The following is a 121,896-nucleotide window of genomic DNA, read 5'->3' on the forward strand; positions in this document are numbered from 1 at the left end:
GATAATCACTGACATTCTTTCCACTCTTTCAGAAAAACATTGCTCATACATGCTGGAAACTGAGTCGCATTGTGGGGGAAACAAGGGCATCTACACCTCCTGAACCCTTTGGAGGAGATAGATCTCTGTATCATAGAGCTACCTGAAACAGTGTAGCACCCAGCAACACCGAGAATTCAATATTTTTGAATATAAGCCCTGAGGCTTATTATTCTGTGTTGAGAATATAATTCAATTTCAACCTCAGTTTAGAGAAATGTTTGACCCTAAAACTGGTTGATGAAGTGGGACAAGAGTTTTGTTCCTTGCACTGAATAAGACTTAACAAAAAAAAATACTTACTGGATCCAACAAGGATAAATGAGTGGCTAATCTATAGTGTTAATGAGCTGTCATACATTGACATGTTGTTTTAAAGTAATTCATTGTTTGTTTATTTTTGGCCCATTTCTAATCCTGATCTGCTGTCAGACAAGAGATTTAATGAGATTTGAGTACAAATAGAAACCTTTCTGATATAACAACACCCTACCAATCAAGCAATAGAGTGGAATTTCAATTCCGCAGAATGGATGGGTTTGGATTCAATATCATGTTAACATGTAAAGTATTTTCAATTCAAACCCAGCATGCCTCAAACTGCCTTCTTCTGGCATTAACAGGATTGGGAGGTGCCACAAGAATCATTCACTCCCAGAAGGCAGGTATATTATTCAGATAGAGATATGGAATTACACATTACAGAAGAGACCCTTCAGCCCATTACATCTGCACCAAAAAAAATTACTCTGAATTTACACTAGCCCTACTTTTCAGCACTTGACCCATAGCCTTTAATGTTATGACATTTCAAGTGTTTATCCAAGTAGTTTTTAAAGGCTGTGTTTTCCTTCCCCTGCTTTCCATTCCAGATTCCCACCACCCTTTGAATGAAAAAGGTTTTCCTCAAATCCCCTTTAAACCTCCTGCCTTTCATATGAGACTGACTCTGCAAACCTCAGATCTGATCTTCATTTTAAAAATAAACCTAGCCCCAATTGGAACTCCTAGGTCACAAGGAAAGCCTCCAGCTAAAGAGAAGTGAGGACTGCTGAACCCACTATAAGTGTTTCCACTTAATTTGAGATTGCTCTACCGCCACGTGATGGCACAAAAAACAATAGCTTTGCCTGAAATATGGTTCCTACTTTACCCTGACTCTTCCTATCTCTCCCTCCTTCCTCTGTGCTACATGGTTGAACATCATATCTAATTTGGGCAATGCTTCTGATCTCTCCCTGAGGCTTTTGAACATCTTCTGTCAATTGGCCTCTAATCTCACAGATTCCCACCATTCTCAATGTCCCCATTCTCTCCCTAATGGAACTGTCATAGTGAGATGCTCCCAAACTTTCTGAGGTTAATGACCCACCTTGGAGTCAATATCTGAGCTGGTGCACTGAGCAAGAGGTAACCTTGCTGATGTTTTGTCTGAGGCCTCAATACTCTCATTTTCAGAGGTCAAGGAGATGGCTTCTGGAGCAGCAACCCATTTCACCACTGATGACATGGTATCCTGTTGGAATATTGAAGACAAAAGAAAGAGATGACTTAGTGACCAGTAACTAGGAGTGATGTACAAAGAATGACACTGGCAGCATGACACTGTGAGACTTGGTGTGTAATGGAGAGTGATACTTACTCAGTTAGTCCTACAAATCAGGTCTCTCTCCTCAGTAAAGATGAGGAACATGTTGTTGGACACCCCTCCATCTGTAAAGGCTTTTTCTACCATATTGTGGGCTGTCTTTTCCTGGAATGAAGTAATGAAAGGGATTGAGTAGGATGAAAGTAAGTGCCATGATTGTTAGTGCTGGTGCGATCAGTGGAAAACTGTTGAGGTGCCTTAGGCAAGTGAGTAGGTAGCGCACAGGCTGTGCAGGGTTCATGTTATGGGAAGCTGGGGTGAGAGTGAGTGAGGGAAGATATTGCAGGCATTCACCAGAGTAGCAGTGCATGAGACTTGAAGGGAGGTGCAGTAGCAGGGATAGAGTGAGTGTGAGTTATCAGCAAGAAGAGTGTGGCACACATCCTGGCAGAACAGATAAAGTCAATGACATTCTTGCTGCATTGCTGGCTGTTCTTCCAGACCATGTAGACTGCATTGACCCAAGTGGTAATCTCGAACCGTGCTGACAGGGTCCAGTGTTGTGGTTCCTCTGCCAGTCCTCCAGAAAGAGGATTCCTCTCCTTTGTACCACCCCTCTGATCAGGATCTCCATATCCTAGTGGAGAATCAGGGCACCATCGTCCTCTTGCTGACATCCACCTGTCCTTTCCAATCGGGGCATCTTCAGAATGCCAGTACTCATCCAGGCACACTACAGCCTTTTAAAGATGCTGTGGGGGCAAGGGATGCTAGTAATTTGATGGATATTTGCTGAGTTATGAGTTGTAAGGAAATGATGCATGATAAGATGAGGCTAGAATCAGAAATAAGGCTCACAGCAGGGGAGGGACAGTAGTTACTGAGGCCACTTTAGTAAGATACAATGAAAAATCAATGTCAGGCATCTCAACGAGAACCCTCCAAAGACTTTTTGGAGGGTTCTCACCTCGCCAAAAGAACGTAAGATTTAATCCACACAGTCTTACAAGATAGCTTCCAGAACGCTTCCTGTGGATTCAATTGCACCCAAAAGCAAATAATTCAATTCTAAAACCAAGCACAAAAGGTCAGTAAATAACTCATGGATTCCATTGAAAGCTCAAAAAGTGCTAAGATGCAACAATTTATGTCGTGTTGAAAGAGTAATGTAAGGGATATCACAAGGAATTCCAGTATAATTAATTTTGTTTTGTGGAATGATGATTCATCAAAATTAATATTTGAGCCATTTTGTTTGACTTTGATGAAGGTATCTGGAATCAGCCATTTTGAAGAGAAAGATTAGAAGCCAGAAACACTGCTTCTCAACAAAGGGACAGAGGGAGGCATTCAGAACTACTGCACCAAGCCAGGCTCCTAGAACCATAAACTGCTATAAAAGTGACACAAAGAAGCCAACACTCACTCCAAAGATCTGCTGTGCTCAGTCCACATGTGAGGAGTGATCTCCAGAACTTCTAGCCATGCATTAATCATCCCTGTCTTCCTCGTTCTATTTTTCCTGGTGCAGCACTGGGACCAATCCAGAGATTATTTTCAAAATCCTACTTTTTAATTTATTCTCCATTTCCTGAAAATCTTACATTAACAATTCAATGCCTTCCCTCTCTATCACATTGGTGTTAATATATCACCCACTACAATCTCTCTTCATAATATTTTAACCTTGGCATCAGAAAATATCATAACTGATGATGGGGCTTGTGATGAAAACCATTGTTTGTACACAATTTGTACTATATAAGCTAACAATCTGTGAAAATGGCAACACTCATGGAACAGAGAATTCCAAGGGTTACTACCTTTGACCACTTGAAAATATTAGTTACTTTGCACAGGAACAATTCCTCGGAACAATGCCATTGCTTGTTGTGAAGTTTTTATAGGTCACTCAGAACATTTAAAGGACTTTAGGCAGTTGAGCAGAAACAATCAAAGAAGAATCTTTGGGCTGCTGGTCAGTCAGCAAGAAGAGGCTCCATCCCAAAAAGGAGCTCTTGGAGCATGCTCAGAACTGTTAGACTCACTAAATGTTCAGGCAATCAAGACATGCAGCTACTGCTGGGGTTAGAGCTTAGCAACCCCTGGCAGTGCTGGGAGCTTGGAAGAAGCCACATGCCATTAATACCTCAATGCAGCTTATATTTAGTTTGAAGAATGTGCAGAAGTTACTATTTGCTTTATGTAGGTGAGCAAGATTATAGCTCAGAGAAATGCAGGGGGTTGGTGAAGAAACTGCTTAGTGAAGAACAGTCTGTGAAAAGCTAAAATTGGGCTTGTGAATGTTGCTAGAACCCAGGAACGCACAGTTCTGATTGGGACAGTGAGCTACCAAAAATGAGCAGTTGTTCAACCATCTGTAATTGAGTGGCTTTTGAGGGAGTTCCATAACAAAGTGTTCAAGAGTGAAGAATTGGAACAGCATGAAACATTTAATAAGATCCCACACTATCACTAATATTTGAATTTCTGCTGAAAAATCTATTTGAAATCTATTGATAAATTTGAGTGCTGGCATTCCCTAATGTTAAGATTGATACATTTTTCATGGCAATTTTTAGTATTTGAGCCAATAAATGAAGTTTGATACATGCACTTGTTATTAAGGCAACAATTTGAGGCAGCAAAATCCCATAGACAGCAAACAAATAACAATTGATTGATTTGTTTTTGCTGTGTTGGTTGCAAAGTTGGCCCAAGTATTAACAATTTGCTTTTCCTTAACATTCAATACATCGAACCTTCTAAGGTGGCAGCAGTGATGGCACCATTCACGTCCACCACAATCACTGGAGCAGGTTGTTGCAAGTTTCAATCAACAACTGAGGCAAAGGACATGGCATTGCTCAACGACAGCTTTCCTGGGGTTAGCAATTCAACCAGGAATTCTTCATCCAGTTCCTGGATTTGGCATCACAAGAGTTACTGAAACAGCTTACTTCATTCCACACCTGATGATTCCTTGTGGCTGGTGACTTTGAACAGGAGCCAAGGATTTCAGACAGGCCCAACCTATCTGCTGAAATTTCAATTCAAAGCATGTAGGAAGAGGATTGATTTATAATTAAATTATATTAACAACCAGCTGCCCTAAACAGTTTTGACAGGAATCCACTTTAATTTATTTTTGAAGCATTATTTATTGCAGTGACAGTAAATGGCATTCTGTTTAAGTGAATGATTGACCAGAATTCAGAAATCTTATTTTCTGACATATTTTGTCTCTTCCTTTGCATGAAGCTCTGCTAATCGTTTTGGCTTATAAATGCATCAACAAGTCTACATATGCCGATGATACAAAGATAGGTAGAAAAGCCAGTTGAAAGGAAGGTATTAAGAGTCAGACCTTCAGCACTGGGAAAATTCCTATGGATGGTGTTAAGCCGCTTGAGTGTTGTTAGAGCTGCACATATCTAGGCAAGTGAGGAGTATTCCATTACACTCCTGACTTGTGCCTTGTAGGTAGCGAACAGGCTTTGGGGAGTCAGGAAGTGAGTTACGCACTACTGGATTCCTAGCCTCTGGTCTGCTCCTGTAGCCACAGTATTTATATACCCCAACCACCACCTTACCATCACCCTAAGCCCGCACTTGCACCCTTCCCCCATTCTCTGCATTTTGTACAGAGAATTGAAAAACATTTTGTTAGTCAGGAAATATGTGTGATCTAATCCTGATGCATGTTCATTTTCCATCAGTGAGTCTGTAATTGCCAGCTTGCTAATTAAAGACTCTTAACAATCAGTAGCTGTTGATCTCACTGAGCAAGACCAGGGACAATTCCAAACTGATTCATGTTCCAACCTGTTGAAGGTGACATGTTGGTGCTGATTAAAAATTAGTCATTTTTGGAGAATGGAAGCTATAATGTCAAGATTGATAACCAGTCCCAGCCTGGTTCAGAAGGAGGAAAATGGAGTCAGGGGCTGAGGGCAGAGACATTGAATAGAATTCCTTAAATTCAATGGTTGCTGTTGAATCCAGCGGCTTATACCATTCTCAAGCCACTACATATCACTGCTGTTGGATGAAAGGACACTAGAGTATAAATTCCCCGCTTGGTTCCTTCTTTACTTTTATTTTTATAATAGGTGGTATATCAGGAAAATTCAGTTCTCTCTCCAGTTAGTAGACCCTGAAAGGTATTGCTCATGCACAAATCAGGCCTAATTACTCAATTTCTGACACTGGAGATGGGAACCAATCATCCCAACATCCATCTACCCGTACCTTTATGAGATGAATCTACAATGGCCTAGGAACCAGCTATTTTAATCAAACTCAGGTCCTGGTGGTCCTTCTCTGATAGCTTTGGATCTTATTTGCTTTGTTTGGTGCTCTATACTGCCTTTATTTCCACACTTGATAAAAATAATTGCCTTTTCTAGCATTTTTCATGTCACCACCACATGTAGTCTACCCATACCACATGAACTGCAGTAATTCAAGGAGGCAGCTCACCACCTTTAAGGGCGATTAGTGATGGGTCCACTGTTTTTCACCATTTAGATAAATGATTTGGATGTGAATATAGGAGGTATGGTTAGTAAGTTTACAGATGACACAAAAATTAGTGGTGTAGTGGACAGTGGAGGTTATCTCAGAGTACATAAGGACCTTGATCAGATGGGCCAAAGTCCAAGAAGTTAAATTTAGATAAATGTAAGGTGTTGCATTTTGACATGGCAAACCAGGGCAGGATTTATATCATTAATGGTAGGGCCCTGGGGAGTGTTGCTGAATAAAGAAATTCTAGGGATGCAGGTGCATACCTCCTTGGAAGTGGAGTCACAGGTCGACTGGATGGCGAAGAAAGCATTTGGCATGCTTGCCTTCATTGTTCAGTGCATTGACCATAGAAGTTGGGACATCAAGCTGCAGCTGTACAGGACACTGCTGAAGCCAATTTTGGAACACTGCATTCAATTCTGTTCTCCCTGCTAAGAGAAAGATGTTGTTAAACTTGAAAGGGTTCAGAAAAGAGTTACAAGGATGTTGCCAGGATTGGAGGGTTTGAACTATAGGGACAGGCTTAATTGTCTGGAATTCTTTTCAGTGGAGCATAGGAGATTGAGGAATGATTCTGTAGAAATGTATAAAATCATGAGGGGTATGGATAGTTTTCTTGCAGAGGGTGGTGCGTGTATGGAATGAGCTGTCAGAAGAGGCGGTGGAGACAGGTACAATTGCAACATTTACAAGACATCTGGCTGGGTACATGACTCGGAAGGACTTAGAGGGATATGGGCCAAATGCTGGCAAATGGAACTACATTAGTTTAAGGTATCTGGTCAGCAGAGACAAATTGGACCAAAGAGTCTGTTTCCACACTGTATAAACCTAACCCTATCACTGCTGGCTTAGCTAGCAATACCCAGACACCATGAATGAATAAAACAAAGAATAAAATACTTTCAAAACATATTAAGTCCAAGAGAGGATATGGAGAGTATTTACTAGAAGGAAACAAGGGCTAGGGAACTTCTTTTATGGGAAAAAATGAGAGAGATGCTGGTAATCATTTGATGCAATGAAAATCAAGTTGCTGATTAATCATAGCCATGAATCGCTGTCAATGAGCTGACAACATGGCAGCTATGACATGAGGAAAATCCCAGTTGTCAATTATGCAAGTTTGCCTCTAGTATGCTGCTTTTCCTGATGAAACAAAATTTGTGCTATCCCTCACAAGAAACTGGACATGGATTTTGAAGAACCCAGCAGAAATTTATTATATACAAACACAATGCACTTAAAACACAAACATTATGCACTTAAAAGGTATTAGATTATGTGACAACATAAACGCTTGTTTAGAATATCATGCTTCAAGTAATCCAAGGCAGGATGGAGTATGGGATCTATATAAACTCAGGTCACATGCAATGGTAATAGCATGATAAGGAATTGATTAAAGGTATTCTGACATACTGACTGTGAGACCTGTCACAACATATCAAAGATGAAAACATCCCAAAATAGATATGCATGATCAGCAGATATTGTTAATTCAATACTTAGACAAACTGGTTAAACAGAGTTTACAAGACTAAAGTTTCAAATTTCAGTGTAACACTTTAGCGTCTTGACAACATGATCTGATTTAATGTTTGTACACACACCCAGAGAGGTACACATTGTTTTATGTTGCTTTTGTTTGACTATTTGATTGTTGCCACTCAACTTCAATGCAGTCATTGCAGAATTCCTCCTCACTGTGTTTGCATGATTGATTTGCTATACATTGGTTTGAACTAGATTTAAATATTCATTCATGGGATGTGGCATTTCTGGCTGCGCTATCCCCAATGTTTTTAGAGGACAATTAAGAGTCAACCACATTGCTGTGAGTAGGTCAGGCTAGGTTAAGTATGGCAGATTTCTTTCCCTTAACAAAATGGCAACAATGGGTTTTAAGAAAATCAACAGAATGTTTATGGTCACCATTAGTTTGGCTTTTTCAACTCCAGATACTTATTGAATTCAAATTTACTATCTGCCATGGTGAGATTTAAACCCATGACCTTACAGCATTACTAATAATCCAAAAATATGGCATTACCTTTACATCACCACTAAACTTATGTGCTTTTGCAATGTGACAGTATGACTTTGTATGCTCTGGACAGATTACGTAGTTTAGAACTTTTTGTAGATATCCAAGTATTTGTATTTCTAACTCTCACTCTCTGCCCAATGTGCAGTTGCAATAGCTCTCTACTTGTTCACTTGTCAAGCACCTCTTTCATTCTCCTCAGACCGAATAATTTCTTATGTGTCAGAATGCTTAGACGATTGGTTGTTGGACAAGTGAACAAAGTTGTACAATTGTAAGCCCTCCTCCAATGGTGTAGCAGGTTAACGCAGAGAGGCAATATAAAAAAAACTGCTCTTATTGTTCAACATTTAAGTGATAATTGATTTAATAATTTATACTATCAATTCTGCGAGATCATTTGAATGTGGATAGTGCAAAAATGTAACATCAGCAACTCCCCAAGCACGTCTTGAAACAGTTTAGCAGTGTACTGCCGTCTGTTGTCGGATATCAGGTATTCCGGGATACCAAAAGTTAAAATAGCACCCATCGTGCTAATGAAAATTGGACTCATTGTGTTGCTGTGCTGAATAATGGGAAATTTAGAAAAGTATCTGGTCCAAGACTCCATGCGCTTGCATTTGATGTTACTTCTGTCAAAAACAATGGATTTTAGCACAGATCTCTCTGCTGCTGGGGTTGATACGATTGGTAGATCTCTCATACATTCATTAGTTGTTGAATATCCTGAATCTCTGCATAGTGTACAGATTCACATGCCAACTATTATGGTTCAATACGCATGTCCTTGGTGGACCATAGACGTGATACGTTGGTGTAATGTTTAGCATTTGGAATAATACTCTTGAAAATGACTTACCATAATATACCAGGCTCATCTTTGAATGGCCAAATATTTTCTCAGGAGCTTCCTCTGTACTGTAAGCTCATCCCTGAGATAATGGTCTCCTGCAACTTTGATACAGTGGCTCATTTTGACAGCTGCCGATTGCAACTGTTCAAAATATAATAGAACAATTCAGAAAATGTCTTCAATTTTCATAATCTACAGCTTTAACATCTCTACAGCAGGTGATGGCACAGTGGTATTATCACTGGACTGTTAATCCACAGATCCAAGTCATGTCCTGGGCAAACCAGGTTTAAAGGAGAAAGTGAGGACTGCAGATGCTGGAGATCAGAGCTGAAAATGTGTTGCTGGAAAAGCGCAGCAGGTCAGGCAGCATCCAAGGAACAGGAGAATCGACGTTTCGGGCATAAGGGCTTATGCCCGAAACGTCGATTCTCCTGTTCCTTGGATGCTGCCTGACAAACCAGATTTAAATCCTGCCACAGCAGATGGTAGAACTTGGATTCAATAAAAATCTGGAATTGAGAGTTTAGTGATGACTGTAAAACCACTGCTGATCACTGGGAAAAAAAAAATCTGGTCCACTAAGGAAGGAAACTGCCATCCTTATGTGACTCCATGTGGCCTACATGTGACTCCAGACTCACACCAATGTGGTTAATTCTTAACTGCCCTTTGAGTATTTAGGGATGAGCAATAAATGCTGTTCCAGCCAGCAACACCTTGTGAATGAATAAAAACATGTAGATCGAGGAATGACTTTTATCTTTGTATGGGTGTTTTAATCTGCTGAATGTCAGATGTAATTTTGCAATACCAGGCTTATTTCTTACTTCAAAGCCATACCTTTGGACCTTGACAAGTAAACTCTGCAATCATGGTGGTTAACTTATTTGTAGTCTCTGGCATATCATTTCCAATGGTTTATAGTCAATTTTAACAGGCTTTCTGATCAGCTTGCCAATGCATTAAGCATGTGTGTGAATACCATTTCCTATGCATCACCCAATCAAAGTCTATGGCAGCAGAACTCATGCACAATCTCTTTCCCTCCATTGTTCTATCCTTTTCATCTGTCTTGGCTGTAGGCCACTTTGTTTAGTGAATCACCAAAAACTGATCACATTTTCATTTTATTGTTATTAATGTCCACAATATCACTTCCATTTTCCATGTTCATCATTTTCTTTAATTCCCTTTCATGGATATTGTTGGCCCCATGCATTTCTCAACCCTGAAACTGTGTTCCAGCTGACATGTGTTTCACTAGGCATATCCCACTTGATGTGTTTTTTATGGTGTTCGACTAGACATGGACTCCAGTTACCATGTGCTTCACTTCATTGTAAATTATTCCACATAACATACTGTACTTGGCTCACATTCCATTTCAAAGGTCTATTTTTGGAAAATGGAATATCAACAAAAAAAATTGTGCAGCATTTCTATTTGGGTTATGAAACCATAATTACAGTTTTTATCAGGCCATACTGCAACTTGAAGTAATCACACCTGTCGTTATGAAGAAGCTTGTCAGGTACAAAATACTCACTGAGTCATTCATTTTATTAAACAAGCAGACAAAACAAGACACAGAAATCAACTGTTTACCATTTACAATATGGTTGTATACAACTGGTACAGATGTTTATTGGATGTTACAAATAAAGATTCTGTATATGGAAATGAGGAAATACATTAAGTTTGAAACATCCAGAACATGAATTGCTAATCCAATAATTCCATTACTGGAGGTTTACTAGAGTCCTGAGAAAAGATTGATACTAGGAAGGAAATGTCCGAGTTAGTGACTTGAACAGCTATTGCTGCTTTTGCTCGAACAGAGGGAGGTTCAGGGAAGGGTGTCATCCAGTAGAATTTGTTATCACTTTAAACTGCTTTGTTCCCATTGGTTGGCTAATTAATAAAAAGACATTTTCAATCTGTCAAGTTTACTCCACCACTCAATATGATCATGACTATTCGAACATTTTGATGGATTTTACCCACACCATCCCAATAAATATTTATACCATTGATAATCAGAAATCAATCAATCAAATTCTACTTAAACACAGTTGAAGACTGAGCTTGCACAGCCATTTGTAGTACAGAATTCAAGAAATCTCTGAGTAAATAAATCTCAGCTCCAATCTCAGCTTGTACCCAAACTTATTTTAAATTGTGCCCCCATCCCGTTTCTAGACTCCCCAACTAGGGGTAACATTGAGCTGCATCTACCCCATCTATGCCTTTAAACACTTTGCAAGGTTCAATGAAACACCAATCATTCTTCTAAACTCTAGAGACTACCAGATCCAAGTGACCCAATTTCTCTTCATAAGTCAGTCCTGCCATCTTGGGAAGAAATCTAGTGAACCTTCATTGCACTCCATCAATGGCATTAAATCTTTCCTGAGTAAAGGAGACCAAAACTTCAATCTGAACTCTGGGCTAACAAAGTTCCCAAATAACTGAAGCACAATTACACTATTCAAATCCTCTTGAAATAAAGGCTAATATTTTATTAGTCTTCCTAATAGTTTGTTGTATTTGCATGTTAGTCTTCATTGATTTATTGGCAAGGATACCTGCGTCCTTTTGTACATCTATACTTTCCAACATCTCACCATTCAAGTAACACTCTGCATATCTGGTCCTATTACCAAAGTGGATTATCTCACATTTTACACGTTATATTCAATCTGTCATGTTCTTGCCCATTTATTGATTTTGTCCAAAGCTGAACATCTAAGTATACTGCATCCATCGGCTCTCCTTTATTAGTTTTGTTCAACACATCTTCTAAAACTCCAACTAGTTCGTCAAACATGACTTCCCATTTGCTGATATACCCAATCAGATCATTATTATTCAAGTGATTATTTTATCATTTATAATAGATTATTGCATTTGCTGGGTTTGTGCTGGAAGATTTACAGGCAGAGAGGTCCATAAAATTCCTTTGGTGACTTTCCCTGTCTGCCCTTTATCTGCCCACAATTTTGCGGAGAGCTAGGGCAGCTTTTGTCCTAGTTAAGACTCTTAAGTTGTTCATAGGATCCCTGCAGTGTGAAAATAGGCCATTCAGCTCACTGAGTCCACACCAATCCTCTGAAAAGCATTTCGATCAGACCCAGCGGAGGAAGAGGTGGGGAGTGATGCCGATGTAACTACGGAAGATGGACTGTTTTACGTAGCCAACAAAGACACAGGCATAGCTGGAGCCCATGCGGATGCCCATGGCTACCCTCTTCATCTGGAGGAAGTGGGAGGATTCGAAGGAGAAATTGTTAAGGATGAGGACCAGTTCAGCCAAACGAATTAGAGTGTCAGTGGAAAGGTACTGATGGGGACATCGGGAGAGGAATTACCAAAAAATAAGTGACATGAGGAAGAAGCCTTTTTCATGCAGCAAGTGGTCAGGACTTGGAATGTGTTAACTCAGTGTAATGGAGACAGAAGAGTTGCAGTGGGAGAGGGAGTCCCTGAGATTCTTGTAGAAAGAGGAGGAAAACTTCTTCAAGGCAGGCATCCTTGCAAGAGGATTCGCAGTAGGGTTAAAATCAACAAGGTAAAAACAATGACTGCAGATGCTGAAAACCAAATACTGGATTAGTGGTGCTGGAAGAGCACAGCAGTTCAGGCAGCATCCAACGAGCAGCGAAATCGACGTTTCGGGCAAAAGCCCTTCATCAGGAATAAAGGCAGTGAGCCTGAAGCGTGGAGAGATAAGCTAGAGGAGGGTGGGGGTGGGGAGAGAGTAGCATAGAGCCCACTGCCTTTATTCCTGATGAAGGGCTTTTGGCCGAAACGTCGATTTCGCTGCTCGTTGGATGCTGCCTGAACTGCTGTGCTCTTCCAGCACCACTAATCCAGTATTTGGTTTTCAGCAGCTGCAGTCATTGTTTTTACCACGTAGTGGAGACAGATACAACCTTGGCTTTCAAAGGGATCATCGGAAAAGAACCTGAAAATAAAAACTTATTTCTAAAATGTCTGATACTAAATGTTAATATTTATGAGAATAATATTTCACGCTGGAAGTATTAAGGGATTGGAAGCACTTTACATTGAAAGCAATACCACAGCACATATAGGACTTATTTAATATATTCAAATCACAATGCAACATTTGCGGAGGAACACATTGAGATTAGTGAATTAATTGGTGTTTTAAAAGTTTGTTAATAATTTGGTTTAGACTGGGTTGGGAAGATATAGAAAAAATAATTTTTTGAAATAATGAAATATAAATATTGACACTGGAAATCAATGCATAGTCTGAAATCTTGCTTGATTATGTTTGCGAAATGAAAGCAGGGAAGAAAGCTGCTTGTACCTAATAAAGTAGATTAAAAAGACATACTTACAAGCACTTATGATCAGTGATTAATTGGGAAAGGGCAAGGGAGTGGCAAAGCACAATGCTGACATAGACATGACAGCTGAAATGGCTTCCTTGAGCAATGCAAACATTCCATAATTCAAAATAAGAAATGACAGCTGACAATTTGTGCACAAATTGCAGGTACATAAATACCAAACATTCATTTCTGATGGTTTGGTTGAGGACAGAAAAATGACCATGAATCTGGCAAGCTCATTACTCTTCTTCAAAAATTGCCAGAGAATATTTCAAGTCCAACAAATCCACCAATTCAACCATCAGTTTAAAGTTCCATTAAAAATACAATAGTGCAATATTGCCTCAATACTTTACAGCCAACAATGTTTGCTCAACTTTGAAAGGAGGCTCAGAGCCATGATGTTTTGGCAGAGTGGTGAGAGTGTCAACCAAGATCTGCGATTTGATTCTGAATTCTTCCCATTCAGTGCATATTCACACTAAGCTAACATTGGCAGAAGCATTAGATTAATTACACAGGATGTCTGCTTGGTGTAGCTTGAGTCATAAACAACTGTCAGGTCACCAACTGTTCAAAGTGTGAGTTATTGAACAGAATGGAGAAAATGCATTTAAGTAGCATCTTAAGATATTTCTCAACACATGAATGAATGTCTCAGAGTGCTTCACCAAAATTGCAAGTGGTTACCAAGAAAAGAATTAATAAATTAATCAATTTCAAGAAGAAGCAGAGGAAAAAACAAAGGCACATTCGAAGAGCTGGGTTTTAAGGAGGTTTTGAAGAATGAATTTGTGCATTTTCCTTTTCACAGTAATCTTTAGTACGGCCAATGGCTTTGCCTTACGTCCTTGGCTTTCATCAAAACTCAGTCAATCCATCTTTCAATGTTATCCACCTATTTATTTTTCTTCTTCCTCTTTTGTTTGTACCCTCAATTTTTCCTTGAATTGTTGCCTGGAAAAGGCTGTCTGGTGTTCAGTTCTAATGTCTGTACTGGGCTATCTTTCCTCTCTCTCTCCCTCTCCCCCTCCAACTGTACTTGCCAATATTTTTGATTCCCTAATCTCATACTTGATTGAACCAACTGATTTGTCTTTCTGTGCATCCAGGTGATCTGAGCACCCTCTGCTATACCTACATTTCAATGATTGTTAGCCTCTTCTCGTCCTTTTTTTTCAGAGTTCATTGGTGCATTCATTCAGCACAACATCCCATACTGGTGACTGTACTAGACATTTTATTCAGTTTCATGCTGATACTTTTGGACTCCAAGATGCTATATCAGTTACTGGACACTACATTTAATCCAGAATGGATTTCATTTCTAGATGCAACTTTAGTGTTTATAATTGAGTCAAGGTACTTAAACTTGTCCACTGCCTTTACTTCAGTGCTTCTATTTTATTGACATTTCCATTTCTATGTAGAGACATAAAACACAAAATAAATAATACTTGAAATAGAATTGGAAATTTTAGTCACATGCAGCTTTCTTTAGGCAAAGAGCCTGTATTTTTTAAAAAATTAATTTGTGGAATGCGGTCATTGCTGGTTGGCCAGCATTTATTACTTGTCCCTCGTTGCCCCAGAGAAGGTGGTGGAGAGCTGCCTTCTTGAACCGCTACAGTCTACCTGCTGTGGATTGACCCACAATGTCACTAGGGAGGGAATTCCAGGATTTTGACCCAGAGACAGTGAAAGAATAGTGATATATTTCCAAGTCAGGATGATGAGTGGGTTGGAGGGCAACTGGAAGGTGGTGGAGTTCCCATGTATTGACTGCCCTTGTCCTTCTAGATGCAAGTGGTTTGGAAGGTGTTGTTTGAGGACCTTTCATAAACTTTTGCTGTGTGTCTTGTAGTAGTACACACAGCTGCCACTAAGCGTCAATGTCATGCCAACCAAACTAGTTGCTTTGTCCTGGATGGTGTCAAGCTTCTTGAATGTTGTTAGAACTTTGGGGAGTCAGGAGTTGAGGTATTTGCCACAGTATTCCTAGCCTCTGACCTGCTCTTGTAGACACTGTCCTTATTTGTGAATCTAGTTCTGGTCAATGACAAGTCCTAGGATGTTAATAGTGCAGGGCGCAGTGATGGTAACACCATTGACTGTCAAGGGACAGTGGTTAGATTGTCTCTTTTTTGTGATAGCTTGGCATTTGAGTGGCGTGAATGTTACTTGCCACCTGTCAGCCCGAGTACTATCCTGGATATTGTCCAGATTTTGTTGTACTTGAACATAGAATGCTTCAAAATCTGAGTCGTCATGAATGATGTTGAACATTATGCAATCATCAGTGAATATCCCCATTTCTGACCTGATGATGGAGGCAAGATCATTGATGAAGCAGCTGAAGATGGTTGGGCCTAGGAAATTACCCTGAGGAATTCCTGTAGAGACGCCCTGGAGCTGGGATGACTGACTTGCAACAACCACAACCATCTTCCTATGTGCCAGGTATGACTCCAACCACCAGAGAGTTTGCCCCTTGATACCCATATATTCCAATTTTGATAGGGCTCCTCTTCATCACAGTCGGTCAAATACAGCCTTCATGTTAAGAGCTGTCACTCTCACCTCACCTCTGGAATTTAGCTCTTTTGTCCATGTTTGAACCAAAGCTGTAATGAGGTCAAGAGCTGAGTGGCCTGGCAGAATTCAAACTGGGTGTCACTGAGCAGGTTATTGCTGAGTGGGTGCTGCTTTATAGCCCTACTAATGACACCTTCCATCACTTTACTGATAATTGAGAGTAGATTTATGGTGTGGTAATTGGCTGGGTTGAATTTGTCCTGCTTTTTATGTACAGGATATGCCTGGGCAATGTTCCATATTGTTGGACAGATGCCAGTGTTGTAATATACTGAAACAGCTTGGCTAGGAGAGCAACAAGTTCTGGAGCACAAGTCTTCAGTACTATTGCTGGAATTTTACCAGGGCCCACAGTCTTTGCAGTATCCAATGTCTCCAACCATTTCCTGAGATCATGTGGAGTGAATTGAATTGGCTAAAGACTGGCATATGTGATACTGGGATCACTGGAGAAGGTTTGTCAAATCATCGAGGCTTGGTTAAACTGGCACTGACCCTAAGCTAAGATAAGAGTGAGATGAAAAAACTCCTTTTATATAGTTGTGGAAAGTAATTCAGAGAACAGATGACTGAAAGATTTTTCTGCAGTGCAGTGGTTGAGTGGAGATAAAAAGACAGTAATGTTTAGAACCAGAAACTCATAGATCCAGGTTCCAACATAGTGATGAAGATGTTTTCAAGAACGGACCAAAATAAAGGAGGAAGTTAACAATAAAACTAAAGGTAAACAGTTCAGTGAGTTCTATTTTCCTTAAATTGATACACTTGAAGACATTAGCTTTGCAATTTCATCCAAGGAATTGTGCTCACATTCTCAATGCTAGGACACCACCTATTCACAATATATATTAATGACTGAGATGAGGGAGCTAAATCTAATATTTCCAAATTTGTAGATAATACAAAACTGGAAAGGTGAGTCATGAGGAAGACGCAGAAATATTTCAGTGATTTGGACAAGCTGAATGAATGGGCAAATGCATGGCAGATTATTATCTAAATGGCTATAAATTGAGAGAGGAATGTGAAATGAGCCCTGTGCACACCAGTCACAGAAAGAAAGCATGCAGTTACAGCAGGCGATAAAGAAGGCAAATAGAATGTTGGCCTTCAAAGTGACAGGATTCAAAGTCAGGAACAAGGATGACTTGCTGCAATTATACAGGGCCTTGGTGAGACCACACCTGCAATACTGTTTGCAGTTTTGGGTTTCTTGTCTGAGGAAGCATATATGTACTATAGAGGGAATGCAGCAAGATTTAGCTGACTGATTCTTTGGATGATAGAATTGACATACGAGGGGACACTGAGTTGCTTAGGTGCTGGAGTTCAGAAGAATGAGAGGGCAAATCTCATAGAAACCTATAAAGTTCTAACTAGATAGAGAGTACATATAGGAATGATGTTCCTGATATCAAGGGAGTCCAGAACCAGGGGTCACAGTTTAGTTCTGGAATAAAGCATTTAGAACTGTGAAAAGAAATTTCTTCACCCAGTGAGTAGTGAGCCAATGGAATTCTCTACCACAGAACACAGTCGAGGCCAACATTTTATGATTTTATGTTGTTGGATATAGCACTTGAGGCTTAAGTGTTCAAAGCATATTAAGGGAAAGCAAAAACAGGCTATTGAACTGAATGGTCATAATGGCATGATCATAATGACAGAGCAGGCTCAAAGGGCCAAATGACCTACTCCTGCTCAGCAGTTCGACATTTACCAGAAGGACTGTGCTTCCCAGGAGAAGACTCTGAATAATTAGGTAGATGGAATAAATGCCAGCCTTACCTGTGTCACCCAATTCCTGAGAACAAATTATATTGCCATCGCCAATGTGATACTTCTCTCACTTCCATATTCCAAACTTCCACTCTACAACAGTCTTTCTTGTCTCTATATCATTAGAATTACATTATTATTTAAAAAATCTTCTTTTCTTGATACCTGCTAGGCAGCTTTTACCTCACGACTTTGTTTCCACCATAACACCCATCCCAGTTCTGAAACACTAAGCAAAATTTTAAATCCTCCCCTAAGGTGAGTTTGGAGGTGGGCAGGGGTGGGCATTTAATCAGACTAGAGGCCTTAGTTTGAGGAAGAGGTCATAGAGTCATAGAGATGTACAGCATGGAAACAGACCGTTTCTTCCAACCCGTCCATGACGACAAGATAGCCCAACCCAATCTAGTCCCACCTGCCAACACCCGGCCCATATCCCTCCAAATCCTTCCTATTCATATACCCATCCAAATGCCTTTTAAATGTTACGATTGTACCAGCCTCCACCACTTCCTCTGGCAGCTCATTCCATACATGTACCACCCTCTGCGTGAAAAAGTAGCCCCTTAGGTCCCTTTTATATCTTTCCCCTCTCACCCTAAACCTATGCCTTCTAGTTCTGGACTCCCCAACCCCAGGGAAAAGGCTTTGTCTATTTATCCTATCCATGCCCCTCATAATTTTGTAAACCTCTATTAGGTCACCCCTCAGCCTTCAACGCTCCCAGCCTGTTCAGCCTCTCATTATAGCTCAAATCTTCCAACCCTGGCAACATTCTTGTAAATCTTTTCTGAACCTTTTCAGGTTTCACAACATCCGACCAGAATTGCACACAATTTTCCAACAGTGGGCTAACCAATGTCCTGTACAGCCGTAACATGACCTCCCAACTCCTGTACTCAATACTCTGACCGATAAAGGAAAGCATACCAAATGCCTTCTTCACTATCTTATCTACCTGCGACACCACTTTCAAGGAGCTATGAACCTGCACTCTAAGGTCTCTTTGTTCAGCAACACTCCCTAGGACCTTACCATTAAGTGTATAAGTCCTGCTAAGATTTGCTTTCCCAAACTGCAGCACCTCGCATTTATCTGAATTAAACTCCATCTGCCACTTTGCAGCGCATTGGCCCATCTAATCAAGATCCTGTTGTAATCTGAGGTAACCCTCTTCGCTGTCCACTACACCTGCAATTTTGGTGTCATCTGCAAATTTACTAACTGTACCTCCTATATTCTCTTATGCTCACATCCAAATCATTTATATAAATGACAAGTCGAGGACCCAGCACCGATCCTTGTGGCACTCCACTGGTCTCAGGCCTCCATTCTGAAAAACAACCCTCCACCACCACCTTTGTCTTCTACCTTTGAGCCAGTTCTGTATCCAAATGGCTAGTTCTCCCTGTACTCCAGTTGATACAATGTATTATTTCATTTGGCTTTTTCTCAGGTTAAAAGATCAATTTTTCAAAATTGGAGGCTATGCCTATGGGAGATCTTAGGGGAATACCAGACATTAAAAGTGGGTTCCCCTTTAAATGGGCACACGGAGGCTTTCTCTATTTGGACTTCTGTGTTACCTCTAATTTTGATCTGTTATTCAAGGCTAATTTTGTTCATTTGTTTGACAAGATTAAACAAGACGTTCAAAGATAGAGGGTCCTGCCAATATCATGGCTAGGTTGAGTTGCTCTTATTAAAATGAATGTTTTTCCTCGCTTATTAAACCTTCTGCAGATGCTTCACTTGCTTTTTCCTCCACAAACATTTCGTAAATTAAAGGGTTGGTTTAGTTCTTTTGAGTTGCAGGCATGATGACTTTCTGCCCTGACACTAACTGTACCCTTTGAGTAGGCAATTAATGCCTACTGAAGGACCTCAACCTGCTGCCACTGATATTGAACCAGTGATGACCAAGGCAGTCACCAAACAGGGAAGTCAGTCTCTCTTTCAAGGTAGTTGGTGCTTGATCGAGGGACTCAGTATCAGAAACGTGTGTGTGTGTGTGGGTAGGAGAAAGGAGGAGGAGGAGATTATTCTGGGAGGAACTCCTGCTGTTTCGTCTGAACCCCTGTCCCCAGCCACCCATTATAGTCAATGGCTCCTTCCTGTGAACCTTATTCCACAGTTACTCAGCTGTACCTTATGTACATTACCAACCATGTATCCCTTGTGAATGTATTGCCAGAAGCTGTCAACCCTCAAACTGGCATTGCCTATAACGAAAAGCTACTGACCTCTGATTGGTCAGCATCATTCAGGGAGCACTGGGTCTTCCTCAAAGAAAAACAACAGGGATCTCTCATCATCTGCCGGTAGATACTAGATTGACAGGCAGTTAGAGCCAGTAGTAGCCTTACCTACTCTGATCTCTGCTATTTTAACCTGCTCTTCTCAGCAGTTTGCAAGAAGACTCAGCTGGTGCTGGCAAGATCCCTCTACAAATTTGTGGAAACCATGATGCATTGTACACAGATGGTAAAATTAACTGGTGGTTTGAGAGGGGGGAATATGCTGTGGTTTTCAAGCTGAGTGAAGGTTGTGGGAAGTGGATGTGGAGCTAGAAGTGGCTGAAACAGGTAAGAGTTTTAAAACCACTTTAAAGTTTCTCTTCTGAAGCCAGGACGACTGGCAAACAGAGGGTGCACAGATGAAAATCTCTCAATGCTGAAGCCAGTGGATTAATCAAGACAGAAGATATCTTAACTCTCAACCTACCCATCCAATTCTCTCAATTAATATTATTCTGCCATAAAAAATTCTGACACAAAGTCTTTGGTTTATTTAGCTCACCATAAGCCCTGTGGACTTTCGGTTTCGATGAATTCTAAGTCGCGACTATGTTCATTATGTTATTGGTGATGTCACATAAGGGGGAAAATCTTAACAAACCATTAGGTCACAAGATCACAAGGTGATAAAAATACTTCAGCTCGTATGACCTCTTTCTGTCAAATGCATCTTAATTCATTGACTTCTCATGGCAGCATAAAACTGCTTTATAAATTAGTTCAATGTCTGGGCCTTAAACAGTAAAATAGTTGATAAAGATGTTCTAAATGAAGTGAGAGTATCATTTGCTGTTTTTTAAAATCTTATGAAGTGCCTTATGTGTATCCGTTGAGTAACAAATAATAGCTGAGAGATTACAATGAATGGACAGATATCTGTTCATATACTCTTTAAGATTGTGTGGAAAATTCAACAGACAATCCTTTCCATTTTAAGGTAAGAGCATAGGGAACCAGTTTGATTCCAAAAATGTTTCACTTCTTGGCTTCTTTGGAACTTGCATTTAAAAAGCATCATTCATGTATTTTCTAACCAATGTTATCACTCACTGGCATATTTAAATAGATTATTACTATCTCACTGCTGTTTGTGGCACTTACCAATATGCAAAATGGCTGCCATATTTTCTGTTTGAGAACACAGATTGAACTTCAAAAGCATTTCACGACCTGTGAAGTTTTGGGATAACTGACATGGAATGCCCACTTTATTTTTTTATATCTTAAGGGTATCCCAAAGCACTTCAGAAGCTTCTGGCTTGCTATTGAAGGGATAATTACAGGGTCATGGAGATGGGACCTTAAAGTTTAGCCCCATTTCCAAATAGATTAGATTGGATTCCCTACAGTGTGGAAACAGGCCCTTTGGCCCAACAAGTCTACACCAACCCTCTGAAGAGTAACCCACCCAGACCCATTTCCCTCTGACTAATGCACCTAACACTATGGACAATTTAGCATGGCCAATTCACCTGACCTGCACATCTTTGGACTGTGGGAAAATACCGGAGCACCCAGAGGAAACCCACGCAGACACGGGAAAAATGTGCAAACTCCACACAGTCGCCCAAGGCTGAAATCAAACCTGGGTCCCTGGCGCTGTGAGGCAGCAGTGCTAACCACTGAGCCACCATGCCTATTTTTATAGAATTCTATTTTTGCCAGACACAGGATGTAACTCTCACATGTGGGAAATCTGAACTTTGTAGGACTATTTAAACTTAGTTCTGAGTTTGAACAGACTGTTTTTTTTTACTGCAACAAGGATCTTAAGCTGCAGTGTTGGAGTTAAAAATCCTTAGCGAAGTTGTAAATGCTAATAAAGAGTGAAGAGGCTCTGTAGAATTCTCAACCTATAAAAGTTGTTTAAATGACCAGCCCTTTAAAAATTGATTAATGGTTGTGCCACTAGGAGTTGAGTAAGTCCTTTCTTATCATTTCAGCAGTATTAATGGTTGTCTGCCTTTTACCATTATTGCTCGGAATATGGGGGTGGGTGCTGCTGTGTGAGTCACAGTTTGATTGACATCTCAGAGAAATTAGTCAAAATTTAGCTGTTTTAACGTGGCATTTATGATGACACTTTTGTTTATAAGGGAATATATGCTTGAGGTGATTTAAATCCATTGAATGGGCTTTAAGGTTTCTTGGTGTAGTGATAATGTCACTGAACTAGTAATCCAGAACCAAGGCTGGGGACATGGGTTTGAATCCCACCATAGCAAATGGTGAAATTTGAATTCTATAAAAATACCTGGAATTTAAAAGATAGCCTAATAATGACCATTTAGGAACATCATAACAGCAATAGGCATTCAGCCCATCGAGCCTGCCCATGGATCATGGCTGATCATCCAATTTAATGCATTTTACCCAGCCCAGCCCCATAACACTGTACACCAGTGGTAAACAGCAATCCACAAATCTCTAGTATAAACATACTCAAAGATTAAGCTTCCATAGACCTCTATAGTAAAGAATTCCAAAGGTTCAAAATTCTCTGAGTAATAACAATTCTCCTCATTGCAGACCTAAGTTGTATCCCCTTATTTTGAAATTGGGCCGTGGTTCTTGATGCCCCAACAGAGGAAACATCTGACTTGCCTCTATCATGTATATTGTTTTAAGTATTTTGTAAATTTCAATGAGGTTTCCTCTCTTCTATAGAATACAGGCCCAGAAATGCACACAATACTCTAGCTACCATGTAACCAACTTTTTTAAAATTACAGCATAACTTCCTCTTAAAATCCATGCCTCACCTAAAAAAGTAAAGTATCCCGTATACATTCTGAACCATTTTTTTATCTGTATGCTACCTTCAGGGGCCAATGGAAATGCACACAAAGGTCCTCTGATCATTAGTGCTTCCCAGGGTCCTACTGTTTATCATTATTCCCTTACCTTGTTTGTCCTCCCCAAATTCTTCATTTCACACTGAACTGGGTTGAATTTGATTTGCCTCAGATCAGCCCATCCTACCAGTGTGTCTATATCCTCCTGTAATCAAAGGCCATCTTTCTCACTAATTAGCCCCCACCAGTTTTCGTATCATCCACAAACTTACAGATCAACCTTCCTTTAGTCAAATCTAACTCATTTATACATACCACAAACAGCAATTCTCAACCCTGCGGAATCCTAGTAGACATAGGCTTCCATTCATAAAATCAGCTCTTGATCATCAGCCTCTGCTTTCTGCCACTCAGACAATTCTGAATTCAATTAGCCAAATTTCCTTGGATCCCATGGGTTCTTACCTTCACTATCAGTCTCCCACGTTTGACCTTATGAAAAGCCTAAAACGTCAAATGCATTGCATTCAAGCATGCACCTGGTCACCTCTTCAAAAAATGCAATCAAGTTGACCAGACATAACTTTCCTTCAACAAAACCATGCTGACTGTTCTTGATTATTCACAATCAAGCAAATCCAGCACAGACTTGTACAAGGCAATTTTTGAGTGCCAAAACATACGTACTGGAGCTAAGGAAAGTAGTCCATTCCAGGTACTAATATCACACCACACCCAGAAATAATAACAAGTGTGAATGACAAAATCAAGGTGAAATGGCAGAAAGCCAAATTTCATATTGACAAAACTACCATATCATTGTCACAGCTGAGGACCAGAGACGGTGAGTCTAAATATTCAATGATCTCAACAAAAGTCAGCCCACGAGATCATTTGTTGCCTCAATCACATGCAGTGAATATGAATGACCAATTGCTGCAATCACAGATATCTAGTACAACTATGAAATGAGCAGATGTTTCCCTCATGGGAAAGTCTACGACCAGGAACATAATCTCAGAATAAAGGAGCGCCAATTTCAGATGAGGGGGAAGGAATTTGTTCTCTCAGAGGCCACAAAGATCTGTGGGGGCAGAGTCCTTGTGTATATTTAAGGTGGAGATAGAGAAGCTTTTGGGAAAGGGTAGGAAAGTGGACATGAAGGACATCAAGTCAGCCATGATCCTAATGAATGGCGGAGTAGTATCGAGATGCCAGTCTACTCCTTTTCCTATTTCTTAAGGTCATTATGGCCTTAACTGGAGAAGCTGTTGCTTCACTGCAAACAGCTCATTAGGAAGATGTGATCTCACCACTGGCACAGAGTACAGAATGACATTCATGTCCAGAAGTCCAATGTTCCCCAGCAACAGAAATACATCCGAAACAACAATTACTATGATAAGTAGGACTCGCCACAAGAATGATACTCCCCAGAGAAGAATCATCACATAGGAGCAAGCGAAAACCAAAAAGAAGCCAACAGCAATCAATACACTTATCATTCGGAAACCTGCATGTTTTAAGGACTATGTATACAATGCATGTGTAGGGACTGATAGAAATGTAATTGACTCAAGTTAGCTCACTATTTTGTTAATGAATAATTTTCTGTGTGGACAAATATGTTGGAAAACTTGTATTGGCAAATTGTAGTGCAAGCAATTTACTATTTGCCTATTATTAAACGAATGATGTCTGGAATAATGCAGCTGTATTATTCCAGACATATACTGGTTTGGCTTGCCATATTTATGTGATCTCTTTTTGCTATCAGAACATTTCTATGCAACCTCTGGTGGTGTCATTAAGACAGGCAGTTATCACTTGAACAAAAGGTTGGTCTATCCTTAGGGAACTGTGAAATCGATCAGAAAAGCAAACTCAGTATGTGACAAGTGAAAACACTGCATATTACATGGGCATGATAAGTGTGGCTGCTCCCCATAACATGAAACCTTATTCACCTTGTTTAAAAGGGGAATCTGTATAGAAGAATGAGGTCTAATCAATAACGACCTGTGACCATTTAAAGGGTACATCAAAACATTTTGCAAGATTCTAATGCAATAGAGATGAGAAGGGAAACTTTTGATGCTAATCCATGCTGTCTTCACTTCTTGGTTAAGTTGAAATGTCTTCAAGAGCAAGGTACTGAAGGCAAAAATGAAATAGATTAGCTGCTACTGCAAGTTAGTTGCCTAGACCGAATGGCTCCAGTACTTGCTATTTGTTACAGTCATGTTTGCTATACCAAAAGCAAACCTTGCACTCTGCTTAAACTGGTTGCAGTCAACCTGCTTACATTGATTCTCTACACAAAGTTTATTTAACAAACATCAAAAACACCAAAGTGATGAATGATCAGATAATGTCACATTTTATTTGAGTGATACTTAATGGTCAATGTACTTTATTTAGTGGCATGAAATTGATCTTTCACTCAATTTGTGAAGGAAGGCAAATCTCAGATCCACAGCATAGCACTTTTAATGCTCCCTCAATATTCCATAAAGTGTCAACCTGGATGATATGTTCAAATTACTTGACTGGTACTTGTATTTGTAATCTTTTGATTCAGACATGAGAATGATTCTATGAGCACAGGCTGGCACTGTATTAACTTGATGGAGAAATATGGAAGGATGAACTGGATGGCCCAAATGGCTACCTATATCTTTGTGAAGAAGATATGAAGGACAAGAAGGTAAGGACTGGAGCTTATAGATGGAGACATTGTTAGCATTGACTGAAGGGAGGCTATGGAAAACATAATGCTGAGCCCCCTGAAATTAATATCCGGTACAAAGGGAAACATAATATTTTTCTATTGAATGCCAGAACAGACTTGAGAGGTTTAATGGCCTAATCTTGCTCTTATTCCTTATGGCAAAGACATGATTGATGGGCATTGAACATTGTGCTTTTATTCTTCTTCTTTTGTGGGATGTGGACAGAGCTGGCAAGCCCAGAATATTTTGCCATCCCCAAATGTCCGTAAACTGAGTAGATTCCTTCTTAACTCCCAATTTTTCTTTCAGTTGTCCAAAAGCTTTGAATCAATCTGAGGAACATACTGGGGGGATTAACAATGCCCTATAAGTTGAATAACCTACTGACAATGAATGAAGTGTTTAATTGCTTTTCTCATGTGCACTTGCTAGCGAGTCCCACTGGATGGATAGCAGTAAGGTTCTGAGGGGAATCATAGGTGCAGCAGGCTTGAGATCAAATCAGGGCCAAACCAGATGACAGAAAATTGAGTCACATAGCTGCATCAAAGTCAAAGAAGAAGCAAAGCAATGCAATTATAGAGGTGAATGAAATGAGAGCACTGCCGTTGAGTATACTTTTACTTTATTAAAAGAAAATTTGATTTTTTAAAAAAACTTTCATCCACTTAGAATGGCAAGGAAATATGTCAAGGCCATACAGCGCCATCTCGTGGTTCACCTTAACCTGACATGCTGATAGATGGATAAGCATTATAACGCCATCTGGTGGTAAATGGGAATATAGGAATAGGAGTGGGACATTTAACCCCTTGAGTTTTTCCACCATACAGTGAAATCATGGCTGATCTGTGGCCGAACCCCAGATACCCACCTTTGGCTCTTACCCATTCTTACCATTGCTAAATATCAGATTTAACATTACAACTAAAGCAGCTGTTTGTCAAAAAGAGTTTCAAATATCCACCTCTCTTTGTGAAGAGAAGTGCTTCCTAACATTTCTCCTGAATGATTCCCCCCTACCCCCCCCCCCGTAATTCTCTGACAATGCCCCTAGTTCTAGAATCTACAATCAGTGGTAATAGCTTATATTTATCTATCCTATCTTTTCCTGTTAAAATCTTGAAGACTTCAATCAGATCACATCTTAACCTTCTAAATTCTACAGTAAACGGGTCTCATTTGTATAATCTTTCCTCCTAACTTAACCTCTGAAGTCCAGGCATCACTCTTTCAAAAAGATGTTGTACTCTCTCCAAGGCAAACATTTCTGTTCTGCCCAGATCTACACATAGCACTCCAAGTGGGGTTTAACCAGGGTTTTATATAACTGTAGCACAACTTCTGCAAACTTGTATTCCAGTTCTCCAGATATAAAAGCCAGCATTCCATTAGTTTTCTCTGCACCTGTTTTTGACATTTTGAAGATCTGTACACCTGAACCCCCAAGTTTCTTTGAACATTTATTATATTTAACTTTATACCATCTAGAAAGTATCCTGATCGATCATTTTTCAGTCCAAAACGGCTAACCTCACAATTGCTTACATTGAACTCGATCTGCCACAGTTTTGTCCATTCACTTAGAGTAAAGTTACAAAGAGATATGGACAGACTATCATCTACACTGTCTCCAATGACACCTAACTTTGTGCCATGAACAAATTTGGGTATGATTTTCTATGATATTATCCAAGCCATTAATAAATAAGGCGAATAATTGAGGCCCTAACGCAGATACTTGTGAGACACCAGTCACATCCCGTCAATTTGAATACCTAGCCATTCTTCCTTATTTCTAACATCTGCCACTAAACCAATTTGGTATGCTTTCCTTTATTGGTCAGAGTATTGAATACAGGAGTTGGGAGGTCATATTGCGGCTGTACAGGACATTGGTTAGGCCACTGTTGGAATATTGCATGCAATTGTGGTCTCCTTCCTATCAGAAAGATGTTGTGAAACTTGAGAGGATTCAGAAAAGATTTACAAGGATGTTGCCAGGGTTGGAGGATTTGAGCTATAGGGAGAGGCTAAACAGGCTGGAGCTGTTTTCCCTTGAGCGTCAGAGACTGAGCGGTGACCTTATAGCAGTTTACAAACTTATGAGGGGCATGGATAGAATAAATAGACAAAGTCTTTTCCCTGGGGTTGGGGAGTCCAGAACTACAGAGCATAGGTTTAGGGTGAGAGGGGAAAGATATAAAGGAGACCTAACAGGCAACTTTTTCACACAGAGCGTGGTACGTGTTTGGAATGAGCTGCCAGAGGAAGTGGTGGAGGCTGGTACAATTGCAATATTTAAAAGGCATCTGGATGGGTATATGAATAGGAAGGGTTTGGAAGCATATGGGCCAGGTGCTGGCAGGTGGGACTAGATTGGATTGGGATCTGGTCGGCGTGGATGGTTGGACCGAAGGGTCTGTTTCCATGCTGTACATCTCTATGATTCTATGGCTCTATGACTCTCAAAGTCCTTTGATATTACCCTGTCCACTACCTTAGTCACCTCTTCAAAGCATTCAATAACATGTATCACATACGACTGACCTGTCATGCTGGCCCTCTCCAATTAACCAAATATTTTCAAGGTGTTCAGTTTCCCATTCTTGATTATAGTCTCCAACAATATCCTCACCACTGTTTGAATTTGGAGATAAGCCAGGTAGATGTCTGGCATATCTGGCTAGAAAGAAAAATGCTTCCCAATCTATGATGTCTGTTAGAGAGAAGGCTGGCACGGTTACCCGTGAGTTGAAGAAGATCAATGTTAGATTTAGGGAATACTTTGCAGAGTTATGCCGGTCAGAGGGAGGCGAACATGGTGCAGCGAGAACGCAGTCCTTTTTGAGAACTTCGACCTTCCCAGTATAAACGCAAAATAGGCTTCCCTGTTGAATGCAGTTCAGGAAGTACAGGAAGCAATAAAGCATCTCCAGGGTGGCAAAGCACCGGGGTCAGATGGATTTCCAAGTGAATTCTATGACGAATTCATAAACGTGTTGGCGGAGCCACCTCTGGGGAAGTATATCTATTCATACGCACAGGGTTGTCTGCCGCCCTCTCTGAGGGAGGCAAATATCTCCCTCATTTTGAAGAAGGGAAAAGACCCCGAAGAATGTGCTTCATATAGACCAATTTCATTGCTGAATGTAGATTTTAAAATTGTATGCAAGATTCTGGCCCTGAAGTTGGAAAAGGTGTTGCCCTCTGTTATGAAAGAATATCAGGTGGGTTTTATCAAGGGCTGTAGCTCCTCCAACAATATCAGGAGGGTACTGAACATAGTGCAGATATGCCAGCAAAGATTGATCCCGGGTTTAGTGGTTTCCCTCGACGCAGAAAAGGACCAGATAGAATGGCCGTACCTGTTTGGGGTCCTACAGCGCTTTGATCTGGGGGGAGACTTTGCTAAATGGGTGGCGGTGTTGTATAATGATCCAAAGGCAGCAGTCATCACAAATGGCACTAAGTCAGATAACTTCAATATAGGGAGAGGTAGTTGACAGGGGTGTCCTCTTTCACTGCTATTATTTACCATGGGAATTGAGCTGTTAGCTGAGGCTATCAGGACAGATCTTGAGATAGTGACGCCATGGGTGGGAATGTGGGAGCATAAGATCACCCTATATGCTGATGACGTCCTTTTGATCTTGGCTAATCCAGAGGAGTCTGTTCCTTGATTGATTCAAATAATTAATTTGCTTGGCAGTTTTTCAGGCTGTAGGATCAACTTTACGAAATCGGAAGCCATGCCAGTGGGGGGAATTAGTGGAGGTGCCTGATCTGAAGGATGGAATGCAGTTCCTGTTTAGATGGTCATCGTAAGGTTTTTTTTCTATTATCCCTGCCTTCCACCAGCTGTATAAAGCTAACTATGTACAACTGCTGGAGAGAATAAAACAGGATTTTAGGCCGAATAGCCCTAATTAAAATGAATGTTCTTCCTCGCCTGTTGTACCTCATGACAGCGCTCCTGTTGTTGCTGCCCAGACGAATATTACGGAAGCTCAGTGGTTGGCTAGGTTATTTTATTTAGTGTAGCAGGTGCCCCCTAATTAAATTTCCCAAATTGCAGCTTTTGCAGAGTGAGGGAGGGGTGGATCTTCTGGACTTGAAAGGATATCAAATAAGCGCCCTGTTAGCATATGTTGGTGACTGGGTACAGAGGAATTGGGAGTCGAGTTGGCTTGATGTTGAAGCCTCCCAGTCGAGATGTCCGCTAGTTAATTTATTATTCATGGATAAGATGAAATCCATGACTGAGCAGTGTAAGAGTCCAATCATTCTAAATACGATAAAAGCTTGGAGGATAATGAGGCAAGATGAGGGTAATTGGCTTAAGACCTCGCCGTTTACCCTGTTGGTGAGAGCCCAAGGATTTAAACCTGAGGCAATGGACTTCAGCTTTAAATTATAGGAAAATAAGGGAATCTCCTGTCTGGGAGATTTATTCGACAAGGAAGTCTGATTGTTATTTAGCCAGTTAAATTGGAAATATAGATTGTCTAATAGGGATCTTTTCCGGTGCTTTCCAATAAGGGATTACATACAGAGGAAGACCACACTCCTGGCTCAGTTTTACAAGTCAGATGTGGAGAAAAGAGTGCTCCGGTGTATGGATGCTCTTTCAGTTAGTATTTTGTATCATTTACAGAAAGGATGTGCTTTAGGGAACGTGGAGGGAATCTGTAGGATGTGGAATCGAGAACTAGGATAGGATATCTCATTGGCGGTATGGGAAGATATATGGGAAAATGTAAGGAAAATTTCAGTATGTAACAGAACGCAGGCCATGCAATTGAAGGTCTTACACAGGGCTCATATGGTGCCAGGGAGGCTAGCTAAGTTCAAGAGAGGAGCGTCATCAGGGTGTCCCAAATGTAAAATTAGTATAGTCACTCCTACACACTGTTATTGGTCATGTTGTAAGATCCAGAGATACTGGAGTGCTATAGTAAGGGGGTTGAAGAGTATCCTGGAGATCGAAGTTAAAGTGGATCCTGTATTTCTTCTTCTGGGGTTGCCAAATTTGCCCTATCTGGTGGAACACCGGAAGAGATTGTGTAACATTCTTACCCACTGTGCGAGGAACATTTTAATGAATTGGAAGATGAAAAAAACCCCAGGTCTTATGGGGTAGCGTAGGCTGGAGATAGAGCATCTCCCCCAAGACTACCCCACAAATATGGTGCACCACAAAACGAAGCAGTTTTATATGACGTAGCAGCCCTTTTTAAATTATATCGACGCAGACTTATCGGCAATATTAATTAGGGCTGTGGTATGGCATGGGAATCAGTCCGGGTGCCCGTGGGGCCCTGGGAGGGGGAGGCTGGGGAAAAGAATACAGGTACAATGGCGTGTGCTCCCAGGGACGGGAGCCTCAGTGGAGGTGTAAAGAGTGAAATAGAATAAAGTAGTGAGATATAATTTAAGTTAATTTGAATTCAGTTTAATTTAATTTTTATTTAATTTATTTGTAGTTTAGTTTAAGTTAAGTAGATACGTTTGTTCTGGTAGAATATAACATTGTTGTATTGCCTCTATCCTTCTGTATTTTGATATTACTCTTTTTTTGTATATAGATGTTTTGTAAGAGATTTCTAATAAAACTATTTATAAAAAATGTTTACTTTATTGATGGAAAGGGATAGATATATATTGCAGGGCAAACGTTATAGCTGGGGGAGAGGCAATTACAATGTGATTAGGCAAGATTTATGATGCATAGGACAGGGAAGGAAACTGCAGGGGATGGGCACAATTGAATTAGGGCTAGCTACTGCGGGTCCTTGATAAATATATACTGGAGGCTGTTGTCGAGCGTGGGCGCCATGGTTTACGAAGGAAGTTCAATAGTGAGATGTGATGGCTCAGTTAGGGCACTTGAGAGTTACAAGTTAGCCAGGAAAGACCTAAAGAGAGAGCTAAGAAGACCCAGGAGGGGACATGAGAAGTCATTGGCGGATAGGATCAAGGAAAACGCTAAGGTTTTCTATAGGTATATCAGGAATAAACGAATGACTAGAGTAAAATTAGGTCCAATCAAGAGTAGCAGTGGGAAGTTGTGCATGGAGTCAGAGGAGATAGGGGAAGTGCTAAACGAATACTATTCACACTAGAAAATGACAATATGGTCAAGGAGAATACCGAGCTACAGGCTATTAGACTAGATGGGATTGAGGTGCATAAGGAGGAGGTGTTAGCAATCCTGGAAAGTGTAAAAATAGATAAGTCCCCTCGGATGGATGGAAATTATCCCAGGATTCTCTGGGAAGCCAGGGAGGAGATTGTCGAGCCTATGGCTTTGATCTTTATGTTATCATTGTCTACAGGAATAGTGCCAGAATATTGGAGGAGAGCAAATGTTGTTCCCTTGTTCAAGAAGGGGAGTAGAGACAATGCTGGAAATTATAGACCTGTGAGCCTTACTTCGGTTGTAGATAAAGTGTTAGAAAGGGTTACAAGAGATAGGATTTATAATCATCTAGAAAGGAATAAGTTGATTTGGGATAATCAACATGGTTTATGAAGGGTAGGTCGTGCCTCACAAACCTTATTGAGTTTTTTGAGAAGGTGGCCAAACAGGCGGATGAGGGTAAAGCAGTTGATGTGGTGTATATGGATTTTAGTAAGGCATTTGATAAGGTTCCCCACAGTAGGTTATTGCACAAAATACGGAAGCATGGGATTGAGGGTGATTTAGCGGTTTGGATCAGAAATTGGCAAGCTGAAAGAAGACAGGGTGGTGGTTGATGGGAAATATTCATCCTGGAGTTCAGTTACGAGTGGAGTACTGCAAGGATCTGTTTTGGATCCACTGTTATTTGTCATTTTTAAAAATGACCTGGATGAGAGCATAGAAGGGATGGGTTAGTAAATTTGCAGATGACACTAAGGTTGGTAGAGTTTTGGATAGTGACAAAGGATGTTGCAGGTTACAGAGAGACATAGATAAGTTGCAGAGCTCAGCTGAGAGGTGGCAAATGGAGTTTAATGTAGAAAAGTGTGAAGTGATTGGAAGGAGTAACAGGAGTGCAGAGTAAATGGTAAATGGTAAGACTCTTGCTAGTGAAGATGAGCAGAGAGATCTCAGTGTCCAGGTACATAGATCCCTGAAAGTTGCCACCCAGGTTGATGGGGTTGTTAAGAAGGCATACAGTGTGTTAGCTTGTATTGGCAGAGGGATTGAGTTTCAGAGCCATGAGATCATGCTGCAACTGTACAAAACTCTGGGGCGGGCACATTTGGAGTACTGCATACAGTTTTGGTCACTGCATTATCGAGAGGATGTGAAAGCTTTGGAAAGGGTTCAGAGCAAATTAACTAGGATGTTGCCTGGTATGGAGGAAAGGTATTACAGGAAAGGCTGAGGGACTTGAGGCTGTTTTCGTTAGAGAGAAGGTTGAGAGGCGACTTAATTGAGACATATAAGATAGGTTAGATAGGTGACACAGTAAGAGCCTTTTTCCTCAAATGGCGATGGCTAGCATGAGGGGACATAGCTTTAAATTGAGGAGTGATTGACATAGGACAGATGTCAGAGGTGGTTTCTTTACTCAGAGTAGTAGGGGCGTGGAACGCACTGCCTGCAACAAGGCATTGAAAGAGCCACTGGATAGGCACATGGATGAGAATGGAATAGTTCAGGCTAGATGAGCTTCAGATTGGTATGACAGGTCGGCACAACATGGAGGGCTAAAGGGCCTGTACTGTACTATAATGTTCTATGTTCTAAGTACTATCTTACAACAGAGATGTTAAGCCTGGCATGTAATCTGTCCTATTTAGGAGGACATAAAAGAACCAATGAAACTGTGATCGTTAGACATTTGGTTAGGATAATAAGGGGCATGAGGGAAACGCAAAGTAGAGTTAAGATTTACATAAGCTATGATGGTACAATGATGATTCAAGTACAACAAGCTGAAATGAAGGTTTATCCCCAGACTAAACCTCAGAAACTTTAATGGGCTCAAAAGTGAGTTTGAGGAAACATCTGGCCTGTGATTTGATTGTCTTTTCTAAAGAGTAGAGCAGGAGAATCGACGTTTCGGGCATGAGCCCTTCTTCAGGAATCCTGAAGAAGGGCTCATGCCCGAAACGTCGATTCTCCTGCTCCTTGGATGCTGCCTGACCTGCTGCGCTTTTCCAACAACACATTTTCAGCTCTGATCTCCAGCATCTGCAGTCCTCACTTTATCCTTTTCTAAAGAGTAAGTTTACTTCAAAAGATATCATTATTTTGATAACAGGTCACAAATCATGGGCTGAGTTTCCAAGAATTTTGGGTCTCTACATTAGAACAGAACAGTGCTCACTGACAGCACTTACTGGCAGGGCTCTCAACAGTGCAATCATCCCAAAGGCAGTATCCTAATGGACCATCTCCATGTTCATTATGCTATTAAGGACAGTGGGCAGGGCTTCAAGGCTGCTAGTCAAATCACACAGCAGCAGATCTATAGTCTTGGAAACTCCTTTAGGAGAGATAAATGTTACTGAACAGGTCAGCAACTGTGAGGGTGACTCAACATGGAGGTGCTGTTCAAGATACGCATTGAAATAAATTCGGAGCAGACAGATCATTGCGTGCCTCAAACAGGAAGGGAAACCCCTTTGGTTGCATTGCTTAGAAATTAGGAAAGGTCTTTCTTATTTCTTACTGGGAACATAAACCTTTAGATTCTAACAGCTCTTCAGATTGCCACAGAGAAACCACCTTCAACATGTTAGCCTCCACATTCAACAGGAATTGCTCCACTATCATAAAAATATCACAGATTCTATAGGATCACCCTTAATTACATTTTTAATCATTCAATCGGTTACCTGGATCCGTGGTCCAGGAAGCCTTGTCGGGTCCTCAGCAAACTGTGTGAAACTGCTCTGATATCGCTCTCCCTTTCTCCCAGCTACAGCCTTCAGGGTCACTATCACATGGTGTTATGAACATGCCTTCATTTTTAATTTCCTTTTCAAAATCTTGTTTAAATAGACAGTGGTACATTTGGAATACTGAGAAGATATATTTTTCTTAAACAGGTCATTGGTCAGCAAAGGACAGCAGGACATTCTTTTTTCCAAAACCACTTACTGGAAATCACATAGGTTAAGTCAAGGAAACAGCCAAGATACTGGATTCACTGGAAATCATATGTCATCACTTAACTTTTATATTTACTTACAATCACATGTCTGAATTTGGAATTCAGTTGGGGTACAGCCTACTGAAAGAGAAAGGTAGCTCAGTTCATCCTCTACTTTTCTGAGGAAGTTCTGTGGCTGATCCAGTGTGCTAACTGAAACACTAATACAGCTGTTCTACTGAAAAGCTTCTGAAAGAACAACTGTTTATTTTTGTGTTTTTTTTTAATGTGGTCTGAAATGAGAAAGAACTGTGGTAAAACCTGTGTTTTAAAGGATTGCTGTGCACTTTGAAAAGCAAATAACCTGACACTTATGACACCATTTTATAGGTATCTGTGTACAGATGCAATTGGGTGGCAAGAACACATTAAATGGTTTATGTACTAGTATCCAGTTATCAATGACAAAGCCTATTGCCTGCCATCAAATATGTGATTAGTTCTCAGATAAGTGAACAGCTGATGCTGGGAAAAAGATAGCACAAAGTGTTTTGATCTCCACCAGCATAGATGCTATCTCTGTGTTCTCTGCAGACAAAATTCATTTTAAACCTGAAGAAAACATTTAATCTTTACTTCAACAGTTGCTTTAAGCTGTGATTTTTAACTGATAGGCAAGGGAAAGTTCATAAGTGCACCAGCCACCTTGCAAACTATTCAAAGCATATGAAGAAAGACAACTGAGAAGCAACATTCTGACGAGTATAAAGATCATCTCAGCAATTTATGAATAGAGCCACTGAGGTGCTTTCCATTTCTCTTGTGCAAATATTTTTCCTTGCCTGTTTGTGAAAGAGGGAGATTTAGAGGATTAGTGTTTTAGGTTATTACATTAAATGTGAAGGTTTATAACTGTTTACTTGTAACTGGAGTCTAATTACTTGAAACTTATAGTAATTCTTAAGTATAGAAACCTGGTTTGTGCTTTCTGTCAAACAGGGTCTGAAAATCAAGTGCATTGGGAATTTTTTTTAACTTTTGTGAGACTCTGGGAATACATCGGCTTACTTTTTTTCTTTATTCGCTCACAGAAGGTGGGCATCACTGGCTAGGCCAGTATTTATTAGGCAAAGGTGAGGAGATGTTGGAGATCAGAATCAAGATTAGAGTGGTGCTGGAAATGCACAGCAGGTCAGGCAGCATCCAAGGAGCAGAAAAACTGATGTTTCGAGCAAATGTCCTTCATCAGGAATGAATGCATTCCTAATTGTCCAAAGTTCACATTGTCAAGCGTGCTATCCCAGTGAAGCATAACAAACATTAATCCAGTTTTTCTACTGAAAAGTCGATGAGAATACTCTTCTCAAGGATTACAAAATGAACTGCATCCACAAATATCCAATGACAACTGCCTGAGGCTACTGATACTTATCTAAGTGTGCCATGATACCGAGTGAAAGCCACCTTGACCATTTCATATTTTAGCATTTTTCCAGAACTAACAAATATTGGCCAAAGTGTTTTTTCCCAAAATTAATCACTACAAAGAAATATATTTTCTTCCTTTCTGTGTGTGTGTGTGTGAGAGAGAGAGAGAGAGAGAGAGAGAGACAGAGAGAGAGAGACAGAGAGATCATAGATCTCAAAATCCCTACAGTGTAGAAAGAGGCCATTCGGCTGATCAGGTCCACATTGACCATCCGAACGGGATTCCAACCAGATTCAACTCACCACCCTATTTCCATAACCCCACATTTATCCTAGCCTACATACCCCTGAACACTAGGAGCAATTTAGCATGGCCAATCCACCTAAGCTACACAGTTTGGATTGAGAAAGGACACCAGAGCACCTGGAGGAAACTCACGCAGATATGGGGAGAACGTGCGAACTCCACACGCACAGTCAACCGAGGCTGGAATCAAACCTGGGTCCCTGGCACTGTGAGGTAGCAGCACTAACCACTGAACCACTGTGCTTCCATGTGTGCACGCAAATGTGTGCAAGTTGCCCAATAAGTTGTGTTTTCACAATAAACCAATAATTGTTTCTTTTCTTGAATGGGATATGAGCAGCACTGGCAAAGTCAAAATTTGTTGTTTACTGCTAGCAGTCCTTGAACTGATTTGCTCCCTAGGCCATTTCAAAGGGCAATTAAGAGTCAACTAATGTTGTGGGTCTGATGTCACATGTAGCTCAGACCAGGTAAGAACAATAGATTTCCTTCTCTAAAGGGTATCAATGAACTAGATGGGATTTTACATCGATTGACAATGGTCACCATTAAACTAGATTCTAGATTTTTACAGAATTTAAATTCAACCATCTGCCATGACAGGTTTTGAACGCAAGTCCTCAAACCTCCAATTAATAACCTAGCGATAATACCACCAGGCCATTTCCTTCCTCATAATATACACATGTGCTATTCAATTTGATAAAGTGGTCAACATTGTAGATATTTTCTAAACACCTCAGGAGCAGCAGGGACATGAACCTAGGTAACCTGGTCCAGAGGTATGGACACTACCACTACACCACGAGAACAATTCAAGGGAAGAATGCCCTGTGCCCCTGCAATCTCCATTCTCACTTCCTTCAAAATCCGTGGATCCTTCTCCAGACATGCTTGTCAACTTTAAGTGCCAATAGACTTTCTAACAATTATTCCTTATCAATTGCTTCTGATGACAGAGGTTCCTCCTCAGTGTTCTTTCAACACCTCAGCAATCCTACTAATTCCACGTGCAAATCCCCTTTCTGGTTTCTAACAGGCCTATTTCTCCTTTTAACACTCTCTTACGATCCATGCAACTCTTAAAAAAACTATTGACACCCCTTTTCGTTGGCTGTCAGACTTTTCTCATAATTCCTCCCCAACCTTAAGATATGGAAGCAGATGGGCCACTCAACCAATCACACTTTTTCATCTTTATCTTAACTTGTATCTCTTTTATCATCCATGGTATTCTGAATGTTTGTCCTACTTTTCCCATTTGAGGTAATACACCCTGACTGCACCCAAACCATCTCTTCTTTGAGGGTAACCCATTGTACAATTACAAATTTTCACCTAATCTCTTATTTCAGTCAATCATGCCAAGCATTATCTTTGTCCGTTCAAATCAGCTCTCTGCCAATTGATTTTTCTTACGCTGGTTTGATGCTTGCCATTCTCCATCATTGTCCTAAAATTTATGATAGAACGATTGCTGCCTTCTGTTTCCCCGCCGATACTAGATTTCATTTCCAAGGACCAGATACAAAAGTGCATCTTTTCTTGTTGGAATGAACACATAGGTTGTAGGAAACTCTCCTGCAGTCCAAGAACATTTGTCACTTGTTCCTTACCTCCAGTCTGAAAGTTGAACTCAGAAATGAACTACAGAGATGTGTTTTGGATACAATACAACAGCTGCTTTGTTTCTTATCAATTTATAAAAGAGGGTTTGAGATTAATCATTTTACACTTTTACTGTGTGTATAAGAATATGTGAATTTGCATTATAAATAGTTGATTTACTTTTATTAATACATTTCTTTTATTAATAAATTTCTGCTTAATTGATAAAGCAAAATCTGCAGCTTTGTGTGTTTGTTTCAGTGGGAAACTAAAGTCATAGAGTCATAGAGATGTACAGCATGGAAACAGACCTTTCGGTCCAACTTGTCCATGCCGACCAGATATCCCAACCCAATCTAGTCCCACTTGCCAGACCCGGCCATATCCCTCCAAACCCTTCCCATTCATATACCCATCCAAATGCCTCTTAAATGTTGCAATTGCACCAGCCTCCACCACATCCTCTGGCAGCTCATTCCATACACTTTCCACCCTCTGCGTGAAAAAGTTGCCCCTTAGGTCTCTTTTATATCTTTCCCCTCTCACCCTAAACCTAAGCCCTCTAGTTCTTAGGGAAAAGACTTTGCCTATTTATCCTAACCATGCCCCTCATAATTTTGTAAACCGCTATAAGGTCACCCCTCAGCCTCTGAGGCTCCAGGGAAAACAGCCCCAGCCTGTTCAGCGTCTCCCTGTAGTTCAAATCCTCCAACCCTGGCAACATCCTTGTAAATCTTTTCTGAATCCTCTCAAGTTTCACAACATCTTTCCGATAGGAGGGAGACCAGAATTGCACGCAATATTCCAACAGTGGTCTAACCAATGTTCTGTACAGCCACAACATGATTCCCAACTCCTGTACTCAATACTCTGACCAATAAAGGAAAGCATACCAAACGCTTTCTTCACTATCCTGTCTACCTGAGACTCCACTTTCAAGGAGCTATGAACCTGCACTCCAAGATCTCTTTGTTCAGCAATACTCCCTACGACCTTACCATTAAGTGTATAAGCCCTGCTAAGATTTGCTTTCCCAAAATGCAGCACCTTGCATTTATCTGAATTAAACTTCATCTGCCACTTCTCAGCCCATTGGCCCATCTGGTCCAGATCCTGTTTTAATCTGAGGTAACCCTCTTTGCTGTCCACTACACCTCCAATTTTGGTTTCATCTGCAAACTTACTAACGGTACCTCATGCTCGCATCCAAATCATTTATGTAAATGACAAAAAGTAGATGACCCATCCCTGATCCTTGTTGCACTCCACTGGTCTCAGGCCTCCGGTCTGAAAAACAACCCTCCACCACCACCCTCTGTCTTCTACTTTTCAGCCAGTTCTGTATCCAAATGGCTAATTGATTTATCAATTCAGGTTCCTGACTGGGATCTGACTTGTCCAGTAATAACATCAACTAGGATCATAACAGTAATCAGACAAAGTCAATATGGTTTTGTAAAAGGTAAATCATGTTTAACCAATTTATTGGAGTACTTCACATATGTGCTAATGTTAAAGGAGACCTAGTGATATACCAGAATTTGATTTCCAGAAGGCAGTTGAGGACATGCTACATCAAAGGTTATTGCATAAGACAAAAGCTCAAGGTTAAACAGGCAAATTATTGCCATTGTTGAAGGTTTATTGGAAAACAGAAAGAAGAGTTGACATAAATGGACATTTTTCATGTTGGCTAAATGTAAGTGACGTGCTACTACTCAATGGTTTACAATGTATGGAAATGACTTGGATAAAAGGACACAAGATAGAGATTTTCTAAATAACTTGTTGAAAGATGTTATTACTCAGGTAAGGTTTGAGGTAAGGAATTGAACACAAGAGCCTTTAAAGGACAGAACATATGGTTCTCAAATTTGATAGTGATATAAAGATAGAGAAAATATAGAATAATAGAAAATAGAAGCAGAAGTAGGCCATTTGGCCCCTCAAGACTGTTCCACCCATTCAATATGATCATGACCAATTCTCCAATTCAGTATCCAGCTCCAACTTGCACCCATTCCCTTTAGCCTGAAGAACCAAATCTATCTCTTCATCGAAAAAGTAAGAAAGTAAGCTGTGAAACAATTAAAGCGATATAAATGCCTGCACAAAGATCTGGTAAATTGAGTATAACATGAGAGATTAGAATCTGAAATTGTTTATTTTGACAGCCTGGGAAGAAGTATAGCATGTCATCAATACAGTGTGAGAGCTGTGAGACCCAGTGGAGTCTGAAAGAGGCCGTGCATGAACTGCAAAGATTAAAATGCAGATTCAGCAAGTAATTTAGGAATGCTAATAGAATGTTATTGTTTATTATGAGAAAAATTGAGATAACAGGGCAATTATATATCAATATATAAGGCACATCTGGAGAACTGTGCACAATAATGGTCACCTTTTTAATGAAGGATGTAAGCATATTGGAAGCTGTTCAGTGTGTTTACCAGACTAATATCTGGAATGCTTGTGTTGTCTTATGAGGAAAGATTGGCAGGTTGGTTTTGTTTCTGGTGGAGTTTACAAGAGGTCCTAATAGGGTAGATGTGGAGAGGATTCTTCCCGTAATGACAGAATATAGAACTAGTGGTCACTGTTTACAAAATCAGGGATGGCGCATTTAAATTAAGAGGTGAAGGATTCTCCCTCATAAAGGATCATGAGTCTTTGGAACTCCTCTCCTCAAAAATCAGTGGAAGCTGAGTCTTTGAATATCTTTAAGGCAAAGGTGGATAGATTAGATTAGATTACTTACAGTGTGGAAACAGGCCCTTCGGCCCAACAAGTCCAAACCACCCCACCGAAGCGCAACCCACCCATACCCCTACATTTACCCCTTACCTAACATTACGGGCAATTTAGCATGGTCAATTCACCTGACCTGCACATCTTTGGACTGTGGGAAGAAACCGGAGCACCCGGAGGAAACCCACGCAGACATGGGGAGACCGTGCAAACTCCACACGGAGAGTCGCCTGAGGCAGGAATTGAACCTGGGTCTCTGGCGCTGTGAGGCAGCAGTGCTAACCACTGTGCCGCCCACAGGAAGCAACAAAGTAATAGGCTATTGGAATTGATGGGAATGTGGATTGAAGTTGCAATTAAATCAGCCATGATCTTATTAAATGGCAAAGCAGCCTAGAGAGATCAAATAGGAGAAAGTGAGGACTGCAGATGCTGGAGATCAGAGCTGAAAATGTGTTGGATGCTGCCAGACCTTCTGCGCTTTTCCAGCAACACACTTTCAGTAGCGAGATCAAATAGCCTACTCCTTATTCATATGTTCTCACTCCTAAGTGCATTATGGGGATAGAACAAAAATATTTCATTCAGGTGGATAGTCAGCTATGACAATGAATTGCAGATACAACTCAAGGGGCTGAATGGCTTACTCCTACTTCTATGATACTATTGCTAGCTGTTTAAGATGATAGCTCATCACCACCCTTTCAAAGACAATTAAAGGTGGGGCAATGAATAATGACCTTGCCTAGTAATTCATAGCCCATAAGCAAACAAAAGGCAAAGCAAGGAAGACATTTGTAAATGGGATTGCATGCGAGTTGGCATACTAACAGTAGAGGTTTGTATGAGTTCATGATTTTGTAGCATGGAAGATAGGAAGACAGCCCAAAGCAAATCAGAATAATGAATGAAGTGAGGTGGGGCAAACAGGTGAGATTACACAGGTTGTAATAGACAATCTGACAAATGTATGCAAATACAACATCAAGGTTGCAAACAGTCTGATTCAATCTCTAAGATCTATTTCCTTGGGACCAGGATGGAGTAGGCAGTGAGGGAACAGAGTTTGGAGGAGGTATCAAGGACAATTGGATCAGTCTTTTCAAGATTGAGTTCTGAGGATAGACTGGAGATGTTGGGACTGTTTCTTTGGAGAGAAAACAGGGGAAATTTGATAAAACTTTTCAAAACCATGAAGACTCTGGACTATGTAGATAGGGAAAAACTGTTTACGGTCATAGAAGGATCAAGAACCAGAGGGCACAGTTTTAAAGCATTTTATAAAAGACAGAAATGCAGGGTGAGAAAAGAAATTTTCACAAATTAAATGGCTTGGAGTGAATTGCCTGGAAGTGAGGTGGAGCCTTGTAGTTCAATTGATGCAATCATGAGGGCACTAGTTAATTATTTAACAACATACAGAGTTATGAGGAAGTGGCAGGAGTCTAATTGGCATTAAGCCTCATTCAGAACAAAAACAATTCTGCAACATTCAATGCAAGCGAGGCCGTATGATATGAACAGATGAACAAAGAACAAGTATAGGTCACTCGGTTCTTCATGTCTGCTCTGCTATTCAATAAGATTATAGGTGATCTGATTTCAACCTCAGCTCTACATGTCTGCATTTACCCAATGATCTTTCATCCTCTTGGTAATCAATAATTTATTCACCTCTGCTTTAACAATATTTAAAGATTCTGCATCCACTGACTTTTAAGGACAAGAATTATAAAAACCCTACAACAATCCGGAGGAAAAAAAAAGTTTCCCCATTTTTGTTTTAAATAGGTAATGCCTTATCTTTAAAATATGATCCCCTTTTCTAGATTATTTCACAAGAGCAAAGGTCCTTTCAATATCCACCTAGTCAAATCCCCTCAGGATCTTATGTTTGAATTAAGTCACCTTTTACCTTCCAAATTCCACAGATTACAGGTCTAGCATGTCCGTTTCTCATAAGAAAATCCACTCATTTCAGCTAATAGTCTATTAAACCTTCTCTGAAACCTTCCAGTGCATAAAAATCTTCCATATGTAGTGACCAGTATTCTACATAATATTCCAGATGCGATCTCACCAATGCCATGTACAACTAAAACATTCAATTCTTCTTGCAACAAATATATTAATCTATTAGCTTTTCTGATTATTTGTTGTATATGCACACTAATGTTTTGCAATTCATGCATTAGGGCACCCAGGTGTCTCCATACCTCAGAGTTGTACATTCTTTAAATACTATGCTTTTTTCATTCTATCTGCCAAAATAGCTACTTTCACACATTTCCACACCATACAGGCTTGAAGGTAGGAGATAGAGAATAGTGGTGGAGGATTGTTTTTTGGACTGGAAGCCTGTGGCCAGCGATGTGCCACAAGGATCAGGGGCCACTGCTTTTGTCATTTATGTAAATGATTTGGATGTGAATATAGGAGGAATGGTTCGTAAATTTGCAGATGACAACAAAATTGGTGGTGTAGTAAACAGTGAAGAAGGCTATCTCAGAGTACTATGGAACCTCGATCAGATGGGCCAAGGGTGGCAAAGGAGTTTCATTTCGTTAAATGTGAGCAGTTGCATTGTGGTAAGGCAAATCAAGGCAGGATTACACACTTAATGATAAGGTAGAGTGTGCTGTGAAACAAATAGACATTGGGATGCAGATTCTTAGTTCCTTGAAGATTGGGTCACAGGTAGATAGAGTAGTGAAGAAAGCATTTGGTACACTTTGCATTTATTGGTCAGCGCACTGAGTATAGGAGTTAAGATGTCATGGTGCAGCTGTACAAGACATTGACTGGGCTACTTTTGGAACACTGCATTCAATTATGGTCTCCCTGCTAGAGGAAAGATGTTGTTAAACTTGGACGGCTGCTGGAAAGGATTTATAAGGATGTTGTCGGGATTGGAGGGCTTGAGCTACAGGAAGTGATTGAATAGGATGGGGCTATTTTCTCTGGAGTGTCAGATGTCAAAAGCCCCTTTTCAAGGCTTATAAAACCATGAGGGGAATTGATAGGGTGGAGAGCAATGTCTATTTCCCAGGGTAGGGGAGTCCAAAACTGGGGGGGGGGGGAAGAGGGGAGGGCGTAGGTTCAAAGTGGGAGAGGGAAGATTTAAAAGGGCTCACATCTGGCAACTTTTTCAAGCAAAGGATGGTGCTTCTATGGGATGAGCTGCCACAGGAGGTGGTGGAGGCTAATACAATTACAACTTTTAAAAGGCATCTGGATGGGTGCATGAATAGAATGGGATTAGAGGGATATGAGCCAAATGCTGACAAATGGGACTAGATTAATTTAGGATATTTGGTCAACATGGACGAGTTGGACAAAGGGGCTTCTTTCCCTGCTGTACAGTTCTATGACTCTACTCCAATTGCCAGATGTTTACACACTCACTTAACCTATTTCTATCCCTTTGTATGCTTTTTATGTCTGCTTCACAACGCACTTTCCTACCTATCTTTATGCCATTGGCAAATTTAGTTATTATATCTTCCATCCCCTCATACAAATCATATAAATAAATCATAAAGAATTGTGGCCACCTCAGACCCCTGTGGCACATGACGAGGAAGCCTTCGAAGACCCATTTATTCCTACACTGTGGCATCCTGTTAGCCAGCCAATCTTCTACCCATGGCGAGGAGGTGCCAGTGTTACCCCTTACACCATGAGCTTTTATCTTCTGGAATAAGCTTTGATGTGGTGCCTTATCAAAGACCTTCAGGAAATCTAAATTTAAACCCACTGATTCACCTTTATCTAAAGCACAATTTACTTCTTCAAAAATTTCCAATAAATTAGTTAAACATGACTCCCCTTCGATAAAACCATGTTGGCTATGCCTGATTATGCCCAAATATCCTGCTACAATGTTTTAAACGCTAGGTTCTAGCATCAGTGATAATTTAGCAGTAGGGATTAGGAGAGGTATAGGTGCACATTACGAGGAATCTAACATTGTATTAGTGACATCAAGTTTCAAAACCTTCTTTATGATCCACCAACCTTGCCCATCTCCTTTTTGTTTGTCCGTTAAGAGGCTAGTGCTGATTTTCATATCGAATTAAATTGGGAGCTGGGTGCCAACAGATGCGTGAGGATCCGTTTGGATTTCCACTGCCTGGAAATGTGGCGGAGACTGATTCAACCGAGTCATTCAATAGGACATTAGCTTATGTGGCGTTAGGTAATTTTTTAAAAAAATCAGTGCTAGGACTCCTGTAACTAAACAGTATTAGATCTCCACTCCAGCTAACTACTTTCAAAGGCTCTTTCTGATGGTTGTTGGAGTGACATTGGCCGTCCTTGGGTTTCCATGGTGAACCATCCCCCCTCCTCCCCACCTCGGAATCAGTTGCGGCTTGTCACGTGACTTGGTGGTTGCGGCTCGTGTGATACGAGGTAGGGAGGGACAGAGGGGTGTGTTCCTGCTCGCCATTGGATGACCTCAGCTCGTCGTTCTCCTTCCTTCATCCCCTTGACGTGGCGCAAAGGAACGGAGAGGGGGGGGTCCCGAAAGCTCCAGCGAGCCGTGTCCGCCATCTTAAGGCGAGGTGAGGACCCGAACGCAAAGTGAAACGAAATGTCCAGGATCGGTTGATGGTTAAGTAGCGGTTGGGTGTCCTTTCCATTGAGAGAACTAACGGGGTAGGGAACAAAAAAAAGAGGAAGGCACCAGCGACGCAGGTGGAGGAACAAACCATTATCAAAAGAGAGAGAGAGAGAGAGAGGAAAAATCGTGTGACGGTTCGGCCCAGGTGCAATGTACGAACCGTTAGTTTATGGATTCGGCTGTAATTGTTGGCTGGGGCCGCTCTTCTTAATGTTGACCGGCAATTTGTCAAATCTCTATCTCCTTACTCCCGTCCCCATCAATTCCTCTTTGTGCTTTTCCGTACTGGAGCCGATATTTACTATTTCGGTGGGGGCATGTTTTTTTGCCGCCATTTTGAGTTAGCGAACTGGCAGATGGGCTGCAAAATGTTAATTCACCTTAGAATTCGCCATTTGGCAATTCATCATGAATTGTAATCCATTCGATGGGGAAATAAATGTTTCTTTAGTGTGGTACTAACCTAATAATCGGATGTTGCTGTCGAAACTCAGCGGATCTGGTAGTGTCCGTGAAAAGAGAGGGGCAGTCAATGTCTCAAGTCTCAATTCTGATTTATCAGAATTGTGCGGCAAAATTCAGCAGTGGCGGAAAAAAAGTCACGCCAAACTCGAAACGCTTTTTTTTTTTCTCCCCGCTGCTACCAGTCCTGGATTTTTGCAGCAATTGTTGTGATGCATGATTTTCAGTGTGCACGGTACTTTAGTTTTCGGTTAGTTTGTACCTTCCCATTCAATGCTAATATGGAGACCTATAATTTCTAGACCTGCAAAAAGCTTTCATGTTATGCGTCTTTGAACGGCTGGTTGCGTTTTATTTTAAAAATAACTTACTTGTTCCCTTTTCCTGATTCACTATTTATCGAATATTCGTCCTGTGTGCTAACAACTTGGAGAGTTTCTATCTACATCTGCGCTTGGAGCAAAACGTGCCATAGGTGTAATTACAAGCCCCTGTCAGTGGTGGTGCTACTACGCCTTTACTAGGTGTGGGTGTAGTCAGTAACAGTTAACTTGGATAGCTTCCATTGTAAATAACGGACTTTACAATGGAAACACAAACCAGAGTGTCAAAACGTAATGGGTAATGTAATGATTTGAAACGCATTACTTGACTTGGGAAGATCGAACAATTTCGATAGCTACCTTCAAAATGTTAAAAATGACAACACCATCCTGTAGTCCAACAAGTTTGTTCGGAAGCACTAGCTTTTGGGGCGCTGCTCCTCCTTCAGATGGCTGTCCACAACCACCTGATGGAGTGGCACTCTGGAAACTCAGATGTACAGCATGGAAAAGACCCGTCAGTCCTTCCAAATAAACCTGGAGTTGTGATTTTTAACTTTGTTGCCCCCAGTCCAATGCCAGCACCTCCATTATCTTTCTCAAAAAGGAGTTAAATGTATATTTGGGGAAATACTTGCAGGGCTATGGTAAAGTAATTAGGACATTGAATTGTTCAGATAATCTTGATCCTTTTATAGATACTAATTGTGGTTTTTTTTGTGCTTTAAGATTGCATGGATGTATGGGCTAAATTATTTCTACAGTCCCAGTCCAATTATCACCACTTGTTTAATGTGACACTACGCTAGCTCAACGTAGGCCTTACCAATAAAGATCTGTTTAAAGAACTGAAATTTGTATAATCTCTGACAACTTCAGGGTGCTACATAACACTCCTTAGAACTGTGAAGAGTTCTGGCAGACAGTTTGTGCATGGCAACTTCCCACAAACAGCAATGAAATGATACTGGCCTGTCTGGAGATTTTGGGTGAGGAATAAGTAGTGGGAAAATTATCCTCTTCAAAAGGTGCCATAGGATCTTAAGACATTTTTTTTCACTTTTGAAATCATAAGTTTTGGGTTTTTTTCTTGATACTCTGTGAAAGACTTTTCTTTGGCTAACTTTTTGTTATGGGTTAGTATGATTATAACTATTATGATTTGAAGTAATATTGATATCGACTGTAGGGTGAATTGTCTCTAGATTGTGCTGTGGTGCCCAATCCAAATATTTGCATGGTGAAGTGGTTCATTGACAAATCTTGTAACCCTGCAAATGATCAGAGTTTTGAGAGATTATATGCCCCTGTTTTTAATTAAATACAAAAACCTGCTGCCTTAATAGGGTAAGAGCATTTAGTTGTAACTTTCATGAAGTTTCATTAGTTTGTATTTCTTTTAGCTGAATCTTTTTCACTTATCACTTAGTACAGGGTGTAGTTCCTCTGCCTGATAATGGGACTTCAGAAATTTTTGAGAATATTGTTTGGCAAGGTATAGAATATAACAGCATGATAGCAACACTTAAGAGGCATTTAGACACATGAAATAGAAGGATATAAACTAATGTGTAGGCAGATGGAATTAGTTTTCAATGGCATTGTAGCCGGCGCATGCATGGTGGATCGAAAGGGCACTTCCTGTCTTTTACTGTTCTGTTTGAAACTTCTAGTATAAAAGCAGAAATGGTGACTATTCCTTTGGTAAATTCATAACTCGCATTTGTGAATAAGGTGTCCCATAATGAGCAGTTTTGTTTATTTGATTTCCTGATTTACACAATGATTACAGTATTCAGAATTGATTTTGTTAGGTTATCTGTTCATATTAGATGTCCTTGTTGAGTCTCCTATCTTAATTATAAATCATGCAAGTGGATACTTGATTTTCTAGTTTTGAAAACTAAATATTAAGAGCTGGAACAATTGTGTTCTTCAACTTTGAATTATTGTCAATATCAATCTCCTTGTCCCGTTTGGTCAAATGACTGAACAGGTTCTAAATCTTGAGTATCATTGTAATGGCTTTGAAAAGTCCCTCTGTGGTCCTCAATCACAACATAATCAATAACCCTCAACCTCTGAGTGAGTGGGAAGGGAAGAACAAAAATGAACATTATTTTCACCTGAAGATTGAAAGCTTTAGTCTGAATGTTTGTTTGTTTTTTCTCTTCCCCAACTTGAGTATTGTTTGGCATCATCATTAAATTATTAATAGCTTTCAGGTAAGTATCAATTGTATAAATGTATAAGTTCGATTTCTTATTATAGCTGCAATGGTAGATGCCAGGATTGCAAGATATTGACTGCACCCTTGTACTAGGTGTTTAGGAATTTACTTCGTTAGTCATCTAGCAGGACCTGTGACCCATCTTGGCAATCACCCACCTCACTAATACTGCAAGAAAACAGTTAAAAATAGACGCTACATTATCTACACAGTTTACTATTGGAACATCAGTATTGCAGAAATATTGTTTCTTGTGCTGTGCAATACAGTTCAGGCTAACTCCAAAACTGTGGGGGAAGGAGGAGGGTTTTTGGTCAAGGGAGTAGGTGAAAGTAGTTAATTGTGTGCTTGTCTGAGTTGATGAAATAAAACAAGTCTGCCTTAATCTGTTTCACAGACGACTGTGTAATCATTGTGCATGTATTCCAGTCCTTTTTTTTTTAAATGTAATTCACTTAGTTCAGTATAACAAAAATTATTTGAACTGGTACACTGGTTTGAATCCACACCTCTGGCTCAGGTGAGTACTGCTACTAACACTCTCGGTGGCACAGTGGTTAGCACTGCTGCCTCACAGCGCCAGGGACCCGGGTTCAATTCCCGACTCAGGCGACTGACTGTGTGGAGTTTACACGTTCTCCCCGTGTCTGCGTGGGTTTCCTCCGGGTGCTCCGGTTTCCTCCCACAGTCCAAAGATGTGCAGGTCAGGTGAATTTGCCATGCTAAATTGCCCGTAGTGTTAGGTAAAGGGGTAAATGTAGGGGAATGGGTGGGTTGCGCTTCGGTGGGTGGGTGTGGACTTGTTGGGCCGAAGGGCCTGTTTCCACACTGTAAGTAATCTAATCTAATTTATTTGTATAAGACAGTTGTGCCTGTTTGGGGGGGGGGGGGGGGGAAATAGTTTGTCTTGACAATTTGCAAATGATTGAAATTTGTGAATGCTGTATTGCAGTCTTTCTGTCATAGAAATGGTAATGTTTCTTGATCAGAAGCAAGCCATTTGTCTTTTGCTGAAGACATTTTGCTAAAGATTCAAGCTAACTCTAACTCTGATTTTCTTTTCACATCTTTATATTTGAAACATTATTAGAAACCAAATTGCTTTATCTGCATTCATTCTTAGTATTAAGTTTAAATGCCCAAATAAGTCTGTCCAAACATTGGAAAAGTTACATTAAATCTTAAATGAAATGATTCTAGTACTTCAAGTTTCTCCATGACTGTTTTCCACCCTGACATGTCATGCTTCTGTGCTGTATTGTACGTACTGAATACAGCAAGCTATTGAGAATTGTACCAGAACTCTTCACTCTTGCCAAATCAATTCTCTGTACAAAATTATTCATGTACACTAAATTCTTGAACATAAAACTCCATCTGCTTAAACTATGTAGAATTGAATTTTTTGCATCTGGTCACTCATGCTCTTTGTTTTTGACATTGAAAAGCTAAGTCTATTCCTTGTTTTTTTCCATCCAAGATCTTCAGTCTTACACTTAAATGCCTTATGTCCATGCAAGTTGATCTATACCTTTCACCAAGTTCCTCAGTCATCTTCAGACCTGCTACCTGTTTGAAGTTTGTCCTGTTTAATGCAGTGATAGTTTCACACAACAAGGGTATTCTCAGTATGAAAATGAAACTTCATCTCCATAAGGAATGTGTCTTGATCAGTCTTAGCGTCATAGCTGCATGTGGATGGTTAAAGTTTTTTTTCTCTTCTAATAATATCCCCAGCATTATACTTTTATCTGCTGCTTACAATGTATGGATTCTATCCCATAGTTAAGTTGAAATAAGAGTTCAGATTCCACTTGTTACATTCTGGCAACTACGGAGGACCAATATAATGTCTCTTGTCTAATCAAGTCAATAATTTATCCTAAATTCCAGGATCTTCAGCATTAAACTACAGTTTTTTTAGGGACTCTAACAGATACCTTCTACTACACTAGGATTACTTCAAATTTTACTTTATCTCTGTGAAAGACAGTTCTCTGCCATCTCATTTCAAGGTTTGCCATGTATTTCGTTTTATTTCTCAACCATTTGTCTTAAAGCTTTATACAATAAATCCTTTAGCACTGCACAGCATTCCTGTCCTGAAAGTGGATTTTACCAGTCCTGTATAAACTAAGCCATACCTCCTTTTTAGTTTATTTTAAAGTTGCAGTTACAAGATAATTGTTTTTCCAGTCCTGACTCCTTTTCTTGAATATTCAATATTTTCTGCATCTCTTCTAGCATATTTTGATCTTTTCTGGGTTTCTATTTTGTCGGCTAAGCTTTCTGCTATTCAGCAACTGTCAATCTTGTTCCACTGTTAGTCTAAAACTTAGTTTTCACTGCCCTTGCTACATTAGTTTAAATCCCAACCTAATTTATTGTCTCCATGATCTTGGCTTGATAGTCAAAGCTTTCACTCCGGTATTACTTTTGTACTCCTACTTAGTTGAAGTAAGAATTCTTCGCGAATGCACCAGCTCCACAGCCTTATGTTGTCCTTCCCATTCTACAACATGCTTTCCATGACTGAAGCACAGGAAAGAGATTGCAATTCGAAGTTTTGTTTAATTTCCAACCTTCCTTATGGAAGACTCTGTACTACTTTCTGCGTTGATTTATTTTCTCTTTAGAAAACTTCAGCTTTAACTTCGTCTAAATTAAGGTGACAAAATACCATTTGAGATTCCTGGTTGTCTTCACATCTGTTATTTATTCTAATATTAATCTTTCCTATCCTTAGGAGTGTGAGAAATTAGCTTAAACTTTCTCCACTGCTTCACTAATCACCTAAATGTACTGTATTTGGTGACAATTTTATATCCTTTTTAAAGAAAAATATATCGTACAGTGTGAATTTTGTGACACTTAATGCCTTAAGGTTGGTGCTTAAGGACTGTTTACTTTAGCTTCTGCTCCAAATGAAATGTTATGTTGCTGATGTGCACCAACTGTCTCATTTGCTGGCTTTGATACTCGAATGTCTCACTTCATGCAGCAATGGTGGAGCACATCCAGCCCTCACCTGGACTAGCAGTTTGAAAGAACTATCAAATTAGTCACACTCTTTCCCCCTACAGTGTGTGGTGTCCAGTGATAGAAGTACCTTGAATGCGGAGATTATTTTCTCTTTGAAGATTGAAGTTGTCACTACTGCTTCTGTGTGAATGTTACTCTTCTGAGCAAGCCAGATTGGAATGTCTTGCTGTATGGACAATTGTTTGCATATGTGAAGGGTGCTAATTTCTGAACAGTCATCAGTGAACATTCTTACTTGACCATGGGATGGAAGGAACTAATTGAAGCAACTGAAGCCCTGGACCCATCCCTGAGTAACCACTGCAGTGATATCTGGCCTCAATATCTGCAAATGTGTTCATTTTAGGCTTGACAGCAAACTGGAGATTTTTCCCTGATCTCATTGACTTTGTGAGGCTTCTTTGCACACTGTTGCTCTGATGTCAAATGCACTTAATGTGGCCTTGCCTCTTAAATTCCACTTTTTTATAGCCTCTGACCAAAAAAAATCTAGAACTCAGGGACCCTGATGGAACTCAAACTGAGCATCACCAAATTATTGCAATGTATATGCCACTTGGTAGCATTGTTGTGGATGTTTTCATCACTAGGTAGATGGAAATATTATTTGGCCAGATTTTGATTTGTGCACCTGAACAGTTTTCATTGTTAGGTGCCAGAGTTGTCTGTTCTGGAACACTTGACTAGACACAATATATTTGTTCCCATCCCAACACTGCGGTATTTTAAAGTCTCTTGTTACAATGACCTGTTTAAGTGATTCATCTTAGCTTGGTCAATTTCTCAATCACTTTTATTGCAGCAAATAAATTATTGGAGAAATGTACGCATTGTTGTAAAGTCTCTCAACAAGGCTGAGGGTGATCTTTTAATAGAGATTTACAAAATCATGAGGGGCATGGATAAGGTGAATAGTCAAGTCTTTTCCCCAAGGTCCAAAGCTAGTGTGTATGTTTATGGGAAAAGATTTAAAGGGGAGCTGAGGGGCAAGTTTTTTTTTCATGCAAAAGGTGGTGTGAGACTAGAACGAGCTACAAGAGGTGATGGAGGATATAATCATAATAATTAAAATCTATCTGGATGGGTACATGAATAGCAAGGGATTTTAAGAGGTGTATATGGACCAAATGCTGCAAAATTGCACAAGATCAGTTTAGGTTGGTGTGGACAAGTTGGATCAAAGGATCTGTTTCTATGCTGTATAACCCTGACTCTGTAACCAAGGCCTTTTTAACTTTTTGCACAGTCTTGTACTAGAACTGAACTTCAGGAGATTAGTACAATTTTAAACTCCTAGTATATTGTTGCATCAGTGAATATTTTATTCGGCTCTGTGGATCTTTTTCAAATGCTCCACCAGTGAATCTAAATGGGCTGTTGGATTGAAGCATTGTGTTGCCACTCCACTTCAAATGGAGTATGCAATATTTTGAATTTTTCAGAAGAAAATTTAATGTAACTGCAAAGTTTTGCTTCATAGACTGAAAGCTATGCCATGTTTAATGGTACTCCTTAATTAGAGTTAAAGCAGTAATTTGCATTTGTAAAACTTCTAACGGTTTCAGCTACTGAGACGAGGTGCTAATGAAAGGAAGCATTCTGAAGGTTGAAGTTGGTGTTTTTTGAGTTTGCAGAGTAATTGCCAGTTGAGGAAATTGTATTAACAAGACATTTGGCTCCTGAAGGTGACTTTTTCTCAGGTATCCTCCCACGGTCAAAAGATGTGCAGGTTAGGTGAATTGGTTATGCTAAATTGCCTGTAGAGTTAGGTGCATTAATTAGGTGGGGAACGGGTCTGGGTGGGTTACTCTTCAGAGGGTCGCTGTAGGGAATCTAATCTAAACAAATGGGGAAAAGGATAAAGATAAAGCAAATATAAAAATTTGATAGGTGTAATGGTGGAGTTTTTTTAAAACTGAGTTTAAAAATGGAGAGTTGTGACCAAGAAGGATTGAAAGATGGTAGAAACTTTAAATTCCCAATATATTGGACTGAGGCTATTTCGATCAGGATAGGTTGGTTTGGTGACTTGCAAATTAACTGCAGGGAAATTTCTGTACGTTGTCCCCTCAGTGCTACATCTAAGAGAATACCGCTTGCATATGAAATTGAGACATCAGCAGTTTATTTAGAAATCAGCAGTGTGTTGGTTTTTTGGGCTTAAACTCAACACTTTTTTTTCTGCAACACTGCAGGGAAAAAATCAAGGTAGAAAGCATTTTCCGTAGAAAGTAATGGTATAAAGTTAGAGGTCACAGTAAAGTGCTACAATATCCACACTAGTAATGTTTGTTTAAACAGTGAGGAAATAACAGGTATCAATGGAGTTATAGGGTACCTCTGCCATTCTGAGAGTCTCCTCCTTTCACTTTCAATTGTAGCCAAACATTGATGTTCTGTTTCCTCTGCTCTGTCTCTCCTGTTGGTTTTTTTTTGTGCACTGACCTGGTTTGAGTTGAAAAGCTGAGCTTATTTTGTAGCTTTTTATCTTTTTAAAAATGTTTTGATTCTGCTTGTGAATTATCAGTAGTAACTGATGTTAGAAAGGCTTTCCCCAAGCTTATGAAATTTGAGGAGAAATTAGCAATATATGTCTCTAGGATCTAGGCCACTTTTTTTTTTAAAATAGTGCTATGATACCCTTTCACAAGTCTGTAACAGTACACTTTGTCATTACTCTTATTACCATTGTCAGGCTTATTGTGACCTCTAAGACCAAAACTTTTAACTTCTAGTTCCAAGTTGACAATAGCATCTCAGAATTTGTTAAAAGCTGTACTGTCACAGTAATAAAAGATATTGGCTAAATGTTTGTTTTTGTCGGGAGCTCTTAATTCTAATTACAAAAGGTATATTTATTACCTCATGACCCACAGTTGTGTCCAGCTTCCTTTTTTTTTTACCCCAACTGAAGTAAATGGGGTTTTGTAGCACAATCTCTTTACAATCAGCTAACTTCATACCATTCTGGGATCTTAAACCATGTCAGATGCGACTTACTACTGAGTACTTGCGTCATGGATTTTAGTTCTTAATAGGGTAACGTGGCTCTGCCCATGATAACTGCAGATTTTCAGTTTCGTTTGCAACTTGATCTTCTCTGAATCTTGTCTCCTGTATTTGCCTGATGCATTTTTTTATCTTCAACAGATTTGTTATTAATCCTTGAGTCAAACCAGAAGCTTTCGCCATGGGGTTATCACTTCCTACATTCCTCAAAAATATTATTGGAAAAAAGGAAATGCGTATTCTCATGGTGGGTCTAGATGCAGCTGGAAAGACCACCATTTTGTACAAACTGAAATTGGGTGAAATTGTAACCACTATTCCCACTATAGGTAAGTGAACTTGTTTTTAACTTAGTCAAATTCGTAGATATGTACAGCATGGAAACAGATCCTTCTGTCTAACTCGTCCATGCTGACTAGATATCCCAAACCAATCTAGTCCCATCTGCCAGCACCTGGCCCATATATCTCCAACCCCTGTCCAGCACTAAAGGGTCTCTTTCAATGCTGTACATCTCCATGACTCCATACCCTTCGCAATTTTATAAATCTCTAAAAGATCACCCCTCAGCCTCTGCTCTAGAGAAAACCGCCCCAGTCTATTCAACTTCTCCCTAGAGCTCAAATTCTTCAACCCTGGCAACATCCTTGTAAATCTTTTCTGAACCCTTTCAAGTTTCACAACATCTTTCCGATAGGAAGGAGACCAGCATTGCACGCAATATTCCAACAGTGGCCTAACTAATGTCCTGTACAGCCGCAACATGACCTCCCAACTCCTGTACTCAATACTCTGACCAATAAAGGAAAGCATACCAAATGCCGCCTTCACTATCTACCTGAGACTCCACTTTCAAGGAGCTATGAACCTGCACTCCAAGGTCTTTGTCCAGCAACGCTCACTAGGACCTTACCATTGAGTGTATAAGCCCTGCTAAGATTTGCTTTCCCAAAATGCAGCACCTCTCATTTATCTGAATTAAACTCCATCAGTCACTTCTCAGCCCGTTGGCCCATCTGATCAAGATCCCGCTGTAATCTGAGGTAACCTTTTGCTGTTCACTAGACTCCAATATTGGTGTTATCTGCAAACTTACTAACTACCTTTTTTTTATGCTCACGTTCAAATCACTTATATAAATGATGAAAAGTGGACCCAGCACCACTGGTCACAGGCCTCCAGTCTGAAAAAAATACCTTCCACCACCACTACCCTCTGTCGTCTAACTTTAAGCCAATTCTGTATCCAAATGGCTAGTTCTCCCTGTATTCCATGAGAGCTCACCAGTCCCCCGTGGGAAACCTTGTCAAATGCCTTACTGAAGTCCACATAGATCACATCCATCGGTCTGCTCTCATCAATCTTCATTGTTACTTCAAAAACCTCAATCAAGTTTGTGAGACATGATTTCCCATGCACAAAGCCATGTTGGCTATCCATAATCAGTCCTTGCCTTTCTAAATACATGTACATCCTGTCCCTCAGGATTTCCTCCAATAACCTGCTTACCACTGTCAGACTCACTGGTCTGTAGGTCCTGGCTTGTCCTTACCACCTTTCGTAAATAGCAATATCACATTAGCCAACCTCCAGCACCTCACCTGTGACTATTGATGATACAAATATTTCAGCAAGGGGCCCAGAAATCACTTCCCTAATTTCCTGCAGAGTTCTGGGGTACAGCTGATCAGGTCCTGGGGAATTTATCCATGTGTTTCAAGACATCCAGCACTTCCTCCTCTGTAAATTGACATATTTCAAGATGTTGCCATCTATTTCTCTACATTCTGTATCTTCATGCCCTTTTTCCACAGTAAACACTGATGCAAAATGCCCATTTAGTATCTCCTGCGGCTCCACACAAAGGCCACCTTGCTGATCTTTGCGGGGCCCTATTCTCTCCCTAGTTACTCTTTTTTTGTCCTTAATGTATCTGTAAAAACTGTTTGGATTCTCCTTGCTTTGCAGATAGTTATCTCGTGTCCCCTTTTTGCCCTCCTGATTTCCCTTAATATACTCCTACTGCCTTTATACTCTAAGGATTCAGTTGATCTAGCTTGTCGATACCTGACATATGCTTCGTTCTTTTTTTTTTTTAAACCAAACCATTAATTTCTTTCGTCATCCAGCATTCCCTACACCTACCAGCCTTTCCTTTCACCCTAACAAATATACTTTCTCTAGACTCGTTATCTCATTTCTGAAAGCTTCCTATTTTACATCTTCTGGATTAGTGGTGCTGGAAGAGCACAGCAGTTCAGGCAGCATCCAAGTAGCTTCGAAATCGACGTTTCGGGCAAAAGCCCTTCATCAGGAATAGCTGTCCATTTACATGCGTACATCTGCCTCCAATCAGCTTTTGAAAGTTCTTGCCTAATGTCAAAATTAGCCTTCCTCCAGTATAGAACTTCAACTTTTTTAGATCTGGTCTATCCTTTTCCATTACTGTTTTAAAAGTAATAGAATTATGGTTGCTGGGCCCAAAATGCTCCCTCACTATACCTCAGTCACTTGCCCTGCCTTATTTCCTAAGAGTAGGTACATCCACCTACTGACATCAGAAAGTTTTCATGTACACACTTAACAAATTCCTCTCCATCTAAACACTTAACACTATGGTAGTAGGTTATTTTGAAACTTTATGCATGTGAAATGATGGTAGAGAAATTTGGGACTGTGCAAGATGGGACAAAACAGCAATACTGTTTTTAATAAAATGAAAATAATTATTATGCGTGGTTCTGAAGTGTGCAACCTTTACTAGCTTAGAAAAATACTTTGTGCTATCAGATGACAATTTTTTGGCTTGATGGCTTCAGAAAGTATATAAGCTCGGCTTCAAATTGACATTCTGCTTTTAACGAAGTCTTGAATATCATCTTGAGTAATGGGCTCATTTGTGGGATATGAGGAGGAAGTAGTTGCCCCTGATAGCTTAAGTGATTCTGGAAGGTCATGCTTGGAAAATTTTCCAACCCCAAAAAAAAAGCAGGAGAAATTCTGGTTTTGCAGCATTTATGGAGAGAAAGAGTTCCAGTTGGACTATACAACTGGAGGCTGGAATATGATTTTTGTATGTTGACAAAAGTGGAATAGGGGAGTAGAATAAATGAGGCTACATTTTCAATATCCCCCAAGATACTGCTACTAAATGCATTGTCCCTCTCCCACTCTGCATTCCGTAGGGACTGTTCCCTTGATGCTCTGATCTATTCTCTTTCACCATTCCTGACACATCCCCTCTCAGCACCTTCCCACTGCAATTACAGAAAATGTAATGCTTGTGCACTTACCACCTGCCTCTTTGCTGTCCAAAACCCCAAATGCTTCTTAGTGGTGAAGCACTAGTTTACTGTACTAGCAATCTAGCCTGTTATTTGTTGCTCCCAATGAACTTGACTCTACATTTTTGAGACCAAACAAAGACTGGGTAGTTGCTTTGAGGAACACCTGCACTTTATCCATAAGAATGACCCGGTCTTTCCATTTACTTGCTGTTTCAAGATACTATTTTTGCTGACCTAACATTTGTTTCTTGGGCTGCTGCTTCACTGCCTTCAGGAGTCAACATTGAGTTCCAACAACTTTTGAGTATTCACACTGTCTTCCAATTTGATTTTTCTTCCTGTCCTTGTACCTTCTGGTTTTGTTGAGAGCAAAGTATTTCTGATTTTAGTCATGTTCCATTAACACCTATTTAGCATGTGTTCCAACTCTACTACCATGAGTACACTTTTTTTTGTTGTCTATGGGTTTGCTCACTGTTTGTACCACTAGCGGTTGCTCCTCAGCCTTTGTTAAAACATTAATTTTCCAGCCTGCTGCTTTTCCAGTATTGGACTTGACATTAACTTTGTTTCCCTTTCAGCAGATGCTGCCTGGTCTGTTAAATTTCTCCAGAACTTTGTTTTTATTTCCGATCCCCAGAATCTGCAGTAGTTTGCTGCTTTTCAAGTGTACAATGATTTGTGTAATATTCTGTTTTCCTAGGCTTCAACGTAGAAACTGTGGAATACAAAAACATTAGTTTTACAGTGTGGGATGTGGGTGGACAGGATAAGATCCGTCCACTTTGGCGCCACTACTTTCAGAATACACAAGGTACGTGCAGTTCGTGTTACTTTAGTTTTGATCTACTGATTTATCTTTTGGAGAGAGCCTAAATATTGAACATTCTCCAATATTTTCCACACTGATTGTCCAATTCATGCAAAGCTGTCGGAGACAGTCTAATCTTGTGGTTGTGGGCTTCATAATTATGGTTGCATGCCACTTCCTTTTAACCTCTTGAGAAACTGCACAGCTCCCAACCATAGGCCAACAGGACCACAATTTCCCGCAAGAGGAACTGAACAAATGTATTATCTAATTCAGTATTTTTCTTTTCTCTCGTTTTGTAATGAAGGCATTACTGGCATTTTGACTATTGCCTGTTGTCCTTGATCTGATTTGGTTCTCCTGGGGGTGGCACACTGGCTCAGTGGTTAGCACTGCTGCCTCTCAGCATCAGGAACCCAGGTTCGATTCCACCCTCTGGTGACTGTGTGGAGTTTGCACATTCTCCCTGTGTCTGCGTGGGTTTCCTCCGGGTGCTCCGGTGCAGGTTAGGTGAATTGGCCATGCTAAATTGCCGTAGTGTTAGGTGCATTAGTCAGGGGTGAACATAGGGGAATGGGTCTGGGTGGGTTGCTCTTTGGAGGGTCGGTGTGGACTTGTCGGGCTGGAGGGCCTGTTCCCACACTGCAGGGAATCTAATCGTTTCAGAGGACATTTAAGAGTCAGTTACACTACTGGGGCCTAAGGGGACATGTAGACCAGATCAGATGAGGACAAAGCTTGTTTTGCAAAAGCATGTTAGTGAACCATCTGGGTTTTATCACCCCTGGTAATGGCAATTAATCGAGGTTCCTCTGCAGAGACTATCTGAACATGATGGGCAGGCACTTTCATTCAAGTAATTGATTATTTGGTAAATTGATTAAATGCCTTTACTCTGGGGCTTGGTGTTTTCTGTTAAGTCCTGTCCCCGTTCAGTAGACCAGGCAGCAGCACAGTGTGTCCCCTGTCCAACACTGACCCCTGCCTGCCACCAAACCCCCCCCCCCCCCCCTCTGGCAGCTGGACTGGACATCAACAACAAAAAACACTTTTTTTTTTTACTGCAACCGTTTGACAGGTTCCACCTCTGCCCTGTACAGGGCAATGTTGGAGAGATTCTGGAGGTGGGGTTTAGGGTACACCCCCTGTGTAGAACTCCAGGTAAAGTAGAGCGAGAGGGTGGACAGTCCATTTGGAGATGGTCCTGGACTGATGGGAGCCCAGGTACCGTTCTCGGCAGCATTTCAGGAAGCAGAGTTCTCTCTTAAGCAATGTAAACAAAAGATGCGATCAGTGTTAGAAACATTATATCGGGACATGTTTCCATCGGGACCTCTATCTTTAGTCCAGTATTTGGATAATCAAGGTTCCTCTGTATTGGGTAGCTTTGAATTCTATATTTTATTGAATTTGCATGTCACCATTTACCATGATGCTGTCACCTTCCCAAGCTTGCAATGAGTCAGAAACTTAATCCTTGTGACATTACCTTGCAAACCTGTGACCGTTGCCTCATCAAAGACAAAGGTTGCAGATGCATGGCTTCATCATGATCTGCAAGTTCCCTATTGAGGCACGTGCAATCCTGACTAGATTTTCACTGGATCAAAATCCTGGAATTTCCTTCCTAACAGCACTACATCTGTAGAGATGCACTGCTGCAGTGCAACAGTGTGGCTCGCCACCACATAATTAACCACGATAAAAGCCTTGCCAGTGATCGCATGTAATGTTCACAAACAGTTCTGATTGGCAAGCAGTAGCTTTCACTGCTTCTAGTAATTTCCACCTCGCAGAACAATGAGTAGCTTAGCCTTCAAAGGGTTATGCCTCTTTTGTTTTGTTTTTCCTTTTTTCCTCAGGATGGAGTTTCCTTGGGCATTATGTTGCATTAAAATATCACACCCAGATCAGTTGAGGTGAGTTGGGTCCAAGGAGTGGTTCTCCATAACCTGTCCCAACTGATTTTTAATCCCATTTAATTAAGATTTTTGCTAGAGAAATGCAGGCAGTGGTAGAGACTGGTATCTTCACATTTTAACCTATCCATCGTTTGGGTATATGGTGATGCTGACCCATTAAGATGCCACTTTCAGTACCATTTGAGGAATTTGTATTGCCATTTCTTCACTCACTCCCTGGGTCTGAATCCCTCCCAAATTGTGTACCTACAAAAATGAGTGGTTCAACAAGGAAGTTTACCAACACCTTTTCAAAGGTAACTAGGAATGTGCAGTAAATGCTGGCTCAACCAGTGAAATCACTTTCAGTGAATTAACAAAAAAATAACTAGAGCTCCTACCGTAAGCTGACTTAGTGCTACAACACTGGCATCAGCCTGGCAGAATGGAAACAACCAGTTATGTCCTGTCCATGAATAGGACACATCCAGTCTCTCCAGTTTCTGCCCCATATTTTCACTTGCTTTGGCAAATTAGCCAAGTAGCACTTGTTTACAATTTCATGTGTTATGGGCTTTGCTCATAAGATCAGCATTTGCCCAACTTCAGTTGCCCTTAAACTGAGTGGTTTGCTAGGTGATTGAAAGAAGTGGTTAAAAATTGATCACGTTGCTGTGGGTGTGGACAAAACTGGGTAATATAGTGTTGATCTAATGACTAAGTTCTTGTTCCACCCTGACTACTAGACACTTGTCTTCGTTACAATCTTTTTCCAAACCTGCTCAAAATATCTTTGATTTCCCGAATTGGGTGCCCATTTGAAAAGGGTGCCCATTTTATGGTGTGGCATCAAGGAACCCTAGCAAAATGGACATTGAGAAGCAGAATTGTCACATCTACTCCTAAGAAAGATGGATGTGGTTGTTGGTCACTAATCAGTGTCAGGAGATTATTGCAGTGTTCCTGAGGATAGTGTCCTTGACTTTACCAACTTCTAGGATCATAAGTGGAGATATCTACAGATGATGGCATGTTCACTGCATGCAAAGTACAGTGAAGCAATCTTTGGTGATATGCAGCAAGGCATGACAGCACACTCCCTCTGCTGAAATGTATAAGATGCACTGCAGAACTGCGTAGACAAAGATGCCAAACCAGTTAAGAGCTCCTTTTCCCTTTGACATTCGGTGGCTTTGCCATCAATACTTGGGAATAAGATGGTTAAACATTGATCAGAAACTGAACTGGACTAGTCAGAAATACTGTTGCAAAGTAAGTTGTCTTCAAGAGCACCTTCCAAATCTGTGGCCCATACCACTTAGAAAGATGAGGGGAGCAGATGTATGGGAACACCACCTGCAAGATCCCCTCCAAACCATTCTTCATTCTGACGTGAAACTATTGTTACCTCATGTTTCAGGGCCGAAACCGTGACCCCCCTCTGTAATATATGTATCTACACCTGAGGTGTACATTGGTTAAAAAGGGCAGCGTACTATCTTCTCATCAGGGGCAATTAGTGATGAAACATGCTCAGTTTGCTGCTCCCATGTTCTTTTGCAAATTAACAATTTCTTGTGCCATCACAAGAGGGCAGATGGGATGAGAAACCACCTTGCTGATTAACATTTGCTTGTATTCCAGGTTTGATTTTTGTGGTTGACAGTAACGACAGGGAGAGAGTGAATGAAGCTAAAGAAGAGTTGTTGAGAATGCTATCTGAAGATGAGCTACGAGATGCTGTGTTGTTACTTTTTGCAAACAAACAGGTAAATTCCAGACTGGAAAGAACAGTCAACACCGAAAACTTGACATTCTGGTTAGTGTTGAATGGAGCCGACTCTTGTTGCTTTGCTGCACAACCTGTGTAAACTTAGTTGTAAGATTTAGTACATTTATTTTGGTTTGAGTATGAAAGCTAGTGTTCTCCTGTATCAAATTGAATTAGATGATATATTAAATGGTCAAGTGTTTCAAATTCTGATTGCTAAGCTGACATGGTACCATTTGATTCTAATGTTGCTGCTTACATTAAGTTTGTTTACATCTTAACTGCTGGAATGCAGTTAATGTTTTGCATTTATATGGCATGACTTAGCTACTGAGTGCCTTTTTGTTAAACTTTCCTCTTCACTGCCATGTTTCGATGGGCCTGGATTTGAATGGTTAGGAAAGAAATTGCAGGGATCCTAGCAAAGGGTATTTGTATCATCGACAACCAAAGGTGAGGTGCTGGAGGACTGCAGGGTGGCTAATGTAGTGCCTTTATTTGAGAGGCTGTAAGGAGAAGCTTGAACTGCAGACCTGAGTCTGACATCAGTGGTGGGTATATTGTTGGAAGAGATTCTGAAAGAGGATTAACATGCATTTAGAGAGGCAAGGTTTGATTAGGATAGTCAGTGTGGTTTATTTTGTGGAAGACAGTGTCTTACAAACTTGAGTTTTTTGAGGACATAACCAAAATCATGGAGGAAAGAGCAGTAGACTTTGTCTCTGTGAACTTTAGTAAAACATTTGACAAGTTTTTTGCATGGTAGGTTATCAGTAAGATTAGATTACATGGAATTCAGAGACCATACCACATTAGGAGGGCCAAATAGCCTAACTTGTCTGCTCTGCCATTCAATCATTGTTTCTCAATCCCATTCTCCTCGTAACCCTTGATCCCCCTTGACAATAAAGAATCTATCTTAAATGTACTGTGACCTGGCTGAAGAATTTTCGCCTTATCTGTTCTAAAGGGTCTTCCCTTTTAGTCTAAGGCTGTGCCCTCAGGTCCCAGTTTCCTACCAGCAGAAACATCCTCTCAATATCTGTTCAAAGTTTCAAGTAGACCCCCCCCCTCCAAAAAATCCTTCTAGACTCTATCGCGTATAGTCCCAGAGTCCTGAAACATCTATCATATGTTAAGCTGCTCATTCCTGGGACCATTTTGGTGAACCACCTCTGATTTATGGGGCCCAAAATTCTCATTATAAATGTGTAGTCTGACCAGAATTTGTATAAAGCCTCAGGAGAACATCCTGCTTTCTTATTCTCTAGTCCTAGCGAAATAAATGCCAGCGTTTGTATTTGCTTTCCTAACTACTGACTCAACTTGGAGTTTAGTCCAGGATTCTCTTAAGATAAACTTGCAAGTTCCTTTGCACTTCAGACTTCTGAATTTTCTTCCTGTTTTTAAAAAAATAGTTCATGCATCTATTACTAATACTTCACTTTCCCACATCTTATTCCATCTGCCAATTTGCCCATTTTCCAAACCTGTCTGAATCCTTCTGCTGCTGCCTCAATATTACCTGTCGATCTATCGAGAATGTCCTCAGATCCGTCATGTCAATCACCTATGTCTAAATAAAACGTTGTGGTCCAAACACCTAGTCACCAGCTGTCATCCTCAGAGGGACCCTCTAATCCCCACTCTCCACCAGTTAGCTAACCTTTCCGAGCTAGTACCTTGCATCTAATCCTATGACCTCCTACCTTGCTCAGCAGCCTCCTGTGCAGCACCTTGTCAAAGGCCTTCAGGAAGTCTGGATCGATAACATCCATTGGCTCTCCTTGGTCTGACTTGCTCGTTACCACCTCCAGAGTTTTAACAGATTTTAGGCATGATGACGTCCCCTTGATGAAACTATGCTGACTTTGTCCTATTTTACTATGCACTTTGAAGTATTCAGAAATCTTATCCTTCACAATGGACTGCAAGATCTTATCAACAATAGGTCAGGCTAATCTGCCAGTAACTTCCTGCTGCCTTCCCTCTTTAAATGGGGTTACATTAGCAATTTTCCAGCCCTCTGGGACCCTCCCTGACTCCAGTGATTCCTGAGAGATCACCACTAATGCCTCCACTGTCTCTTCAGCTATCTCCTTCAGAATTCTGGGGAGTAGTTCACCTGGTCAGTGACTTTTTTTTTAAATCCATCCTCCGACCTTTTTGGTTTTCGAACACAACCTTCTCCTTGGTGATGGAGAAACTGAGGACTGCAGATGCTGGAGATCAGAGTCTTGTGTGGTGCTAGAAAAGCACAGCCAGTTAGGCAGCATCTGAGGAGCAGGAGAATCAACACTTCAGGCATAAGCCCTCCATCAGGAATGAGGGTTGTGGGTTGGGGCTGACACAAATGGGTGGGGGATGGGGTTGGGGAGAGGCAGCTGGGAAAGTGACAGGTGGATGAAGGTGAGGGAGAAGGTGATAGGTCAGAAAGGGCAGTGATGGATGGGTCCAGAGGGTGGGGCTGGAGGCTTTGGGGAGGGGAAGTGAAGCTATTGAAATCCACATTGATCCCATGTAGTGGCAGGATGAGGTGTTCCTCCTCCAGGTATCGGGTGGTTACAGTTTGGTAGAGGGGACCTAGGACCTGCACAGCCTTGACGGAGGGGGAGTTGAAGTGTTCAGCCACGGGGAGACAGGATGCTGCCTTGCAGATCGTTTCAGAGAACATCTCTGGGACACCTGCACCCGCCAATTCCACTGCCCTGTGGCTGAACACTTCAACTCCCCCTCTCACTCTGTCAAGGACGTGCAGGTCCTGGGCTACCTTGAGACCCTGCAATCACACGGGATAAATGTGGATTTCAACAGCTTCCTCATTTCCCATCCCAGTCCCAAGCCTCCATCCCGGCCCTGCTCTCCAGACCCATCCATTTACTGCCCTGTCTGACCTATTTTTTTTTTTTTCTTATGTCTGTCGTTTTCCCAGCTGCTTCTCCCCAACGCCCCCACCACCCCCTCCCATTTCTCTTATTCCTGATGAAGGTTTATGCCCAAAATGTTTCTCCTCAGATTCTGCCTGACCGGCTGTGCTTTTCCAGTCCCACGTTCTTCTTGTTAATGGCCATCATACTCCCCTTTTGTCCTGACTTTCTTGAAGTTTTGGTATATTATTCATGTTTGTCACTGTGAAGACTGACATAAGAACATAACTAGGAGCAGGAATAGGTTGTCCAGCCCTTCGAGCCTGCTATGCCACTCAATAAGATCATGGCTAATCTTGTGGAGTCCGTTCCACTTAACCACACTTTCACCATTTCTTACTTTTTTGAAAAATAAAGGAATTATCTACCTTTAGCTTTAAAACTGAAGTAACATCTACTTCCCTGCGCAAGGAATTCCATAGGTCAACAACACTCTGGGTGAGGAACTTCCTTCTTGGTTCAGTTATAAACCTGCTTCCTCTAATCCTTGAGGGCGTGCCCTCTTGTCTTAGTTTCACCTACAAGTGGAATCATCCTAACTATATTTGTTTTAACTTTTTTCCCTTCATAATTTTTGTTTCTACAAGATCTCCCTCATCTCCTACCTGCTGCTACCCCCCCCCCCCCCCCCACTGTTCTGAATTGCAATGAATATAATCCCAGTCTACTCAGCCTCCTTATAAGCCAACCGCCTCCTGTGCCAGTATATCCCTTAAGGAGACCAAAACTGCACATAGTACTCCAGGTGTGGCCTCACCAGCACTTTCTACAGCTGCTTTTAAACTCAACCGCTTTAGCAGTGAAGGACAAAATTTCCATTTGCCTCCCCAATTACTTGTACCTGTAGACCAACCTTCTGTGATTCATGCACAAGGACACCCAGGTCCCTCTGCAATCAGCATGCCGCAACTTTTTACCATCCAAGTAATCTATTTTGCTGTTACTCCTACCAAATCGTATGACTTCACATTTACTAACATTGTATTCCATCTGCCAGACCTTTGCCCACTGATTCAATGTATCTATGTTCCTCTGCGAAGTTTCACAGTCCTCTGCACGCTTTGCTCTGCCACTCACCTTGGTGTCATTGGCAAATTTTGATACTACGTGTGGTCCCAAACTCCCAATCATCCATACAAACTACAAATAATTGTGGTCCCAACACTGATCCCTGATGCACACTACTAGTCACTGATTGCCAGCCAGAATAGCACTCATTTATCCCCACTGTTTGCTTTGTCAGGCAACAAATCCTCTATCCACACTAATACTCTACCCCTAACACTGTATCATTATCTTATGCAGCAGCATCCTGTCAAAGGCATTTTGGCAATCTAGGTACACCCCATCCACTGGTCATTGTCCACCTTGCTTAAAATGTCTTCATAGAATTCAAAAAGACTTGTGACCTGCACTTCATGAACCCATGCTGTGTCTGTACAGTTGGATAATTTCTTTAGAGATGCCCTGCTATTTCTTGACAGACTCTAGTATCTACCCCACTGCATAAGTTAAGCTCACTGGCTTATAATTCCCCATCTTTTGTCTACTTTTTCCCTTTTGAAACAGTGGTGTCACATTTGCTATTTTCCAGACTGCCCTAAAGTCCAGCAAATTTTGGAAAATTACCACCAGTCCACCTGCTATTTCTCCTGTCATCTCTTTCAGTACCCTGGGATACATTCCATCAGGGCCAGGAGACTTATCTATCCTTGGCTCCATTAGCTTACCCAACACTAGCACTTGCGTTTGTTTCCAGGTCATCACCTACCTTCGCCTCTTTGTCACTTACTAGCAGGTTATTAGTCTCCTCCACTTTTAAGACCAATGCAAAGTACCTGTTCGATGCCTCAGCCATTTCATCATCTCCCATAACTAACTGCCCCTTCTCATCCTCTAAAGGACCAACATTTACTTTAGCCACTCTTTTAGTTTTATAGAAGTTCTTGCTATCTGTCTTTATTCTGTGCTAGTTTTTTCTGTCTATCTTATTTTGCGTTATACCTCATTGGGAACACTAAAGGCTAACAGATACATGTTCTAGATTCGTTTTTGGCCACTTCATATGCCTTCTCTTCCACTTTGATAGCCTGTCGTATTTCCTTTTGACACCCATGGTAGATTACCCTTCCTCTTACGGTCCTTCCTTCTCATCAGAATACACTTGTGCCAAGCAGTTTGAAACATTTGTCAAGCACTGCTCGTCAACTGTTGCACCATAAAGTCTCTGCTTCCAGTCTACTTTAGGCAGGTCCTCCCTCATTCTGTCATAGTCCCCCTTACTCAAGCACAGGACCCTGGTACTGGATTTTATCTTCACACTATCCAGCTGTATTTTAAATTCATCCATACTGTGATCACTCATTCCAAGAGGATCCCTGACTGAGGTCACTAATTATCCCTGGTCTCATTACATCGGACCAGATCTAGGGCAGCTTGCTCCCTCGGTTGTTCCATTATGTGCTGTTTGAGAAAACTATTACTGGCTATGCTCAACAAACTCCTCCTCAAGGCTACCCTAACCGAGCAGGTTTGACCAATCTACATGCAGATTAAAATTCCCCATGATAATAGCTGTACTTTTTTTTTGCAGGCATTAGTTATTTCCTTGTTTATTGCCTGCCCCAGTGTTATGTTATTTGGCGACCTGTAGACTACACCTATCAATGACCTTTTTCTTCTTGGAATTGCTCATTTCCACCCAAATGGATTTGACCCTGCACTCCATAGAACCTGTATCATGTCTCCGCACCGTCCTGATGTCATCTGTGAATATCAGAGCTACACCACCTCCCTTGCATTCTTGTCTGTCCTTCCAAATAGACTGGTACCCCTGGATATTTAATTCCCAGTCATGACCATTTTCTGCATGTCTCTGTAATGGCTACAAAATCACTTGTTCATGATGATTTGTCATTAACTCACCAACCTTGTTAAGAATCTTATGAGCATTCTGGTAAAGTGCCTTTTATGTTAGCTTTTTTACTGTCACGGTTCACAACATCTTATTTCCTGAATTATTCTTTTTTTTTTTGCTTCTTTCATAGTCTGCCTTGAACTTACCCTCCTGCATACATGCTAATTGCTGGTAACCCTTTTTTTCGTTTGTCACCATAGTTCCTGTTGCCCACCTCCCGCCCCACCCCCCGGACTCGCAGGTTTATCACTCAAACACTGGTTCCAGATTGAGACCATCTCCACCTAACCATCGGTACAGATTCCCCCACCCTCAGACCCAGTTCCAAAACTGATACTAATTCCCCATGAAATGGAACCTCTCTTTCCCACATCACTCCATTAGCTATGTATTTACTTTCCTAATTTTCTTGTTCCTAAGCCAATTTGCATGTAGCACAGGTAGTAATCCAGAGATGATAACCCTTGAGGGCCTGTTCTTTAGTTTTGTTCCTAGTACTCAATCCCCAAACAGGTCCTCCCTCCTATGTTGTTAGTCCCAACTTGGACCACAACTGGATCATCCAGCATCCTTTCAAGCCAGTCAGAGATCTCCTGCATCCTGGCACTGGGCAAGCAACACCATGCAGGACTCCCAATCCGGCTTGCAAACAATACTATCTGTCCTCCTAATTGAATCCCTAAAACTACCACACTTTTTTTTTTGCTCTGTCCTCTTGAATGGCCTTTTGCACCATTGTGCCATGGATAGTTGGCTCATCCTCCCCACAGCCCTTTTCCTCATGCACACAGGTAGCAAGAATCTCCTACCTATTGGATATGGTCAAAAGGGGAGTGTCCTCTACTCCTGAACTTAGGATCCCCCTACCTGCCACACTTGCAAGCACCCCCTGATCGCTAATTGAATTTGAATTACTTAATGTACCAGATGTGACTGCCTCCTGAAACAGTGTCCAGGTAACTTGGGCCTGATGAAGGGCTTTTGCCTGAAATGTCAATTTTCCTGCTCCTGTGCTGTTGCCTGACCTGTGCTTTCCAACACTACTCTAATCTGCAGTACCCACTTTTGCCTAATCTCTATCTAGTTAATAAATACAAGCTTGAGTTACATAATTGTTTTCCTATGGTCTTTATCGATTAATAGAGAAAAATACTTTGGTTTTTAAAAAAAATCGACTTACCTTATCAACCCACCTTTTGGGTTAGAGAAAGAGAGCAGGTGGGAGACGCTACACATGTAGTGTCTCTGGTTCAGCTGCTGCCCAAATATATTGCTGTGAGCCCCTGGTTGCTCACCTTCCTGACAGCCTCCTGCTCAATGCTCCTGTGCTTCCTTCTGCTGGAACAACCATGGCAAGTCCTGATGCTTGAGGTGAGTTTTTAAATTTTTTTCTTTTGCTCACCTTCCTGATGACCGCCTCCTACCGCAAAGTACTTATTCAGTTCCTTGGCCTTCATTCTCCACTGCTTCTCCCACGTCATCTCCCAGTAGTCCCACTTTCAACCTTTGCCTTCCTTTTGCCCTTCATATCTAAAGAAGCTTGTAATCTTCCTTTTTAGATTACTGGCTAAGTTGCATATTTGATCTTCTCTCTTTGCTAAATTGGACATAAAATTGACTTGACAGTAGGAGAGGTGGTGATTTCTCAAACTGGAGGCCTGTAACCAGCAGTGTTCCTTGGGGATTGGTGCTTTTATATGGACTGTTCTATTACTGCTAGATTGCAATCTGGGGACCCAGGTTCGAATCCCACCATGGCACACGGTGTAATTTGAACTCTTAAAATCTGGAAATAAGTCTTCTGGTGACTGAATTCACTGGTTGGGAAAAAAAATCTGGTTCACTAATGTCCTTCAGGGAATCCTTACCTGCTCTAGTCTGAGACTGCTAACTCTCAGGAAGGTGGTTGACTCTTAACTGCCCTCTGGGCAATAAATGCTGGCTTGGCCAGCAACACCCTCTCCCTGAGTGAATCTTAAAATATATATTAAAGGATAAGATTTTAGACAAGGTTAGTAAGCTTGAGGATGACCCCAAAATTGATCGACAGTGAAGCAGTTTAAAGTACAAAGGGATCTTAATAAATTGAGCCAATAGGCTAAGGGTGGCAGATGAGTTTAACTGGTATAAATGTAAGCTATTGCATTTTGATAAAACAAACAAGGACTTGTACAGTTTACAGTAGGGCCCTGGATAGTGTTGAACAAAGACCCAGGGGTCAAGTAGATGGTGCTTTGAAAGTTGTCACAGGAAGACACGTTGGTTAAGAATGTGCTTGGCACACTTGCCTTCAGGCCAATGATTATATCAGAGGAATCCCAACATTCTATCATCTGCCTGTGTCATTTGGATAATCGGGGTGAGTATTTTGTCAGATGATCGCGTTCCTCTAATTTATACAGCATGTTGGTGTGGCTACTTTTTGGGGTACTGTGTGTATGGTTCTGGTCAGCCTCTTATAGGAAGGATATTATATTGGAGATGGTTCAAACCCTCTAGTCCTGCAACATCCTCAAATTTTTTCTGAACAATCGAGGTAGATTGGCATTTTTTTCACTGGAGCATAGGATGTTGAGGAGTGACTTTTTTTTAGATAATGTGAATTTTGTTGGGGGAGAGATGGCATATTTTAAGGTGAGGGAAGCAAGATTTAAAAGGGGTAGAACATATGTGGAATAGTTCATGTACAGTTAAATTGAAAAGATTTTGGATAGGTATTTGAATAGAAAGAAGATTATGGGCTGACCTTTATTGACATGGGCAAGTCTGATCAAGGGATCAGTTTCCATGCTATATGACTGAATCTTGGATCCAATTCTACATATTTTTTTTTCCTCCAGGATCTGCCTAATGCAATGAATGCTGCAGAGATCACAGATAAACTAGGTCTGCATCAACTCCGTCATAGGACCTGGTTCATCCAGGCAACCTGTGCAACCAGTGGAGACGGCCTGTATGAAGGACTGGACTGGCTATCCAGCCAGCTCAAAAGCAACAAATAATTTTTTCCCCCCCCTTCCTCCTTCCCCTTCCTGCCTGTCCCTTCTCCTTCCTGCTTCATAATGTAGTGTGGCAAACTGCTACTTTGTGGTTTTGGGTGCCAGGAATCTGCTTCATTACATCCAATCACGAACTATAACATACTGTATGGGTGAGAAGTGCAGACATGAAAGGAAATATGCAGTTTCTTATTTAAAATGTGTATATATCGTCCCTTTTTGTAATGAGGCAGCTTCTTGCTACTCCTATGCAATATTTACCCTCATGGTTGTTCTTTGTTTTTCCTTCTTTTTGAAGGTTTAAACTGATGTGTAAAACTGATGTGTAAATATTAAGTGTAGGAAAGGGATATACAAATAGACTAAAGTGGGAGGTGTTTGTATGCACCGAAGAGTGCAACACACTGCAAAGTATGTTAGCAGATTTCATTTGTTAACTCTGGAACAAGGTTCCAAGGTGTGGGGTATGGCTTTTTGATGGAGGGAGGGAAGCTTGCATGTGACTTTCTGACTTGTTTTCCTCCTTGCCCGGATTTTGGGAGCGAAGGACTGATTTTTCTCAATTCTAACATACGGTTTTGAAGTGATTTTATGGATTCCAGTTCTCTTGCACTGTCCTGTGAGTTATTCTCAACGGTTGCAAAAGTATCCCTTTCCTAGACCTATGCAGGCTGGATTTGAAATCAGAATAAAATATTCTAACCCACTTTTCTGCCTTCTGAATAATTTGAAGTCCAATTTTCAAATCGTTTAATTTAAAATGAGTAAATACTGGTTAGTTATTTGATAGTGAAATGCTGGAGGTTCATATGAATTACAGGCCACAACTCATGAAAGCAAAATTAATTTTATCAGGGAAGAGGGAGTCAGTAACTGTGGCAACAATTCTTAAACTATTGAAGTGAAAAGACACAATTAGCCTGAAGTGTCTAATTGATAACTTGTTTGAATTGAGTTGTGCTGACTCTTCTCCTGCCTTGTGGCTCACCTCTGAGTAACAATAAACTGACCACAGCATGCTTGGCACCATTGGGTCAGATGAAGAGCTTTTTGGCTTTTGTTAGCTTGTTCCTTGGCTAGTGTATACCAGATAGCAATGTCCAGTGAATGCACCTAAATCTCTTTCCCCACCTTCTGTTTTGTTAGTGTGTTGAAGTTACATCTGAGTCATTCCATTTTTGGTGTTTGAGCAAAGACCTGTTTCCATCAATTCCTGTTCCTTTTCCCTCGTGCTGTAGCACTGGAGTTCAAGGCAAGACCCAGCCACCTGATACATGAATACTGCAAGGACCTGGTTTGCCAGCAGTTTTTTTTTTTCCTATCGTTACCTTAGTTAAGGCTGAGAAGTGTGGACAGTAATACCTGGGTCTGATCAGGTTGGGATATTGCTGTGAAGTTAATCCTTTCATTACATACACTACTAATCAAATGTTTTGTATACTTGTTTCAATTTATTTTGAGCACTGTAATTAAAGCTGTTAGAATAAAATCTAAGATTCCTTAATTTTTGCTCCTGCACTTGCCTAGCATTATTTTAAAATGCAGTGAGATACTTACAAATTTTAAATACTACACAAGTGGGAAAGATATACAGAAAATCTTAATTTCTTTAACTGTACACTATTTAAAGAAAAGTTCACCTGGGCTGCTATTGAAGCAAATTGTGTCAATTAGCATAGCAATCATCAGGATCAGAATATCTCATCTCATTTTTTGGTGACAATTGACCAAGAGTGGCAAAAGAAATCAAGTGTAGAAATAGATTTTATTTAACTTCATTGTGTTTGCATAAATATTTACAACTTGAGTGCTAAGCCACTACAGATTAAGAGAATGTTGTATAAACATTTCATAGCTGCAAACACATTTGCAAATTAAGTTCTGTTGTTATGCCACTTCAGAGTCAAACCGTGATCTTCATTCTTTTGTCTGCTGATTTTAGAAGTTCCACTATCCCCCAGAAGAATCCATGTTATGCTGTTGTCTTCTGATCAGATGATGAATGGTATTTCCTGGAAAATGATGCTAGAATAAGATACTTCTGAATTTTCGCAGTGTGGCCCTATTCTAATATCTAAATTGTGCATTAAGACAAATGTCAAGTGGTCAAAGTACAAATTTGTAACAATTTAACACAAAGCTCCTGATTGGTCAAGATACTTTCAAACTGGTTGCTTTGCTTGAATATAATCCTGAGGAAATATGGCAGGGTTGGGGGGGGGGGGGGGAGGGAGGAGGAGAGAAGAAACTAGCTGTGGTAAATAGAATCATTTCTCTCCATTACTGGAAAAGCTCAGCAGACCTGTTTGAGCATAAGGATTATTTTGTAAATGAAAATTGTGCATACCAAATCATCTGTACAAACCAAATCTGACCAATTAACACCATCTACCTAGTGATAGAAACAAACATTCTCAATAGTACTATCAATCAGCATAAAGATGTACAGCATAAATTGACCCTTTGGTCCAACCTGTCCACGCCAGTCTGATATCCTACTCTAATTAGTCACATTTGCCAGCATTTGGCCCAGATGCCTTTTGAATGCTATAATTATACCAGCCTCCAATACTTCCTTTTGGCATTCATTCCATACACACACCATCCTCCTGAGGAAAAAGTTAGCCATGAGGAATATACATAGCAATAAATTGGCAATGCTCAGTTTGGGTTCCAGCAGAGAGACTGTTCTTAATTTCATAGCCTAGGACTGAATATGACAAGTGGAGTTTGAGGTGATATTAAGTGCATTTGACAAAGCAGTGTTTTGAATATGTGCACAAAGATGCAAAGTCATTTGAACATCAGGGAAGACATAACTACAGTAGTTTTGGTATGGGTCCTGGTCCCAATCAGTTGCTTCAAGGAGTTGAACATCTCAAAGCACAGATGTTTTGGGTTTTTATGATCAAACAACTTGTTCCTATTATCTTAATCATTGGTTGAGATAGGTAGAATGGCTTTTTGGACTTGGTTAAACTAGCCATTTCATACTGTTGCTTATTTCTGATATTATAACAACAGTGCAATAAACTAACATTAAGTTATAGTTTAACAATTTAAATCTTAGGTATTGACCCAACAAGTGTCCATTAAAGTTTGGTGCCCTATTTCCAAAAAATCCCTCACTATTGGTAGTCTGGAGTGCTGCTTGGAGAGGAAGCTCAGAATATAATTTCTGCCACAGTTTGGAAATGTGGTTTAAAATCATAGGACCAAATACTTGTTACATCAGAGCTTAGTGTAAAACTCATTTACATTTAAGTGAACCAACATGCCTCAACACAAAAACAAATCATAATCTGACATGCTAACTATTGCAGAGTTAAAGTGGTGTTGCCTTTTGTAAACTAACCCTGATCTGTTCAGTGAACTTATGGCTGGTTAGAATGAGAGTTGTGGTTCATCTCGGAACTCCTATCCAGTGACAACTTAAAAGATCCTTTCTGAGTGACAGTATTTGTTTGCTCCCTCCCAATTAAGATGCACTGGATGATTCTTTCCTCTTCCTTCCTTCTCTTTTCCCCCCCCCACCCCCCCACCTGTCTCGATGGCTTGACACTCGTGGTGGTGACTTTGTTCGGTTCTTGTGCTTCTTTCTCTTTTCCTTTTTCTTCTTTTTGCTGTTTTTCTGTTTCTTGTGTCGTTTCTGGCCCTCAAACCTAGAGTTTGGGATCAACAGACATATACATGTAGATCAGATCAGATCTGAAATTAAAACACCAGCCCAACCACCACTTTAGAACATTACTGTCTGACTAACCAGGCTCTAAATTGCTTCTTGAAAGCACTTAGTTACGTGAAAACAAGCTTCATATCCTCCGCACACCCTAAAATACCTTAGCCACCACTATAACCTAACACTCCTGAGGCTTAGAGGGGTGTTGGCATTGCAGGATGTGGGATGCATTATTTTTGCCTCCAAATACATTTCAAAGTTGCTCCCTCTCTTACTAATCTTTGCTGATTTAATTATTTTAGTTGATTATTTGGGTGCCTTAGTGTTGGATTTTCAAAAAGGGACTGAATTCTTCCTGTGTAATAGTAGACTGAGGCAGTTTCTTATCAGTCTACTCCACTGCCTAGCTAAAAATTGCCAAAGGTCCAATCTCCTCTTCTGTGCTAATTTCACTATCTAGTGTCCCTGAAGAGGAGGCATGCAGTGTCCATGTAACACCCACAAAGCAAAGGAGTCAGCATCATCATGGATGAAATATTATCTTTACTTTCCCAACGCTAAGCTCTCTCTCCCTTCACTTTTGTTGTTGCATTGCCCTGGTAGGCTGTACTTGTAATTGACTAATTGAACAAACAGGATTTTTAAAATACCCGGTGGGGGGGGGGGGGGGGGAGAAAGAGGAAAGTACTTACTGCCACAGAGTTAAAGAGGGTATCTATATTTCTGCATAGATTGGATTAGAAAATTATCTACTTAAAGGGCTAGATGACAGTTTTGCAGAGTGCAGCTAAATCCATAGGCTCAATTCATGCATCAGCTGAGAATGCCACAAACGTTCCCTTCTCAATCTGTTCCCTTGCCTAAGGCATGTGACCCTCAGGTTAGACCCACCAGTTATCCGAGTTGGACTATGACAATTTTACCTATTAAAGTTTGACTGGATTTTTGAAATTCATACCTAGGTGTCTCTAAATGTTGGTAGACACTGCATGCTGCTTCTCCAATGTCTTCTAAGAGAGGTAGACATTGTGGAGGTGGTGTGCTTTGCCTCCCCCTTGAAACTTCATTTTGATTTAGGTCCCTGCAACCCCCACATTACTCAAGTGGTTTTGTATGTAAATTAATTGACTGGAAAACACTAGATTTACTAGTGATCGTTGAGGGAAAATACCATAAGTGATTTGGTAATGTGGGAAAACCTGTTCAGTTGTGTAACAGTACTTCTGGACATAACAGGAGGGAAAAAAAAAAAGAGGGTTTGTGAGGCACAGTGGTACCTATTTCTGCTCCAGAGCTATGTAATGACACTTCTGAACAGGTCGAGAAAAGTGGAAAAACTGCTGTGCTCTTCCTCAGGGGAGTGCTGGCTTTTGGACAGAGCAAAGGGCCAGTAGGAAATAGTACAAAACATCAGTTTCTGCTAAGGTATAGATTTACTATAAAAACCTTGTAAATCTCAGTCATCTGCTCCTTAACTCAACATATGAATCCGTATATTGACCGATGGAGTAGAGAATTAATCTTGTTTTCATGGGAAGATAAAGAAAGGTAATGTTAGTTTCATGCAGTAGCAAAGCTCCAAGTGGCTTTGTTAAAATGACTAAGTCACACTATAGAATCATGTATTCTGGGTATCTTCTGGTGTTTTCCTTCATTTTCCTTACCAAAACGCAAGGAATAGCTTTGGCTTTTCATTACAAGGAAAAAGAGTAAAATGAAAAATAATGTATTTCTGGGGCTGTAAGTAACAGACCTGGAGACAAAAGATCTTAATATGGTTTTTAGACAGTTTCCAAAAATGTTGAAAGCCAACAAGACAGTGTCAATATTTGATATATTTAGGATGAAGTCAATTATGTAGTTTGAGGGGTTATTAAAAGACAATCATTTCAAGAAAGAAATTCCAGAGTCTCTTATGTTTAAGGTATTAGATTATCCACTAATGTTGTGCAGACAGACTTTTGGTTTTGACACATGTTCAATTTTGAGAATAATGCAGAAGATCTTCAAAAAGAATCAGAGAATGGGAGATTACAAGTACTGACAAGTTGAAGGGCATCTAGTAGTAGAAGGATAAGTTGCTGCAAGACATTTGGGGGTGGGAGGGAGGGTTGTACCTTTAATAGATTTCCAAACCAAGGACAAAAGAATTTTGGGGATAGTTGAAAATACTCCAATATACTGGCATTATTAATAGATGTTTCTAATATAATTCCAAATATTACACAGGAATTGCCCAAGGATAAGGAGTCAACTTTTGAAGCCCCATCTGTTTCATGAGTTACTAAGGCCAAATATAACAATGGTAGACAAAGAAAATAGTATCTGTAAACTTAAGGCAGTCCAAAAGTATCATTGTTGCTGCTGGTTATACTATACTAGATTGTCCAACACTGGCACCTCCCCAGACTCAGATGTACAGCATGGAAACTGACCCATCCACACCTACCAAATATCCCAACTCAATCCAGTCCTACCTGCCAGCACCTGGCCCATATCCCTCCAAACCCTTCCTATTCATATACCCATCCAAATAAATGTTGCAATTGTACCAGCCTCCACCACTTCCTCTGGCAGCTCATTCTATACATGTACCACCCTCTGCGTGAAAAAGTTGCCCCTTAGGTCTCTTTTATATCTTTCCCCTCTCACCCTAAACCTATGCCCTCGAGTTCTGGACTCCCCGACCCCAGGGAAAATACTTTGTCTATTTATCCTATCCATTCCCCTCATAATTTTGTAAACCTCTGAGGTCACCCCTCAGCCTCTGGTGCTCCAGGGAAAACAGCCCTAGTCTGTTCAGCCTCTCCCTGTAGCTCAAATCCTGACAACATCCTTGTAAATCTTTTCTGAACCCTTTCAAGTTTCACAACATCTTTCCGGTAGGAAGGAGACCAGAATTGCACGCAATGTTCCAACAGTGGCCTAACCAATGTCCTATACAGCCACAACATGACCTCCCAACTCCTGTACTCAATACTCTGACCAATAAAAGAATGCATACCAAATGCCTTCTTCACTATCCTATCTACCTGCGACTCCACTTTCAAGGAGCTATGAACCTGCACGCCAAGGTCTATTTGTTCAGCAACACTCCCTAGGACCTTACCATTAAGATTTGCTTTCCCAAAATGCAGCACCTTGCATTCATCTGAATTAAACTCCATCTGCCACTTCTCAGCCCATTAGCCCATCTGGTCCAGATCCTGTTGTAATCGGTGGTGACCCTCTTCGCTGTCCACTGCACCTACAATTTTGGTGTCATCTGCAAACTCACTAACTGTACCTCTTATGCACGCATGTAAATGACAAAAAGTAGAGGGCCCAGCACCGATCCTTGTGGCACTCCACTGGTCACAGGCCTCCAGTCTGAAAAACAACCCTCCACCACCACCCTCTCTCTTCTACCTTTGAGCTAGTTCTGTATCCAAATGGCTAGTTCTCCCTGTATTCCATGAGATCTAACCTTGCTAATCAGTCTCCCATGACTAAGTTAAAAATGACACACATGATAGTCCAGCAGGTTTCTTTGAACATATAAGCTTTCAGAATGCTATTTGGAGTACTATCTGGTGTTTTGTGATTGTTATACTAGATAATGGTTGTATTTCTGGTGTGTAGTGTTAGTTGGCTGATCTGTTATTTGGAACACCTGGACAAAGAAGAATTGGGTGTAAGAATGAGAAAGCTCGTCTGCATTCAACACAAGATAATACTTCATTTCCATCTTTAAAGAGTGGTTCTCCCCTGTGATATTGCAGGGTCACATTTCAGGAAACAGTGATGCCAGTCAGAGTGACATACCATTATTGAACTAAGCCTTCAACAAAAAAACCCCAAGTGTTCAGAAATAGGAATGATAAAACGTTTGTATCCAGTAAAATGTTCAAGTTGCAATTCGTAAGACACAGGATTCTGATTTCCTCTTGAGGAATTCTCAGAGATCCAAGTGTTGCTAACCTCTCCAGATAGGAGTCTCGACTGATTAGAGATGATTTATATTAAGATTGCAGCAAAAGTTGATTGGGAAGGACCTTAATTCAACAAGTGTTGTGGGAAGGGCTAGCTGCCCTGGTGTGGAGAGTCAGAGCCCATGATCAGAAGCAAATAATTAGGTTCAACATACAACTAAGAGGTGACCACTCAGCTCTTTAAGTAAGCTCTGATTTTAACCTCCAGTCTACACTCCTGAATTTTTTATCGTCTTGGTAATCAACAATTAAATATTTTTTACGGCAGAGGTAAATATTCTGCATCCACTGTCTTTTGAGTACCTTCCAAACATTCAAAAAAACATTCTACGTCTTAACTGGGCAGCCCCTTATTTTCAAACTATGACTTCCAATTCTAGATTCTCCCCCAAGAGGGTGGTATATGTATGGAATGAGTTGCCAGAGGAAGGGATAGAGGAGAGTACAATTACAACATTTAAAAGGCATCTAGATGGGTATACGAATAGGAAGGGCCAAATGATGACAAACGGAACTATGTCAGATTGGGAAGTCAGATTTGTTTCTCTGCTGTATGAGAGGATTTGAGAGGATAAGGCCTTGCTTGTCTAACCTTTCCTCAATCAATCCACTTATTCCAGGTATTAGTCTAGTAAAGTTTCTCACATTTACTTCCAATGTATGAACACCTTTCCGTAAGTGCAACGGCCAGTACTTTACATACTATTCATACAGTGTCAAAATTTGCATTGCTAAGTATAGCTGAAACATACCTCCTTATTTTTGTGTTGAATTGCCCTCACAATGAAACATAACATTTGATTAGTTTTCCAGATTATTTGCCATATCTGCACAGTAACCTATGATTCATTAACTAGTTCACCCAGATCTCTGCATCCTCTCATTATTTAGATAATAAGCTTCTTTTATAGTCTTTCTACCAAAAAGGACGGTTTTACACTTTGCCACATTGGATAGATCCCTTTGTAGGCTCCTTATCTTCTCTTCACAACTCATTTTCCCACTTATCTCTGTCCATCAGAAAACTGAACTACCAAACCTGCAATCCCTTCATCCCTATCATTGTAGAGTTGAGGCCCCAGCAATGACCATTATGGCACACTCACGACATCTTGCAAGCCTAAAAAAGATCAATTTACTCCTATTCTGCTTCCCTTTCACTAGCCAATCTTACTCCCTATACTATGAGCTTTTATCTTCCAGAATAACTTGATGTGGCACCTTCAAACATCAAACATCTTCTGGAAATCTCAAATACAACATAGGTACACTATTCTTTATCCAAAAAGCTCCGAAGTTGCTTTTTGTGGTGTGTGGAGCATCAGTCATGCCTGCGTAATAAGGGTTGTTTGGTGGTTGAAGTTCACACCCACTCGACCCACACAGCGGTGAGGCCCAGCACAGGCAGGTGTTAATTGTGTTTTGTTTTCCCATTGTGTTCAATTTCAGTCTCAATTTCACTGTGAAAATGCCAACAGAGCTGCAGATAATAAGAAAAGGAAGCATCTGACATTATCAATAACGCAGAATGTGGAGTTAGTGCAGAAGCTTGATCATGGTGTGTCTGTGCTGTGACTTACTGAAGATATGGTGTCAGAACTACCATTATATATGATTGAAAGAAATAGAGAAGTGACTGAAGTTTTATGGCAACAGTGACGACCATAAACTAATGAAAAATAGGAAAACGCTGCATAGGGCAAAAAAATGCAGATCTTAACTGTGGTTGGAGTCGATTCGACAACTAAGTGAACGTTTGCCACCGACTGGTTTGTTGGTCATGAAACAAGCTAGAAAATATCATAAAGAACTGAATATGGAAGGTGTGTGTCAATATTCAAAAGTTTAAGAAGCATAATGGTGTAAAATATCTGAAAATCTGTGGTGAAAAGGCTTTTGCCATAATATCTGACAAAAGCCTTAGGTCCTGAACAAATTTACAATGTTGATGAAACTCTCTCTACGTCCCTAGAAAAACACTAACAACGGCTGTTGAGAGAGTACGAACAGATTTTAAGGTCAGGTTAAATATTCTTCGGTGTGCCAATGCTGCAGGTACACATAAGATGAAGTTGGCTGTGATTGGAAAAAGCAAACATCCAAGATGTCTGAAAGGTATACACCATTTACCTGCGCATTATTATGCGAACAAGAAAGCATGGATTACCTAAGAAATGTTTGCAACTGGTTCAGTAAACACTTCACACCAGCAGCACAGGCTCATTGCAGGCAAGCTGGACTGGAAGAAAACTGTATAATTTTATTGTTCCTGGGCGACTTGTGAAAAGTAATGTTTTCAGCATTTACTTGTCCTCTAATGTGACATCTGTATTACAGCCTTGTGACCCAAGGAATTTTATGCTCCATGAACAACAAGCATAAAGACTATCTTTAAACCTGTATGCTTGCTGCAGTTAACAGGGGGGTAAGAATACAAGCCTTCTTGAAATAGTTAAGAATTAAGGATGCCATTTATGCAGTTGCTAATGCTTGGAAGGATGTTGATAAATCAACATGAGCAAATGCTTGGCACAGCCTGTGGCCTGCAATAATGTTTGATGTAAATAAACCTACTGAAGACTTTGAAGGATTTTGTGTCACTGAAGAGAAAAAGATGAGAGCAAACTTTGTAACTTATGCATAAAATTTATCAGACAAGTGTAAATTAATTACAGGAAGCTGACATCGAAGAAATGCTGAAGATTGACGATGATGCACCTGTCATGCATTCCTCGAGCAATGGGAAAATTGCTGAAATGGTGTTAAATACAGATAAGCGTTAAGGATAGTAGCGATGATGATGACGACTTTGTGAACACGGTTGAAAAAAAATCCCCATAAACAATATGGTGAAAATGTGCGATCAGTTCATTGCTGGCCTTGAACAATGTTCATTTATCATGAGCAAGAGATTTATGGCAGTTAATGAGAGAGAGATTGCTTAGACAGAAAACTATATTAACGAGACAGATGACACTCGAAGTCGTCTCTCAAAAATGCTGTCTGCCATAGTGCTGAAGCATGTATGTTGATGTTTTATGGAATGTTTTTTCTGGAAATAAAATGTCCTAGAGTATTTATGGTCTATGTATTCATTTATCAGTATATTACTCTAGAAGTAAACTGTATTAGTATTTCTAGTCTTTATGTATCTTTTAGTGTGAATTAGATTACTTAGTGTGGAAACAAGCCCTTCGGCCCAACAAGTCCAACCAACCCGCCGAAGCGTAACCCACCCTGACCCATTCCCCTACATTTACCTCTTCATCTAACACTACGGGCAATTTAACATGGCCAATTCACCTAACCTGCACATTTCTGGACTATGGGAGGAAACCGGAGTACCCGGAGGAAACCCACGCAGACACGGGAAGAATGTGCAAACTCCACACAGAGAGTCGCCTGAGGCGGGAATTGAACCCAGGTCTCTGGCGCTGTGAGGCAGAATTGCTAACCACTGTGCCACCGTGCCGCCCACATATTCATATGTTTTTGCTGCATTATTGACGTTTGATTACGGAGTGCTGCCCTGGACTCTATAGGGGGTACAACATGTGTTCCGAAATCTGAAAAACTCCAAAATCTGGAAAACAGCTGGCCCTGACAATTTCGGATAAAGGATTGTGTACCTGTACATCCACTAGATCCCCTTTATCCACAAGTTACTTCTCCAAATAACTAATAAATATTTAAACATTTCCCTTTTACAAATCTGCTAATTACAATCGAAGATATCCAAGTGTTAGAACCTATTCTTCAAAGATGTTAACATCTGTCATCGGAAAAATATTTAAGATAAATTGGCCTGTAATTTAGTTATATTGTTCACTTATGTTGCTTTTTTTCATGTTATCTAGTACTCACATTAACTTTATCGAGGTTAAAACTAGAGTATAGAATAATACATACTCTGTCCTGATAAAGACAGGTCGGATATTTGGCTTGACCTTTCTGCCTTCAAATTCTCCCTTTCTACTACCAGCCAGTGAACTCAGACTTTTTGATGTCATTCTAATTTTTTCAACAAGGACTGACTACAAGCCACTCTTCCCACACTCAGTCATCACAGGGAAAAGAAAAGGTCTTCAGTTAATTGGCTGGTGAATACTGCTACTTAGAGATGGAACCTAAGTAATTGCAAATTTTTAAAAAATATAAAAATACTCAATATTAACATTTAATAACATGATTAGTTGCTTGGTAGTACAGAATTTGAACATTAGTATGCTGTCAAAGATTTTCATCACACACTCATTAAGTCAATCACAAGAATAGCAAATCACAAGAGCACCAAATTTCAAAGAAATAACAATTTACACTGCTTAAGAGGAGAATATTGAACAGTTGGCAAGTTGCCTCTGATTGCCAGAAGCACTGCCATGAAGTGTAAAAAGAAAACACAGCCATTCTGACCACTGGTCAGCACCAGAGATCCCAAACTACCCACCTCAGGGTCTCAGGTTCTCCAGAATGTGGCTCTGATTTCCGCTTCTGACTTGATGACTTGCTGCTGTCGTCAAATTTGTGGTGCTATAACAAGAGAGAAAGGAACTTCAGAATATTGAAAATAAACTGCCGATCTCTCAGAATATACTGGCACAGACCCATGGAATCCTGCAAATACTGACATAGTACCAGTGTTACGAACAGACTAAACCCCCTCAAAATACATCAAGGAGATAGCCTAGACCCTGACCATTTCTTATTTTGAAAGGCAAGCGCCAGACATTGTGTTCCAGATCCAATTCAATTGGTCAAACTATCAAGCTTGAAACAAAACACACTATTCATACACAATGGTTAAAATAAAGACAAAAAGAGAATTGGCTTAACAGTAACTTGATCAAAATATTTAAAATAATAATGCACTACAGGTAGTTCTTCTATAATGCAATGGTCGTGTTCTTGTGCAACCCCACATTATAAAAAAAACCTTTAGAAACAGCGCTTAAAGTGTTGGTGATGTAATTGCATTACAGCTAACAAACATTTTAAAAGATTGCGCTGTGGAAATAGTGTCCCCATTTTGTCAATCACATTAACGAAACACAGGTTATAGCAGAACAAGCTGTACTCATTAACTCTTCCAATATAGCAACATCCTACAAGCACACACTTAGTAAAGGGAAGTTCAGTAACAGATTGTCTCGTATGCAGCTGTAGCAAAGCACAAGAGAGAGCACGAGCAACAGATGTAACAGCTGTCACAACCCCAACAGCTACTGAAAGCTAAACTAAAATCCTGGTTCCTTGGGAGTTTGACCCCACCCTATCAGGCTTCTACTATTGCTCCAACGTTTAAACAAGCCAAGCAGCTGCACGTCACCTCTTTCTCAACCTCTTCATATATATCGCCAAAGTATCATCGCATCAGAGAGCCTCCTGAATATATAGAAACTGTGCAGGGAACTGTAGAAATATACCACTAGGTTGGAGAAGTTAAAACTGTTTCTCTTAGAGAAGACTTGATAGTAGTTCTCAAAAGCATAAGGGTCCAGACAGAGTATACAGGAAAATCTTCCTGCTTGTATAAGATCAAGACGATTGCAAGTTTTAAAATGTTTGCAAAAGCAGCAATTGAAAGGACAGAAAACTTTTTCAATGGGCCAGGTTTGAATGCACTGCCTGGAAGTGTGGTGGGAGCAGATTCAATGGAGACATTCAAGAGGACAGTGGATAATTACTTAAATAAAAACAACATACAGAGTTATACGAAAAAAGCAGGAGTTGGCTCGAAGCCACAATGTTCAGACAGACAGTGCAGAGACACTGGACCAAATAGCCTCCTTCCATGCTGTAACAATTCTGTGATTTAGGACCAAAGTGAGGAGAAATGTCTTCAAACAGAATGGTAAATCTGTGTAGTTCTATACCACGTGTTATGAACACAAACTCACTCAATATATTTGAGGGATAGATTTCTAGACACTAAAGATGTTGAGAGGTATCAAGAAGCAGCAGAAAAATGATGTTTAGATCAGGTAATCCAGTAGTTCCTACACCACAAAAACAAGGCCTCCCTGAACTAGCAGCTCCACAAAAACACAAGTGAGAGGAAACACGCCTGTGGCAACTGAAAGGTGAGGTGCAAAAACAGAAGCTATGATCTAAATAGATGGTGAGTGGGAAGAGTGCAGAAAATTCATCAAGTTGCTGACAACCACAATGTGCATGGCATCTTCAGCACAAGTAGACAGAGTTCTACTCCACTGAGAGTCAAATACAATTCAAAAAGCCGTAAATGCCCACTTGAGCAAGCTTTCCGAGGACCTCCTCAACCAAGGTGCAGCGTTCGACACAAGTGATTTCAACATCATCTTGCAACACTCTACCTCTCGCCATCTCAGCACACTTCCAAATCCACCATGAGGCCAAAAAAGCCATCTGACCCTGAAAAATAACAAGATCTAGTGCATTCATGGAAATCTTCGAGGAGAAAGTGAGGACTGCAGATGCTGGAGATCAGAGCTGAAAATGTGTTGCTGGAAAAGCGCAGCAGGTCAGGCAGCATCCAAGGAACAGGAGAATCGACGTTTCGGGCATAAGCCCTTCTTCAGGAAGCCCTTCAGGAAGCCCTTCTTCAGCCCTTCCTGATGAAGGGCTGAAGAAGGGCTTCCTGAAGAAGGGCTTATGCCCGAAACGTCGATTCTCCTGTTCCTTGGATGCTGCCTGACCTGCTGCGCTTTTCCAGCAACACATTTTCAGCATTGATGGAAATCCTGAAGTACCAAAATATGGCAGAGAGGCATGACCACAACCTCATTGCCCTTGTCTGGAAGGAAGAGACCAATCTGAGAGATCTCACAGATACCCCATAATTGTAACTATCTTCAGGAAAGGAAACAGGTCAGACTGTGGACATTACAGAGGGATTTCCCTAGTGCCCACCACACTATCAGATTCTCAGAGAGAGCGAATCCTCCTCAACCATCTCTTCCCAGTGCTAGAAAGTTCCTCCCAGAATCTCAATGCTGCTTCCACCAATCAAGAGGTACAATGGACATTATTTTCAGTGTGTGACAAATCCAAGAAAAGTGCAACACCAACCTGTGTACGTGGTCATCTTCAATCTCACAAAGGCCCTCAACTCTGTTGACTGTGAAATATCCTCCTCAAATGCCAGCATTCTCTGCCTGCTTCATGCTGTTACGCAAATTGTGATCCATACCAGAGCCACCACCAACCCAATAGAATACAAATTGGGTCAAGCAGAGGTGCATTTCCACCTTCTTCAATATAACATCATTTTCAATGTTTCTATTGCCTCAATACCATTCTTATGAACATGCACACTTCTAAAATCAATACACGCTGAGGCCCAACCAAGATTCTGCAAACTTCTGCATAATTTTCTCATTGGTAACTCAGCCTCTTATCACAGTAAAACATTTAATTGAATCATGCCTACCGTAAAAACAGCCAGTCCAAGCTTAGCCGCCTCACGGTCCTCTCTGGTCAGCATCATTCTGGACGCGGTCCCACTATAAAGAAGCAAGCAGGTTAGAACAGCTAGTTATTAGATACTAGTTTACCCTCACTAGTTCCTTCTTTTACCTCAAATAGTTTTCCTTTGCGCTATCAATGAACTGGGCATGCATGACAGGTAAACACCTTGCTCTCCCTTTGAGAGATTGATCCCAGATCTACATGAACTGGAAGCAGATGAGTGAAGATGCAAAGTATTCCTCTGCAACACTCAAATCATAGTAGCAACAAAATTCAAACATGTTTGGAGATTGCAGAGGAGGGGAAATTAAGCTCTCTGAAGTGCCAGATCACTCTCCTCAAAATGTTTGCAAACCTCCATCAGGATGGATCCACCAAAGTGCCTTCTTCCTCACTGAGGTAAGAAAGTAACAGCACAGTTGGAACAAAATCCTCTCAAATATTTTATTTGAGTTGACAAAAAAAAATAGTACAGCTGCTAATCTTTGCTCAGTATTAACATTAACTTGGACAGCAACACATTACAAAGTGCACACCTTTTAACTCCATCATACCCTGATGTCAACACATTTTTCTTTTGAAACCAATGTAAATTAAAAGAAATTAAATTAACAAGTGATTAGCTTTTAAAGGGGCACTCTAACTTATCAAAACTTTAAAGCAACATTGCAAAATCAAATTAAATTGTTATTTTAGGGACAGAGAAAAAGTGATAATATTCTCCAGCCCCTGTGGTGCCCACTGGTCAGGGGAAGTCTCAAACATATCAGCGGACTCAAAGTACTTGCTCCGTGTCCTGTACTACATGTTCATGGATATAACCACAGAAGAGGTGAATATAATCAGATTAACGTTTCTCTTTATATTCCTATGAAAGCAAAATGAACAAAACTAACCAAATTAAAGGGACTTTGAAATAAAAATCAAAATTCAATTTAAGCTTTTAGAACATAACTAAAATTGGATTGTGAGCCATGATTAAGGGCTCCAACATTCCTCTCCAGGAACAACAGATGTAGACAGAAAAGAGGAAAGATGATAAGTTTAAATTTCCTTCATACTCTTCTGAAAGACCAAACTAAAATAAACCAAGTAAAGAGTATCATGTCCTGAAAGGGGCCCTGCAACAAAAATAAAATTCTTTAAGGGAACCATCAATTGAATTTACTTTTGGGGTGACAATACATCCAATGCACTGCAGGCCCCATGGTGCCAATCAGCTGCGATGTACCAAGAAATCCTTCAATCTGCCTGCTCCTCTGTATATGGATGACAAAAGAACTGGATTATGAGGCTGAAGTTTAAACAAAAATTAAGCAAAAGCCTCTTCAAATCACGAACATGGTTCTGCAAAAGTTCACAGCTGTGTACACAAGGAACGCTGAATCCTCATGGTCACACAAAATACAGGTGATCTCAGAGTCCACAAGTCATCTTAATAGCCTATTACATGCTACGTGCAATACACTCCATACCAAATTCAAGTTTCCCTGTATATATAAACAGGGGCAGGTGGGACTTGAATTTGGGCCTTCTGCCTGAGAAACATTATCAATCCACCAATAAGACCCCTTTTTAAGAATAATTTACTTGCCCAACCACTGAAGTGTTACACTCAGGTAGCCAGACATGTTGTGGCAAAGTGGACTTTTGCAAGTATGCTGCCATGTGGAGTTACAGATATTGATGATGGAGGTTCCAATATTTTGTCATTGCCAGGCTGACCACAGATTTCTCCCACACTTCCTGTCTGGCACTGGAACATGTTGGAAAGATTTGCGAGTTGATATCCAACCTGTTTGGCCAGGTTATGAGTGCACTTTTTATAATTTATATTAATGAATTAAATGAGGGGAGCTAAGACATTATTGCTAAATTTTCAGATGACACAAAAGATAGGTGGGAAAGTATGTTGTTAAGATGACATAAGAATGGAGTGTGATATCGATGGTTAAGCAAGTGAGCAAACAACCAATTGATAAATTATAATAAGAGAAAATATGAAGTTGGCCACTTCAGAAAGAACAGTAATGGACTACAGAATTCCAAGGTGTAGATGGATCTAGATGTTCTAGTTCAGGAGTTTAAATAAGTTTAGTAAGCAGGTACAGCAAGTAATTAAGGTTAATGGAATGTTACCCTTTATTACAAGGGTAAGTGAATTCAAAAGGAAGGATGCAATGCTTCAGTATTATACAGAGGTATTGGTGAGACCACATCTTGAATACTGTATGCAGTTTTAGCTTCCGCATTCAAGAAAGGATGCAAATACATTGCAGGAAGTATACACGAGGGTTATGATGTTAAAAGCAGGAAACTTTGGAACAACTGGAGTTTAGAAGAGCAAGTGGTAAGTCGATTGACACTTTTAAATCCTGAATGATTTTGACAAAGAGGATGTGGAAAGGTGTTTACTTTTATGGGTGAGTCAAGATCCAGAGAACACTGTTTTAACACTGTCTTGTGTGACTTTGAAACTGTCAGAAGATTGTGGTTGTGAGGTCATCAAATATTTTTAACGACAGCAGCAGATAGGTTCTAGTTTAAAAAAGGTTATCAAGGATAGATAAGAGTGTGGAATTCAGAACAATTATACATAACACTCCTTATGCCAATTTTTTACCAACTCACTAAACCTCAAGTCCTCTTCACAACATATTTTTCCACTCATCTTTTTGTCCTTCCTACTTATAAATTTAGCTACCAGACCTTAATTCTGCTCATTTATGTCATTGATATAAAATGTAAAAAGCTGATGCCCCTTTAGGATTCCATATATCACACCCTGTCAATTAAGCAAAGTCCAATTTATGCACACCCTATTTTCTGCCAACCAATCCTCCTGCCGTGCTAATATATTACTTCCTATAACATGAGGGTGTGGCAGCCTGCCAGATGCCTTATGGAAATTCAAGTATAATAATATTTTTACCAACAGAAGTTGGGAGGGAAATTTGTATTGTTACAAAATGGCTTAATCAAATAAAGTAGTACGGGAAACTGAACAATAAGCCTGTGAAAATCAAAAATGTAGCCCTGAAAGGCTCTCAAGAGGAACCCCTGAAAATAAAATTGAACCCTACACATGACAAGACGTAAAGAAGAGCATAGAGTTCAGTGTTTTGTGACAACATTTCTCCCTCAACCAAAGGAAACAGAGAAACAGTGATTCATCTTTCTGGAATCTTTCAACTGCCAAATGTATTTGCTTTTACAAAACACAATTTGATTTATTTGAAAATCATGAAAGCAGTATCAATGATATGTTACAATATAAACACGATACTTATACCCTATAATTTTACAGAATCACTGACATAATAGGTAGTCAATCATCGTGGTTCTCTCTGCTTTTCTCAAAGAAAAAAGCCTGTTCTCGGGTACAGGCTCCCAGATCTTGTCCACACCCATTACAAATAGCCATGGTTAATTGCTAAAAGCAGGAACTATTAGCAGGCACGTCGACTATGGCATCCCAAGGCAAAGGATTACAGTCAGTCCCTGGATGTCTGTGCACGTCCTTTCCAATGAGAAATCAAGTTAAAAGTGGCAATTTTGCTAAGCTATCCTCTTCTAAAGAAGATAAAGTCTTAAAATGTGCCGCATCCATTACTGCCATGACCAAGATTAGGCCAGTCATATAACTTGTAATTTCACAGTGCCATTTAACATGGCAAAACTTCCAAAGACACTCTGACAGTGTGTAGCAGGGCACACAATTGTAATGGGATGACATTAGGGCAAGTGACCAAAAGCTTTAAGATAGAGACAGATGAAAATTGGGTAGGGAGACAATTCAGGGGTATTTTCAGAGATTAGGGCCTGAATGGCTGAAGGTATAGGCTCCAATAGGGAGGTAAAGGATAGGGGGATACAAAATGAATGAACTGGGAGAATGGAAAAAGCTCTTAGCCCATTTAGAGATGCAATAAAGTTTAAAATATAACCTATTCTGTTACACAGTGATCTGAGAAAGCATACATTCCTTACAGTCAATAACAAAACATAAGAGCATAAAATCAAATCTAACCAAATCAAATCAAATCTAAAGTCAGGAAACCTCATGGAGGTTAGTGATAGACATCAAGACAACAGAAGACATTCTAGTCAAATGGGCAGTCATAAAACTGATGGAACTTAAGGTGTGAAACAATACATTTAGTTAGGACGCATGAGGTGAGGCAACATAAAATAAAGGAAAAGATTCCAAATGGGTTTCAGAAACAAAGGGCCCCAAGGATATTGGTGCGTAAACCATTAAAGATGGTAAGGCAAGAGAGAAAGCAATAAATAAACCTTATGGCAGCCTGGGGTTTAGACATAAGAGCAGAAGTAGGCCATTCTGCCCTTCAAGCCTACATCACCACCCAAAACTATTATGGTTGATCTGGCTGGGGTCTCTACTACACTTTCCTACCTGAGCCCTGTAAGATTCGATTAACTCGATCAAAAATCAAACTGTTCCTTGAATAAATACAAGGACCCAGCTCCCAGAGTTTCCTGCAAAAGAGAACTCCACAGACTAATGACTTTCACAAAAAAAAATTCCACTTATCTCAGTCTTAAAATTGAGGTCTTTTAGTCTTAAACTGTGCCTCCTAATTATAATCTTCCCCCATATAAGCAAGTATCATCCTGGCATTTGCCATATCCAGGTCCCTGAAGATCCAGTACGTTTTAGTAAGATCACCTCTCATCCTTCTAAACTCCAAACAACAGTCCACCATTCCAGGAACAAGTCAAATCAATCTTCACTGAACCGCTTTGAATGCAATTATCGTAAGAAGAACAAAACTGTTCACATAATCCAAATATGGGTTGAACAAATAAAAAGTACAGAGTATAAAAGCAAGGAAGTCATTGGTTCAATCTCAATTGGAGCAGTGTCCAGTTCTGGGCATCACATTGTAGAAATAATGCAGAGGCTTTAGAAAGGATGCAAAAAAAAAACAAAAATGGTTTCAGGAATGGGGAACTTCAGTTTTGTAGATAGATTCATGAAAATAGGACTTTTCCTCGAGCAGGTGGAGACGTGGTTTCACCGATGTTTGAAAGCATAAGGCATCCAGACAAGCAAAGAGAAATTTTTGATTAGCACAAGAGTCAGAACAAGAAGTTCTCAAACTAAGACAAATAAGCAAAAATGACAACAGCATCAGGAAGAAAAGATTTTGTTGAGCAACAAGTGGATCTGAATTCCACTGCCTCAGTGTGGCACATATAGATTCAACTGAAGCTTTCAAAAGGGAAGTAGATTACAAACAAAAAACTTATACAATGCAAGGAAAGAATGACAGAGCGACATTGGCTGAATTGCTGTTGCAGATAAGTTTGCACAGGCATAAAAGGGCTAAATGGTCTCCTTCAACCCTTCTAAACAATCAAAATCATTTTAAACAACTGCCAATGGGGCACAATGGCCCCCTCCTGTGGTGCATTCTATGCTTTTATAACCTATTCGATTACACAGCGATCTGAGAAAGCATACATTCCTTACAGTCAATAACAAAATATAAGAGACCACAGATGGGAAGCCAAAGTGGTCTGAATAGTGCCTTGTAAAGTTTCACAAGACCTCCTTTATTTAAAGAAACTGCATTTCCTTTCAACTATAGGCCAAAGGTTCATTTGCTTTCCCTACTACCATGTGAAAATGGATGCTAACTTGATGACTTATGCAAAAAGCTCCGAAGTCCCTCTGTGCTAAAGCTTTTTGCAGTGTCTGTTTTTTAAATAATATTCAAAACCTCTAATCTTCATGCCTAAGTGCATAACCTCACATTTCTCCAAGTATATTTCATCTTCAAAGTTTTTGCCCACTCATTGAACCTGTCTATATCCCTCTGCAGGCTATGTGCCACCAACACCACTTGCCCTCCCACCTATTTCTGTCAACTGCAAACTTGGTGACAGGATATTCACATCACTCATCCAAGTCGCTAATGCATATTGTAAATCATTGTAACCACAATGATTTCTGTGGTACCTCCACATGTTGCCACTGAAAATGAGGCCCTTATCCCAACTCTGTCTCCAAGTGATGAGCCATTCTTCTATCCATAGTAGTACAGGTATGGACAAGGTCAAAAGTCACACAACGCCAGGTTATAGTCCAACAGGTTTATTTGAAATCACAAGCTTTTGGAGCACTGCTCCATCATAAGGTGAAGTGACTTGACGATGAAGTCACTTCACCTGACAATGGAGCAGTGCTCCAAAAGCTTGTGATTTCAAATAAACCTATTGGATTATAACCTGATGCCGTGTGACTTCTGACCATACTAATCTCCTTAGGCTCGTCTTAAGTAACCTGATGTGAAATACATTATCAAACACCTTTTGGAAATCCAAATACATTACATTCCCCTTATCAATCCTGCATGATACCTCAGAGAATTCCAAATATTTGTTAGGTATGATTTCCCCTTCGGATAGCCATACCGACTTTGTTTGATTATATTAAGTTTTTCCAAATGCTCTGCTGTTACATCCCTTATAATAGGTTCTAATACTTTCACAAAAAGAGATGTTAAGCTAACTGACCAATAATTACCTGTTTTTTGTCTCCATCCCTTTCTGAATAAAGGTATTACATTGGCATTTTCCAATTCACTGGGCTTTGGCCAGAATCTAAGAATTCTTGGAAGGTTATGACTAGTATATCCATTATCTCTGCAGCCATTTCCTTTTATATCCAAGGATGCAACCAAATAAGTCAAAGGGAACTGACCACTCTTCAGCCCCAGTAGCTTTCTGACTACTTTTTCTTTTTAGTTATTTTATTTCCTCACTCCTCCCCAACTTTTGCCCCTGAATTATTTAATATTTTTGCAATGCTATTAGTGTCTTCTACCATTATTATAATGCATAGTATTTATTCAACTCCTCTGCTATTTCCTGGTTCCCATTATTAATATCACTTCCTATTTATATATTTAAAAAAGCTCTTTGTGTCCACTTTTATACATACTTGCTAGTTTAACTTGATGATTCATTTTCTCCGTCTTTATTTTAATCATTGTTATTGGTTTGAAAACTATCCCAAATCTCTGGCTTACTACAAATCTTTGCATTGTATGTATTTTTATTTCAATTTTAGACATTTTCCAGTCAACCCTGTAATGTTATTACACAACCCTAGAGCAGGTGGACTTCAAGGTGGATCATCTGGTCTAGAGGTAAGGGCACTACCACTGTGCCACAAGGCCCCTTTTATACTATCCTTAATTTCCTTAGTTAACCATGGTTGTTTTATCTCATTTCTGGAATCCTTCTTCCTCACTGAGATAAATCTTTGCTGGAAATCATTAAGTATTTTTTTAAACGCTTTCCATTATTCATCAACCGTCTTCTGTTAAACTCATTTCCAAGTCCATTCCAGGTTAAACAAGAGTTGTTACAATTAAATTAAGTTTAGCACAGTTGTTTTCTAGCCAAGTTTCTCACTTTCAAACTGAAGGGTGAATTCTTTCTGCATTTATCCTGTCTAGTCATTTTAGAATTTTACAGGATTCTAGATCCCCTCTCATTGTTCTAAGCTCAAGTGAACATAGCCTTAACTGATCTAGTCTCATAATGGCACTTCCTCATGGTTACTTCTGCGAATTTGATTTTCCAAATTTACATGATGGTTAAAGCCCCCCCATGATTATTATTGTACCTTTTCTTTTCAGATCATGACTCCATAATATGATTTATTCTTCATCTTACAGAAGATCTACTGTTCAAAGGTCTATAGACTAGTCCCATTAATGTCTTTTTACCCCTTGTTATTTCATGTCTCCAACCATATGGATGGATCAAAGATCATTTCTTGCTCATTCCATACTTCAATTTCATACCAACAAAGCTGCCCTCCCACCATTCCCATCTGGTCTGTCTTTCCAAAACGTTGCATACAGTTCCCAACTTTGCATCCTTGTAATCACGTGTCCACAATGGATAGAAGACCATACCCATTAACCTCTATTTGTGTTATACATTTATTTGATTTTAAATTCTATATGCATTTAAATAAAGAGCCGTAACTTTGCTTTTTCTCTATTTTATTTTTCATTTTTTTACCTTACTTGCCACTTTAATATTTGTACACCATCTCTTCCTGTCCCACTCTGGGTATAATTGCCTAAATAGCTATCCTCTACCTAGTTTTAACCCTTGCTGCAAAATATGCCGTGCAAGAAAAGTTAACATACAATGCAAACAGCTGTATCCCATGTTGGGATAATATATTCAGGAATATTATCTACCGTCATGTGTTACAATATAATTTGGCAGTGTTATATGCAGCAATAAAGGAGACATAGAGTGAAGGTCTATAATTGCTAAGACATGGATTTCCATACCTGGAACTGCCAAGTCCAAGGACTCTGTCAACATCTTTGCTGTCTGGTTCCACAGTCTCGCGTTTACAGACTTCTAACAGCTCCTAAAATAAGATGGAGAATGCATTTTTGGAGAGAACATAGAACATAGAAAAATACAGTGCAGTACAGGCCCTTTGGCCCTCGATGTTGCGCCGATCCAAGCCCACCTAACCTACACAAGCCCACTATCCTCCATATGCCTATCCAATGTCCGTTTAAATGCCCATAAAGAGGGAGAGTCCACCACTGCTACTGGCAGGGCATTCCATGAACTCATGACTCGCTGAGTAAAGAACCTACCCCTAACATCTGTCCTATACCTAACCACCCCTTAATTTAAAGCTATGCCCCCTCATAATAGCTGACTCCATACGTGGAAAAAAAGTTGTCATAGTCAATCCTATCTAAACCCCTAAATCATCATGTACACCTCTATCAAGTCACCCTAAACCTTCTTTTCTCCAATGAAAACAGCCCCAAGTGCCTCAGCCTTTCCTCATACGATCTTCCTACTATACCAGGCAACATCCTGGTAAACCTCCTCTGCACCCGTTCCAGTGCCTCCACATCCAAAACTGCACACAATACTCCAGATGCGGCCGCACCAGAGTCTTATACAACTGCAACATGACCTCAGGACTCCGGAACTCAATTCCTCTACCAATAAAAGCCAGTATGCCATATGCCTTCTTCACTGCACTATTTACCTGGGTGGCAACTTTCAGAGGTCTGTGTACATGGACACCAAGATCCCTCTGCTCATCCACACTACCAAGTATCCGACCATTAGCCCAGTACCCCACCTTCTTGTTACTCTTACCAAAGTGAATCACTTAACACTTACCTACATTGAACTCCATTTGCCACCCTTCTGCCCAGCTCTGCAGCTTATCTATATCCCGCTGTAACCTGCCACATCCTTCCTCACTGTCAACAACTGCACCGACTTTCGTATCATCCGCAAACTTGCTCACCCAACCTTCTAGCCCCTCCTCCAGGTCATTTATAAAATGAGATAATATTCAAGACAGATACTGCACCACTCAGAATTATATAATCATAGGATGGTTCTAGTACAGAAAGAGGGTATTTGGTCCATACTGCTTCTCTACAACTCAGCTGATGTCACTCTTCAATCTTCATCAAATAGTTTGTTCACCCTTTATCCAACTCCCTTTTGAACGCCTTGACCGAATTCATTTCCATCACACATTCAATCAATGTCTGTCAAGATTCTCATCACTTGCTGCCCAAGAAAGATTTTCTTCATATTTGACATTGACTCCTTTGCTACTCACCTTTACTCTGTCTGATTTTCAATCCTGTCTGGATCCTTCATGATCAAGGACCTCTTTCAAACATTCACATAACTTGTTGCCAAGGAAAAGGACGCCAGTTTCTCACATATCAATATGTAACATATTAAACAGATGCCATCACACAGGGTACCGTATATCACTGAGGATAACATAGTGCAGTATATCAGTGACTATAATGCAAGGTGAGAGATTTAAATTAATCTTAATTTATTTTGAATGCTTAACTAATAGCATGCGTGTGTGGATGTGAGACAGAGAAATGTAGTGAATTAATTAAAAATACCTGTTGCCACGACAATTTATTTTTAAAAATAATATAACAGGGATCATTCCTAGAGGCTAATAGGAATTTGTTAACTTTGGAGGAGTTTTACAAGCACAGGGTGTAGTGCATTAGGCTTTGGGTGGAAGGTTCTGGAATTGTGTGTTTTTAAAGCATGGGTAACACCCATAGCTTTGAAAAGCTTTTAGTTTCAGTTTCAGTTTCTCAAACATCAAAAGTCTTGGATGAAACTGCATGTAAAATAGTTGCTTCAAAAGGAGGAAGATAGTTTAAAACTGTGAAGAAATGTGCTCCTCAGTGAAAGGAGTTTAATTTAAAGCTCCAGACAAGAACTGATTCAGTTAAAACCCTAAAGAGGTTATTTGAAGCAGAAAAAAAACTAAGTTCAGTTATATGAAAACTCAAAAAAAAATCAGATTCTCAAGATAAGGGAATTGAAGTCACAGTTAAATTATAGATTTGATACAGACAGGAATCCTTTCTGACAAATACTGTTGGTATAAATAAGATTGTATTTTACAGTATGTTCTTAAAAATTTAAATGTGTCTTTTTTGGTAAATACCTTTACTTATTCTATTTTAATTTTCATTGCTTACGACAGTGCAGAATTTAGCTTTGGAGGATCAGGTGGGACCAGCAGTAAGGGTGCCAAAACATACACGGGCAATCACAGCCTCAGAAGAGAGCCAAAATTATTTTCATAGAATCCCTGCAGTGTGGAAGCAGGCTGTTCGGTTCATTGAATCCATATTGACCCTCTGAAGAGCATCTCACCCAAACCCACTGTCCTATCCAACCCATAACCCTACTTTTCTCATGGCTAATCCTACAACCATTTAGCATGGCCAATCTACCTAACCTGTGCATCTTTGGACTGTGGGAAGAAACTGGAGCACCAGGAAGAAACTCACACAGACATGGGGAGAGTGTGCAAATTCCACACAGACAGCCGACCAAGGATGGAATCGAACCCGGGTCCCTGCTCTGTCAGGCAGCAGTTCTAACCACTGCGAGGAGCTCCGTTAAAAATTTACAAATAATGAAACTGACACTACTCAAAGTAACACCATATTCTACACTTTGGGCAAAGAGAATGGGCGAGAGTGGGGAAGGGTTAATCCCAGGTATGCCAACAGCACAAACATGACAGAGGATAGTCCAATTCAAAATGAACGAGGTCATCATCACACAGCCAGATAGCTCCAAACAACAACCACTCACCTGCATAAAGCTTTCCTGCAAAACAAACACATTCTTTACTAAAATATTTCTGGGGGGCGGGGGGGGTGGTGCGGGTTTCACTGGACCTGAAATATAACTACTTTCTGTCCACAGATGCTGCCATACATGCTGGGTTTTTACAGCAAATTGTTTTTGATACATATTCTTTGCTGTTTCTGGAAAGACAATACCAAATCTCCCTAATGCAACTCCCAAAATAGGAGTCTATTGTACACAATTGTAACCTTGCTAGAAACCCTGTTAATTATGTTGTTAATTGTAACTGATAATAAGTAATACTTAAAATGCGCTCATTTGAACCTTTGTAAAATGTCTGGGATGGCCGAATGTTCATTCTTTGTACACATGCATAATAATACGAATTGAACATTGCATCCAGGTTGAGTGTCTAAATTTTATATCTGAGTATACATTCAGTCTTCACTTGTGAGTAATAAACATTTCATTTGTTGTTAAAGCCAAATATGCAGCATTGAGAGCTTATTTTTCAGTGAGAGACAGCCTTGTTTAAAAAAAATCATAGGAGAGACTTACAAGTTAGCCAGGGAAGACCTAAAGAGAGAGCAAAGAGCAGCTAGGAGGGGACATGAAAGGTCATTGGCAGATAGGATCAAGGAAAACCCCAAAGCTTTCTATAGGTATATCAGAAATAAAAGAATGATGAGAGTAAGATTAGGACCAACCAAGGATAGTAGTGAGAAGTTGTGTATGAAGTCAGAGGAGATGGGGAAGCGCTAAATGAATACTTTTCATCAGTATTGACAATAGAAAGATATGTTGAGAATAATACTGAGATACAGGCTACTAGAGTAAATGGGATTGCAGTGCACAAGGAAATGTTAGCAATTCTGGAAATTGTAAAAATAGGTAAGTCCTCTGAGCCTGATGGGATTTATCCTAGGATTCTCTGGGAAGCCAGGGAGGAGACTGCCGAACATTTGGCTTTGATCTTTATGTCATCATTGTCTACAGGAGTAGTGCCAGAAAACTGGAGGATAGCAAATGTTGTTCCTTTATTCAAGAAGGGGAGTCAGGGCATCCCTGGTAATTATGGACCTGTGAGCTTTACTTTGGTTGTGGGTAAACTGTTGGAAAGGGTTATAAGAAATAGGATTTATAATCATCTAGAAAGGAATAAGTTGATTAGGGATAATCAACACAGTTCTATGAAGGGTAGGTCATGCCTCACAAACCTTATTGAGTTCTTTGAGAAGGTGACCAAACAGGTGGATGAGGGTAAAGTGGTTGATGTGGTGTATATGGATTTCAGTAAGGCATTTGATAAGGTTCTCCACCGTCGGCTATTGCACAAAATACGAAGGCATGGGATAGAGGGTGATTTAGTGGTCTGGATCAGAAATTGGCTAGCTGAAAAACAGAGGGTGGTGGTTAATGGGAAATATTCATCCTGGAGTTCAGTTACCAGTGGTGTACCACAAGGATCTGTTTTGAGTCCACTGTTGTTTGTCATTTAGAAAAATGACCTGGATGAGGACATAGAAGGATGGGTTAATAAATTTGCAGATGACACTAAGGTCGGTAGAGTTGTGGATAGTGACGAAGAATGTTGCAAGTTACAGAGAGACATAGATAAGCTGCAGAGCTGGGCTGAGAGATGGCAAATGGAATCCAATGCGGAAAGATGTGAGGTGATTCACTTTGGAAGGAGTAACAGGAATGCAGAGTACTGGGCTAATGGTAAGATTCTTGCTAGTGAAGATAAGCAGAAAGATCTCGGTGTCCAGGTACATAGATCCTTGAAAAGTTGCCACCCAGGTTGATAGGGTTGTTGAGAAGGCATACAGTGTGTTAGCTTTTATTGGTAGAGGGACCGAGTTTCAGAACCATGAGATCATGCTGCAGCTGTACAAAACTCTGGAGCGGCAACATTTGGAGTACCAGGTACAGTTCTGGTCACCGCATTATAGGAAGGATGTGGAAGCTTTGTAAAAGGTTCAGAGGAGATTTACAAGGATGTTGCCTGGTATGGAGAGAAGACCGAGGGACTTGAGGCTGCTTTTGTTACAGAGAGGAAAGTTGAGAGTATCCTATGTCCCAATTAAGTCAATCAGAGGGTTAGATAGGTTGGACAGTGAGAATCTTTTTCCTTGAATGGCGATGGCTAGCACAAGGGGATATAGCTTTAAATTGAAGGGTGACAGATATAGGACAGATGTCAGTGGTAGTTTCTTTACTCAGAGTAGTAGGGGCATGGAACGCATTGCCTGCAACACTAGACTCACCAACTTTAAGGGCACTTAAATGGTCACTGGATAGGCATATGGACAAGAATGGAATAGTGTAGGTTAGATGGGCTTCAGATCGGTTCCACAGGTCGATGCAACAGCGAGGGCTGAAAGGCCTGTACTGCACTGTATTTGTTATATGTTCTAAGATCTCTTGTGGAGTGAGTGTTTGATGCTCTGTGATATATCAAAGTGCAGTGAACCTTACAATGGATCACTTGCAGAGCACTGTACAATAATGGGTGATGTACAAAATACAGTATATCACAGAGAATCACCGGGTTAAATATCACAAACCTACTATTGTACAATTTCCATTCATTTTACTGGACTTCACTCATTACTTACTTCTTTTGTTATTCCGGTGGGTTTCCTTTTGGGATTCTTGTACCCTCTAACAAAAGAAAAATAACGCAAATGTTATATTAAGAGCCAGGAGGAGTACTTCATTACTTTCTAGTGATTGATAACTGCCGATGGAACATCTTCCCAATGATTTAACTTAAATGCTCCCAAGGCTGACTAACCACAAGTTGGTTACAGGGTAATAATTCATTTACACCACTCCGCCATGTCCTCCCATGTTGAATGGAGCAAGAATGAGTTTAAAAGGTAAAGTTCACTCCACATTGTGATGTCTTCAATCTGGATGACGGAACATTGTCCATTCTACACTACCAAACACTCCCAAGTTAGCTGCAGCATGGATTAGATAAACAATAACGTTTCATCCACTCTATCTCAACAAATATTCTAACAGCAAATATAGCCCAGGTTTGCTGCTTGGCAAATCTCCCTCAATACTACCTCAAGATAACCTCCATCGCCTTCAAGGAAAACCAGGGTACATATAATTGGTTCATGTTGTGAGCGAGATCCAATTTTCTCATTGTGAATTTATTTTCTGAATTTATTCATGGAATTTCAGCATCACAGACGATGCTAGTGTTTATGGCCTGAGCCAATTGCCACCGAGAAGGTGCTGATGAGCAGCTTTCAAAAGCACTGCACCCAGTGCCGTTTTAAGGGAGCTCTCGAGTTTTAACCCAGCGCTGATCAAGAAACAACTATTCATTTCCAAGTCAGTGACCTGGCAGGGAATATGAGTGTCGTAGTATTCACTACTGCCTTTCTCATTACAATTGGTAACATCACAATTTCAGAAGGTGCTGGGGAAGAAGTCTGGGCGAGTCGGTGCAACAAATCTTGTAGATGATGCACATGCTGCCACTGAGGTGGAGGGGCTGAACATTTAAAAGGTGATGGATAGGGGTCTGATCAAACAGACCACTTTGTGCTGGTTTTGTTGGTGCTGTACTCATTTAAGCAAGTGACATTCCTGACTTGTCTTGTAAATGGTGAAATTACATTAATAGAAGTTGAGTTATTCACCACAAAACCTCAGTCTTCTGACCTGCTCCTTTAGCCACAATATTTATGAAGCTAGTCCAGTTAGTTTGCAATCAATGGTAACCCAAAAGGATGATGATGACGGGGAATTCAACAATGCTAATTGGAATATCAAAACAGGATAGTTAACATTTGTCTTATTGGAGACAGCAATTGCCTTGCACTTGTATAACATGAATTTTGCTCACTATCTATCAGTTTAAGCCTGAATGGTGCCCAGATCCTCAGTCATTTGAACCCAAACTGCTTCAGTACATGAGGAGTTGCATATGTTACGAAACATGGTACAATCATCAGCAAATATCCCCCAATTCTGACCCAGGGCACTACTAGAATTACATAGGACAATGTTCTGAAATATTCCTTTATACTTGATAGGACTTCAATCAGTAGAGGCATTTTGCCTTGATTCCCACCAACTTCAAAATGTGCTAGGGCTCCTTGGTCACACTCAATCAAATGCTCCATTCATTTCAAGTTTTTTTTTATTCACCCACAGGGTGTGAACATCCTTGGCCAGGCTAATATTTATTGTCTAACACCAATTACCCAGAAGGCAATTGAAAGTCAACCATGTTGGTATGAGTCCAGAGTGACACGTAGGCCAGATCACATAAGACAGCAGACTTCCTTCCCCGAAGAACATTAGTGAACCAGATGGGTTTTTCCCAACAATTTTGGTTATTCGACTCTTGATTGCAATTTATTTAAAATTCCACTCAAATTCCACCATCTGCCATGGCAAGACTTGAATCTAGGTCCCCAAACGATGGGTCTCTGGACTAACAATCTAATGATAATAACACCTAGTGTGGGCATTCTCCTGTTACCTCTCAGTTCATGTCTTTCATCAATGTTTCAACCAAGGCTATAATGATGTCAGGAGCTGAGTGGTCATCGTAAAACCCAAATGGAATATCAGTAAGAAAGATTTTGCTGAGTAAACACTGTTGATGACTTGCCCATCATGTCGTTCATGATCAAGAGTAAGCTAATAGAGTGATAATCAAGGATGGGGAAATCTGAGGAACTTCCTGCTCTGGTTAGTTGTTTAACTGTCAACCACCATTCACAACTGAATATGGCAAGACCACATAACTATGATCTGATCTATGGGTTGTGAAATGAAGGTCATCTTGTCTATCACATGCTGCTTCCACTGTATGATGTGCAAGTAGTCTTGGTTCGTAGCTTCAAAACATCGACAACTCATTTTCACAAATGCCTGGTGATGCCTCGGACATGCCCTCCTGCACTCTTTATTAGAGTCTGAGATGCACAGCACGGAAAGAGACCTGTGCCCACACCTCCTCCCTCACTTCTATCCAAGGCCCTAAAGGAGCCTTCCACATCCATCAAAGTTTCACCTGCACATCCACTAATATCATTTATTGTATCCGTTGCTCCCGATGTGGTCTCCTCTACATTGGGCGCCTCCTAGCAGAGCACTTTAGGGAACATCTCAGAGACACCTGCACCAATCAACCAAACTGCCCCGTGGCCCAACATTTCAACTCTCCCTCCCACTCTGCCGAGGATATGGAGGTCCTGGACCTCCTTCACCGCCGCTCCCTCACCACCAGACGCCTGGAGGAAGAATGCCTCATCTTCCGCCTCGGAACACTTCAACCCCAGGGCATCAATGTGGACTTCAACAGCTTCCTCATTTCCCCTTCCCCTACCTCATCCTAGTTTCAAACTTCCAGCTCAGCACTGTCTCCTTGACTTGTCCGGACTTGTCCGACCTGCCTATCTTCTTTTCCACCTATCCACTCCACCCTCTCCTCCTTGACCTATTACCTTCATCTCCTCCCCCACTCACCCATTGTACTCTATGCTACTCTCTCCCCACCCCCACCCTCCTCTAGCTTATCTCTCCACGCTTCAGGCTCACTGCCTTTATTCCTGATGAAGGGCTTTTGCTTTTGCCCGAAACTTCGATTTCGTTGCTCGTTGGATGCTGCCTGAACTGCTGTGCTCTTCCAGCACCACTAATCCCCTTCGGTCCAACCTCTCCATGCCAACCAGATATCCCAACCCAATCTAGTCCCACCTGACAGCACCCAGCCCATATCCCTCCAAACCCTTCCTATTCATATACCCATCCAAATGCCTCTTAAATGTTGCAATTGTACCAGCCTCCACCACTTCCTCTTGCAGCTCATTCCTGAATTAGGGTTGAACTTCTAACTTTGTATTTCAAAAAAAATACTCTTGCTTCACTAAAAGCACTTCCATGATCAGCCTAATATGACTTCAAGGAACTGTGGAATGTTTAAGCCAGTGACACCCAGTATGACTAACCAGCTGGGCAGAGATATGACTTTAGCAATGTTGTTTTAGGCACATACACTCATTAGTAAAAAATGCTTTGTGGAAAAAGTAAATAAATATTTGCATAAACAATTATCACTATTTGATGTCTGTTCACCCTAGCAATCTATACAAAATTTAAAGTTAACATACATATGTTTATGACTAGTGAAAGGTTATGTTCCAATGATGTTGTCTATTACTGTTTTATTTTTATTGACCAGGAAAAGGATACTGGTCATTGCTAGATACTCACTTAGCTGCTAGTACATGAACCAATCAGCCACAGCAATGGTTTGATAGAAAGCTATTTGAACAAACTGCCACATAACTTGGGGATTTACTCTTCAAGTTGGGAGATTTATAGTGGGACTGCGAAACGGGATGTTCCAATAGTATTTTTCTTTCAACTTTAAACTCATTCTGGTCTCATTTTAGTCCGTGACCAACATTCGACATTTTGGAGACCAAAGCCCACTATCACATTTATGTCATCATGTTCTATAGCTCTACACAGAATTACATTGTATATACGGCACTATCACCTCAGGCGAGCCGCTCCCCTCAACCCCCCAGCCCCCCTCACCATAGTGGCAACAGTAAGTACCAACTACAAGATGCACAGAGGCCACTCACCAAGGCTCCTTCAACAGCACCTTCCAAACCAATGACTTCTACTGTCTGGAAGGACAATGGTAGTCAATATCTGCAAGTTCTCCTCATCACTTTGATTTGGAAATATATTAGTTTTCATTCATTGTCACTGGGATAAAATATGGTAATGGGTAACGAGGCTGGTTTAATAAATGATCAAAATATGGAGTTTAATTCAGATAAATGCGACGTGCTGCATTTTGGGAAAGCAAATCTTAGCAGGACTTATACACTCAATGGTAAGGTCCTAGGGAGTGTTGCTGAACAAAGAGACCTCGGAGTGCAGGTTCATAGCTCCTTGAAAGTGGAGTTGCAGGTAGATAGGATAGTGAAGGCAGCGTTTGGTATGTTTTCCTTTATCGAGTATTGAGTACAGGAGTTGGGAGGTCATGTTGTGGCTATACAGGACATTGGTTAGGCCACTGTTGGAACATTGCGTGCAATTCTGGTCTCCTTCCTATCGGAACGAGGTTGCGAAACTTGAAAGGGTTCAGAAAAGATTTACAAGGATGTTGACAGAATTGGAGGATTTGCGCTTTCGGGAGAGGCTGAACAGGCTGGGGCTGTTTTCCCTGGAGCGTTGGAAGCTGAGGGGTGACCTTTATAGAGGTTTACAAAATTACGAGGGGCATGGATAGGGTAAATAGACAAAGTCTTTTCCCTGTGGTGGGGAGTCCAGAACTAGAGGGCATAGGTTTAGGATGAGAGGGGAAAGATATAAAAGAGACCTAAGGCACAACTTTTTCACTCAGAGGGTGGCATGTGTATAGAATGAGCTATCAGAGGAATTGGTGGAGGCTGGTACAATTGCAACATTTAAAAGGCATCTGGATGGGCACATGAATAGAAAGGGTTTGGAAGTTTATGGTCGGGTGCTGGCAGGTGGGACTAGATTGGGTTGGGATATCTGGTCAGCATGGACAGGTTGGACTAAGGATCTGTTTCCATGCTGTACATCTCTATGACTCTATCTCCTAGGAAGTAGTGAGCACAAAACGTTACAATTTTAATATTCAGTTCAAGTGTGAGAAACTTGGATCAGAAACAGCTGTATTTAACCTAAATAAAAAGGAATTACAATGAAATAAGGAGAGTTAGCTAAAGTGAACTGGGCAGAGGAAAAATAGTGATTTTTCAATCCCAAAGACTGCAACAAATTCAGAATCCAGCAAAGGAGGACGAAAAAGACAATAAAGAGAGAGAAAATAAACTATGATAGCAAACTAGCAAGGAATATAAAAACTGACAATAACAGCCTCAAATGACTGTCTGTGTGGAGTTTGCACATTCTCCCTGTGTCTCTGGGGTTTCCTCCGGGAGGTCCAGTTTCCTCCCACAGTCCAAAGATGGGCAGGTTAGGTGAACTGGCCATCTTAAATTGCCCGTAGTGTTAGGTGCATTAGTGAGAGGGAAATGGGACTAGGTTTACTCTTCGGAGGGTCGGTGTGGACTTGTTAGACCAAATGGCCGGTTTCCATACTGTAGAGAATCTAATCTAAGTGCTTCTACAAATACATAAAAAAAGAATCAGAGGGGTCAAAGTGAACATAAATACCTTAGAGAATGAATTTGGGAGACAGTTTTGGGAAACAAAATGGTAGGGGAGTTAACAGATATCTTGCATCAGTCTTTATAGTGGAGGATACTTCAAACATTCCATTAATACTGAGGAACACAGTGTAGGAATTAAGTACTATCAATAAAGAGTAGATAGGATGCAGAGCTGGGCTGAGAGGTGGCAAATGGAGTTTAATGTGGATAAGTGTGAGGTAATACACTTTGGCCGGAGTAATCGGAATGCAAAGTACTGGGCTAATGGTAGGATTCTTGGGAGTGCAGATGAGCAGAGACATCTCGGTGTCCATGTACACAGATCCCTGAAAGTTGCCACCCAGATTGACAGGGTTGTTAAGAAGGCATACAGTGTTTTGGCCTTTACTAAAAGAGGGATTGAGTTCCAGAACCAGGAGGTCATGCTGCAGCTGTACAAAGCTCTGGTATGGCCACACTTGGAGTATTCTGTACTGTTCTGGATCTTCTACTATAAGAAGGATTTGGAAGCTTTGGAAAGGGTGCAGAGGAGATTTACTAGGATGTTGCCTGGTATGGAAGGAATGTCTTACGAGGAAAGGCTGAGGGCCTTGAGGCTGTTCTCGTTCGAGAGAAGAAGGTTGAGAGGTGACTTAATGGAGACATACAAAATAATCAGAGGATTAGATAGGGTGGACAGTGAGAGCCTTGTTCCAAGTATGGGGATGACAAACATGAGGGGATACAACTTTAAAGTGAGGGGAGATAGGTTTAAGACAGATGTCAGAGGTAGTTTCTTTACTCAGTGAGTAGTAAGGGTATGGAATGCTTTGCCTGCATCAGTAGTAGATTCACCAAGTTTAAGTGCATTTAAGTCGTCATTGGACAGGCAAACGGACATACATGGAATAGCGTAGGTGGGATGGGCTTCAGATTAGTATGACAGGGCGGTGCAACATCGAGGGCCGAAGGGCCTGTACTGCGCTGTAATGTTCTATGTTCTATAAGCAGTATCAGACAAACCAATGGAGCTAAAATCAGACGAGTCCACTGGCCCCGATAGCTTGTACTGTAGGATCTTAAGAGAGATAGCTAAGAGATAATGGACACATTGGTTGTAATTTTCCAAAAATCCTTGAATTCTGGAGAAGAACCAGAGGATTGGAAAATTGCTAATGTGACACCCCCATTCAAAAAGGCAGGGAGGCAAAAAGTAGGCAACTATAGGCCAATTATCCTAACATCTATTATTGGAAACGTTTTGGAATCAATTATTAAGGAACAACTAGCAGAACACTTCAAAAATCCTAATCTATTCAAGCACAGTCAGCATTTTGTCTGACTAATTCATTCGAGCTTTCCAAGTGGCAAGAGGGGAACCAGAAGACGCGTTGTATTTGGACTTCCAGAAAGCATTTGACAAAGTACCTCACAAAAACTTAAGTCACAAAGGTAAGAGCCCACAGTGTTAGAGGTAGTATATTAGCATGGAGAGAGATTTGGCTAATGGGCAAGAAACAGCAACCTTTTTCAGGTTGGCGACCTGTGATCAGTGGGGCTCCACAGGTATCAGTGCAGGGACCACAACTGTTTACAATAATATATTAATGGCTTGGAGGAGGGAAGCAAACGTACAGTAGCCAAGTGTTCAGAACACACCAAACTAGGTAGAAAGGCAGTTTGCAGTGAGATATTAATAGATTTGGCAAGTGGGCAAAAGGCTAGCAAATGGAGTGCAGGGTGGGAAAATGTGGAGTTGTTCAGTTTGGAGAGGCAAACAAAAGAATAGATTATTATTTAAATGGAAAAAATCGGCAATATATAGGGACATGGCATACTTGTGCACAAAACAGAACTAACACAGGGGTTCAGCAGATAATCAAGGTGGCTAATGGTATGTGTAGGACAGTCCTACTCCAATTGTGCTGGTGAGACCACATCTGGAGGACTGACAGCAGTTTTGGTCCCCTTATTTAAGGAAAAATATTATTTTATTGGGGGCAGCTCAGAGAAGGTTCATTAGGATGATCCTCAGCGCGAAGAAATTGTCTTGAGTAAAGACTAAGCATGTTGGAGTACTACTCATTGGAATTTAGAAGAATGAGAGGTGACCTCATTGAAACTTACGGTTCCTTCATGGGCTTGACAAGGTAAATGCTGAGAGGATGTTTGCCCTCAAGGGAGAGTCTAGGACCAGAGGACATAGTCTCAGAATAAAGGGGTGCTGATTTAAGTCCAAAATAAGCAGCAATTTCTTCTCTCAAAGTTGAGAGTTGTTCAAACTGCTTGCCACAAAGCACTGTGGGGCAGAGTGCCTGTGTATATTTCAGGCTGCAAGAGATAGGTACCTGATCAGTAAAAGGATCAAGAGTTTGGGGAAAGGACAGGAGAGTGGATGTGCCGACCGTCAGATCAGCACGACCCTATTAAATAATAAGGCTGTTCCTATTTCTTATGTTCGGACAGGATGGATTGGCTTGATCCTGATGTGCAAGAAAACCAATACCGATAAACGGGTCCACAGGACAACACTGAGGTTTGCCTCACCTTTCATGAATCTTTCAACGTGGGAGACATACATGTAAAGCAGACCACATACACAGATTTATTTACTCATTAGCAAAGTTATTGGATGGAGAAATTATCAATCACCAGCTTGATACCAAGTAGTCTGGGCTCAAATCTAATTCAGTAAGACAGGAAGGAAATCAATGACAGCTGCTGAAAAATTCTGTGTACTGTACTAATCAAACAAAACATTGCATCAAAAAAGTGGTTTTCCAAAATGAAAATTTTAAAACTCCTATCCACATGTTGAAATCCTCCTCCCTGCTCTAGCACTAGATTTCTCCTCCCCCTCGTGCATGTCATACTTCTTTTGCCCCAATGTAGTTAGCTGTACTTTTAGCATGTTGAACCCAAGCACTGACTTCCGTCATTATATCTCTTTAGCACAAACCCTCCAGCTCTCTTCTTCTCTAAGCTGCCTACAACCTACTTTTAAAACCATGTTGTGGATTTGCCTCAACTTTGACATTATCAACTGAGATCCAAGTATAATGCTATGAAGTACTTGGAATATTCTAATTACACAAGTAGTATTACATAAATACAACTTGTGCTATTACAGGGCTCTCACCACTTTCTCCCTCCACCCTCTTCACCAATGACTTAATAGGTAGATATGCAGAAGAGTGTAAGTAATAGAAATCATCCTAAAGAGGTCTTTAGTTTGCAAGTGTATTTAACATGGAGAGCAGCCCCTTCAGTTGAATGGCTTTTCCCCTCTCCTTATAGAAGCTCAAAAGAGGAATGTCACTATCCACAGAATCATAACACTTCACAGGAGAAGGGTGTCAATCAGGCTGGTACAGGCTATCCTCACTACTCACAGTGCTGCCATTAGGGCTTCTTGCTCAGCTCTCCGTACAGCCATCAACTCTTCACTGCGAGACTGTGTCCCCTCTGCTTTTTTTTCCTTTGCATACCAGGTGAGGTCCTTCCCTTTCTGCCATCGTCCAACAGGTGCCATCAGCGAATTTCCTGCATGCAGTTATGAATAAGACGCAAATAAATATGTGGCATACATGAAGTTCAACACTTGGGAAGAAATCATTTCAGATCACTTTGCCCAGGATGCCTCCTTGGGCTGAATACATTACCATTCCCTCACCCACCCCTTACCATTAGGGACTATCCCACCCATACCCTCAGAGGTTAATCACCTGCCTGCACCTTTTACACAAACATTATTCCACCCCCACCCTCGGGCGGTCACTCCTCACCCTCTGGGGGGGGGGGGGGGGGGGGTGTGGGCGTGTGTCACTCACCCTCTCCCCACCCTCGGGGGAGGGGGCAGTGGGTAAGGTCAGCCCTCACCCTCTTGGGGGGGGGGGGGAAGAGTGTGTGTGGGCGTGTGTCACTCACCCTCGGGGGGGGGGGGGGGGGGGGGGGGAGTGTGTGTGGGCGTGTGTCACTCACCCTCTAGGGGGTGGGGGGGGGGGGGGGGAGGAGTGTGTGAGGGCGTGTGTCACTCACCCTCTAGGGGGTGGGGGGGGGGGGGGAAGAGTGTGTGTGGGCGTGTGTCACTCACCCTCGGGGGAGGGGGGGGGGTGGAGTGTGTGAGGGCGTGTGTCACTCACCCTCTGGGGGTGGGGGTGGGGGGGGAGTGTGTGAGGGCGTGTGTCACTCACCCTCGGGGGAGGGGGCAGTGGGTAAGGTCAGCCCTCACCCTCTCTCCCCGCCTTCCCTGTGTCAGCGCCTTTACAAAGGCCGCTCCTTACCCAGGTAATTCTCTCGGTGTTTATCTGCCTTCACCTCCTCCCAGGTGAACTGATCCTGTCCGCCACGGACCCCACCTCGGGCCGAGCCCATCATCTTCGAGCCGCCGGTCAGAACCGAAACAACTAACTGCCCCCCCCCGGGCACAGACCGAGGAGCGACCCGGGTCCTCCTTTAGACGGCTGGCGCACAGCGATGACGACATCTGCCGCCATCTTACTGAAGGAGCGTGGAGAAACTGTGAGAAGCCATCTTTGTGTGGGAAGAAATCCCTGCTGCCCTCTAGTGCATAGACCTGAAATAGCCAGCCCATCAGACCGTGTCTGCAGAAACATATCGCTGGCCACATAGGGGATCAAAGCAGGAGTCATGCAGCCATTGAGTTGTATAGCATGGAAACAGGCCCTAAGGTTCAACTAGATAAAAACAATGACTGCAGTTGCTGGAAACCAGATTCTGGATTAGTGGTGCTGGAAGAGCACAGTAGAATCCATATCCTTAGGTTCAACTCGTCCATGCCAACCAGATACACTAAATTAATCTAGCGAGTTTTGCCAGCACATGGCCCATTTCCCTCTATACCCTTCCTTTATATGGACCTATCCTGATGCCTTTTAAATGCTGTAATTGTACCAGCCTCCACCACTTCCTCTGGCAACTCATTCCATACATGCACCACCCTCTGAAAAAGTTGCCTCTCAGATCCCTTTTAAGTCTTTCCCCTTTCACCTTAAACCTATGCCCTCTATTTTTGGACTCCCTACCCTGGAGAAAAGACCTTGACTCTATTCCTGATGAAGGGCTTTTGCCCAAAATGTCGATTTTCCTGCTCCTCGGATGCTGCCTGACCTGCTGTGCTTTTCCAGCACCACTCTGATCTAATTTCTGGTTTCCAGCATCTGCAGTCCTCACTTTTGCCTAAAAGACCTGGACCGTTCATTTTATCTATGCCTCTCCTGATTTTACAAATTTCTATTTCAGGTTACCCCTCAGCCTTTGACACTCCAGGGAAAACAGGCCCAACCTATTCAGCATCTCCCTATAGCTCAAACCCTCCAACCCTGGCAACATCCTTGTCAATCTTTTCTGAACCCTTTCAAGTTTTATAACATCTTTCCTAAAGCTGAGAGACCAGAATCGAATGCAGTATTCCAAAAGTGGCCTAACAAATGTCCTGTACAGCCACAACGTGATCTCCCAACTCCTATACTCAATGCACTGACCATTAAAGGCAAGAGTACAAAACATCATCTTCACTGTGCTGTCTACCTGTGATTCCACTTTCAACGAACTATGCACCTGGTCTCCAAGATCTCTTTGTTCAGCAACATTCCCCACAATGTTACCTTTAAGTGCATATGTCCTGCCCTGATTTGCCTGATCAAAATGAAGCACCTCACATTTATCTAAGTTAAACTCGATCTGCCACTCCTAGGTCCATTGGCCCATCTGATCAAGATCTCGTTGTAATCTGAGACAACCTTCTTAGCTGGCTACAGCAACACCAATGTTGGTATCATCTGCAAACCTACTAACCATACCTCCTTTGTTCACATCTAACTCATTGATATAAATGACAAAAATCAGTGGACCCACACTGATCCTTGGAGCATACCGCTAGTCACAGACCTCCAGTCTGAAAAACAACCCTCCATCACCACCCTCTGCCTCCTACCTTTGAGCCAGTTATGTATCCAAATGGCTAGTTGTCCCTGTATTTCATGTGATCAAACCTTGTAGCCAATCTATCATGAGGAACCTTGTTGAAAGCCAATCTGAAGTCCATATAAACCACATCCACCACTCTGCCTTCATCAATCTTCTTTGTCACTTCCACAAAAACTCAATCAAGTTAGTGAGACACAATTTCCTATGCAAAAATATGTGTGTGTGTGTGCGTGCACGCTAGGGGGGCATGTGGGGAGCAGGGCAGGGCAGGGAGGGTGGTGGTGTGCTTCTGCCTAGTCTCCTGAATGGGGAGTGGACATACCAAGTGTTCACTTTGTCAATTGAAGTGAAGCAGGGGTGGGGAGAGGCTACAGCAAAGCTGCAGGTGCCTGACATACAAGTGCATATCTGCTCAGAAACAAATCCTGAGACAGAGACAGGGGGCAAGGTAGGTAGAGTGAGGAAAAAGGAAACTTCAGAAAACTCCGAGACCCAGAGGAGAGGCATTGAATCAGTTATTTGAATAATCAATTATCCGAACAAAATACTGCCCGTCCATTTCGTTCAGATAATCTAAGTTCTTCTGTATATATTTCAGCAAATGGCCCAGCAATCACTTCCCTAGCTTCCCACAAAGAACTGGGGTACAACTGATCAGGTCCCAGGGATTTATTCTCTTTTATACATTTTAAGATGTCCATCACCACCTCCTCTGTAATATGGAAACTTTTTAAGATGTCACAATGTATTCCCCCAAGTTCTTTAGCTTCCGTATCCTTCTCCACCGTAAACACTGATGCAAATTACTTGCTTAGTATTCCTCCCATCTTCTGCGGTCCCACACAACAGGTAGCCTTGCTGATGTTTAAGGAGCCCTTCTCTCTCCACTTTTGTCCTTAATGAAATGGTAGAATCCCTTTGGATTCTCCTTAATCTATTTGCCCTAGCTATCTCATGTCCCCCTTTTTGCCCCCAATTTCCCTCTTGAGTATACTCCTACTGTTTTTATTCTTTACTAGGAATTCATTCGATCCCTGTTGTCAATACCTGAATATAATATACCCATCTTGGACGCTCTCCCTTAACAATCTGGCCCCTTATCCAGTTGGCATCTAATCTCACATTTACCTTCTGTTTTTATCCATTAAGAACAAGGCGTAGGGTGGCAATCTACATGTGATTTCCACACCTCCCAAAAATCTAGCTTATTTTAACTCTATTTTTCTTTCTCTCCAGCTCCTCCCTGAGCTCCTGAGTAATTTGGGCATGTTTTGTTGTTACTTCCAATTTCCAGCGTCAACAGCATTTCACCTGCTTTGTGGAGAGGTGTCCCTAATAACACTCATTGTCAACTGTTAAAGCACAATATTGTGACCATTTTCATGATTCACTGGCAAAACATGTTTCCCCTCATAAGTAAAATACTTCAGCATTTTGAATGTGATGCAATCTCAATGAGAGGGGAAATCCCAATGCTTTTCAAAACATTTTTCAAACATTAGCTAGTTTTGAGAAGATTTGTAGCTCAGGTTGAGGTTCTGGATGTGGGTTTGCTTGCTGAGCTGGAAGGTTCATTTTCAGATGTTTTGTCACCATACTAGGCAACATCTTCAGTGATCCTCCAGATGAAGGCTTCATCTGGAGGCTCACTGAAAATGTCACCTGGTATGGTGATGAAATATCTGAAAACGAACCTTCCAAATCAGCGAGCAAACCTCCATCCATTTTTTTTAAATGTTAGATACTATTATAGTTTTAATAAGCTGGCAGCCAATGTATGCAAAACATGGCTGGACACATCAAGCCCATAAATGGCTAGATGGTCTGTTTGAGCTGTTGATGATAGATAGGGATTGGCCAAAATGCCAGGATATCTGTCCTCCTCATAATATTGCCAATGAGATACCAATGACATGATATAAAAACAGTACATTTAACACTTCAGCACATTTAAAATACCAGAAAGGAGTCAACCAGAATTCTCAGAAGGAAAATTCAGTGAAACTGATAAATTAAACCTACTTGTCCACTTGCCTTACATACAGCAAATGGATGGTCAAGATGTTCATCTCCAAGTGTTACACTTTTTTTGTTCTGGATGTAGGTTTGCTGGCTGAGCTGGAAGGTTCATTTCCAGACGTTTCATCACCCTACTAGGTAACATCTTCAGTGGGCCTCAGGGGAAGCACTGTACATGATTCTTGCTTTCTATTTATACATATCTTGGTGGCTAGTATTCTGCCTGTTTGTCCAATGTAGTGTTTGTTACAGTTCTTGCATGGTATTTTGTGAATGACATTAGTTTTGCTTGTTGTCTATATAGGATCTTTCAAGTTCATTTGCTGCTGTTTTATTATTTTGGTGGGCTACCATGATACCAAGGGGTCTGAATAGTCTGACAGTCATTTCCAAGAAGTCTTTGATGTAGGGGAGAGTGGGTAATGTTTCTAGACATGTTTTGTCTGCTTGTTTGGGTTTGTTGCTGAGAACTAACCACCAGGATACATGAACATCAACTAGCCACAAAATGACATGACCTGCTCTCACTTGTATCCTTACATACAGATAAGCAAGGACACCACTTCAAGTGGGACAACACATCCACCTTAGGACAAGCCAAACAGAGACATACATGAGAATTCCTAGAAGCATGGCATTCCAAACAGAACTCTATCAATAAACACATCAAGGTAGACCTCATCTACCAGCTGCTGAGAAAAAGAACAGGAAATGACATCACCACAGGAAATGGCATCACCAATCCAAAGAAACCCAAACAAATAAATAGAAGGCAGGAATCATGTACAATGCTTCACCTGAGGCCCACTGAAGATGTTGCTGAAAATGTGTTGCTGGAAAAGCGCAGCAGGTCAGGCAGCATCCAAGGAGCAGGAGAATCGACATTTCCGGCATGAGCCCTTCTTCAGGAATGGGAGTGTAGGGGGATGAAGGTGAGGCCTCTGCTGAGGACTGATCTTTCATCCTCAGAGAGGGGTAGTTCTAGAGGGATGGTGAAAACATGGCAGGGCTGGGAGCTAGGACCTGGTGTGGGGCTAGAGCTGGGAGTGGGGGCGGGGTTGGGCGTGGGGGCAGGGATGGAGATCGGCGTGGGGGCGGGGTTGGGCGTGAGTGCGAGGACGGAGATCGGCATGGGGGCAGGGTTAGGCATGGTGACAGGGATCGGCGTGGGGGTGGGGGTAGGCATGGTGACGGAGATCGGCGTGGGGGTGGAGTTAGGCATGGTGACAGAGATCGGCGTGGGGGTGGGGGTAGGCATGGTGACGGAGATCGGCGTGGGGGTGGGGGTAGGCATGGTGATGGAGATCAGCGTGGGGGTGGGGGTAGGCATGGTGACGGAGATCGGCGTGGGGGTGGGGGTAGGCATGGTGACGGAGATCGGCGTGGGGGCGGAGACGCATGCGGCGTGGTGGTTGTGCAGGTTAGTGATGTCACTGGGGGCGGAAGTGGCTGTGGCGACGACAGAAACGGTGTTATTCCCGATAGCCGCGGAGGCCGCGAATCTGTCGGCGATGGTCTTCCTGGCGATCGTGGAGGCGGTTGTCTGGGCGGTGATCGCGGAGGCTATGAGGTCGATGGGGGCGGAAGTGACATCATGGTTCGCGGAGATGGTTGCTGCCGCGGGCATTGTAGCGGCCACGTGGTTAATGGTGCCGGAGTGATTTTGAAACCGATGGAAGATTCTGGAACAGTTGAGGAACCCAGGGTGTGGGGGTAAGTACATGAAAGTTTTTGGTACTTACTGTCTTTAATTTCCGATATGGCTAGGAAGAACTGTTTGTTTAGTGTATGGATTCTTCTGTGGATGAAAAACAGTAGAGGTCCTTTGCAGGTCTGTGAGAGTGTTGTCCTGAGCGGGGGTAGGTCTAGTTGCAGGGAGTGTAGGTAGCGGCGTATGGCTGCAAGCGTGAAGTGAAGGATCCGGAGGGAGGTCTGTTGCTGGAGGCTTCGGATTTGTTGTAGGTACTGGTTGTCCTGGTTAGATCCAAATTTTGTTGGTCGGAACGTAGTCCGGAGTCCGTGCGGGGTCAGTCGGTTCCGTAGGCAGGTGCTGAAGAAGGAGATGTGGCTGTGGTAGCAAGTCTGTTTGAGAACGTGGCTGAAGAGCTTCTGTGCAGAGGAGATGACCTGGGGTGTGCAGTGAGAGAGGGACTCACTGAAACCCTTGTAGAGGGAGGAAGAGAGCTTCTTCAAGGAAGGCATCCTTGCAAGAGGATTCGCAGTAGGTTAAAATCTTCGAGGAGAAAGTGAGGACTGCAGATGCTGGAGATCAGATGCTGGAGATTATTCCTGAAGAAGGGCTCATGCCCGAAATGTTGATTCTCCTGCTCCTTGGATGCTGCCTGACCTGCTGCGCTTTTCCAGCAACATATTCCCCACTGAAGATGTTACCTAGTAGGGTGACGAAATGCCTGGAAATGAGCCTTCCAGCTCAGTGAGCAAACCTACATCCAGAACCTCAATCCGAGATACAAATCTTCTCCAACCTCGCTATGTTTTTTGTATCTTTTTTTTCCTCTGGGCTAGCAGTGATCTCCCCAGACTGGTAATGTAGGAAAAACGGTCCCTATATTGAAATTCAGGCATGTACAGTAACCAGGCTGTGATGGCTTTCAACCAGTCTGTAATGTCTGAGCTCTCTTGGTCTCCTACAATTCACAAGACAACACTTCCTTAACAGGATTGCAGCATTGAGAAATGGCAAGAATCATAAAAAACAAAATGTTGCTAGATCAGCATGTATTATCAATCTCTCGTCACCATTGAGAAGGTGATACTGAGCTGCCTTCTTGAATTACTGCAGTCTATTTGTCAGAGAGGGACTTCCAAGGTTTTCACCGAGCCACAGTGAAGGAATGGCAATCTATTCTCAAGTCAAGATGTTGAACATTGTGGCATGCAGCAGGTATTGAGCATTCTGGTAACCAGGATTGGTGGCACGGTGGCTCAGTGGTTAGCACCACTGCCTCACAATGTCAGGGACGCAGGTTCGATTCCAACCGTGGGTGACTGTCTGTGTGAAGTTTGTATATTCTCCCTGTGTTTGCTTGCGCTTCCTCCCACAGCCCAAAAATGTGTAGACTAGGTGGATTGGCTATGCTAAATAGTGTCAAGGGATGTATAGGCTAGGTGGATTAGCCATGTTAAACGCAGGGTTACAGGGTGAGGGGGCAAATCTGGATTGGATGTTTTTTTGGAGGGTGGGTGCAGATTTGCTGGGCCAAATGGCCTCTACCTGCATTGTAGGGATTCTATGATACTATGAGTGGCTTGAAGGGGAACTTACATTGTGTGGAATTTGTATAGCACGAATGTAACTTGCCACTTGTCAGCTCAACGTTGGATATCATCCAGTTCCTGCTGTATTTGGATGTAATCTGCTTCAGTATCTGAGAAGCTATAAACTGTGGTGAACATCTCCACTTCTGATCTTTCTTGCAACTTGAGCTGTATCGCATTTCCCTCCTATGAACCCATCTAATTCTGGCACAAGATATCTGTTTGGTATTTATAACTCCCTCCGTAGATGCATCAGAAGAAACTGTGAGCCTGGGCTCATCTGTTGTTAACTTACGAACATGGGTTGCTGATTGCCAATCTGGAATGAAGAATCTGTTTAATATGTTTTAGTATCTGCCTAGCAGAGGGACACCCAAATAAATTACAGCACTCAAAATCTCACTTTGGCTAAATTTAAGCACAATGCAGAGAAGCAAAACTGTTAGCAACTGGTATCCATGCTGTAAGTTGTTTGTGCTGACGTCCCATCAGCCATTTTCCACGTTCTTGAGCTCCCCCAAGCCACTTCTGTCCCTGTACCAACTATCCTCTCTCATCCACCACTTTGTTATTGTGTTTTTTTTTCCTTTCATGGTACGTGTATGTTGCTGGCAAGGCCAGCACTTTTTACTGATCTGTAATCACCCTCGAAGTGAGTTGATTGCCAGGCCATTTCTGAAAGCCGTTAAGAATCAGCCCCGATGATATCGTTCTGGAGTTACATGTAAGCCATTCCAGGTAAGTACAGGAGATTTTGTTATCGAACATAGAACTCTTTCAGTGTGGAAACAGGCCATCCAGCCTAATGAGTCCACACCAACCTTCTGAAGAGCATCTTATCTAGACCCATCCCCCTACGCTATCCCTGGAACCCTGCATTTCCCATGGCTAATGCACTTAACCTACACATCTCTGGACACCATGGTAATTTAGCACAGCCAATCCACTTAATCCTTTGGACCGTGGGAAGAAACCAGACATGGGGAGAACGTGCAAATTCAACGCATACAGTCACCCGAGGGTGGAATCAAACTTGGGATCCTGGTGTTGTGAGGCGCTGGTGCTGACCACTAAGCCGCCATGCCACCCATTCTCTAAATAGAACATAGAACATAGAACATAGAACAATACAGCACAGAACAGGCCCTTCGGCCCACGATGTTGTGCCGAACTTCTAACCTAGATTAAGCACCCATCCATGTACCTATCCAAATGCCGCTTAAAGGTCGCCAATGATTCTGACTCTACCACTCCCACGGGCAGCGCATTCCATGCCCCCACCACTCTCTGGGTAAAGAACCCACCCCTGACATCTCCCCTATACCTTCCACCCTTCACCTTAAATTTATGTCCCCTTGTAACACTCTGTTGTACCCGGGGAAAAAGTTTCTGACTGTCTACTCTATCTATTCCTCTGATCATCTTATAAACCTCTATCAAGTCACCCCTCATCCTTCGCCGTTCCAACGAGAAAAGGCCGAGAACTCTCAACCTATCCTCGTACGACCTACTCTCCATTCCAGGCAACATCCTGGTAAATCTTCTCTGCACCCTCTCCAAAGCTTCCACATCTTTCCTAAAGTGAGGCGACCAGAACTGCACACAGTACTCCAAATGTGGCCTAACCAAAGTCCTGTACAGCTGCAACATCACTTCACGACTCTTGAATTCAATCCCTCTGCTAATGAACGATAATACTCCATAGGCCTTCTTACAAACTCTATCCACCTGAGTGGCAACCTTCAAAGATCTATGTACATAGACCCCAAGATCCCTCTGTTCCTCCACCTGGCCAAGAACCCTACCATTAACCCTGTATTCCGCATTCTTATTTGTTCTTCCAAAATGGACAACCTCACACTTGGCAGGGTTGAACTCCATCTGCCACTCCTCAGCCCAGCTCTGCATCATATCTAAGTCCCTCTGCAGCCGACAACAGCTCTCCTCACTGTTCACAACTCCACCTATCTTCGTATCATCTGCAAATTTACTGACCCACCCTTCGACTCCCTCATCTAAGTCATTAATAAAAATTACAAACAGCACAGGACCCAGAACTGAACCCTGCGGAACTCCACTTGTAACTGGGCTCCAGGCTGAATATTTACCATCTACCACCACTCTCTGCCTTCGACCGGTTAGCCAGTTTTCTATCCAATTGGCCAAATTTCCCTCTATCCCATGCCTCCTGACTTTCTGCATAAGCCTAAATAGTTCACCCCTTCCCCTTTACAGATCCCATCCTTGAGGAGGCTTGCTCACATATTACTCAATCCAAACTCCAAGCTGTGAAAGGACATATTTTTCTCTATGAAAAACAATCAACAGCCTATAGTTTGTGCTTCTTTCAAATAAACAACAGTTCTTTTATTAAAAACAAAACTTATATTTCAGCAATCTTGCTCAGATGATTTTTGAAGGAATTTTGAAGAGAAGAAGCTAATTACAACTTCCAAACTGCCAGCTAGACAATCAAACATGGGTCTGTTTGAAATAAGTCCTACTTCAGTCTTCATTTTACAACAGTGTTGCTGAGATTCTCGCAGACTCAGAGTCTACAAACACAGGGAGTGTGGAAAAGTACCATCGTTCCTTAAAAAGGGAAAAGATTAAATAATACAGCACATCTTTTCTTAACCAGCACCTATGGGATTTGGAGTATGCCAGTTGATCGAATATTTCAGTTGATTCAAGTGGTCCTATGTAAAAACACACACTGAACCATAGAAACATAAAGCAGGGAGTACATGCATCACTGTTATACTCTATTTACAGCATAAATCACTTAAATAATAATGCAACTTTGCCTTAAATAAAAAACTGATTGCACAAAGACTTCTCATTCGCACCATCAACTGACTACTTATATGTCGTAGAATTTGAGGAGAAATTGACTCAAAATTGAATCAACTGTTTTGTGTGGCCATTCAATTGAACAAAAGGTTTATTCACATTGAGGTAAATAAATTAAAACCATAATAATTGGACAGAACAATACTGTAAAATTTGCAGTATTTGAGGTATATGTAATGTTTGTAGTTTATCAAGAGTGCTGGCTCATAAGGTGCCAGTTAAAATAAAGTTTACGATACTCACACATCAGTCTATAAAAGAAATTGGGAGCGCATCCAGGAAAATAAAAGATATCAAACCACAAAATTTGACAGATGCAAATATAAGAGACATGTTTACATAAATTGATTGGAAACTGAAAGGAGAAGTTAAAGTGATTCTTAAAACAAAATAAATGACCAAAACAAAACTGTTTTAATTCCATCATTTAAAAAATGGCATATTTTGATTCAAAGTTGCCTGTAGAGCAGAGTTGTTTAACTGCTGAAATGTAGTCCACTGAGCTCAAAATGTTTAAAAACTGTAGCTCAGGAATTATAAGTGAGACTATCCAGCAAAGGTACGGTGGCACAGTGGTTAGCACTGCTGCCTCACAGCCAGAGACCCGGGTTCAATTCCCACCTCAGGCGACTCTCTGTGTGGAGTTTGCACATTCTCCCCGTGTCTGCGTGGGTTTCCTCCGGGTGCTCCAGTTTCCTCCCACACTCTAAAGATGTGCAGGTCAGGTGAATTGGCCATGCTAAATTGCCCGTAGTGTTAGGTAAGGGGTAGATGTAGGGGTATGGGTGGGTTGCCCCACTGTAAGTAATCTAATCTAATCTAATCTAAAATGGAATGAAATCTCTGTGAGCTTCTGTGACTCAATCCGATCAGAAAAGGTCAATGAGGAGTTTGAATATAAAACTGATCAACATCCTATCACCCAACTAAAGTGATCAAATTTAAAATAGAGCTAGAGTTTAGGGAGAGAGGAAAAAGAGAGAAATCAAGGAAGGGAAGAATGAGAGAGAAGGAAGGGAAAGAGAGCGTAAACAATTGGCTTGAAAAATTGGAAATAGTTACATTCTCAGAAAAGAAACTTCAACACTTCTAAGTGCATTCACAGTTTGGGAAAGTAGGCAATTTTGAAATACTTTCATCAATACTAACTCACGCAACTCAATAGAGGCACAACATATTTTTAGGGAGCAGAACATATTTTGAGCTCCAGATAGCATTGCATAGGTTCCTTTTGAACTCTACATTGCTGGTCGTATACATCTGGGACCAACTATAACCACAAAAAATGACAGCTTTTGTCTGTTCATAATCAATAATCAACAGCTGGAAACTGCTTGGGAAAACTGCTGTCTACACAGTAAGAATCCAAATCTCCCGATCTTTGAATTGGTCTTTGTAACCCTTAAATATGCTAGGTTTATTCCTAAATTTAAAGAGGACTACGCGGAGCCCTTTTTCACTACTTTCCATAAGGTAGTATGACAGTTGCAATGGCATAATGTAAACCCTCAGATTCATGGTTAGTTGAAATAGGGAAATCACATGCTAACTGCTGAGATGATTATTGACTGCAAACAAGATTGAAGTTAGTTAGAAATTAAAAGGGTTGGAGTCAGGCCAGAAAGATAGAAGTCTTCATGGAAGGAACATACAAATCTCCACAGGGCCCTGAAAGCAATACATTATTTTTTTATAGAACACGTTCCCACCCTCGCCTCAGAAATAAAGTTTATCAGGGAACACAACGTCAGATGACCTGACACCACCGTTGTGGAGAAAGTGGGGACTGCAGATGCTGGCAATCAGAGTCGAGAATGTGTGTTGGAAACCGAAAGGAGAAGAGTTAAAATGATTTGTAAAACCAAATAAATGACCAAGATAAAACTTTTAATTCCATCATTAAAAAATGGCATATTGGGAAAGCATAGCAGGTCAGGCAGCATCTGAAGAGCAGAAGAATTGACATTTGGGGCATAAGCCCTTCATCCTGATGGCTGTGAGGGAGCTGGATCAGTGTCATACACTCTCCATGTGTAAATAAAGGGTGACATGGTGAGGAGATACTAGCTTCTGTGGAGTCATTTCAATGGTGACAAGAGAAAAGCATACTCCTGAAGAAATTCTCTTGGAACAGTTGTCTTTGAGTTGGTGTGAACATTCCTGGCATCATGCCATTATTCAGGAAGATTGAGTCATTCGATTCAGCTGTTGAAGACTGGGCCCAGAGT

General features: G+C 41.1%; 2 protein-coding genes across 4 annotated transcripts; one reads left to right on the forward strand and one right to left on the reverse strand.

Moving 5' to 3' along the window:
* The first annotated feature begins 45,204 nt into the window (after positions 1-45,204).
* On the forward strand, positions 45,205-72,612 carry arf1 (ADP-ribosylation factor 1). Of its 3 annotated transcripts, none has more exons than XM_072570055.1 (5): positions 45,205-45,370; positions 54,637-54,824; positions 58,486-58,596; positions 62,139-62,263; positions 70,950-72,612. In XM_072570055.1, the coding sequence occupies exons 2-5, from the start codon at positions 54,677-54,679 to the stop codon at positions 71,109-71,111; spliced, it is 546 nt and encodes a 181-aa protein (XP_072426156.1). In that variant the 5' UTR covers positions 45,205-45,370; positions 54,637-54,676; the 3' UTR covers positions 71,112-72,612. The 3 variants fall into 3 exon arrangements, with proteins under 3 accessions (XP_072426156.1, XP_072426155.1, XP_072426157.1); XM_072570054.1 differs by having other exon boundaries at positions 45,325-45,581; XM_072570056.1 differs by having other exon boundaries at positions 45,341-45,419.
* Positions 72,613-72,854: 242 nt separating this feature from the next.
* c5h1orf35 (chromosome 5 C1orf35 homolog) lies at positions 72,855-110,031 on the reverse strand. The gene is made up of 8 exons (XM_072570053.1): positions 109,852-110,031; positions 108,961-109,111; positions 100,010-100,055; positions 94,550-94,632; positions 86,167-86,239; positions 83,206-83,288; positions 74,651-74,770; positions 72,855-73,120 (listed from the first exon to the last, which is right to left on the reverse strand). Exons 1-8 carry the CDS (start codon positions 109,943-109,945, stop codon positions 73,081-73,083), a joined length of 690 nt encoding a protein of 229 aa, XP_072426154.1. The 5' UTR covers positions 109,946-110,031; the 3' UTR covers positions 72,855-73,080.
* Between the last annotated feature and the right edge of the window lie 11,865 nt (positions 110,032-121,896).

This window comes from Chiloscyllium punctatum, chromosome 5 (assembly GCF_047496795.1).
Source record: "Chiloscyllium punctatum isolate Juve2018m chromosome 5, sChiPun1.3, whole genome shotgun sequence".
NCBI classification, from domain to species: Eukaryota; Metazoa; Chordata; class Chondrichthyes; order Orectolobiformes; family Hemiscylliidae; genus Chiloscyllium; species Chiloscyllium punctatum.

Excerpts from the sequence above, each read along its gene's own strand:
- c5h1orf35 (XM_072570053.1), bottom strand. The coding sequence starts at position 109,945 with ATGATGGGCTCGGCCCGAGGTGGGGTCCGTGGCGGACAGGATCAGTTC. Across the intron at positions 109,112-109,851 it reads ACACCGAGAGAATTACCTGG|GAAATTCGCTGATGGCACCT; the intron begins GTAAGGAGCGGC and ends AACTGCATGCAG. Across the intron at positions 86,240-94,549 it reads CTTGGACTTGGCAGTTCCAG|TGGGACCGCGTCCAGAATGA; the intron begins GTATGGAAATCC and ends GCTTCTTTATAG.
- arf1 (XM_072570055.1), top strand. The coding sequence starts at position 54,677 with ATGGGGTTATCACTTCCTACATTCCTCAAAAATATTATTGGAAAAAAG. Across the intron at positions 54,825-58,485 it reads AACCACTATTCCCACTATAG|GCTTCAACGTAGAAACTGTG; the intron begins GTAAGTGAACTT and ends CTGTTTTCCTAG. Across the intron at positions 62,264-70,949 it reads TACTTTTTGCAAACAAACAG|GATCTGCCTAATGCAATGAA; the intron begins GTAAATTCCAGA and ends TTTTTCCTCCAG.